Source organism: Passer domesticus, chromosome 2, assembly GCF_036417665.1.
Source record: "Passer domesticus isolate bPasDom1 chromosome 2, bPasDom1.hap1, whole genome shotgun sequence".
In the NCBI taxonomy this organism is placed as follows: domain Eukaryota; kingdom Metazoa; phylum Chordata; class Aves; order Passeriformes; family Passeridae; genus Passer; species Passer domesticus.
The window spans coordinates 29998125-30120020 of NC_087475.1; the positions used below are offsets into that span (position 1 = coordinate 29998125).

The following is a 121896-nucleotide window of genomic DNA, read 5'->3' on the forward strand; positions in this document are numbered from 1 at the left end:
ATCCTGAGATGGAGGGACCCACAATGATCATCGAGTTTAACTCCTGACCCTGCACAGAGCAAGCCTAGGGATCACACCATGTGCTGAGAGCATTGTCCAAATGCTTCTTGAACTCTGTAGGCTTGGTGCTGCGACCACTTCCCTGGTGAGCCTGTTCCAGTGCCCAACCACCCTGTGGATGAAGAACTTTTCCTTATGCTAAACCTGAGTCTCCCCTGACACAGTTTCTTGGTGTTCCCTTGGGTCCTTTCACTGGCCACCACAGAGAAGAGATCAGTGCTGCCCCTGCACTGACCCTCATGAGGAGCCTATAGACTGCAATGAAGCCTCCTCCAGGCTGAAAAGACCAAGTGACCTCAGCTGCTCCTGATATGGCTTCTCCTCTAATCTGTGTCTAAGAATGATCTTGTTTGCAACATCTTCCATGGGCAGATTTCTCGGGAAAATCAACAAACTTGGTACCCTATATCCATAGGATTTAAGAAAAATAAGATCCTTTGCCTAGCCAGAGCAAGAGTATTTGTAAATAGAAACAGGGAATCATGTTGTACTTTCATGGCTGCTTACTAAATTAATCTGCAGCTATCTCTGATATACATTGTAATTTTAAGGCTGGGGAATATGGTGAATGCCATAAAAAGAATGCCCTGAACACAGATCCAACGTATTCACGTGTGTTTGAACCTCAATGGTATGTGTCTGTTCTTTATGTTTGAAACCACTTTTCTAAAAGAGAAAAAAAAAAAAAAAAAAGGTAAATTTTGAAAGACAAAAAAATTCCATTTTATCTTGCCCAATATGCAACATTTTTTAATACCCACGTGGTAGTGAAAAATAGGGAGATAATATGTGGATTACTTAAAATTGTTGCGTATTTTCTTGCTTAGAACATAAGTAATTACATTAGTACAGCTGACTACAAAAACAAGAAATAAATTCACATTAGTTGAATCTGTGTTAGTAGACATTCTTGGTGTGTAATTCAGATTAATATTTATAGCACTGCATGAATTTCTCATACTTGGCTCTGTAAATTTAGCTTGGAGGACACCAACAACTGTGCTTAGTTTGTGATGCAATGAAAAATGTCCATGCTGATTGAAGTCCAAAATTATTTCCAACTATAAATGTATATTTGTACTTCTGTCTTTCCAAAGTGGCTGAAATTAAAAAAACATTTCAAGTTGTTGTTTGGTTGTTTTTTTTTTAAAAAGCCTCTCACCCTCAAGATACAATGTTCCTACATTATAATGTGAAAGATGAACTTCCACATGTATGTATGTAATTTTTTCAAAGCAAAAAAAGTGTCTTTGAACTTTCATCTTAAAATCTAAGTCATGGTTGAATCTCTTAGAAAGATTCCTCATCTGTTCATTAGAATTCTGCCTCTGCATTCATAGTTTTCCACATCTTTTTAAATGCAGTTCTAAATATTTTTCTTTCTTTCAAGATTAATATTTTGAATTAGGAAGAAAAGTCTACTTTTTCTACTTTTTCCACACTATTCTGTATTCAGAAGTTCTAAGATCCTTCCAAATAAATCAAATTGACAGTGTATTGGGGGCTGTTTGCTGAAGCAGTACTGGTCACAAAGACAACTACTTTAGTGCACATAGGAAAATTGCATCCAAAAAAAATTATCATATATGAGGGAAGATGAGCTCTTGAGGCAACTAGCAAATTAGCCTAGCAGGTAGCTGGAACTGATGAAGAAAAACATGTCTTTTTAAATAAGAAATAGCTAATAGGGTCTAAGGAAATGTATTAAAGTAATAAATGCTCAGATTGGTGCATGAATGGCAATGCTCATATGTTACCAGACATAAACATAAAAGATATTGCCCAGATTAAACAAAGTCAGGGTTTGTGCCTAATTTAAGTAGACCCCCAAAAATATTTGAAATATTATTCCACTGTCAATAGATAACATATTTTATATCCAGTGTCTGTATTCCCAGCTGAATCCATGGAAAGATGTTCGTCTGTCCAGGAAATGACAATGAAAAAATCCCAGTACATCAAAATTTTACTTAGTTGATCAGAGAGGGTTTCTTGCTTTGCTTTTATTTTTTGTTTGTTTGGGGTTTTTTTGGGGTTTTTTTTGCTAGCTTTTGTGAGTAGTAATAACTAGAGTAGAGGCAAATCATAGATTTTAGCAGTGTTTTAACAATAGTTCCTGACTTTATTTTCCTAAACTGCACATCGATGGTTTCTGGCTTTACTGCCATTGTGTGCTGGTTTTCTGACATTAATTTGAGATGACGTAGATAAGAGAAGCAATTCCATTCATCAAATCAAATTCTGCTTGTAAGTATGCCTTTCAAGAAAAAGGAAGATCTGTATTTCTTCTAAGTGTTTGCAGGTCGTGCATCTGTGATAACTCAAATAATGAAAGCCAGGACTGATGATTGGCTGATTCAGTGAAGCTCTTGCCAACAATTTTCAGAGATTAGGAGGTTGTTGGAAAGATATCAATGAAGGTTTAGGGATCACTGTCTGAAGTATTCTAAATTAACAGCTAATGGATGTTTTTAATAGCTCTTTTATAGATGAGTGCAGATGAATGAAAACCGACAAGAAAGCTCAGCTTTGCTTGGTATGAGCTTTAACTTTTTTTCACACATGATGACCTGCCTCTGCACTAGCTTTCTCACTTTGTTTCTGCACAGGGTAAAAATTCATTTATTTTATAGTTAATAAATATATCCACACACACTTTAATCTTTTTGGGTTTTTGTTTCGGTTTTTTTTTGTTTGTTTGTTTGGTTGGGTTTTTTTTTGGGGGGGGGGATTGTTTTTTGTTTTGTTTTTTTTCAAGTAGTAGAGAATATTTTTTTCCTAAAATGCTGCATATACCCAGTGCTGGACTACTCTTTTCCAAAGATTTGTTCATCCATCCTGCTGTTTCTGGCAAAGTTCAGTTCTTGCAGAAATGGTGAGCAGACATGAAAAAAATGAATACTCTTTGATTATAGCTGGTGTAATCAAGTTGTCTGACCTTCCTGGTGCACAAAGAGACATGACTTGGGTATTCAATATTCAATTTCAGTGGCCCAAAGAGATGAATAAATATAAGGGAGACAGAGTTCATATGAAAGTATACCATTGGGACAGAAAATAAATGTCTTGAGGTTGTTTTTTGCACTAGAGCTCATGTGATTCTGATCATCTCCGTTGACGCCAAAGGGCTGTCAAAAGACAGAATTTTTGTCATAGAATGGGGAGAGATGTGACATCATTGCTTCTGCCTAGTTCACGGGTGCTTAAAATTATCTAAATGTTTTAACTCTCAAAATTCTGCCAAGAGGGATTCAGCTCTTTCAATAAAGAACTCTATTTCTGCTTATACGTGTTCTCTTTTCCCTTCTGCACTATGAGAATATCAGATGAATAAAAAATATAGTTTAAAATTTTGCATTTACCTTAAGGCAGACAAAATATTCAGCAAAGAAACATCTTTTCCTCATACTAAGGCTTTTCTGCTAATATAGAAACAGATTTTTAAAAATATCCAAATGAAAAACAACACATATTCTTAAAATTACTCTGACATCAAAGAGATGCCAGTTAAACATCATTTTAGAACTATTTGTCAAATTTCTATTTTTACTCATAGACAGGCTGTGTGAGGAAAACATAATGTTACTGGATGTTTTTATGTGTGGATAGCAAAGTCAAACTACATATTTTCAGTGACTGTAATTGTAGCTTAGACGTCTAGACCAATGTGAAAAATACATTTAGACGATATGTTTTGGTGTCTGAAACTGGAGTTGAAACCCACTATAAAAATCTTTAGATTATGTATCAATAAAATAACAGTTATTTCACTGTTTTTTTTATCTTGTACTATTCTAGTACATTCTGTAATGATGAATTCTGAGAAGTAGCTCCTGATACCACCTACAAGGACACAAATTCACTTCTTGCATTGTTAATAAGTGCTATGAGAAACATGAAATTTCAACCTTTTTACAAGCCTTCTAGATTAAAAATCTTTATGTGAATCTGAGTAACATCTTGAACAGGGGTATAGGTAAAGTATATAAGGATGCTTTACAAAATATTTCAGTCTTTATTATCGCAACTAATTGCCTTATTAGGATCCTTTATTTGTAAGAAACCATTAACTTCTTAATGCATTGTGAGCAGCAAGATTCTCATCAACATATTCTCTAGTATATTTAAACCTTTCTTTGACTCAATCAATTAAAAAAAAAAGGAAACACAGGATTGGCTGGTTTTGAAAACAAAGACTGCATTGTGGGTTTTTCCCTGATACTATCACAACAAAAATAATTGAAAAATACAATCTTATTGAAGGAATAATTTAATTTTTTAAAATTTTTAAAAATACCTCATCAGTTTCATACAATATCAATAAGGATATGTCAGTAGCATGTGCAAGTAATTCCTACCCCAAGAAACCATCACACAGACAAAGAGAAAGAAACAGCATTAGTACAGTTTGCATCTTCAGATCTCACTCTTCATTTTTCTTTTATTTTGCTTTTTTGCTTTTAATATTTATATCCATTATGGTCAAGTTTTTATATCATGATGGTGCTTTCCAAGGCAGAAAGGCTGAATTCAGTGATAGAGATTTATCACCAAAGTGCCAGTCTGTCTTTAAAAAAATGTATATACAGTATGATTGAAAAGAAAGTACTAGCTAAGTGCAGATACAGCTTCCTGCCAGCTAGATAAAGATAACTCCTCAAACTGTATTCTTAAGCTAGCACCAAATATTTTAAAGGAAAAAATCTCAGGGAGAAAAGCAGCATCAACATTTTTAACAGATTCAAGTCCCCATCAAAACAAGCATTCAGGAAATTTGTTCTTTCAGATTGGAGAAGAGTGCAGCAAAGCATGATTTTAACACATATCTAGGGAAGATATGCGTGAATTCCCATCTTAAGCTCTGTGACTGAGTGGCATCTTTGGAAGAATGTATGTAATGTCTTAGCAGCTAGACTTACTACCTCTGAAACCAGGCTTACCAATCTCCCCAGTGTTTGCACCTTTTCTCATATTATTTTCCTATCACTTTTTACTAGTTCAATTGCTCTTCAATAATGGCTCAAAAGAATCTTATATTGGTAATGCAGATTTTGCTGGTACTTTACTTGAGTGAACTGTTCAAACAAGCTATGAAGTAAACACCTTTGGATAATTGATGAGTGACCTGAAGCTTCTAGGAGCTAGTGGTAGTTGACAAGAGACTTTCAAAAATTTAAACAAAGGGCAAAATAACAGGGCCTTGCTTTTTATGCATAAGGCAATGGCAAAAACACAGCTGGTGCTGGCACCAAAGGAGATGGGGAGAACTCACAGTCCTTTAGGCAAGCTAGATAACCAACACTGTGCAAAGGACCACTGTCCACTTGGTGACAACTTTTCAGGCCTTTAACTGAAGCATCTGAAGCCCCAAACTTCTCATCTAACCTTCCCTGAACCTGGGCTGCTGCAGACAATATTGCCTAAGTTTGGAACAGATTTCTGGGATGCCACCAGGCTGTGCCAACCTGGGTCACTCACATAAGGATCTATGAAGTTAGGAGTGAATCTCCTGCAGACAAATCCTGTGCAGGACAGGTATTGGAAAGCTTTAGGGGGCTGTGTGACAGTGCATCCCCCTCAGGGAGAAACACATCTTGAAGGAGTCCAGAGACCATGAAATGCCTGCAAAAGTGGCTCCAGATGAAGCACGCTGGCAGGAGCAGTTAACAAAAACAATCTCACAGAGCAATGTGGGCATTGTCATCACTATAACTGGGAGTTGTAAGAATGGTTGGAGGACATTTGTATTACTCAATTTGTACCATCATATTAAAATAGTGCTGTGCATAGTACTAGAAAATGGTATCTGGGAGTCATTAATAAATACCTGGGTCAGACTAAGGCAAGGTTATCACCTTTTTGTCAAAGTAATAGAGATACTTCTCCTAATGAATGACCCCAATCACCGTTGGACAATAAATATAAAAGCATACAGATGAAAAGGTTTCTCAGACTACAGAATAACAGCTAGATATTACAAGCTGGTTTCACAGGTCCAGACAAAGTTAATTATTAATAAAGATTCTTTTTGTCATAAGAATTGCAATAATATTGAATAGAAAAGCATATATCTACAAGAGCATTTTAATTTCTTAAACTCTCCTTCCAGATATGGGAGAAATATATGGAAGTGAGTCTGTATTTCCTGACCTTGGCAGATCAAAACGCAAAAGGTTTTGCACTCAAATGTCACCAGTGGTTTAGAGTGAAGAACTTTTATTAACATTTTCAGAGTTTCTGGGTATATTCCCTTTAAGAATTTCCTTTCTAAAATCTGCATGCTAAATTATTCTGCAGCCCTGTCAGATCACCTATGTTCCATTGAAGCAGGACACATTTTTGCTTAAGTTATGCAGAGGAACAAATCCTCAGTTTTTAGCCTTCAGCTGGACTCTAAAAAGTTAGGGGAAGAAAGAAATTTTCTGTAATGTTCAACTTAAAAAAAAAAAAAGCAAACAAAACCCATTTCATATTAAATGTAATAATCTAGGCAAAAAAATAATATATCAAAATAAGTACTACACAACTGCAAACAAAGCATCTGTATTTTAAAATTTACTGGAATATTATGGTGAATTGAAGAAAGTTTAAAAATTCTTGAACTATATTTTAAAGAAACAGATGCAATTCTAATTTAAATATTATCAAGTAACTAGTCTTCTTGGTCTGAGAAATATTGAGTTCTCATCTATTTAAAAAATTAGACTTTCAAAATTCTTAAAAAGAGCCATGATATCTATTAAGGCAGAGCATGATCATACAATTAGTGGGGTTTATGCTTTATCTTGCTATTGTGTTTTGACTAAGAAAGCACAGAAATGTTCCTTAAAATGATTATGTAGTAGCCTGACTAATTTTTTTAATCTTAAAGTAAAAATCTGAAATGGATTAAATGCATTTTATGCAAATACCTCTCTCTTATTGCAATGTGAACCGGACAACCGGATACCATTTTGGCAGATGGTTAAACTTCATCAGTGTCAGAGAAAGGTAGAAATACCTTGGATATGAGAGTGAAAGAGTTTAACATCATTTAAAAATGCCAGCCAAACTTGTATGTTTGCCCGTATCTCATCACCTTCTAGATTTTTTTAGCAGAAATTGTTTATTTCAGGTATCAAATAATTGGTTTGATTCACTTTTCTTGCTAGACTAGATCAACCTAAGTAAATACCTATGAGTATTTAGTGATCGTATATATATATATATATATATATAAAATATGGAAATAGTCAATTAAAGAAAAAAAAAAGCTACATGCAACTGCTAGATAACAAGTAAAACAGCTAAAATGCAAAATTAAATATATTACAGGTGTTAAATGCAGTCCTGTTTTAAACAGTCTGTTTGTAGATGATGCTTTCCATGCTGATAGCTTCCAGTGGCTTTTTAAGCTTGCAGGTGCACACATTTTTATTTAGGTATCTGTTTAAAAATAGTTTGTCTTTAGGAAATGTCATTTGTATAAGAACTAATGTAATTTTTATTCATGTTAAGTGATTGCTATTGTATGCATAAAACGTAGATAAACAGTCATACACCTGGCTGTTGGTCTGTACTTACCTCTGATTTTTGCCTGGTGAATGAAAACACAAAATCTTAAACAATATAGAAATATTTGGATTTTTTTACCTTCATATATGTAACACAGAATTTAGGAGTATTTATATCTATTTTTTATATACTCGTTAGGAAATCTATATGTAATGACTGAATTTGCTAGTATCATGATGTCATGCATATCTTTCATAATTTAACATAATTTTTTGGGAAGGAAAGTAGAATTTTCTGTAGGGTCACTTCTTGAATCCCAGTAATAAAAATTTCCACAGCAAATGCAAACCTGATTACAGTATCAGTGTCAAAAAAAGAAAAAAAGAAAATTGGATGGTTTGCATTGGTGGTCCCTTGTCTTTATTTCCTTTGCCTTGCCTTGCATCCACTTCATTCCCTTTTCCTCCCCTCCCCTTCCTTTTGCTTCTTAAGAATTTTAAGAATAAACTATTGACTTACCTGCAAAACCCATTAAGCCTTCAACTCAAAGATGTTATGACAGAGTTTGTAGGCAATTTATCCCTTGGGAAAAGCAGAGATCAAAATTCCTCTAAGGAAATTATAGGTTTACTGGTTAAGAAAATCTCAAAAGGTTTCATCTCATCCACTGTTAAATTTGAGGGATTCACTTTCAGTTCAGCTTTTGTCTCCAATGCATTCCATTCCTACATCCAGAAAAGAACCCCAGGTGTTTGGATGGGGCTCTTGAGTAGTCAAATAAAGACTGAAGTTATCTGTGGTTTCATACAACTGACCAAACTAAATGGAAGGAAACCAAAGCCAGCAATGCAGCCTTCTGAAACATATAGGACACTTAAAATCTGTCCACTAAGAATGCTGATCTTAATGCAATTTTCAGTCTATGCAAAGCCAAAATATAAGAAAAGCAGTCCAGCAGCAAGAAGTTGCTGCTCAAGATATTAATTTTAAGATGCTTTTGAGAAAGATAGGAACTCTAAAGGTGTATAGGAGTGAGCTGGAGTTCATTTTCACCACAGCAACCCTCACAGTGCTGTGCTCTGCACTGGTAGCTGGAAGGGCGTTGGTAACACATCAGTGTTTTGGCTTCTTCTGGGCAGAACTGTCTCAGGACCAGCACTGTCTCTCTAATATCCCCCCCATCAAGGGACTGGGAGTGGGCAAGATACTGGATACACAACTCGGCCAGCAGACCCAAATTAACCAAAGGGATATTCCATACTGTATGATGTCAGCTCAGATAGAAAAGCTAAGTTAAGGAGAAGGAAGAAGAGGGCATTGTTATTGACAATGTTTGCTCTCCAGAGCAACTGCTATGCCTGCTCAAAATCTTCTTCCCAGGAAGTGGCTGCCATTGCTTGCCAATGGGAAGTAAACAATAAGCCTTTTTTTTTCTCTCTTTGCTTGTGTGCATGCAAGCATTCATTTTTCCTTTAGTAAACTGGTTTATCTCAACCTATGAGTCGGTTCCATCTTATTTTCCCTTCCCTGTTCAGGTGGGCGGGGGAGTGATGGAGCAGCTTGGTGGCACCTGGTAGATGGTGGGAACCTGGCATCCAGCCAAGGTCAACCCACCACAGATGGGAACATGGTTAATTAACCAAATAAGTCCAAACTCAGGAGATACAGCAATAAAGACAACTTTTCCTATTATAGAATAAGTTTTTCTCTGATGTACCATTTGAGAGATATCATCACAGAGACAACGTTCAGCTGTGCTCAGAGGGTGACTATCTGACAGCAACCCTTTTTCTTATAAACTGAATAAGAATGTGTATTTGAAAGTACATAGACAGCATTTTTAACAAATAAATAAAATAATAAAAGAAGTGCAATCTAAGCAAACACACAAATAAAAAACCCAAATGCTTAACTGATAGTTTTTGTGGCATGTGAAGGAAAATGTTATGCTTTGCTGTTTGTTAAGCTGGAGCCATTTACCACCTGCTTGTAGACCAGCTCCCAGCTGGCTTCCAGCTCTAGACATTGCCTACATTGGGTGCCCACAGCCTCAAACAAAACAAACCAAACTATCAACCAAGGAGACATTCTCGACTTTTCCTATATGACAGTTCCATGCACATGTTGATCTGATAGTTTCCTTGCTTTATTCATATTTTTCAAAAACACCACAAACATCTCTACTAGAAAAATTTCTCAAGAGTGTAATGTTGGTGGACACATTTGTGTATACATGCAGACTTAGGGCATGTCCAGCACATGGTCACCTCTAGTTTTGCTCACACTTTCTTCTTTCTTTTTTTCCCTTCTGTAGCCAAAAATAAAATGTTCTTTAAGTTTACCAAGTCTTCCTCTCCTTTAAGTCCTCTCAAGCACTGTTTTGCTGGCCTTGTGATGTGCCTACTCACCACAGGATCAAGACCACAGACCAAACATTTGAAAAAAATCAACCCATAGCAGTGAGATTTTCTATGTGAAGATCAAGGGATCCCAGGAAACAGAGTTCCCTAACATGAGAATTGACATTACAAGACTGTCAACATATATTACATATGACCTTATGACTGAAATAAATTATTAGTATGAATTAATTTATAAATATATTTTTAAAGCTACTGTCTTTAAAGGTACTGTAACAAGGTGATTTTTAATCAGAAGCTTGATTTGGTAGAAGCCATTTGTCATGAACATCCTGGTTCAGTCACTCAAAACACTTACTTACCTACCCACTTCTGCACCAGTATCCACAATTCTGAGAGACATCCCACGACAGCTACATTGTGCTAGATGGAAAAACCTCAAAGTACCTAAATTCAGCCTGGATCTGGCCCCAAATATAGTGGCAGGCTTAAAAATTAATGCTTTTATTAAAATTATGCTAAATTACAATGGCCTTCCTATAGAATCTTACATTATATATGCCTGAATACCAAAAGAATTCATCATGATTAAAATTATTGCAAGAAATACCAAAGGAAGTAAGAATGATTTGCCACTTATTATAAAGTGTTGCCCATTTTGCAATAAGGGGCCAATCATTATTAATTCATTTGATATTTTTTATAACATTAATCATGACTAATTCATTTGGTATTATTAATGTAGATATAACATGAAATTCCATTGCAATTAGGTATTTATTTAAATGTATCATTAATTTAAAGAGTTATCAATCCAAAACGTCAGCAGTTTTACTCAAAGGCTGCATGTAACATACCTTCCTTTATTTTTACTGAGGAATTATCTCCTTTTTTTTTTTTTATGGTACTAAATATACAGCACATTTTAGATTTATTTCTACTACCTGAAAAAGGCCGAAGCAGTGTTAACTAGAGTCTAGAATTCCAGTCTTTCACCACAGTTACATATGAAACATCCTGCTTTAAATGACCTGCTAATATACTTAAGCTGAGCACATGTTTAAGGTATTTTTTCAGATAAAAGGTTTATTTCATCCCCATCTGGGAAATCTGTAGTCTGCCAAAGTAGCTTTCAAGTTTGGAAAAATTGTAGGGAAGAGACCATTTTGACAGCCTGAAGAGTTTATAAGTTCTATGGAACTTCTTACAGGTTTGGAAAATTTAGACAGTACAAATTCCAAAGTCCAATGCCTAAAAAGAATCCCTTAAAAATTATACTTTGTCTGCTGGAAGAATTCACTATCATGTTTCCATTCCATAAAAACATTTGCCTCTTCATTTGTCAAGCAGCACTGCTTTGTTCTGTCAAGTAGTGAGACACCTTCTGTGCTTTTATACTGAAGGACTTATTTTCTTTTCGATGTATGTATAAATGGATGAAACCAAGAGCTAACATAAAATCAAGAAATGTTTATAGGACAACTCCTATTGGCTTTACAAACTTCACTGAGGTATAAGAGCTGAGGTTCAAGCTTTTCACCAAGCAGCAGAAACCCTCAGTACTGCAGAGCACTGAGCTGAGGAGCAGGTTATTCACCACAGCATATCAATGGCCTCCAGTGAAGACCAAAAAGAGATCCACAGACAAAAATTCTCATGAGAGGAACAAGAAGAGAAAAACACAGATAAGCAGAAAAGAAACAAAAAGGCCACCTAACAATGTTAAAAAAAAAAAAAACAAAACAAAACAAAAAAAAAATTTAAAAAGTGAAAATTAATCTGCAGCTTCTCAGATTACTGTAGGGAAAATAGTGAAGACTTTTGTATTTTACGCAGCATTAGTCTACTAGACATGTATAGTGGGGGTTTTTTTATGAGATTTTTTTATATTGCTGTTGTCCTTGTAAGAAAACTACAGTACTCACATGCCTGGAAAAGCCTTATATAAATTCAAACAATCTTCTCTGGCTCTCTAAACACTCAATGCCAACACCAAAAGTGAGATATTCATGGATATCTGGGACTATAAATGTTACTGGGTGAAGTACAAATAATTAGCTAAACCTCATACCAGTATTAAAATTCCTCATTTACTGCAATTTTTAGTTGCTATTCTTTTTTTCAGCCACTGAAACCATTAGTCAGAGCTTGGAGCTGCAACCATGTAACTCAACAGTGATGTACTTCTTGCTCTCACAACGTGCTTCCATAGGTTTTGCTTTAAATATTTGATGACCATAAAGGGAAACTGTTGTCTCCAAATCATCAGCAGGAATTTTGTCCAGGATCATGAATCCCTGTAGAGAGGAAAGGTAGTATAGGTAGACTACAATCTCTCTTCTCTAAATCCTCTCCAGTGACTCTTCTGGTAACCCGTGCCAGCAAACAGCACCAAAAGATGTAGTTTTACATCAGCCTTGAGGCTTTCCTTAGGGAAGCTGTGTCCCACTTCAATAGTGTAAGCAGGGGTTACTTCTGTAACTATAAGAGTTTTTACACTGCCATCTTAATTTCAAAATCTATAGCTGGTGTTATTTAATAAATCTGGAGAAGACTGAAAAAAATTTGGGCAATTTTCAAGTTGTGGTTCAGTGCACTTCTGCGAGGGAGAGATACTTCTGTGGGTGCCTGCTTATCACAATGTGATGTGAAAAAAATATATATATAAAACTGACATCTACTTCAACTTTGCTATAGAATATTCAACACCTTCCACTTTCATTTGTATATTCAACGATAACATTTAAAATTACTGTGGTCACCCTAAAGGATGTTAATTACAATGCGACTCAGCAGCCTTTATACAACATAATTGCAGGTTACTAATGTTCATAGTATCCATTGAGGTTGTAATGGGGAGCAGAATTTAGCTCATGGATTTTGTGATGAAGGTCTTACAGCCATTTCTTGTTATTAATCCTCTTTAACACTCCCTATGCATCATCTTTTGTTTGTTCCCTTAATTCAGAGTGAGTTTTATTTTTTTATACATAAAGGATATCTTTCTTATAGGCCTGTCAGGTTCAGATTTACATATTGTAGATTTAATTGCTTCACATTTCACTTTTTGATAAGGTTCTCAGATGTTAGGCTATATTAAAAGGGGATGGAGACTAATACAGGAATTATTATAATGTCATTCTATAAATGGAGGTTTCATACTCATGTTGAATACTCTACTGGGTTTCAGTCACATTTCAGAACGATACAGTAGAAGAAGAAAGGTCTGAAAAAGGGCAGGAAATACATATTAGTTGGATAGGGAGTATTCACATGAAAAGAAATTGAAAAGATTATTTAGTGTGAAGCAAAAAGAATAGGAGATGACATATATAATAATGAATGGTACAGAGAAAAGCAGTGAGTAGTCCTCACTACTCTGTTCTACAGTAAGACACAGAGGGCATTAAGTGAAAGGAAAAGGCAACAAATGCAGAAGTGATAAAATGAAATACTTTTTATGGCATTGCATCTTATAATTAGCCTGTTGAACCGACCACTGTATGTTATTATTGAATAATAATTGAGGGCTGCTTGGAAAGTTTCAGGAAAGATAAAGCAATTATGTTAATAAAAATAGCATCTGCAGCAGAACTAGGTAGAACAAGTTGATAAGGGATACGAGCTCTTTCAAACCAGGGGAGAGTGTAATCAGGGCCAGAGGCTGTTCATGCTACTTACTATCATTTTACTAAGAACTGTACAACTGCAGAAGGCCTTCCCTTCATGTTTTCCACCTAAATCCCTGATTTGAAAGAAAAACAATCCTAAAATGCACTGGATCCATCTGGGTCCCACAACACTCTATAGATAATTACCTTGTTGGATTTATTGTTGGAAACAACACAAATGGGTGGACACCTTGCCTGAGGTGGCCACAACCACAAGCATATGGTGTGTAATGCTACTTGTGTTACAGGTAATAACATCAAAGGGATACAAATAGAATTTAATTTAATGGTGGAAAAGGCTGTGTGGAGCCATTAAATATAGGTTGCAAATGCAATCTCTCAGACAGGAGATGCCCATAACACAAGCTGCTGTATGTATGAAGATTTAGGAGCAGAAATATCATCTGCTGAATTTTCCTGTTCGACCTGCTATTGGCCACCAGCCAAGGCGAGACTACACAGAATTTTCATGTAACCAACAACCCTGAATCTCTTCTTTTGTGTGGTTTTTGCATCGGTGTATGCTGATTGTCTTCAGCAGGAGTAAAAAAACTACAATTCTTTTATGTTCCTGAAGTCCATATCATTACATGCCAATGTCAGGACTATCGCTGGCAACCAAGAGCCACATCTGTTTTGTACTACAGACGGCCTTGCTATCTTTCAGTTTGACAGAGGATAAAATCTGTGAAGTTTGTGGGTGATTTTTGGTTTCAGGAAGATCACCTGAACAGGCACCCCAGATGAAGCTAAACAGAATATCCTCTTGATAGGTTATGGAAGATTTGAGGTTTTCATTCAATAAAAGATGGACTGACTATAATTACGTTTGTTTCTCTTGCAAACATTATCAGTCATATAACAGCTTTGGGTTAATTTGACAGGGTGTTCAGAATTTATCAATATTGATAAAAAACTTTGCAATTTATGTAATGCCTTCATTGTCCAGTAATTTGTCTTAAAATTTTTCCATTTCATATTCAATATAATATTAAATACAGTTCTTGATCTAAACTAGTTTTTTTTCTTCAATACAATCACATTATTCTGAAGACATAATGCAGTATTAATACTGAGTTCTGAATTTTTATTTGTTAGAAATATGTCTTTCATTCTTCTTTGCTGTGAATGCATGAGTGGTATAAAGCTGTGTTATTGTGTTAATTTCATTTCAGTTGTTGTCTTTAAAATATTTCCCTTATTGTTAGTGACATATGAGAAGTTCGAAAACAAAATGTTTTTTTTTCTTTAAATAACAAAAAGCAACCTGCAGTTCCAACAACAGGCAATTTTCCATGGCAAGGCAGCTGATGCTTTGTCATTAAGGACTTGGACTAGTTGAACTCATATGACATACAGACTCATTTAAGTTTCAATGTACATTTCCTGTTGTGTGGGATGATCCCTACTCCTCTATTTCAGAACTAAAAAAAAAGGAAAAAGCATGTAGGAACAAAAGAAAGATACAAGGTTAGGTGCCTTTCAGCATACTTCTATTTTTTCTAATTTTTCTCCTAAGAAAAAAGAGGACTTTTTAAAGTTTACTTTTTGGTTTTATTTTAGTAAGCTAAAAGAAAAAAAAGGAATGAATGAATATGAAAATGTCCTGAGTACTGAGATGAAAGCGCAAAGTTTTATGGCAAAATATTTCTCTCAATCTTCATGATATTCATCCTGTACCTCAAAAAGTTTTTTCTGGTGTGAGCAACACTTCTTGTCTCCCTCATGACTACTCCCAATACACATTTCTACCAGCCCACATCCAACAGTCTTGCCAATCTGTACCACCTGCCCTCCACCCCTTCAACAGGCTCTCTGTACATTCCTAGCTACAGTCTTCATCCACACACCCCTGCTTCAGCTATTCAATCTGTTTTTCAGTAAGGGAAATGCTCTTTCTTGCATTTTAAATTCTGTTTTCATCATAAAAATAAATGTCCTTCAGAAAATGCCCCGGTGTCATTCCCAACAGAATTTTCTTTGAGGAGATGTTGTTTAAGATTCCTCATTTTGCTACAGAGTACTTCAGGTACATATTGTAAAAAGCAAAGCAAAAGGACACATTTCCTGAACATTACAAATGAAAAGAATAAAGCAGGTCACCTTTTATTTTGGATTATGACTGTGCTTTACGCTTTTCAGTTGGAGTGATTTTGAAGGAATCCTTACATTATTTTTCATTTATATTTCATTTATCATATTTGTTGTTTGCTGGCATTAAAAACACATGCATTACTGCTTTGGTCTAAATTACTGATGTAGTCTGGGAGAACATCTATATACTCTTGGAGAACACAGATGGGTGCAGGGCCTGCGTGGAGAACAGGGAAGAGCGTTCAGCATCCTCTAGCACACCCTAGAGAAGCAAGTCAACATGGACCAAGGAAGTACTAAAACATCCTGTTGTGCTTACAGCATTATTGCTTCAAAAGTTTCCTGTGTTCTTCATTACCACCCAAGCTTAATGGGCCCATTTATTACTTGCTTCTTCATGTAATGTCATGAGCTGCTCTTCTTAATACCAAGTGCAGGCCCTGACCCAGTGACAATCTGCAAAAGAGAAGAACTTTGTTTGTCCTCTTTTCATATCCCATACCTTCTCAAGGGGTGCACAGTTATTCCAGCTGTGGGGGATGTTCAGGCAGAAAGCACTTGCCTCTCTCCCCTGCCTAGCACCCATGCTTTCTCTAGGCAAATGATAATAACAATGTGAAGATTACTGCAGGCACTGCACTCACTGCCAGATACTGTGAGTGCTGGAGTTGGGAAGCCAGAGCAGCAGAAGCACAGAGACAACCTTAGCTCTCTTACAGTCTGTTCCTACTCTTACAGGCAAACCCTAATAAATGTAAAGGACTTTAGAACCTAATGGTTTGGTACTTATAGGGGCAAAAGGCTCCTATCTCTAAGTCACCAGTCCTAGACTCAAGGCAATGAATAATCAGAAGAAATAATAAAGTAGGAAATGTATTAGGCAATAAGTATTTTAAAATATGAATGCTTGTATGCTAAAATCCTTAAATTATAGTAATATGAATATTCTAGAAATATTCATTGCAGAGGAGTGGAGGAAAATTGTTCTCTTTTTTAACTGTAGCCTCTTTGCAGGTGAAAGCGAGACTGATTCTGGCTTGAGTAACATCTGCCTCCCTAACATATTTCCTGCAGCCCACTGGAAATATTCAATGAACAGGGTCTCCCTTTTCCAGGGTGAGTCTTAAGGAAAAATGAGATTATTGTTAAAGAGTCTATACAACTTTTAGAGGCCTCTTTACAAAGTCCTGATGATTTTTGATTGATATCACTGTATGTCACAGAGGAAAAGTGTGTGTAGAGCAGCCTGGGTAGAAAGAGTTTACAGTATTCACTTGTGTTATACCATTGCAGAGAAAAAGAAATCACTTGATGCCCTTGAAATGAGGTCATTTTTCTCATTCACTAATCAACAAAAAAAGAATGCCCAAATTGTCTCATTGATCTAGTAGAGTGTGCATCTCCTCCATCTAAGTTATTAACTGAGGAATTAAAATGAGCTTCCCTGCATATTTATTCCTTCTGCTATGTTTTATGGATGCAATATTATGTGGGTTATATTTTTTAAAAAATATATCAGCTTCATTGCAATAATAGTTGTTTTAATTTTTTTTGTTTATTTGGTACCTGCTGTTGGGGAAATTTTGTGGGTTTCCTTAAAGTCTAAATGCATTGCATTAAATAGCTTAGAGGGAAAAGAAAAAAAGAATGAGTTCTAGCCTGCTGAGTAAACATAAATTTCACAGTTAAATACATAAAATAATGATTACATCCAATGGTCATGAGGGACATGTTTTTAGGAGTATACTAATTAAACTACATCCTTCAGACAACATGTTTCTACACTTACTAGCAATGAACCATATCTGATTTGTCATTAAGTAATTATGAATGCTAATGCAAATAAAGCACCTTTCAAACAAGGCTTCAGAATAGAAATTAATCATATATTATTCTTTCTTATCCTACCACACATGGGTCATTTGAACAAAAAAAAAGCCAAGGATATGAAACACACACAACAGAAGTTGCTAGTTTTGCTCAGGCTTCAGTTCATACCTTTGTGAAGTTGTTTATGTATGCATGCATATACTTCTAAACTGAGAAAGAGTGAAAAAACCTTTAAAGTATACTCAGTAATTCAAGCCTTGATCCAAAAACTGCTAAAGCTTATTGCAATCTTCCATCAGTAACAATAATAATTAGCAGTTCTTGCTCCTTTTGCAGATCTCAAAGAACTCTAGTAAAGCTCAGGATGAAAAAGCCCACAAACACAAGGGAGTAAGTGGAATGAAATTAATAAGCACACTGAATGTTAGCTCCAGAGCACATCAATGTACACTACAATTTCTCATGCTTCTTTCAGCTGGGAGATCTCAGAAATGTTCTGATGGCAAAACCAACACGATTTTTGACCAGACAGGGATGATTTCCAGAATGCAGGCTGTAACTTCACATCTCATTTGCCACCCTCGATATGCCCATAGAAATCTGGTATTGTTTCCTCTCTCCCATTAAGAAATTAGGATCCAAAACTGTGGTATGCACAACTCCAGGTACATTAACAGATGGTCTGCACAGTTTTTCAAGCTCCAAACTGAGTTTCTAGTGGTGGAGACTTCTGCAGCTCTAGGAAAAATTCTCATGAGGTTCATTCTCTACAGTATTTTTTTTCCAACTTCTAACACTTGCCCAAAGATAGAGGTATGCAAAATCTGGGCTTTTCAACCTCATCGAAAAGACCACATAAAGTTCTGTATCATACTTTAAAAACGACCACTAGAAGCACTTCATCACAGCTAGAAAGGAACATTAGTGGTATTTTCCATCAGCCTATTTGCAGCAAATGTGAGTTGATTTACCTTCTCATTGTGTTGTAAATGTTTTCCTTCCTCTTGACTTGTCTTTGTCTTCCCCTTTGTACAGCTAGTGAAGTCAGAAGTCCTTTGAAACGACTACCTGCTCATTATAATGCTTCATTGCATAAGCAAGTAAGAGGTTGAGCTATGAACAAAGTTCTTATTGCACAGGCTTCTATAATCCTTAATTCTGGGAAAGAAAATGGCCAATAACCTGTGAATAGATGTGTTTATGGCAGAATAACATGTTTTTAAATTGAGACTGTCTGTTTAGGATCCTTTTTAAGGCATGGGGCTATTAATAACCGATCATCTATGTGAGGCCAATTACTAAGGTACACTGAAAAATCATGCAGCACATCATATTCATATAAACTATGTTAAGAGGTGCTATTCAAACCCACATATGTCAGCTTGTAAATGAGAAACTTCTCTGTTGTATGGAAGAGAGACAATGCAAATGAGACAACGACAAAATAAAATATAAAAATAGTATAAATGAGAAAAGTATAAAAACAGAGTTGTGAAGAAATGCAATGACCACTAGATCTTTCTGACTTGACACAATTAGGTTAAGCTAACTTTTGTGACCACTACTTACATGTGTTACACAGGTTAATGATAACCTTGATCAGTTTATTTTAATGAAAATGGCCAGGTTTATACACAGTAGGATAAAAAAAAAAAACTTTTTTCAGCACATGGTACTTAATTTTAAATGAGAAAATAGCTCCAAGGTGCAACATCATTTTCTATGGGAATTCCTTTGTCTTCCTAAGGTTTTTGAGAGGTCACAGCACTTCTGCAGTGGGACTCATCCTCTCTAACTCTGGCCACTGATTTGTGGCCAGCTGCAGGCACCAGCTGAAGTGACTATCCAAGCCCCTTTTACTGTCAATGACATGAAGGCAATTTATCCCATATCGGGGTGGTTTTCTAGGATAACAAATCAAGTACTAAAAGTCTCTTTGTAGATGAAGGAGGATAGAGTTGCTACACGTTGAGTCTGTGTACACTCTAGATGGCTACAGATGGGCATATGAATCCTACCTGAAATGCTTAAGATGTATTTGTCTAAAGCAGGGAGATTTAATCCACTCTGGCTGAATACAGGCATTGTTACATAGTTACCAGGTGTAACTAGAGTAACTGGGCACTCATTAAGCAGAAATTGATGCTTAAGACACTGAAATCACTAGTCAGCCAGCAGTTTTCAGGAGCGTTGCCAACACTGCTAGTTATTTCCTAGCCTGTGGGTGTAAGAAAGGCAATAAAAGACACAGATCTGGTAACTTCAAATTTTCTAGTACTGATTGCTCCCAAGGCAGCAGATTCCTTATACCTCATATGTGCTCCTTCTTCTTTTAGCTGCCTGTTGGGAGTTCCCTGCCATGTACAAGGTTCTTCTCCAGGTATATGTTATACTGAGGATGTTTGACCACAAATTATTAGACTTTTGAAGTGCAAGTGCATAGAAAATGCAGAGTGATGAAGGGAAAAAATGTAGAGGTTATTATCTGTATTGTAGGTTGATTTGGTGAGGAAAGCCCCCATGGACATGGCAGTTCTCCATGGCTATGTACACCAAATGTTCTCACCTGTTAAACAGGTGAGAACTGGTGGGTGTGGTGAGTCTGACCTGTTGTAGATATCTGCCTTGGGATTAGACAAATTGCATATCTTGGATTCTTAGTTCTTTGTAATGTGCTTAAAGAGAGCCCATGTTGAATTTCTATAGTGCTCAGTTAAATAAATTCCCCCATAAAAAAAAGCATGCCTGGGTTGATGGATGACCAAAGTAATCATCTAGGAAAAGCTACCTATAAGGATAATACTTCAAATTTTTTTTAAATTAAGTTTTTTTTTTCATTGTTTGCTTTTAAACCTTTTCTAATAATTAGCAGCCCAGTGTTGTAACACAGTTTTTTTAGTCTTCCATACTTTGAGTATGCTGTGATAAATGGCCTGCATATTTGCCAGAAATTTTTTTTCTCGTACCCTGGCAGTAATCATGAAATTTGTTCCTGTGCAAAGCCATAAGACTGAATATGACACTTATAATGGAATCCAGTGTGAAACATTTAGTATGGAGGTATTATTGAGCTGCTACATTTCCGGATCATTTTCTAACTTCCTTTGACTTGAAAGCACTATATCACTTTCAGAATTAATATGCTGCAGCAAACAGCAAGACAGTTACCCAAGAGAGCACACAAACCAGGGATAAGAACTGGGCTTCTGCAGCTTCTGAATCATGGCTCTCTATCCCCAGCAGCATTTGTATTTTGGAGAGGGAGGTTTAAAATCAAACCATCCATTTCTGGTCACCTCAAGTGAAACCTAGATTATTTAATTATGAACACAATTGTACAGAATACCTTGCAGAAGTTAGTAACACACCTAAGGTACTGAAGATGATCAAATTGCTTTTCATAGAATTATAGCAGCAGTTAAAAGAAAACAATCTAAACTGTGTTGAGGAATGTGGGGATAAAAATTGAGGTGAAAAATAAGGGGAGATGGTGAGTTGTGAAGAAACTGTCTGTACATGTTGCAGCCCTTGAGACAACACAGATTTCTTACCAGAGGACTCAGAGATGTTTTTCTGTTGCCTGCAGTGTTTGCAATGTCCAACCATGCTTCAATCTTCCAAAAACTCCAGGTTCCACATGCAGATTTGCAGTGCTGAGCTTTAGGGCTGGACTTCATTGTAGACTCCATTAACAGGAGGTGCATTTGTTTATATCAGCTTTTACTCACTTGCATTTTTCAAAGGTGAGAACTGCACATCAGACAATACATTGCATTTTGTAAATAGACTAAAATACAATTTCTTTGTTGATTGGAGCACCTAGTGGAAAACAAAACAAGGAAATTGCTTAGACAAATTGTGAGTGGAAGATGACACATTTGAAACATGTAGTTTATTTGTTCCTCTATCCCTCCTGGTGAAGTGAAAAGCATGTCATACATTACATTTTTGGATGTGGCATGCCTTTCACTTCACTGACAGGTATGTTATTTGTAACAAAACCCAACAACCCTTCCTCTTTTCTATTACTCATCCAAGTCATGACAGTAATCATGGTTTGATAGGGGGTCCAGCATAGGAGAAGTTGTATATATTTGAGCTGTAACTGTAATTTCTGACAGTTTCACTATATGAAGCTAGGATGATCCAACATGAAACATGTCAGATTAGCCAGAGGGATTCTTACCTTTCTATAGAAACACACTTTTATTTCAGTTTATGTTGTTTCTGGCTACTGAGAAGAACAAGATGGGTCCAGCAGCAAAGGAGAAAACAATTTAAGATTGTTGTGTAGAGTGAAACAACTTAAACTAAACAAGATACATAACATACAAAAGAGATACTCTTGGGAAATGCACAAGCCAAAGGGATTGTTAATATCTGGGAAAAAGTTCTGAGATAAGGGTCAGCTTGAAAGCACACTATTAAGAGTAAAATATTGTTACTAGGTGACACGGTGGGCTGTTTATACAGAACATGCATGATGGTTTCACTCCAGTTAACATCTGCATAATGGGTCAGATGTTCACATTAAATAGGGCTTTTAATGTTGACATTAACTGTGTTGGTGGTGTCAGCAAAGATACCAAAATTTATCTAAGTTAGACTGCCTTCAAATATTTTCAAAGACCCTTATGCTCATTTTCTGTCTGTGTATAGGCAACTAGAGGACCTGTCCACAAGGTCTAAAGTGGAAATATTAACTAACCTCTGGCGAATGCAACTCCCATACATTGCTAGGTTTACAGTTCAGCTCAATGCTCTTATAGGCCTTTTCTACCCTGAGTGATTCTATGACTCCAAAGGCCACGCAGCTGGGTGGATGTTCCTCCTTTCTCCTCTCCAGGCTGAAAGCTGTGTGGCAAAAGCCATAAGGTAAAAATCAGAGAGGCTCTTTGCCCAGGAGGATTTGGCTTAACCACTATGATTTGGCTAAGGATGTGTGATAGTGCATTCTATACATATCTACAGGTTCTGGAGTACATCAGTAAAAATCCTTAGGGTCGGGAATCACTCAGTCAGCCTGGAAAGAGTCTTAATTTGTTCAGGGGTCAGGTCTAAACAACAACAGTTATTTCAGGTTGCCTGTCCTAAAAAGCCTGTCATCTTGGACTAGCAATCTGATTTTCTCTGTTCTCGGATGGTGAATACTGACAACACTCAGTGCTGCCTTTCTCTTGCAAAAGCAACTCCCCCCTAGCCTGCTTCCAGCCTCAGACAGTTAGAGCACTTTTTTCTTTGCCATCTTGCATGAGATTGTAAAATGTAAGTGCAAACAGAGACTAAATGTTTTTTTTAGTTTCCCCTCTGACAGATTCTATTGTATTTTAGATCCAAAACTTGTTCCTGCCTATTTGCGAGATGGTCTATAACAGTAGCCTGTTTCTTCACAGGCCTTTCAGTCAGACTCCTGACTAGCTGCTCATACAAAGATGCTCTCAAAGGCCAGAGAAAGATCTTGGGTCATACTATCCTGATATAAACAAGACTTTTTTGTTCACTTTCTTTTTTTATGTACCAGTTGGAACGTTAATGTTTGTAATTTCCTGCTTTTTCAAATCAAGAGAATCTGTCTTCATAAATTCTAAATTTTATGGAAGTACTGATCATTTTAGTTTTGCCTTATATGCTTATTTTTTAGGTTTAGTTTTTTCTTTCTTTATCCCCCAAATATCTTTTTACAGCATCTTTAACGTAGTAAATCATTGGTTTCATGGACCTATGCAAATCTTCAGTTACTAGATAACTGGCTAAAGTTATTCTTAATCTGGCAGGCAATTTTAGTATTTTCAATGTTTTTCAGTTTGAGGTACTAAATTTCTTTGGTTTAGTCTGCAGTTTGTTGATATAAGTGCTAAAAGAAAATAAGACTAAAAAATAAATACAACAAGGAAAAGTGTTGAGGATTGATCAAGCTTTGGATCAAGCTTAAGCACAATTTCTTAGTTAAAATAAACGAAATAAGAAAAACCATGAAATGCATTGCAATACTTCAGCAGTTTTTCTGAAGTGCTGTGACATGACACATGATGTTCTAAAGTGGTTTTTAACTCTTTCAGTGTAACTTTGCCTCAGGATAAAACATCCTTTTAACAGCCTGTGTAAGGAAACCGTGAATGGCCTGTAGACGTGCCTGTAGGCTATGTGCTCTCTGTCACCTGCTGTATTACCCTGACTTTGAGAAACCTTTACTTCCTCTCACTTAAGGAATAGAACATTTCTCTTTCACTTTGTCCACTAAGGAAAGCTGACTTGCCTTATTCTGATGTCCTGGGTTTTAAAAAGGCTTTTTTTTTTGGTTGAGTTTCTTTGTTCTCAGATTATTGTAAGCAGATAAGAAATAAAAGACAGTATCAAAAAAAAAAAAAAACCAAGAAAAACCCCCACTATGTTTTGCTTTGGTTGGATTAAATTGTGCTACACAATTCAACACTGCCTTAGGTTTGAATTCAAGACCAACAAAACTACCCTCACAGGCCTGTTCAGATGGTGTTATGATGCATCCCTGCTCATCTCTCTATGTGTCAACTAAAATAAATGTAAAATTAGTGAAGCTTATCATTTCCAGAAAAAAGGATTTTTCAGATTTTAATCTCTCCTAAAAGTTGTTATACTTATAGCCTCTAACTGACCCAATTAATCAAAATTATCATGTCTTATTTATTAGTAGGTTTCTAAAGACAGCACAGTTTTGTCATAATATTCTTTCATTTATTCACTACTTAAGAAGCTGTTCCCAAAACACTTATCACTGGTTTAATTGTGATCACAGAGAAGTAAGGAAAACCTTGCCAATTGTTTTCAAGAAAACCCCACTGTATTATTAAAGCCTGAATATGTTTCCCATTTTATATTGGCAATAAGCTAGTAAATATAGTCTGCCCAAGTATGTCTGTTTATACACAAATAAATGCATGTATATGTGTATGTGTGTATATAGAGAAGGTCATTTTATATACAAAACAGAGAGGGAGGAAGGAATTACTGTATGTCCTTTAAAACTATCACAGATTATGTGAGTTAATTTACAACAAATCAAATACTAAAAAGAGAAATAGAGGAATAAGCCCTACTCTCTCTCAAGGATTCCATATGAAAATCACCTTTCCCAGAGAAGCAGATTAGCAAACTCCACTAATTAATTGCATGTTTTTATAGCATCTGAGGTAACAAAATATACATTCCTACATAACCTTTTTAGTGCTGCTTTAGTGCATGCACTATAATGTCTCTGTATACTAAGCTGCCGACTTTCTACTTTTATACCCTTTTTAGTTGAAATCTTATTCACTTGTCCTCATGTATCTGTACAAAAACCTCCAGCTAAATTATAAATTCTTTGAAATGTGAGATGCTTGCCTTTTACTGTCATCTCATGCTTGAGAAAGAATTGCTTCCAAAAAATTCTGTGAAATTTCTGGGTTTAGGCACAAAAACATAGCTAATTTCAGCTGGATAAATTTCACTCAAACACAACAGAAATCACAGAAAGAAAAGTTTGTTTTCAAAACACACTTCTTCACAGAAATGCTGTGCTCTCTCTTTGCTAGAGTTAATTTTTCTGTCACAACCAGTAGATTGAAAATCTACTTTCAAGACTCCTGTTTTTTTCTTGAAGAGAAAATCTCTTAAATCCTTATCCCTAGTGATTAATGCCACACGAACATTTTTACTGAAATACCCCCCTCTTATAAATCTTATAAAATCTTATAAAGTCTCCTATTGATACATTCACTCCTCTGCAGAGTGGTGGCCCCTGAGGTGGTGTCATTTGCTGGACATTTCCTTCAGACTATTAACACACCAGTGTGCAAATGGCCAGAGAGGAAAAGGAAGGGTGAAACTGCAGAGCAGAAAAAGAGGAAGAAATCTGAAGAGGGCTGAGCAATACTTTTATTTCACATCTTCATTACTCAGGAATGACCTCAGTCAGAAAAATACAGAGGAGTAATCTCCTGCAATGTCAGTTTGGTAACCATCTGCACAATTCATTATTATTTAACATCTCTTAAGCTGTAGTTCTTTGTTTAATGTAACACAGATATTTTATCTAGAACTGCTAAGGCACCACCAGATCTATGAGCTACATGCAACTGAGATTTACAAGCCAAAGGTTTGCCTGGTGAATTTACTTCTACAAAATAACTGATGGAAAAATCTTTGAGGACAGGTAGAAAGAATAAAGAAATCGAGCACAAGTTAACTCAGCTTGTAAAATATGTCTATAAATCAACTCATTCAGAAAAACTAGCTGTTCAACAGCACATTAAAGTTCAAAGATACATCACATCTGAAACCCACAAAACAGCCCACTAATTTAGTAGTTAAATTTTGATTTTTGGTGTTCTCCACCACTGTCAGCCCTAAATACATCAGCTATAAGTATGGGTCATAATGTTACTAAAATTAGCAGGAATCAAACATGCCCACAAATACTGTAGTTTCACATTAATTCTAGATCTCAGCTTCCAAACATGTAAAAGTATTCCTTTCTAGGTTCTGCCATTACCTTATTGGAGACATAGGAACAAGGCATGACATTTTTCTATGGAAATTATAATGTTCAGTATGAGGAGATATCTGTGTTTTAATATAAGTTGAAGTTTAGATTCTCCTGCATCCTTGCCAACAGTGATAATGCTGCCTCTTCAGGAGTTCCTCACTCCAGGTACTATTGTTGTACTCACAAAAATTATTCATACTTGCCTAAGTATTTCAAATATTGAAATCATTTTACAAACACGTACTGGGTTAGAATCATAGACTGAGCCTTGTAAGGCTTATCATCTTCATTTTAAAGTAGTAGGGGTGAAATGACTTGCTCAAGGCCATGACATAATTTGGCGGGCAGAACTGGGATTAGAGTGCAGGCTTTCATGCCTCACACCTCATTACTGCACATCCTTCTGTCTCTCAGGTTGTGAAACCAGGAAGGTTTTGGTAATAGATTTCCCATGTACTTCATGTTGGCATGTTTAGATGAGGTGTCAGAATGAAAGCTGGCCCACACTGTGAGCATTATCAATGCCTGTTCACTCTTCAGCAGGGTTTGAACTCAGCTCCAAATTTACCCCTCCTTTGGCTATCTTCCCTGTCTCAGCAATAGCCATACTTGTACTGATGCCACTGCCTTAGGGGTTGATTAAGATCTTCAGGACTCTTACCCACAAGAGATGCTACGTAAATCTAAAAATAACACCACTTTTAGTGTTGAACCCTTTTCATTGTGGACTCTTTGATATTACTATGATTGTAATGATTATTGTTATTATTGGTGTTTCCATGAACATTTTCCTTTGTTACCAGTTACACTCTCTGTCAAATAGATTGGTTACTAAATGGACCTATCTCTATAGGCACTCTATAAAAGGCAAAACAGAAGTAAATCCATCCTGCTGCTGTTATTAATATGCTATTAAAAACCTATTTGAATCAATGTTACTTGTTCGCTGCAAATCTCTACACAGAAACAAAAAAAAAATGTTTGCAGAATCTTAAGGCATGTGGGAGATGCACCTGTGTTGCTAATTCCCAAACAGTCAAATTGCTCAGTAATAAAGTGTTTCTGTAATGTAGCTTTTTTTTTTAGTGGTGATTTTGAACAAATGCATTTTCATTATGTCTGAATTTCATTTAATGTGTTTTTTACAATACATGTTTGTGGTGTATCATTCCAGAAAGAAAGTAAGCTCCATCTAAAATCGCATTTGATTATAAGAGTGTACCCTCATACATATCTAATAAACAAATAAACAAATCAGTTTGATCTGTTATGCAGATAACACTGATATGTAAAATATGTTCAGGAACTAAAAATGCATTTTCTGTGCAGAAGTTTTCCTTGTAGAATGCACAGTGAATTTATGTGAACTGTATACAGCACTGAGACTCTTTTATGTAGCCTGTTTCCCTGGCTGATAGCTAAAAGAGGTTAGGCTGAATCTCAGTGGATCAATTAACAGAGGGACCTGTCCTTCAACAGAAGAAGATCTATTTCAGGATTTGCATATCACTGAAAAAAATTACAAAGCTGAGATAAATACAAGCCCGATAATAACTCACTGCAGGCTTGGCTTCATTCCTAGATTTCCTTGGCTGTTTGTCCTAATAAAGTGTCTCCATGGCACTTAGGGCAGGAAGGTTATTAGTAGCTGTCAATCAAAAGAAGGAGTATGCATCGACAGGAGGAGAAAGAGAAGAGAGGTGACATTCATCCTCTTTTCTCACTTATATTGGGTATAAAAGTCATTCAGAGCAAGTGGTTAAAAAGGGACAGGTCCCTCTTCATCCCCCATGGAAAAGAAGAAGAAGGTGGCAAAAAAACCCTAACCAACATACCTGCCTTGGTTACCAACAATTTAATAATAGTGTGGAATACATCAGTCACTTCTCTTTAGCTTATTAATGCTGGGGGTGTTTATTAATGCCAAGGGATATGAAGGACATAGACACAAAGAGCAGGATAAAGACTCCTGACAAAACACTTCTGGTTGATATTTTAGTATGAAAAAATGATAACTTTAAACAGCTCCAGTTTATGAGAAAAACTTAAGTGCTGTATCAGGAAGCAGTGTATTTATTTCACCTTTAGAATAACAGGGTTGTGGCAATGAACACTTTTAAAAAGCTACTAACAACACAGAAAGCACATTTATTTCCTATCTCATTTCAATCAAATACCATGATCTAACTTTACCAAGTTGAAACTCGGAACTGATCTATACACCAATTAATTAATACTTTAAAGGTCTTTAATTTACTGTACCACTTTCTTAATTAAAGTATATCTGCTGCTAGAGCACATCATGTCTATATATGCATATTTTCATAAGTAACAGAGTCCATAGAGTGCTAATTGATATCCTGGTCTCCAGACAATACTTTACTAAATGAAATGACAATTATAACCAATTAAAATTCACTTTACATACCACTTCACCTATTTTGTATGTATTATGCATGAAGACAGAGAGTACATTGCCTCGCTGCTCAGGATTTGTGTGTGTCTGTGCAACTGATGGACAGCTCTAAGGTATTCCTTTTAGCAAGCTCTTTACCAAGGGTCATTTTTCAGGCTCATCTAAAACCTATACTTTGCTGTTACATAGATACATCAGTTAATAAAAGCTATTAATTGCTTTGTGAGGATTTTATTATTATTGTTATTATTATTTCCTTTGACAAATGTGTGTCAAATTTGCACTTACACCTTCAACTTGCTTTAAAAGAAGGTTTTTAAAATAGCACCGTGCCTAATTAGAAAAGCTAAACTTCTCTCAGACACATTGTATGCGACATATAAATGGCACAGCACTGCACACCTACTGAGGGGAGTGTGGGAGTAACGCAGAGGAATGAAGTCAGTGGGAGATGAGAGTGTTTGGAACAAGCACCTCAAGCTTGAGAGCACACGGCTAAAAAGAGACATTACACATTTCATGCAAGAAGGAGCTGCTCCCAGTTTTCCACTGAAGACTAAAACTCTTGGTTTTGCAGCCCGCCGTAGCGGAGCAAGGGCTGTCTCAGCTGGGGCTGTCACTCTCTGACCTAATTTCACGCCTGTGTTGGGGAGTAGATATTTCTCCGCTAGCTGAGGTGGGACCTGCCCTTTGATGTGCACCTTCTGCAAGAGGGGCAGGTCCCAGTAGCACTTAGATGTAACCTGCTGCACAGGGAGGTCTTGCAGACCTGTCCTCCAGGCAGTGCTGGTACCTCCAGTGCAGCCCCACTTCTCCAAGCCAGTCCTGGAGCAGCACATGGAACTCACTGCATTCACTCCCAGGTAACTCCAGTACTTTTTGTAAGCAAGGAGTAAATTACATTTTGGGAGTTTCTCGAGTAAAACACACAAATCATATAAAAAGTGGTGAATAACATTAAAGCTCATAAACTCCACAAGTCTCTACCTCTCTATTCCCTTTATTTCCTTTATTCCACTTCTTCCTTTGCCCATATACACTCAGGAGAACCCAGGCTCATGACAAGAGGAAAAGTAAAATAAATTGAGACATGGGCCCTAAAAAAAATTTAAAATTCTAGATAGGATATAGACATTTTTCTTGAGGTAGTTTCCAAAAAAAAACCCAAAACCCCTAATTTGTCTTCCATCCCTCCAGTTCAGACATGTGAGCCCATAGGTACTTTCCAGGCTGACTGGTATTATCTCCCCCAGTCCAACCAGCTGAGTAAACTTCTAGATTTTCATGCAGTGAATAGCACCAAGTAAAGAAACCTTTATCCTACCTTTTAAATCTTCCATGTTCACTCAATGAATCATTCTGAATGCTGGATGAGGTGAAAACCACAGAGCCAGATCACCTCCTCCTGTTATCACAAGCAGAGAAGGCTTAAGGAATGGTGTGGGTCGTTCCCACACCTTTTTTTGAAAATGTATACAATTGCTACCCTGTCACAAGGATGGGGTTTGTTTTCTGAGAAGGAGGTCATGAGGCTTTTTAAACATGTTGTTTATTTGTGTAAAAAGTGGCATCCAACATGTAACTATCAGCTTCAACAACAGACTCCCCGGAAGTGTCAATCTAGAAGCTGTACATGTGTGCTATGTTTTCTAAGTCCCTCAGGACCAAGAAGAGGAATATTACTTGTCCTGCTCTTTTTTTCTCTGTTCTCTTTACCCAATCCACCTCAGTCCCTTCAAATTGCTATAACTCTGCATCAATTTTCTCCCATGACAAATTACTCATGGGAAACACCTTTAGGCTCAGGACCAGAGCAGCAGTGGTGCTGCAGGACAATATTTAGTGAAACATTGCCTCTGATAGCCAGGGCAAATTCTTTTGTAGAGAAGATCCTTCTGGATTCAACTTCAAGCTCTTTGAAGAAACAAAATATGAGAGGAAAATACTTGTAGCAAAGGGCTTGGGGTGTCGGGACTTTTTTTTTTGAGGGATGGAAGATTGTGGGGTTTTGTTTGTTTATGGGTTTGTTTATTGCAGGTCTGTTTTGTGTTTATCTATGTAATTGCAATGACTAAAATTAGGGTATTGACATTATCTTGGACTATCTACATTTTTGTTACAGGGCAGGCTAAAGTCAACAGAAGTGCAAAATATGACTGCAAGTGTTTTCCACAAGAACAGTTTTGTGGCAGAAGGACAAATCTAAGCATAGCTACAATAGGTGACATTTAAGGCTTGAGGCACATTTATTCATACTGAATGTTCAATGATTTCCCTGCCAGTATTTGTTTTCATTCTTGTAGTAGATTAAAATAAAGTTACAAGCAATAAGTAACAGTTTCTCATTTTAATATGCGACCCCCATTTATAAAATCTCAAATTACAGTTATTCACGAAGTAGGGGAGATGTGATGCGCATGTACCACTTGTTTTTTGGTTTTTTAAAATATAATATGTTATAAAATGTCCTTAGTTTTTTAGATGGAGAAAGGCTTATTGGTATTTCTGGAAATTAAAACAAAATACACAGTTCACTGCTGTCTGAGCGTCTTAGACTGGAGTCTCTCTATTGAAACTCTGGTGTTCTTATGCCAACTGGGGAAGCAGCTTATTGACTGCAGGAGCAGTGCATCAAAACTGAGTTTATTTTATCCTCTACGAGGCCCAACTTTGTTCTGGTATTTGTAAATAAAATCTTTCCTTGTCTTTAGAATTAAATTCAAAATTCATTTTTAAGAAGATTCAGATTGTGGAACTGGGTAGTTCAAATATGTTATTCAATATGGAGTACTGAAATATATGAAAGCCGCATTCAATTCACTGCATTGTGAATGTATGATTTTATGAAAGCTGAAAGTGTCTTTGACTTTCTACTCTAAACGGAAGAAAGATATTCATGTAAAAATATATGAACTGTTAAGGGATAGTCAATCTGCAAATATTCATGGCAGAATTTTTTTCTCATCTATTTAGGAATAGTTTAGGGGAAGAACAATTTTTTAAAGTCTCTTTAATGTGATTCACTTGGAAACAGGAATCTTTCATTTAAAGAAAGGAGGAGGGGAAGACAGAAATGACAGCCAAGGGCTCAGGTTCTCATTTTAACATTGGCAAAAATGTGAATAATGTTACTGCTTCAGAATTACTTCAGACACTGTCTTTACACTGATACATTTTCTTTAAAAGCATCCCCTTTATATTTCTCTATCAAATATTACAAATGCTATAATTTTTTTGTTAATATTAAATTAATGCTGATCTGGATTGAAAATTAAATAGGATGAGATTTGTGTTGCCTCATAGAAATAATTTTAAATCTTATTTCTGATTTTCCAGAGTGTCTAGTTTTTAAATTTGTTTCATATGAAATATGGTGGACATTTCTCAGATGCAAAAATAATTCCTGTATAACTTTATTTTGCAATTACCAAGATTGATTTTTCATTAAGTGCTTTTTTGTTGTTGGGTTTTTTTTATTTTTTCATTTACAAAAGTTGTTTTGTGCAGTAAATGAAGTGCCAACGCAGACAAATGTAACCAACATTAAGCTAGCCAATAGAGTTCAACAAACTGCTCAGGTCATTAATATAATTTGTTTTGGCACTGTTACATTTCCTAGTGGTACTCTGTGTAGTTTGCTGGGCACATCAATTTGTTTTCAGCTATTGTGAAATTGGATATCCTGGCTTTCATCCAAAGCACCCTCTCAATTTGCATATCTTTGTTATCATTTCAGGTTCTCAGAACATACTGTGGACTATCACACCATCTGCACCAAGATCCTCACATCCAAACACAAATTAAAAATGAAACTGTAAAATTTGCAAGGAAACAATACAGACCTTTTATCTCATTCTCCCTCTGTTCATTTTCAAAAGAGAAACTTGCTTGTAGCCAAGCATAGCAAAAAAGGCTTTTATTAATTGGACTGGCATCAAGCATGCATACATAAAATTGTTTATTTTTTCCCTATAAAGGGGTTGCCTGACATAAAAGGGTCTTTGAAGATGACATTCAGATTTTGACATTTGCATGATATTGTATAAATATCAGAGGTAGGAGACTTTTCTGACAAACCAGATGGGTCAAAAAAAGCACTTCCAGAGATAGATATTAGTCTTTTACTTAAAGGATATTAGCTTCTCCTCAAAGCTGTGAATTATTAGGCAGCAAAAACAAACATATTTTTCTCAAACCATGGTTTATTTAATTCTTTTCAATCCAAGTAAACTGGGCTTGGGGAAAATATAAAATAATGTCATTACTTTTGAGGGGGGTTTTGTAATTCAATTAAGATCACAGAATATAATTGAATCTTGTCTTTTGAGTGTCACAGAGATTAAATCTTATTGCTGAATTTACTGCTTCTTGACGGAGCTAATCTCAATTTTAAGCATAGACTCTGAGTGTTTTTTGAAATACAAAAAGGCACTTTAGGCCTTAATTCATCAATATTGGAATTATGCAGAGAAAGATTCTTTCTTTCAGCCTCATTCCTTCATGAGCTTTGATAGAAACCCACAGTTTCTGTTTTTATCAAGGGTGCCAGAGGTGAGTGAGGAAAGAAAAAATCTGCAAACCTACAATAATTGTAGAGGCACTTAGTAGGGAGGTTTGCTGACTGTGTACTTCAGCAAAGATTTCAAATGAGGGAAGACGGAACCTCCTCCTTTTGATCATGGGAAGGAATAGCACAAATCTGATTATATATGTTGACCCTTCTTTATCAACAAAGAATCAGCTACTGTCAGCAAGCAGTGCACAGGAACTATCTGGTTTCATGGTGCAGGTTGGGAGAATGACCTGAGCACTGTCTCTGAGCTTGCTGCTTTTGATGATATGTTGCCAGGCTCTTCAAAAACTCCACAGTGTGAACCTACAGTGAGAGGAAGAGAATGGAAACAAGGAAGGCAAGAAAGGAAGAGGTGGGAAGGGGGAGAAAATGAAGAATGGAGATGAAGAAAAAGGGGAGGAAAGAAAGCAGAAAGCAACCACTTAAATCCCAGCTTCCACTTGACATCTTCAGAGGGTCATCTTGCCCTTATATTCTTAAAATTCTCATATACATCTCATGACTGACAGCTGAAAAAAGGAGCAGATTTTCAGAAAATTAATCCAATCCTCAGAAATTCCTTTTCTTTCAGAATTTCTCCTTTTTCATTGATATAAAATCCTCCTCTGTAATGAATGCATTGTCTTCATCCAGACATTTAACTTGTGGCAAGAGAGGTCCACTTTTAGATATTTTGTCATGAAATATAACAGTGTGCTGGTCTAAATAACAAACTATAGCTGACCTGTCTTTTTGCCTTTTTCTTTTCATTCCATCAATCTTACATAACCCTAAACATATGGCTAGGGACTTCTTTCTTCTCTGATGGTTCCCCATGTCTCCTTTATTTTTACAAAGCAGTAGTGGATTTTCTTTTCCTTACAATTCTAAATTTGTCACTTGTTCTTTCCATTTCCCAGTCTTCTGCATCCATCCTTCAGAAAGCCACCTTAATCACAGTGCAGTATCTGGTTTTGCACACTTCTTTGGCCTCCAGACCCTACAAATTCCTGTCATGCCCCATACAATTCTTCCATTTCCACATTTCATTAGATACACTGTTCCAAATTCATGATAGATACCTGACTGTAGTCAGTGACTATGGTGAAGCTGTGTCTCAATTCCTCCTCTGATCCATATCCAACATTTCCTTTTGTGTCTGTCTTTCCATTTGTTCAGATTTTTGCAGAGAAATTCATCCTGTAGGTGGTTGCTTTCAGAAAACTTAAATAACATAGCAATAATTAGTTCTCAGCTAGATTAATCTGATCAGCAATGAGGACTAGGGAGAAGTCTTACATGGAAATTTTATCAGTAATGGTTTGCAATAATGGTAATACAGGTGATAGTGCATGCAATAGTGGTAATACACTGTTTATTCAAGGAAATAATAAGGTCTTTCATTTCAGATTATAAAGAAACTTATTTGTATGTTGAGCTCCTGGGGGCAGAGGAGTGAGGATGGAGTATTTGTGCATTGCTTGGCATTGCCTTTTTCAGTCATTCAGAAAGTTCATGAAAGTAAAAGCATCGCTGAGCTTTGAATTAAGTCCATTAAAAGCCAGAGGAAGTTAGGGTTCACCTGAGGCTGTTGAAACATTGGGATTTAAAGTAGTAGTTGTAAAAACACTTGAGGCATTGAGGTTTTTTCTCCCCAGACTGGGTGCTTTAGAAGAGGTCAACTTCAGTCCAGCTCTAAGTTGCAAATATCACTTCTAATACTTAAGGCATTCCAACTTATCTAGCCAGTGACATACAGAGAAAAGAGGTAGCAACACTTAATCCCAGGCTCAGTAAACTGCTACTCATTTCTACATCACCGGCCTGGTGGGCATTCTGCACAAACCTAAAGCAAAGCTTAAGCCTGGGTGCCTGAGCCCATGGGAAGAATAAACTCTGCACCACTACGCCCTGACAGTTCACTGTCACTCAATACATCTGAAGCACTCTATAATAATGGCTTATCCTAATGAAAATATGGGACTGGTGTCAACTTATATTATTTGTCTTGTAAGTACCAGTTACATGAGGTAAAACAGCCTGGGCTTAATTGAAGCACTGCAGAACACTGTTTCAGTGCACTTTTAGGTGTTTTATTCCTGATTAGAATTCTTTACTGTTGCTCCCTGGTTTCACTTCTTCACCTCCTTCTCTGAAAATACGTTTGGTCTTTGATTGTGGCCTGCTACTTTAAATAAACAAATCTTCATTAGAGGGAGGTCAATCCACATATATTGGAAAAATGCCAATTCAGGAAATTACATTCTTCTTACCTAAAAAACTCTTACAGTTTCATCTGTGAGGGAAAAAACAGACCAAATGTGTTCTTCACTTTTGGTCAAGAGATATAACATAGAAGCAGTATATCTTGTCACAGCTAAGCAAACTGGCTCAGAATTTGAATCCCATTTATCTATATTCAAATATGTGGTTTCTGAATTTTTTTTCAGAAGAAGAACTGTGGTGAATATTTTAGAATAGTGAATATACAATACACAAACATAAAAATCCAAAGTTTTTCCATTTTTTAATATAATTTGTTCTCTGAGGATTGAGCCCTATACTTTTTAAGGCCCTCAGTCTAGAAAATTCTTAAAGAGAAGATTTATTCAGTCCACTTGATATGAAGAATTTCATAGAACAACATCAAATACAGACTTGAAGTCTGAGATTAAAAGGCACCAAGTATGATAGGATATGATAAAAGCACACATATTCAGACTGAAAAATACTTTCCATTACATGCATTTTTCTGTCTGTTTCTGAAGATATTTCTAGACTATCCATAATACATTGAAGGGAGAGTTTCCTATGTTTGTCTACGTTTAATGGAGCAACCTATTGCTCTACAAGAAGCAATCTGCTCAGATTTGAACCAATTTGCAAGTTGCTAAAAATTATTGTTCCTGAATAAGTTTTGGCTACTGAAGTTTATTCCTGATAAAGGCCTTGAATTTGTTGGCATGGTGTCCTGCTATTAACAAGGACTGTTTGGATATGATAAAAGCTGAATTGGGATATAGGTCACACTCTGATCATTATTAAAATATTCTCTATTTTCCTCATAATATTCCTTCATCTAAGGGCTGTGAACGAGGGTATCATTAATTTTAGAGTTACTCCTACTAAAGGACTAGTGCTAAAGATTAAATAATTTTGAACATAAAGATTAATAATCTCTCTTGTAAACTTTGTTTTGTATTGCACTGGGAAATTATCCACTATGAATAAAACTAGGCCTTTATTACAATAACCCAAAATCTGAGACAATTGGGACTATATTTTAAAAAGGAATTACAGATATAAGCATTTAGATATTTTGTCCACAAAATGGAGCCATTCATTATTTCAGGATCTTCTCCATTCTTCATAATGGATAAGACACACAACATAAGAATCTAACATCATATTCATGAGTTGAGAGGCTTGTACACGGTGTGAATTCCTTGAAAACAAATTCATACACAACAGGTTTTTTTTGTTAAAAACAATTTTGAAAAAGCACAAAACCCAAAATGGCAACATATCTCCTTATATCCACCAGTTTTTTACCACTTGTTCTTATTAAAAAATCTGATGGCAGAATCTGGTGCACAGCTGTAAACTTTTCCAGGCAAAGTCTTCCCTCCAAATATCGCATGCGGCAAAGTTTCTCCTGCTAGTATTAAAGACAAACTTTAGTTGCTTATAATAGTGAGGGACTGGTCTATAAGTCTGCACAGTGGCATGCACACCTATGGTGCTATATAAGTACATAAATAATAATTGTAATTAATGTGTCTCAGCTTCCTGATCTGGAAAGGATTAATTAGTTGAGGAGGATTAATTAGATATTGTTAGCACAGTACTTTGAAGATGTAAAGTGCTATATATAAGTGCTAAGTACTACTGCATCGTGATTTTCATGTTCTTTGTGCTATACTTAGTAGATTACAAGTTCCAAGATTTCATTTGCTGGAATATTTGTGAAACTGGATGTGTCTGTCTTACAGACTGAGTCCACATAGTTATGTTTGCATATAGTTTAACACTAAAGCCTTGTGTAAACAGACCTGCTTCAGTTTATAATTGTTGAAACCATTAGGGTCACATTGGCAACAAAATACTTTATAAGCTTTGTGGTCACAAACATCTGGTATACAGTTTTATACAAATAAATACTACTTTGATGAAACTTGAACTTCTATAGACTAAACAAAATGGTGCTAAAGAGTACTTCCAAGGGGAGGAAAAAGTGTTTTTGAGTTGCAAGAGGCTTCAGAGACTCTCAGGTGTTGTTCCAACACATACTAGATCACATTTCCTGTCTGCCCTGATAAAATGTCTATTTTCTTTTACTTGCATAGCATTTGCTCATCAAAATATATGATGCCAAGACAGTTAATGGACAAGTGAAGAGAGATCTGAAATTCTAGAAGTAAAAATAGGAAGTTCACCTGAAAGTTCTGTAAAATATGGATTAGTGTTTGTGCATGCTATGAAGCAAGAAGACATTTTAGTCCTGTTTGACAGATTAAGGATAAGGATAGAAGGTCATTATGTTACTTCCTATTTCCCCAAGTTAAATTAAATTTGGTCAGATATACAACTATAAAATCATTCAATGCTTCCATCTACAGCTGCACACTGGCCCACCAAGCAACACAGTCAACCCTCTTCTAAAGAATATTTAGAGCAAGAGAGAACGGAAATAATTTACAGCAAGTTCTATATGTACAACCTAAAACTGGAAACTTGCTACATTTCTCTTAACCTGCTACTTAGGTTGATGAGGAACGACAAGCAGCAAAAGAATTGCTGAATGGTTTACTAAGTCAGTGGGAATCAGCGATGCCCAAGTGTTTCCTTGGTAGCGTCAAAACAACAGAGAACATAGTAGAACTCTATTCATGGTGTAGAGATCACATCAGTGAATGTTAAAGGCAAGACCACTGAAAAATAATATTGTACTTCCATTTTGCAACCTGGAAATGTCATGCATATCTCAAATCAATGCTATTAGCATCCTTTATTAAAGCCTGTATGCAGCGTCGAAAAGGTATAATGAGGTGTCTAGTCCCAAACACCTATCAAGAAGCTTTTTGTGACCAATAGGATAATTTTTAAAACTTTCCATCCCTTGGCCATACAGGTTGCTGAAATTTCCTGTAGATCAACTCTGCTGTAACTACTGGTTACCCTAGTTGGCGAAAGAATCATTCAGATTCTTCAGTAAGCACAACATAATTTTCTCAGTCTTCCTATGCCACAGCCTTGGGCTGAGCTATATCAGTTCATGGATGAATTAACTGCTTCCATTACAAAAGCATAAGGAAGCATGGCTACATTCAAAACATTTCAGCCAGGTCCTGGGGTCATCTGTTTAAAATGTTGCAATAAACCATTATATTAGCAATGTGCAGTCTGTCTAATTGTGCAAAATGCTGGTCTAGTTGTCACTCATCACTGCTAGCTGGTGCACTCCCTCTAACTGATTTTTTAATTTATTGTTGTAAATATGCACATTAGGGACTGAAAAGTACTCACAGAAAGAATGAAAAAGCAACTAATTGAAATGTCCAGCTCAAAAGCTGGAATCAAATCAGAGTTAACAAAACAGTTATTCCTTCTTCTTGCTCCATTGGTCATTGAGAGTACTCTTGATTACACAGAATCACACAGAATTACAGAACAGGTAAGTTAGGATGGGACTTCTAGCCCAATCTCTCTGCTACAGCAGGGTCTCCTAGAGCATGTTGCATAGGCTTGTGTCCAGACAGCTTTTGAATATCTCTAGGGAAGAAGACTCTCCAAAACCCCTCTGGTAAACTTGTCCCATCTCTTTCTTGAAGGCTAAAAAATGTCTTTAGACTTCTCACTACTACTCCCAGGTATCCATGGAGAAAAACACCAACAAAATTTTTATTTTTTCTAGTAGGAATTGGGTTACTTTTTTTTCCATTAAGGATCTGGGAACAGGGAATTTAATTCTTTGGTGTTTGATAGGGTATACCAAATATATTTTTCTGTGGATGAAATAGTCATTGTCTGCATACTTTTTCTGTGTTCATTGAGAACTGAACTCAAACTCTAAGTAATCTGATGATGTGTAAGGCAACACCTTTTACACACCTTCTAGCAGGTCATTTTATGTCACTAACTTCTGGCATACAATAAAAAGTTTGAGAAGACATTTAACATATTATCATTATTATTATCTTAGAAAAATACTAAGGAAGTTAAAATGAGACCTTCTCTCAGAAGCATAAATTAGCAGGTCTTTTCTCTTTGACAGTGTTCACCACTAATTTAACAGAGTGTGGGTATTTTTCCTTCTTTCTTTTTCTCTCACATGAGAAAGAGTCTTCTCAGAGGACCTGAATGCTGCATTTGCTGGCCTTGTGGCTGGGCTTTGGTTGATCTTAGTTGGTGAAGCAATGAAGGACACCAATGGCAGCTCTCTTGAAAGATTCAGCTTGCAAGCAAATTGCATTAAATAATAAATAATAAACTATGGCTGTTTAAACTTCCTATATTGAGGAACATCCATTTAAATAACTACCTTCTTACAAACATGATTTTATCACATCTTAGTTATTTCACTATTTGATGGTTTGATTTTATTATGCTTTAGATAATTTCTAGGCCTCCTTCTGTCAATAGAGCAAAAGGCACCTCCCCAGTTAAGTCTAGTAGTTTTTCCTTGGCCTCTTTCTGGAGCTTTCCAGTTTCCACCTCAGTTTATTTAGTTTTAATATTTATAGTTCTTTCAACTACTCATGCGAGCTCATACCTTGTACAGCTGTGTTGACGTGCCCTTTGCTTTGAAACATCAGTAAGTTAATTAGGGTGATGAAAATACTGTTCATTTTGGTTTCAGTATGACACACTTAGGTTTCAAAGAGTCATGTGAAAATTATCTTAGCTTTCACTATATGATTATTGTGATTTATTTTGAGTTTTCCTTGTTGGCTGATGTGTTTGTGGGCGGTGATACAGCCCAGACTAACTTCTTGGGAAGATTTGTAGGTGCACAAAAAAATATTCATGTCCTGGAATTAAATTAAGAAGAACAGGACTCTAAGTAGCATGAAAAATTCTGTTTCTACATGGGTATGCTCCTGCATCCTTCATGTAGTCCAGCTGACACTGAAGCCTTCATTTATTGCTAGTCCATAAGTATAATAACAATAATTATCTAATTGGTAAGAATATCATTTTCTCTTTAAAGGTGTGCATAGCTTTTAAGTTCTTGTGTAGGCTGTATTTAAAAATCAGCCATGAAATATGCAAATTCTCAGTTCCTTTTCTTAGGTATGTCTTGAAGTAAATTTGCAAAGTTGCAAAACTCCATTCTCAAACAAATGCATGAAACAATAAAAGCCAGCATTTATTGAAATAGTGTTTGACATTTTCTTTGTCAGCATATCCTACAGTTGTGGACCAACTGCCTGCCTGCCTGAGGACAGGGTCAAAGTGAATACCTGTCTAGCATGGGAGAGCATGGTCACTTCATCAGTGTCAGCTTGTAACAAAATTTGGCTTGTGCAGTGAAGGGGGAAAATAGCTCTCATCATCTCAGATCAGAAATTTATTCAGGCCCTTCCTGCAAACAATATCCACCATGCTCAAGTAATACTTTCAACTTGATTTCCAATCAATTTTGAACCCATGACAGATATAAACCAAATTTGAAAGATGGATAGGATCAAATGTCAAGAAATGTCATGAATATAGGCAGCTGAACAGAAGGAGACCTTGTAAATACTACTACTATAAAACAGACTTCAGCATGAATTCAACCTTTATGAAAATAAAATATTCTTTATAGGAGAGAAATACGGTTGGCATCCTAACTCTCAAACATTTTGTTTGGAGAAGTATAAAGCAAAAATATTCGAAAAAATTCATTTTCTTTGTACTCTGGCATGTGAAACAGCTTTTTAGTCCTACCTTTTCAGCAACTGGTCACAACAAAGGTAACTAATTATGCTGTTTTGAGGAAGGCAAAACTCCTCTAAGAGAAACAGGTATGGAAGAAGACAGAGGATGCTCTTTTGTAGGGATCCTAAAAAAGGGATCCTGAAAACTAGATTATGACTAACATGATCTCCAGGAATTGGTCAAGTTCCTTTTATTGCCTTAAAAAAGGAAGATTGCTGTAAATTATCTGCCCTCTTCATTCCCCACTCAGCATTACATCTGCAGAAGACGCTTTTTTTGTGCTGAGAAATTGAAAAACTTGGACACTATTTAGTGATATCCAAATAAACACACAAAACCACTCATCTCACTTTTGCACCTGAAGTCCTACAAATATTTCCAAAATCTACCATCATGCCAGTAAGATATATGAACTTATTAATTATGTTATAGTGCTTGAAAAGTGCTCTGGCATCATTGCAAACCAAAATTTACTTACCACTATACAGCCCTTACACTGAGATCCATCCTGTCCAACCACAGACACCAGTGGCCTATAGTCTGGAGTAATTTTCTCTGCTGCCTGTGTCATCAATGCAAAGACACAGACACTTTGAAAGGTGATTCAATCTCATCACCTCAGGAAGAGATGAGTTTTACTATCTCAGAAGTTACCATTTCTATTCACCAAGTGGAAGGTTGGCTTAGATGGACATCTAACTCTTTGGTTCATTATTAAATGTGCACTGCTTTTAGTTAATTCAGCAGTGGTTTTGCTATTTGTCTAAGTAGTTCTATCAGAAGAAGCAATTTTGCCCTAACTGCCCCAGTCCCCAAAAAGCAGAATGAGTAAGGGATTTTTCTCTGGAGGAATTTTTCACCTCTACTTGTGACCCAGTAGAAGAATAGTCTGAATTTCCCCGTCTGATCTTCCCAAAGGGGTAGGAAGGAGGTGAAGAAATAGAGTTACACTGTCTTTATTGTGCAGAAAGTAGAATCCAATGCCTTCCCCTTGCCCAGTATGGAAGCCATTCACATTTTTTGTCAGTTCTAATAACATAAGGTTTTCCCAAACACAAACATTTTCTTCAAAAATAATAAGGTCTCAAGAGATAACAAAAGAATATGCTGCTCCTTTTTTACCTTGCCATATAGGTTCCAGAGTGAGAGAGTGAATTTCAGGTTTTTTCCCATACAATAAAATACTTTGTGTGCCCATATCCCCTTAAGATTTAGGACCCTATTTCAAATTGTTAAATTGCCAGGGAAGGTGATACCACGTACAGCAACTTTAATTCTTTCTATAATGAAGAAAGGGAACTAGTGTATTTAATTTTGGAATCATATTTTAGTGAGAGCAACAAGGTTTCTATTGAACTAGTATATTCTTGTCACATCTAATTTACTGATCCAGAGTTTTGTAAAAGCAAACATATATAAATGTATAAGTTTCATCTATAATTGGGAAGCATAGATAAAAATAATTTGACATTGAAATTTACACTTAAGAAGTAGTGCACTTCATTGCAATCAATTTTTCATTATGTTGTTGAGATCAATAGCTACAAATAAGATATAAAAACTGTATTATTGATGTGGCACATGTCAGTATAAAATGCGCAATTTTCTGTAGCATTTCAGTGGAGGAAAATTGTATTATACCATTTCCAACATTATACATATTGGTCTGTAGAGAATGCTTATTAAAATCAATGTACAGTAAACTACACTCAGGGATATTTTACAAAATAGAGAAAGTTCAGAGAAATTATGAATGTTTCAAAACAGAGAAAATCACCTAGCTGTGTAAGTATTGTTCTAAAGACCTCTATGGCAAGGGGACTATGCAGCTTGTAGGATTAGGAAAGGAGCTCATGGTTTCTGATTTCTTGGCCAGAGTATCAGCCTAGACTAAGCTGCTGGGGATTCAGGCTCTACTTGAGGGTACTGCTTTTGCCTGAAAACATTAACTCTGATCAGACAGAGCATGATAAACTCCACCTCTGAATTCCAAGATGTATTGTTGAAACACTGCAGCAGTATCCTCACCCACCTCAGACTGCAGCCCTGCTATCACCCTTGGGCTAAAATAAGGGTCTGGAAAATGGTCTAGAGATACAATGGTAAAGTGCATGTGGCAGGGGAGTGCTGACTCAGCTCAGGACAGGTCATAGTCATGGAACAACCCACATGGAATCACAATCAAGGACAGAATATCTACTGCTCATGCCTTCCTTTAATCCAAACCTTAATCCATTTGTTTTGGAGAACAAAAAGAACTTCGTAAAAGATTGGTGGATTTTTTTCAAGTAAGATGATTATAGAAGAGGGGTTGGGAAATTTGGAATGATTATTGATGGATGAATCATAGGGGTTTTGAAAGGTAAGGTATAGAATGAATAATAAAATACATAGAAGAACATTTTACCTCAGATAAAATTATGAGAAATCATTTCTTTGTAGGCAAATCATGTAAAAAACACAACTTTCACCTGTACCTGGTTTCCAGTGAAAATACTATTTAGGATTAAAATGTTTTAAAGAAGCAGTTATATTCAGCTTTGTTATTTCTTTCCTGTCTTTCCCTTCTCTCAGACATATTCCAGAGTACACAATAAATATTATGCTGAACAATTAATGAACAGCTTCAGCATTCACTGAATCAACAAATTTAGTAGTAAATAAGTAGACTACTTTTCTCTGGCAGTTCACCATGTTATAACCATAATTGTGTTGACTTAACTGATATAATACTTGATGACATTGTAAATACAGTTTTGTTTCTTTTCCTAATGGACTGTTTTCTACAGACATTGGAATAAAGGATAATACAAAACAGAGCAACTGGGGGGAAAAAAGAAATTCTGTTTAAAATAGATCATTCTCTTAGACCTCAGACCTCACTAATTTTCCCAATATATTCCTCAAGAACAGATAAATTAGGCACAAAATATGTGGGTTAAAACAACAGAACTTTGTGGAGATGAAGATGCTATGATTTATGAAGGTGCTGTCCATATGTTTATTTCCTTCCACTTATAGTGCCCTATGGCTGATATCAAAAATCTCTCTTACTTTCAATTTGGTGCAAATAAAGTGAAAGGACAAATTGTTTGGTTGATCAGTATAAACTCTTCTGTGCTGCTGTCAAAATTGAGTATTACGTGTCCTGCGAAGCTTGCAGTTTATCATTCCTATAGAATCAGCTGTGTCCTCTTGTGAAATTCTGATATAACATTAAACAGTTCAATGACAACACATACATGTAACCTTAAAAAAATGTATCTCAGGTCAACTTGAGCAATAGCTGGGCCCCAGTTTAGGCTTAAAGAAAAATTTGAAGGGGATGGCATACAATACAGGGCCCTATTAATAAAATTGCTGCAAACATTTTTAGAAATGTCACTGTGATGACCAATTTAGATAAACTGGATAAATATTTGTTAGGCATTACAGAGACTTCATTATCATAACAGTGGTAAACAGCATTATTTTAACGTACTTGAAAATGTTGCCTTGTACATTGATTGAGGAACTAACAAGAACATTAGAAACAAAGCACAGATCGACATCACAGCGATTTTCATTAAAAGTGTGATGATTTGTTTAGATGTGCCACTGTGAATGTTAAAAACCTGCTCAGAACAGTTGAACATAAACTTTACTAACATTGTGCAATAACTTTACCTGCTAAAGTGGTAGAATTTTTAAATGCTCAGCCTACACACAGCATGAGAACTGAATGCTCAAATACCTCCTATCCATCCATCCATCCCTGCCTGCTTTCAAGGGCTGTTTAGAACTCCTTTTCTTCTTCCAGGGTTCAATCTTCTCTTTACTGTTTCTGTGACACCTCTCCTTTTAAACTTCATAATTCTTCTCTCATTAACCTTATTGCCAAAGATATTGGCTCCTGTGTTCTCTCTCAAATCCTTTGCTTCCAATCATTTTCCATGCTTTTTTCTCCCCTACTATTTGTCGTTGTCATTTCTTTGGTTTGCAGTAGTTTGCAGTGTTTACTCTCAACATAAGAACATCAGGTCTAGAAAAACAAGGAACTTTACATGCGTGATTAGGGGTGGGGCAGCTATTACCATAATTCTCAAGGTTAAAATGAATGAAAATTGTGGGATCACTAGAGCTAATGGGAACTTTGCCTTAGTTAGGACAAAGTTCCCATTAGCTCTAATAAGACTGTGATTTCACTTGGTATGAAAACCATTTTGACTTCAGTCAAGATCCATGAAGTCTAGATCACAAATGTATCATTTGCTGTCATACCATATGCTAAACATCTGAATATCTCCACATTATCAAACTTATGAAGTAGGAGTTTAACCTAAGGTTGCACCACTTACACCTTTCAGGATGCTTTCTTACTGATCTCTGACAAAATGCATACAGGGAAAATGTTTCCAAGTAACAGTTAATCAGATAAGTGTACCATTGTTTTACTTAAGTAAGACAAAGAGGTGACTTTCTGTACTTAGCCAGGTACTCATTAGACATTGTTTCATCTTTTAAGATAATTGGATCTGAATTTTTCTGCATTTCTTGGAAGTGTCTTGAGAAGTTTTCTTTACCTTCATAAATTTAGGTTTCTTATAAAGAGATTACCTTACTGTCAAAATTCAAATGCATAAAGCATCAAGCCTCAGAGAAAAGCCTTTAAATAAATAATATTTTTTCCTTTTCAGTTCTAGAAGGCTCTTTATACTCAAATGTTTCCAAAAATTATACAAAAGATTAATATTGAAATTAGCTGCACACCCCAAATTATCATTTTCTTTAAAGCCACTTTTACAGCTCATTTTCTTTTGTTACCACAAGGTATTTGGAAAAGTTCATTTGATGCAGCCAAAACTAAATGTTTTACAATTCTTATTTTCAAGGGAATTCCAACAAATATTTCTCTTTCAAGATAAGACTAAAGAGGAGATGTGCTGGATAGGAGTCATTAGTTATAAGTAGAGCTACATAAAAACTGTTCAGTGCTTGCTGAATATTTTTCTTTCCTCAGAGTCAACGAATTTTGTCATGAATGTGACAAACTTATGAACCATTGCAGATGACTTTAGAATGTCATTATTCAGTGCCTGCATGTACCTAAAAGCTTCTACCAGATCTGCCTAGTAATAAAAGGACATAATTGTGATTATGCTTAATATATGTCACACCACCTGGATGATACAATAGCAAATTCTAATATCCATAGGATATCATATATTTTTCACTAAGTCTTTATTCACAAAGTGTAACAAGAATTTCCTTTTTGGAATAGGTGTACCTCCTTTGTGGAACTTTTAAACTTACTTTTTCAGAAAGACCCTTTCCTGTTAGAGTAAAATAAAGAAAAAGTAAAAACGTTCTTTTTCTTTGAAAATATGGGTCTAATAATATGAAGTGACATGCAGGTGCAAGAGATGAAATTGAAGGTGTTTACAGTAAAGCCAAGTTCCAGGAAAATATATATTTCTTTGCAATAGAAGCAAACTAGCAAACAGAGTGGAATTTTTTATTAATACGTAGATCACACAGTGTTTAAAAAAGTTATGTGTTAAAACCACATTTTTAAAATGTCAATGACTTATTTTTCTTTGCCAGCTTGGAATGATTAGCTATAATGCATTTGCAGATTGCCACTGAATGGCAGAAATCTGCTGACCCTTGGGGTAAACAGAACAGCCATTATTCTAAGATGTAATGATCCAAACCATAACTAGTTTATTCCACAATTTCTACTAGAGCATATTCTGTGTATTTTGTTCCTTCTCAACACACTAAAACCACACCTGTTTAATTATGCTATTGAATTGGATGACATTTCACTGTTTAACACTCTATTCTACTTAGTACAGAGTCTGCATGGGACGTTCAGGGCCCTTTCAAGCCAGGCTGACAATTGTTATTCTGGATTTGATCAAAAGGTGGTCATGCAGAGGAGCTGCAGCAATTCACTAAGATAACTTTTAACTAACATAAGTCTAATGTTGTCACTTTTATGAATGGACAAAACAGATACAGATGTATCTTACTCCTCCCTTGCTTTCCTTCTGTCTTATATGGGTATGCTTCAGACTGGTGGAAAACATCTATGCAGATGCAGAGAGATCTGTTCACTGGTCTTGTCCCATTTCATGATTTCCAAAGTCTTCCTGTTCATTCCTCTCCAAAACTAGTAGAAATTGTCTCCTCCTTGCATTTCATTCTGATTTTTACTTCCCTGGAGTAAAGAATGAGTAATGCTAATAAAGCAAATGGAATTTGATTAAATGCTCACTTTATTCAAATCTTTGGGACTTTATCAAGCTGTGCCTGCCCCTTCATGTCAGGAGTTGAGAGAAAACATTTTATTCTACCATAACTCCTTCCTGATCATCAGAAACTGTTTCAAGTCTCAGGCTTGAGAGGAGAGTTAATTTAATTGCATGGTTATTAATGCACTGCAGTACTGGTACTTCTCTTGGTCATACACCACATAGTCAATAGATTTTAGTGTTTCTCTGGTAAACATGGGAGAGTCAGCTTATTTCATGACTTCAAGAGAATCCAGGCTGCAGAATCTGTGCCATGGTGTGAGCACAGGGAGATTCATGCCAATGCATAACGAGTATAAATCCATTCCATTGAGAGGAAACATTCTGCTCAGCAGGAAAGGGCTTGTGGGCAAAAGCTTTATTTCTCAGGACTTCTGCTCTGTATTCATCAAGCATAGCCTAAGACTGGTCCCAAAGTTCAACTTTAAATATTAGGCACCAAACACTGTTTTTATTTACACCAGAGTAAATGTGAGCACTTTGGTGGTCTCAGCTGCGTCACGTAAGGATCAGGGCCGCAGTAAAGTGGAACAGCACTTACCAGAATGGAACAACTTCCCCCAGCATTTCAGCAGCAACTGCTTTAAAATGACACATAGAGTTGTACCACTCTGAAGCCACAGAAGGAAAAGCATAATCATCCCCTTATTGCTCATAATAATTTTCAAATGCATTCCTAAACTTTGTGTAGGGTCTCTCAATGCCAGTATAGCTTGTCAACAACATTTTGGGACATATGTGACAACAAATGTTTAAACAGGTCTTTCCATTCAACAGAGGCATTAAGAAACAGTATGTCCTTTCAAAAATTCTCTCCTGTACTTTAAATCCAAGAATCTTAATTCTCCTTTCAAAGCAGGGTAAATCAGAACAACACAGCTGATATCAAAGAAGTTACATTGGGGGGTAAATCTCACATATCTATCAAACAAATCAAATTCAGTGCATCTATCTATGTACACTTTCCCATGTATTCTGCGTTGATATGTCTGTTAAAAAGAAAATTAAATCCTTATAAACCCCAAGACAGAGTATATTCTCAGCTTCAAATGCAGTTTCAAAAAGATATTTAACTTTTTTTTTTTTTGGAAAGCAATTAAAATATCTGGAGGAATATTTATGACTCAATTAAACATTTAAAATATTGAAAAAGCTTTGCAATTATATCTTTGGTTTAAACACTAAATATGGCTATGTCAGAAAATACCTGCAGTCTCTATAGATTCCTGACAGGATTTGTTTTTCACTTTTGCTGAAAAAGCTATTCTTTGTAAAATATTCCCACACATGCCTAAGTTTATTTCTCAAAGCAATACCACAAAGGATATGACCTCTTTACTCCTAGTAACCTTTCATGGTGCTGAATTGACTTGGACATTGGTGCCAGTCAACACAGCTTGATTTGCTATGGTAAGAATAAGATTATATCTAACAGACTATGTCATTTCCAGGTTCAATAGGCACAGATTTAAAACTAGTCCTCTCTTTGACCCTCTGGATTCTCTTGAACTATTGCACCTTCTTTGACAATGTTTGTGAATGAATGAATTCATGACGACTCAAGGTTATTTTAATGATAATGGCAACGCGCTCACAAAGGAAAAAGGAAAAGGCTAGTAGTACTGGCACTAGTGCTTCTTCACCACAGCCGACTTCCTTTTTGACAGACTGACTGTGGAGTGAATTCCTGTTTATGGTCAAAGGCTGAAAGCTGTTGTGTGTCTGCAGCAGCGCCGCTGCTACTGATCTGTGAACATGACATGCCTGATAATATTGCATTGCCATGGCAACAACAAACACGGGGCAAAATTCTATTAGCTGGAGTGACTCACTGAGTCAAACAGATAATGTGATGGGCCTGGCCAACTGCCCAACAAAGGCTTATGTGAAAGTTGTGATGAATTAACTTTGCCTTGTTATGTCTGTTTTTTGTATAAATTCCCCTCTCATTACTTATTAAGTCCTCATATTTCTGGTGGTTGCTCAAAATATACATATCATAGGGAAAGACTTCAGCAGCAATTAGCCAGCCTGATGCCTAATATAGGGCTTATGCTGCTTTGTTTAAGAGGTGTTTTTCTATTTTCTTCCTTTTTCTTAATTTCTATGCAGGTGATTTATGTGAAAAGACAAATGCCTTGTTTCTCAAAAAAACCCAAAAAACAACAATCCCCTCCAAACTATTTGACAGTGTCTGAGAGGTGGGTGTGGCTTGGCACAGCGCAGCATTTGCTCATATATTCATGTAAGCTTCTCTTTTAAATAGATGTTCTACAGTGCTGCTCTCTAATCTGCACAAGAAAGCAAAAAACCTATACCAGGCATCATCTGGACTTCATCTACAGTATTTTAGATCACTACTAACTGAAATGAGGGGCGCCACGTAATGTTCTCTTTCATGACTGTAGAAGTCAAAAGCAGTACCTCTGACTCACAACCATTTCAGTGGAACAATTCATAACCAGCAATAATCCAGGTATCTACCTATGGACACTCACCATCACTTCCAGTGTTCATATATCCAAGCCAATAGAGTCAAGATATAGCTGCAAGCCACCAAAAAAGAAGCTTTAACCAGAAAAAGGGTGACTGGCCTTGCCTTCTAATCACATTCCTGTCACAACCCTTTCTGCAGAGAAGTTCCCATATGAAAGGGCAAAAGGTCAAAGCAGACCCTAAGGTCACAAAGAAAATCAATGTATGAGACCAGAATACAGCAGGGGGCACTAAGTACTTGCAGCCTATCAGTCCTGGAAGTGAAATCCCAAAAGAAAGACTCAAAAATATAGAACTTTAGTTCTTCAGCACCAGGTCTGAGCATGAGAACTTGCAATCATGGTATATACGGAGTGGAGTACTAACCCAAAACAAAGAAATGCTCATTAAAACTAATAATACATTAGTTTTCATGTTCAAGGGCCATGTTTTTCTCTCCTGAGGGGCAAAAAATTCCTGCAGAAAAGAAAATTAGAAGAAAAGCAATCATCTATAAATCATCCTACTAGGTTTGGTGTGATTAGGGTTTGGTGCAATCTCCCATCACTTCTGTGACACACATAATCACAAATACACCATGAAGCAAGAATATAAAAGTCCCAAAATCTGGAGGACACGAACATGGAAGATAATATTTTTGTCCAAATTCTCATTCTCTCTCTTTTTGTTCTGCATCCCATGAACTAGGTTTCACTGAGAGAGTCAAGACTGCCACAATGCTTCTCTTGCAGAAGGACTCACAAGATCATATGGAGAGCTGTGAGAAAATAATGCAGATATGGACACAGTTACACCTAATGACCTTTCTGGAATCTATCTTGCTCTGCTGGCTTATCCACTTTGTGCTGCTCCCTGCTTCCTGACAAGAGGAGAGTGTTTTGCAAGGCTAAAAACAGCATCGCTTTACTGACAAAATGGTGAGATCTACATAGTCAAGGTTACATTCAATATGCAGATAGGATGATATTTTCTGGTTTTAGAGTACAAAAGGACTGAATTGGACTTGTGGGACACTTAGCTGTAGTTTTCAGCTTTAGTTGTCATTGTCTCCTGATCTATTTGGGAATTTTAAGGAAAAAAACAAAGAGACTATATAATTTTTCACCATTCTTACCAGAGACTCCTGGCATCAAGGGCATAATTGTTTGACCTACAACCTGTCCTCAAGAAAAAAATATTCAATGTTGATTTAAAAGCCTTGCTTGACAGAAAATGCATGACTACTCTAAGCAAGCTGTTTAATTATTCTTGTCTCAAAATAAGCACTTCTCAGTACTCTAAAATTCCTTCTATAAAAGTGCCACTCCCCAAGCAGTGCAATTTAAAATGGCCACTTTATCTGACCTGTTGAATAATTTGCTTGAAAGTGTCCTTTCTGCCTTATGGCTCAGAGTTTGAGAAATATATCACAGCTATTTCACAAACATAGATTACATTAAATTATAACTATTTTTTCTTATTAAAAACAACTCTATAGCTTCAACTTCACTCCAAGCTGTTAGATAATGATCTTATCTCGGCCACAAACGTGCTGGAATAAAGTAGTCAGAGAAGAGTTTGTTTGAACTGCTCCTTCTTCCTCTAGGCTGAGAGATATATGCATAAAATGGAAAGTTCTAGCAATTCTAATAGGGAGTCTCTCGCTTCCATCCCCACCTGCAGGCTCACCAGGGAATTTACAAGTCATCCTAAATATATGTCTTCCTGGGTTAAAAGCATCCCAGCAGAGGGAAGTTAATAACTGAGACCTTGATCATTCTATTGAGAGACCTACAATGGCATCAGGAGGGGTTCTGAACTGTGCTAGGGTTTTCTTAAATATAATTAATAGACTTTTCACAAATTTTAAATATTGGTTTAGTTAGTCCCTTATTTTGCTTAGTCCTTCATTCACAGAAGCTACAGCTCTACTACGACAAGAGGCTAAGTGCTCAGTGCTTTTGGCAGATCCCATTAATTAACTGTGGAGCTTTTTTTTAATCCAGAATTCTCTGCCTGCCTCTGCTGCCATCCTGGTCCTGCTCTTGTGAAAGCATTGCCGACATTTAATTAAGTTGATACAGCAAAGACAGCTTCCATTGCTCTCCTAGGAAGCTCCAGCTCTCAACAAAAGTTTGGTTACTTGGATGGAAAACCTAATTGGTTACCTAAGTTAGATAAGCTCTTGAGTATATTTAAAGGTACCTTTTTTATCTAAAAAATATCATTCTAATTTTAAAATAAAAAAACAAGCAAATAAACAGAATTTTTAGAAAGTTTGAGCTATTTCCATTTGAAAAAAAATCTAACGAAAACAAACCCACAGCCATAGTATCAGACTATTTTCTAATCAGTAAATGATTGTCAGATTTCAGGGTATAAGATGAAAGTTGATGCAGGTTGCATGCATTAACCAGATGTAACCAGAGACGCTGCTGTCACAGATTCACCATCACACCTCCTTTCTTGAAATGAGCAAATACCAATTCCCTACATTTACACATTTAATTTAGGGTTTTGCCTTTCCAAAACCAGACTAGGAACAACCTGGGTTGGTCTTTTTTTATTATGACTGTTTTGTTGTTGCTGTTTTTCATGTAGCTAATAGTTATTCAAACCTGCTGAGTGTGAATCAGCTTCAGCCCTGAGCTCTTTTTGTTCTCTATTGTCATTTGGATGTACTTAGAGAAGGCAGCTGGGATTGACTTTGGGAAAGATAATAAAATGTGTCATGACACTCCTCCACAGAAAATTTGTATTTTGCAGGAGCAAGGTCTCAGTGCATCATGCCTGGAAGGACTGGGCAGGAATCTGTTAGTTTTTAGACAGATATTTTGTTTTGTGACAGATATTTTGTTTTGTGAGATATTCATGGTAAGGAGAGAGATAAATTTGCAAATGTATCCTTTTTTTTCCCACATAATTGGGGATATTTCTGTGTTGAAGTGCACATATGTATAGGCAGGATGGACTGCAAAGTTACTGTCAAACAAAAGCTACAAGATACACAATCAGAATGAAACCATGGAATTATAGATTTATAAAATCATTTAGTCTGGAAAAGTCTTCTCAGCCCTCAAGTCCAACAGTTTACCCACCACTAAGCCATGTCCTTAAGCACCTCAGCTACTGATCTTATAATAACTCCAGGCATGGTGACTCCGCCACTTCCCCAGGAAGCTTGTTCCAGTTTCACAACTCTTTAAATGAAGAAATTCTTTCTAATATCCAATCTAAACCTCTCCTGATACAACTTGAGGAAGAAGGGGGAGAGCACGCCTTCCTTACAGATCCTTTTCCAAATATTTCACTAAACCTGTGGTGACAGGAAAAGGAGCAGCAGCTGCCACTCTTGTTCATGGTGTTGTCACTGCATTGTCCAGTGTCACCTAGGGATGCTGCAGGAAATTAATGGTTCCAAAACAAAGCTGCAGTGACCTAGTACTGGCTCAGGTCTCAGTGCTGTTGTAGAACAGCATTATCACTCTCTCCATTTATTCACCACAGGCGAGTCACTCTGCCTGGCTTCTTCTTTCAGCCATGGCTAGGAAGCGCAAAGCAGAACGGCTGCCACCTCCACGCATGGCTGCATTTCACCATGGCTGCCGCACACCCAGGGGTGCAGGAAGCCAGAAGGTCAGCTCTGAATAATAGCCTGAAAGAGCTCAGATCAACTATGTCACCTCAACTCTTTAGTGAGTACTTACCTCAATTTCCATTGAAACATCCTCATTTTTACATCTCAAATGGCTTTTGTCTGTTTTGGTCATTTTTCATCCTTGGTCTTGCAATCTAACTCAGATGGAAGAAGACTCGTGAAAAGAGGGGGAAAAGCTGAAATTAAGTTATCAAACCACACAAAATCAAAAAAGTTACAGGAAATGAAGTTTTATTATACAAAGTTTGCAGTCTTGGCCAAGTAGAAATGTTAGGGCAGTTTTGGAATAAGTTTCTGTATGCCTGAGACTTATCTGAACACAATGTGAATGCTAAACTACATGCAGTTTTCCCATCAGTAGGTGAGAAGGATCTAAAAGAAAATAATACAAAGCATAATTAAGAAAAATAAGTTTTTCTTAATCAGTTTGTCTTCCCCTCACCCCAGGTTACATTTTCCCTAGCCATTAACTAAGCTCTGCTGAAGTTACTAATTTTGATGAACTTTTGGTAGTATGGAATCATAAGGTTACTGCTTATGGTTTTTTATGTATACTCTGACTACATTCAGACAAGCTCATTCCTTCTGATCCTTTTCTGCTTCTTATTTGGATGCACACACATCACTGGAAATTAATTATGTTAGAAGACAGAAAAGTATTGGGCTGAAGTACATTGGTTTGGTATCTTATATAGGATGTCAACAAATCAGATTTATACACAGTAAAACTTGCCTGGAGCAATGTTTTAATGTACTTCTTTTTTCTAAATTTCACAAATTGTATGTTTTCCATTTTTTAATTAATAAATTATCAGGGATGCTCATGAAAGTCAGAGAGTAATAGCATTGCCTAAAACTAGACACAGAGTTGATTAGACAGAGCTCCCATTTCTCATGCAAGTCTGTCAGATGAGGCACCTGTTCTGAAGGAGCCTGCCCCCATTAACACACTTAGAAGTTGTGCTGGGGCACACACACACCAGAGCTGAACTGCAACAGATGATGCAACCCTGCAGTGTATTTTAAACAGCTGGTGTGGGGCAGCAACTGAGGTGTTTTTGTTGGTTCAGTCCCACTTCCTTAGGATACCAATTTGTGCCTGAGACTTCTGTGTGACACCAGAGAAAGATCAACAAAACAGCTGCCTAAAAAGCAATCAAAGTTGTATAATTTAAGCTGTGTTCTGACCCAATTCTCAGAGATAAGGTGTTATCACATTAAACCCTGGTGCCAGCCCAATTTCAGAAAATTCACATCTTCTCTATTTTTAGCTTACATTTTTTAGAAAGATGAAGTTATTTTAAATTAAATATATTTAAAATGTATAAATGGAGCAAAGAAGGTGCTGCACCAGAATAGCTTTACCATACTTTCAAAGTTACATTTTCATTTTAATGAAAAAATAACATTAAATAGATAGCAGCATTTGCCTATTGGGAGATGAGAACAATATAACCACAACACTGCATTATTTAGTGGTAGTAAAAGGAGATTTCATCCTTGACTGTCTAGTGTGATGTTTATTCTGACATCTTCAACAAATAAGAGAGGCCACTGTAGAAGATTGTGAGATGTTTACAGATGCAGTAACCTGGAAAGTTAAGTCACTGTCACCTGTCCAGTACTAGATTTTTTTTTTAATGTGAAAGTTCATGAGGAGGACTCAGTATTATACCTAGATAAGAAATAAGGCAGTGCTGTAATTTTTTCATGTTCTCATGAAATCATGCTACAAAGATTAAAGAAATTCATCCATTGTGGCACTCAGCCCTTGAATCCCATCTAGTAAAATTATCTCTAAGACACAAAGTGATCAAAATTTGTACCAATTATACACCCAAATTCTTTTATGACTTTAAGGCAACCTGATTTCAATGAAAGATTGAACAATTAATTTTAGAATAACTTAAACTAAATAAGTAGTTTGTCTTAGAATGAGTTGATGGAATAGGTTTGAAGGCCAGTGGGGGTGATTTGGTTTCTAGCTGTTTTAGCAGAAAACTCAGCAGTGGTATTCTCAGGTGACAGGAGGATCATTGTATGGAAAATAAACATCAAAGTCAGAAGCATATTCCATTAATTAGGAACATGGAAACTATGTAAGCATTTTCAATAAAAGGGATCCAAAAATCTGGACCGCACGACATTTTTGTCTAACAAACACAATTTAATTTTTGTACTAGTATAGTATTAGTTATGCATCCAACCACACTGAGAAAAATATAATTTTTATATATTTTATAAATGTTGATTTATCTTAAAAATAAAAGAAATGGAAATTTTGATCAAGATGTTGAATACATGAATTCAAGATGTCTCTTGTAATTGCTGATAATATTTTATGTACATACTCATAAAAATGTTATAGATACCTAAAAAATAAATATATTAAATACAAATAGAATTTATTATGGAAGGTAATTTTAAATATTTGATTATATAGTTAAGGCTTGTTAATGTTCTTTATTTTCAGATTAAAAATTCATAGGGATTTCCATCCTTTTCATCTTTATTAGACATTGACTAAGTCATAATTATTTGTTTCATATATTATGAACATTTCATGAATAAAACTATTTAAAATAATAATAAAACCATTTTCCTTTTAATTTTCATGACTGGAGTGTATGATATTATATTGTACGCAGTTACAATGCATATTCAGCTATTATTTCTCCTGCATTTTCTTTACTTGAGAAAGACAGGCAGAGGCTTTCCATTTTTTAAAAGCTAAAATTCACCAAAATGCTAAATATGATTGAATTTTCTAAAAATGAAAAAGGAAAGGAGTTCATATCGAGTTCTTGGAGTTCATATCTGGAAAAAATTCTGGTTTTCCCTGGGATAATTTTACTTCTTTAGTATCAAGGTACTATGGGAAAGTGCTCCAAGAGCATTTCAAAAGCTTTCCTTGAGGAAATAATCTTCTACTTAAGGAACATTGTGATTGAGAGGGCCCTTGCTGCCCAGATGAGCCTTTGCTGTTCAAGGCTTGAAGAGTTTTATACACGGTATCAATGCCACTTGCATCCTAAAATCTGTAGGGAGATGACTTGGAGCAATTTGTTTAGGCTGAAGAAAAAGCATATCAGAAATAAGGCAGTGTTCTGCCATGTCCAGACCGTCCCTTTCTGGACTTTCTGCCAGTGACATAAACTAATGTAAACCAGAGGCTGGGGGCAGGAGATGACCTACCTGTGTCCTCCCTTCCCATTGAACTGCAGCTGAGAAATTTAAAATGCACTGTGAGGTACCTTGTATCCCTAATTTTACTCATTCTTTGTAAAACCATAAATTTTATACCGTATTTATTGATATTATATAAAATTTATTTGTTCTATTATGATTAAAAGCTACAACACATATATTCCCTAAGTTGAACACTGCTACTTTCTTCAGGTAAGAGCTGAGATGCAAAAAACCTGCTTTCATCAAAAACTTTTAAAAGTTTTTCCTCCCTTCCCCAAATGGTGCATCAGCCTCTCCTGTTTCTCATTTGGCATCTATCTTAATCTTAATATTTTTTTATACTAAAGATTCCTTGGGAGCTCTGAAGGGAGTCCTGCCTTGCTTAGTCTGGTAGCTCTGGTAAATGTTTAGGCAAAAACAATGGAAAAGCTTTGCATCATCATGAACATTAACTGTGTAGGTATAAGCTTTCACAGCTTTCACAGAAAAGGGAGCATTTTCCTCCTTAGGTGACCTTAGGAGAAACTGGACTTGGAGGACAATCACACTGCCACAAACAGGAGAAGGCTGAATGAACCTTTCTTTCAGTCCCATGTTAGTGTATAGAAAAGGGAGGCAAAAGGGCTGTGGGCTTCCTTCCAGAGACGTTGTAACAAGTCTCTGATGAATGGAAAGTTTGGAAGCAATTTTCAAGACAAGATCTAGTCGGGGTAAATATCTCCGAGGAAGGCAAAGCATGAATAAGAGTCAAAGAAAGAGGAAAAAACAAAACAATGAAAAAGGAATATATGAACTTGAATTACAAAGCTACTTTTAAAAAGATTTTTCTTGCTTTTATGGCTTTTTTTTTCCTTTGGGGACTTTTAATTATTTTTTATTCATATTTTCACTTTTGGACTGGGAAAGAAAGGTAAGGACAGGAAATTGGAAAAGACAAAAGTACATAAGAAATAAGAAAAGACAGAGCGGGAATAGAACATAGTTTTGTTGTTCAGAAAAGCAGAAAATTCCAAAATAATATTTAACTCTTTCAACTAAAATTATAATAATCTTTTTGAAATTCTCTTCTTTTCAAAAGAATTTCACTAATTGTAATTTTTTTTTCCATTATTAAGAACAGAGCCTTTCTAGATTTTTCTTGTCTTCATAGGATAACTAGTCTCATCTTAAAATCAGTGTATGAAAGATGCTTGTTGAATTATTTCCTACAATTTTAAAGAGAGCCTAGGATGATTTTCCAAAGCTTAAGTGGCTATATTTTATTCATCTAAAGTTTGGCAAGATGACTCCTATCCATAATTTTTCTCAGTTTCCCTCTCTGTACAAAAAAAAAGATCGTATTTCCCTGCTTCCCTGGGATGGTGGATACCTAACTTTATTAAAGTTTGCAAAGCAGGTTGCATTTGCTGGACAAAGGTGTTATATAAATGCAGAGTATGACAGACAGACTGATTGAATAAAATAAGAGTGAAACTCTTTGGGATGCTAAAGTAGTATGGATGCCAGATAATATGATCTGAAAAATTCCAAATACAGAAGTCAAAGAGATCCAGGCTGAGTTGAGATACATAAAGAGTTCCCTTCAAAGGGCAGTAGGTTTAGTTATAGCATCATCACAACTTAAAAGAATTCCAAAAATTTGCTCATTTTTGTTTTAATACTTAATTTTCTGGAGTTGCAGAGGAAAATGATACAAAAATATGTGAGTTTTACGGCTTATGCGTTCCTGAACTCATAATTATCCAAAGTTTTAGAAAATGCACAGAATTTCTTTGGGTGGACAAAGTATATAGTTGTTCTGATATTTTATCAGATTGGTTGTATAAAGGGAATTGCAATTTCAGCTGTGAAATGTAAATTTCACTTATGGTGTTGATGGTGCCTATAGGAAGTTAAATATGCATTGTACAATGCCATATGTAATTCAAAATTGTGTCTATAAAATGATTGATGTAGTAAAAGGTCAGAAAACACAGACACATCTATGCTATAAAAATACTAGTAAAGTGATATAAAAAGAGAGTCAGTAGGGAAAAAAAAATAAGAAATACCCAGGAAAACTAGTCAAACACAAGGCCTAAATTTTTTGTAGCATGAATATGTATTTCTGGAGACACTGCTCAAATAGAGCAAATTTCCACATGGCAAAGTGACGCAGTGCAAGGAGACAAGAATTTATGATGTTCCTTGTTACTGTTTTCTGGCAAAAATGAAATTGTATCTGCATGTGCCATGACAAGACTTCTAAGTCCCTTTTCTCTCCAGTGACCTGAACCACAAATTGTAGTTGGATCTACATATTGGACAAAGTCATCTGACTTGCAATACATCTGGAGGCCAATATACAGAGATAGGGTGATTCTTCATGCATACACTGGACACAAAGAAGAAAATAATAAAAAATACACCTCAACTGAGGAGGCATGCAAAAATGTTTAGTTAAAGGTATAAATTCATTTTCCAGCACTTTTAGTATTTGCCTTGATTTTTTTTTTGGTGGTTAATTTTAAATTCCCTTGATATATTTGTACATGCATGTGAGGCCAATACTTACACTAATTACTTCCTAGCTGCATCCACAAATATACTTCTGTACAAGTATTTTTCAGTGTAAAGCTAATGCAAAAAAACTCTCTGTAGATACAATCACAGAGGGAATTGCATCCTCCACTAACATCTAGGAGGGATTTTCAAGTCATCCTCTTCATTAAATTGTGTTTGGGAACACATTAGGCTTCCAAATATTTTTTCAGTCTCTGACCGAGGGAAATACCTTTTGGAAACAGAGAAAGGAGAATGATAAGAATTAAGCAGCTTGTGCAAAACAATGAATGACACACTTATAGTCCATCTGCTTATGAGCATGGTGGAGGAATCTTGAGATCTGTAAAGTTTTTCTTGAATTAACTTTCTGTTGCCTGGATACTAATGTGAAATGTCTAGGAAGAAACAGTAGATAAAGCAGAATCATTTCATGCATTTGCAAGTGTATATGTAAGTTGTTTTTAATTATTATTGCCTGCTCTGCTCTGTTGCAGATCCCTTGTTATTTCCTGTGTACTAAACAATGAAAACACTACACTATTGTTAGGTTAAAGAGATGAAAGAAGATTTTTTCATTAGGGCTGAAAAGTGAAAGGTTAGATCAGTCTCCAACAGTGAAAACCTAAATGCATTGTAATGAAGGATAAAATGTTGTTTCGCATCCATATGATGATGTGATCCACGCTGACTGCACAAGGAGAGTCATGGAGGAACACATTTAGAATAAGCAGAGGGACCATTACAATAAAAAGTTCATTTTCCTCCAAAGATATTATGAAAAGTTCTTAGCCAGTCCATTCCAATCTAAGAAATAAGCATAGAATCACAGAACTATAGTATAGTTCGGGTTGGAAGGGACCTTAAAGATATCTCCTTCCAAAGATCATCACAGGATATCTTTCACTGAACCTGGCTGCTCCAAGCCCCATCGAGCTTTCTTGAGCACTTTCACTGATGGAATAACCACAACTTCTCTGGGCAGCCTGTTCCAGTGTTTCATCATCCTTATGGTAAAAAATTCTTCCTTATAACTAATTTATACTCTTTCAGTTTAAAACCATTACCCCATGTCCTATCATTATATGTTCTTTTGAAAAGCTCTACTCCAGCTTTCCATTAGGCCCTCTTTAGGCATTGAAATGCTGCTGTATGATCCCTCCAGAGCCTTCTGCCCTCCAGAATGAACACCCCTAGGTTTCTCCACCTGTCTTCATGGTAATGATGCTCCAGTCCTCTGATCATCTTGGCAATTCCCTTCTGGACCTGCTGGAGCAGATCCACATTCTTATGTTGGAAGCTCCCAGAGCTGGACACAGTGCTCCAGGTGGGGTATCATGAAAGCAGAGTACAAGGATGATATCACCTCCCATGCCCTGCTGGCCACACTGTTTTGGATGCAGCCCAGGACACAGCTGGCTTTCTGGACTGCACACTGCTGGGCCTTGTCAAGCTTCTTATGAAGCATCCCTCCCAAATTTGTCCTCAGGGCTGCTCTCAACCCATTCTTCACCCGGCCTGTATTTTGTTTGGGATTGCCCCAACCCAGGTGCAGGACTTTGTACTTGGCCTGTTGAACTTCACAAGGTTTATAGAGGCCCACCCCACATCTGTATGGCATCCCTTCCCTCCAGCATGACAATCAGCACCACACAGCATGGTATTGTTGGCCAGTTTGCTGAAGGTGCACTCAGTCCCTATGTCCATGTTGCTGACAAAGGTGCTGGTCCCAGTACTGACCCCTGAGGAATGTGATTCATCACTGGTGTCCACTTGGACATCGAGCTTTGACTGCAACTCTGAGTGTAACCACCCAATCAATTCTTTACTGGGGGGCTGTGCATATTCCAAATGACTTCAGACATGTCAACAGTAAACAAAACTGCTCCCTACAATTTCAACTGTTCAGTGTTACTACCAGTCAATGATAACAATAACCTGGCAGAAAAAGATGTGTGCAGCTTCCACTTCATTCTGTGAAAAAGAACTTCCACTTTCTCACAAAATCTTAAAAAGTACATTAAAAAAAAAAGTGCTGGGAGGCAAGCACTTGATCAACTACAGAAGCAATGTCCATAGGTCCATACCACATTTATGCAAACTTACAGAATGCTCTGCAACAAGACAATATTTCTTTATATTTTGTAAAATAACACCAGCTCTTTACAAACCTGTATGGCTCACCACCACAGTGAAATATGTATATTTAATAGGAGCTGCACTGCATTAGTTTGGTCAGGAGATTTTACTAAGCTCCTGAGATCAAACTGAAGGACCTTAGCAGAGGATTATTGCTACTGACTGCAGCTACCATGATTTATGTCAGTTGAGTTTCTGTCCATGTTGCTCTCTAGGCTCAAATGTTTCTTACCCTGTATTAGCTTCAGAAGTTTCTTTCATTCCTTCATTTTCAGGACACATTATTTTGCCAATTTTCCACCCAATTGCAGATTACATTTGGCTGAAAAGATCACTACAATCTAGCACAGATTTTATATGTGAGTTTTCAAATAAGAGTCTTCTTAGGAAAAGCATTCGATAAAAAAAGGAAATACTTTGGCTTTTTTTGAAAATTATGAATTACACATATTACTTTTAGCATAAAAGAAATACTATCTGCTCTACAGAATTTTCCAAGACCTTCAAAAAAGGACTTTATTTTCATTTTGATACCACCTAGCACAGTGGCATTTGATTTTAATTGGAGCTTCTGGTATTAATCACAGTTATAAAGTGATGATAAGAAGATCTATAGTACATAAAAGGTCTAAAATATTTTACAGTACAATATATTGTGAATAGCAGACATCTGAGTATAAAATAGTTTGCAACTACCCATACTCCATGGCCCTGTGACATTGTGGACTGCTGTCACTTCTAGGTGGAAGTTTGTCATTCATACGGTGAGCATTGTCAGTAAGCAGATTTTTCCACCCACCCATCTCCCTTGTTTTCTTTGTAGTGTTAGCCCCCATAAGCTGTTGGTGGTGAACGAGACATGTTCATGCAGAGTTCCCTGCAGCAACCATTGCCAAAGAGCAGCTGAGAGACTTATAATGATTCACTGGTGCACGATAGCTCTAATTTCCTCTTTCTGTTTTCAGTCTCTCAACATTTTCATTTTCTGATATTCCAGTGCCAGGACTGCTTTGTTCCTTTTTTTGTAAGGAAACAGTCTTTGTTGTTTAATTGAGATAGGAGAACAGGGAAAAATTTATTCAGTATGTTTCTTTAGACCATTGCATGTGTATTTATATGTATAGAAGAAATGTGTGTACATGTGTGTGTATTTGTATACACGCATATAAATATATATATGTGTGTATCTAACTCTCTCTTTCACTCCATATAGAGTAGCAAATCCCAGCTTCTGCCACCCGCGCTATCCTCCAAGGGAGACAAGCTTTAAAAACAACTCAGCTATCCAAATTTGCCTGAGGAGATTTTCTTACCTTTCTCCCATTCTCTCCTTCCCCCAAATAACCCAAATATATGCCTTCCTGCACTATCTTCAAGTGCAGTAGATCAGTGACAAAGTAAAACCTTTCTTTCCAAAGATTTCACTTAAAGATTTTAGAAGTATTTAACTCCATTAGGTACAATATGCTTGAAAAAAGTACAGATTTACCTTAGAAGTCTCTCATTCTCTGGTGCTGCCTTTTCTGATTATGTTTCCCCAAAGCACAGTTTAAGGTGTAGTTTAAGATTATTTGAAGTATAATGTATACTTTATACAGTACATAAAATTTTACTTACTTTTTCTTAAACTATACTTTCAGAGGGGTGCCAAGAGGGCAGAACTAAATCCCAAGACATTGTACAAGTGATTATCAACTGAGAGAGCTTCAAAAAGGTATTACTTCTACTTATAATAAAAAATGTTGGATCTTTTTTCCCTGGGTATAACAGTAAGTCCCTGCTTGCATCAAAAGAAGCTTGTGTTACTCTCTGCAAAATATCTTAACTCTAATACAATGACAAGCTCTCTTGTTAATAATCAAACAAGCCTGCGGGTCAGACTTTTTACCCTTTAAGACAAGCAACACATGGTCACACGACCTTATTTCAGAAATTGATCTGATCTCCCAGCTCCCCTTTTAAAATGAAATTCACATCTCTGAAAAAGGCAGGCTTGTTTAAGCCCAGTTCGTGCAGGAAGTCTGTAACAAGCTGATCCCAGTTTAGTATACACTCAGGCAGACCATCCCAGCTATACAAAATACCACTCCTGCTTTTTCACAGAGTCTGAAGGATGAGAGGCTGTCGTTTCCATCCAAAATGCATGAAAATATCTGCAAGAAAGCGAAAGAAGGAGAAACTAGTGAAATTTATCTCAAACACATTACAAGTAACTCACATAGGCATAGCCTCTATAAAATAAAAAAATTAAATCCATATCATGCCACACTATATTTCATCCAATAATTTTGTGTTCTAATTATCAAACAAATCACAGATTTTGTGCTGGTCACACCTAATTTATGAACTGTATTGTACAACAGTTAATGGACTCAGTAGTTAATTCCCCCTTGTATCTTCTCCAGTGATATTCAAGTATTTCAGCTGAGATTTTAATTGATTTTCACAGTAGCCACTCGTTAATAGGATAATTTGTCAATACAATAATAAAACAATTGTTCCTCCAGTTTATCAGATAAGAAAGTTAAGGCTTGTTTCATTAATTGCAGGCAGCTGTAGGGTTTTCAGGATGAAAGATATAAATCTCAATGGCACTGTGGAAAACTAGGTCAGAGGGCAGGGGAAAATTAGTTAAGCATGATGGACCAACAGTGACCTGTACAGGTGTTTGAGCTCACTTTCTAGTCATCACTTCCTCTGTTCTTATTTGGTTTTGGCAAAGCCCATAGGTCAACACATGTGCTCTTATGCCTGGTTTGAATTAAAAGCCAGTCTAGAGCTGCTCGCTCCCCAGCTCCAGATAATGTTACCTATTAGAAGTAAAACATTTCAGTGTCTTTACATTGTCATGTATTTCCCAAGGAGCTTTGTTTACATCTGTAAGTGCCTCTTGATTCTTAAAATAGGAAACTTAAAATAAAATTCAAATTATCAACAAAAGTGGAAAAAGAGTATTACAAAGGAGTAAGTATTATTCATGAAGTCTAGAAGACTGCAGTGAAATAAAATATCTATTGAAAATCAGTCCAACTGATATAAATGTGTTCATCAATCACATGCACCATCTTCCCTTCCCCTTCAACACCAACAATATAAGCATTTTTCCCTCTATCAAACTTTGAAAGTAGTATTTCCCATCTCCCCTGTTTTCAGCCTTGGATATTGTTTTCTTTTTTTAAGAAAAACCTTTTGTCTTCATGTTATTTTTTTTATTAAATGAAAACTTGAAAGAGCACAAAGAGCTAGCTAGAAACTATTACTTTTTATTGTAACTAATTAGCTTCAAGTTTCCTGAAGAGAGAAAAGACTCCGGTTTGACACCAAACATTCTGTATTATGTGAGCTGACTGTATTAATATGTCAGACTGAAAATGCCAAAAACTGTTGTTTGATCTTGATTGAAATCTTTCAGCTATATGAGACACAGCTCCAACAAGTAAATCAGCCTCTTACGTAAGTAAAATAAAATAGTCACACTGCAGCAAGCAGGACAAGGGCAGTCTCAATAAAATGGGTGTTTCTGAAACATAAGTAGTGGAGGGTTTACTTAGAGAAATGGTGCAGAAAGGGCAAGAAAGAAGATGACTCATCTTCAGTGCTTCTTATATAGAGCATTAAGAGATCAGTCATCACAGTTATGTTCTGAGGTGTACTTTGGTGTCCTTTGATGCACCTCAGCTCACTGAACAATTTTGGAAACCATACAAGCTGTAGTGTTTACAAGTGTAAGCAAGAGTGTGTATTCACCTGCGCAGGTCTCCTGTTCTGCAGGTACGGTGAGCCTGACCATGGCTTTGCCTGCTAAATGTAAATTAGTGACTGATGGATGTCTTTGTGGCTGCATTTGCAGAGGCTTGTGAGCAGCCATTTTTAGAGTATTATTTTTCTGGCTTATCATGGTATCCTTCCCAGTCTCTTCCCTCCCACAGCTGACTTTTAGGCTTTACAGTCCGATTTTTATATATTTCATTTTGGAGCTTTCAGGTAGTGTGTGACACTGTTTGTTGGCTGTATTTCTAATTTTCTCCTTATCAAGTTGGGAATTTCAGAGTCAAATCTCCCATCTCATTTTCTAAACATAGACATACTCAAAGACTGTGAAAACCTGAAATAATTTTATCACAAATTTGACAAAATTTCTTTGCTTCAAATTCTCACAATAAGGGCACCAGGACTGCAGAGGACAAACAAATAATTTAAAAAACCAAAACAAAACAAAAATTATGTGATGCTTAATGGTTCACATTTTAAGCAAGCAGGCTCATCTTAGAGAAAGCCTTCTTTGTTCAAGAAATACAAAGTACTTTAAAACCAAAATTCTGCTTCACATTTTTAAGAGGGGTTTGGTTACCTTGCTGCTTCATGGCAATGAAGTCAAGTGCTCAATTGTTTGCTGATGGGAGTTTCATTTTAACTTCCTTGGTTACAACATTGTTCATTCTTAACCTACCATAGAGAGTAGATCATTCCAAACACCACCAAACCATATTCCTTTAAAGTTAATTTCTCAATTCAATCTCATTACTCTTCTTACTTAAAAGACATTGGGAAAATATAGTAATGTTCTTTGTTTGCTTGTTTATACATCTAAGTGTGTAGATATTAATTAACTCCTCTTTGCAATTATCTATCTTTTTCAACTGGGCACTGGTGACACATTTTTCTCACCATGGAAATTAACATGCTATTTTGCCATCAAACAGTAACACGACTACCACTAAATTAAATCTTACCTCAGTCTTCTATAAAGGAGGATAGAGTAAGAAAATAAAAAGAAAGGATATCCCTTTCATAATATGTTATAATTTAATGAAGATGTGCTCATGTCACACAATGTGCAAAGAAAATCTTATTTGCCAAATTTCAAAATCAAATTTTAGTCACTTCTGCACAGTAAGTACAATAATAATTCAATGTAATAATAATTTTAAATGTGTGTATATATAGAAAAAAATGTGTCAAATATTAAGTCAGAACCCCAAACTGCCTTAAACCAACACAGGCATTGTTTCACTAGAACTAGATCAATTTATGTCAAATGAAGAGTTGAACATTGAGAACAGATATATTGATAATAGGAAATATCTTTTAGGTTCTGTTTCCCTATTAATAGAACATTTCTGACAGCAAAATTAAATGAGTTCTTTCATGTGTATTTAAATCTATCTGTCTACAAATGTGGAAAATATTTATGCTGGTTGAAATAAATATTTTCTGAAGACTTAGAAATCAGGTAATTTCTATTGCTTAATTTCACAGTAAATCACATGTATTAAGGGTAAAATACAAATGCTGCTTATATTTTCTATAATTAAAATTATAATCAATTCTGGCATTTCTACAAATGTGGTTTTGTTAAATTGTGTCAACACTGTATTAGAAAACCTCCTAAAAAGCTTTTTCCTGTCACCCAGGAAAAAAATGAAAGAAAAATTCCAAACATTTCTTGTAGAATCGCATGGTCTAAAAGTTTGTGCCTAGACTGTATGAAGGAGAAAAAAAAAGTATATATTCAGAGAGACGGTACACAGAAGTGAAAGCAGCTGAACTTCTTGCAAACCACCCTCAGTTGTGAAAAGAGAGAGAACAGCGGCTACCATGTGGCACAAAACCTAAATATATATTATTTTGTTCCTTTTCGTTAAGACTGCATAGGGCATAAGTTGTTTTCAAGCATGCCTCGGACTCCTACAGCTCCAGCTGTCATGTGTAATTAAACATTTGGCCTCCACAATTACTCTACAGTGTACATATGCCAGTATTTCAAGCCTGGAATATGCATTTCAAAGAAGAATAATTCCCTGGAAATCCTAAATTGACAGGAGCAAAGACAGCCTGAAGGAAAGTAGTCAGAGAAAACTGTAAGGTCGGGATCTAATGATTAAAAAAGAAACTTCAAGAAGAACTTCAACCCTTAACTAAACCAATGGGAAAAAGAACGACAGTTGGCAAGCAGATTTCTGCATAGGGATCCTGATTAGGGAGCCTCTTGGGTTAATTTAATATTATCAGTGTTGTTCACCTTGCTGTAGTATGCCTTACCATTAATACCATTTAAACAGATTTCTTTTTTCTTAAAGCATATTTGGCATCATTTATTTTCAATGAATACTGATCATGGCAATATTAAATTTGATGATTCATATTGAATCTGAGGTTGATTTATAGCAAAGGGAGTTGGTTTTTCAGTTGGTTTGCTTTTTTCTTTTTTTTTTCCTTCCCCTGGTTCACATGCTTGCATTTACTGCTGGTGCTGTTGTCCTAAATAATGCTGAGTTTGCATTTCAGTTAGAAACCTGGGTTTTTTAGAATTTTTTATGAAGACCATTTGTGAAGAAATAGCTACATACCCTATTTCTAATGTATTTCTAATGTAAAGAACAATGGATTTAGAGAAACCAAGGAAAAAAATAATTTGGGATTAAATAAAAATTGAGTGAATAGATTTCTTGTGTACAAAATCATTTTTCTATAGAGTGTGTCTGGGTCTAAGGACCTGTTTTCTATCCTAGATCATCTGCTTAGTAACATTTAAATATAAAGGACTATGAATCCAAGAGCTCGATGCATAGTGAAAAAAAAATTGTGAAAAAATGAGCATTCTTCTATTAAGACACGTGAAAATGCACTCATCTACTCAGCTTTCCAAAACATAGACATTTAAGCATGAAATGGTTCAACATAGGTTCGTTCCCTTTTATACTGAACAGAGAAAAAAAGCATTTCCAGTGTGTAATGCACTCAATTCATTCTACACTAAAATTATTATGCATCTTTGTAATTGTAATGCATTATTCTTCAATAGTTATTCAGAAAGACATTACAAAAGACAGATGCATATGACTAGAGCAGACCTAGATATCTAAATTTGAAACATCTTCATTAATCTGGGTTGAATTCCTGCTTTATAATGGACATTTATTTTTCTTCATTCTTAATATCCTTAATAACACTTAGCTTTAGATAAAGTAACAGGAGGGCAAGAGCACCAGTGAAACTGTATCAGTGACACTGGAGAATTACCCCAAAAGGATGTTACCAGCCCTGCTAAACTGTTAGTACTGCAGACATGCCAGCTTTTATTTCATTTCTGACTAAACTAAGGCATTTATCTTTAACTGACTGTAACTTACTATCTTAATAAAAAATTAAAGTTCACATCATTGTAAGGTGCCATGGCATGACAGCAAGTTACAATGCCTGTCACTGTGAATGATGGAATGACAATAAATTCATGTGAACCCTCATGCACAAACACACATACAAGGAAACAATTTTTAAATGCAGCTTGGTATTAGGCTCTAGCCTGTCAGTGTTCTATACTGAAAAAGCATCTTTAGGAAAGAAGTAAGAGGACCACAATATGACTGAATCATCAACTTATTTTCAGCCCTATTCAGGTTAAAGTACAAGTAAAGTCACACTAAACTATGTGTCACTTTTCTCATGATTTTTGGTTTCACTTCAAAATCCAGCTCTGCCAAGTCTGAAGCTGTTGATAAGGAGTTGACTACAGCTTTTCCTCGTTAGAGCTGATCACTGAGGCACCAACTTGGTAAGTAGGAGCTATCAACTTCATTGACTTTAACTGCTAATTTCCATATTTCTTTTAATAGCTGCTAGTGTTGCAGACTATTCAGGAGAGGAGGCAGCCTACCTGCTAATTCTGGCAGTGGAAGTAGCTTTAGAGCACTGGCATGAGACTGGTCCTTCTGGTTAAAAACACAGAGGAGTAACTCAGAGATAACTGATCTGTGTTGTGCTTCCCACTGCTCTTCCCAATTCTGCACCAGTCAAGCCTGGAAAGGTCCTTGCTCCTGTACTTCAGCTCTGTCCTCTGCATTTAAAATAAGAAAGCTAAATCCACAACATGAGAGAAATTTGTAGTATTCAACTATTGGAAAAATGAGTCACAATATAATTTTTAAATGTCAGTACAAAATTACTCCTTCTAAGAAGTCCCTGCCTGACTTTTCATTCCTTCATCCTAGGACAGAAGAATTCTGCTGTTTCAAAGGAATCTTTTGTTAAGTTGATCTAGATATCTCAGAGGATAGAGGCTTCAGAATCAAAGCCCAAACATCCACTTATTGACTACATGCTGCACATTAAGGGTGTGGTGTTAATGCAGGAAAATAATGACCTCAGCTCCCCACCCCCTCTCCAACCCCCTTTCCTTTCCCTGGTTATTCTTTTGTTTTCAAAAGCTATCTGACCTTTTCTTTTCATTCTGAGAAGATGACTGTTGGAAGGAGGAAGGATGCTGAGAGGTAGAAGATCGAGAGAGAAAGAACGGGAAGAGAGAGGGTTTCACAGAGTTTAGGAAACTGTCAGCATAACAGAAAGGCAGTGACCATTATAATTCTAGTAAAGTTCCTGTAATTGAAATAAACTTTGTGCTGCCTCAAGGCTGTGGATCAGGAAGTAAAATCTTATCTCTCCTCAAGTGAATTGAAAAAATGTCATTGACTTTAGTGCTCTCATCATATTTAATGAACATTAAGAGGGTTATTTAATAGTTAAACATGCTGAATTCTGAAAAATAAGGGCACGTCTGGAAATTTCACTCCATATTCAGACCTCAGTGATTTTCTTTAATGAAAGTGGATGGTCTAGAATATTGTCTTTCCCTTTACTACCTCCTATTGTTGTTCTTTTTTCCTACTTTATATTATGCTCATTGCCCCTATTATCAGCAATGACAATAATAATATTATGCTTATCCTCCAGTTGCCTGTCCAGATGAGCTCTGGAATAGCATGGTGCTATTTTGATCCATATCCAAAAAAATGAGAAACAGGATGAAGAAGTGGAAGACACCATTTTTATCTCTCAATGGATGTTCCATAGCAATTCTTTAAACTTGTCCCTAAGTTGGTCAAATGATCCATTCTGTCCCACCTTTTCTTTCTAGAACTAATTATAAGTCCAAAAGTAACTTAGCATGCTGAAAAATTTTACATGACGAAAAAAATAGGTTATAGTAAGTGGAATTTGTCTTTTGATCTTTGGTCCCTTCTTCTTCTTAATGAAAAGTGATAAACTTTTTTTCTAAATGAAAACTTGCAAATTTTGAGCCCTGTGGGAATGTTTGCCCACTCATTTCTGAAATCAGTTGAAGTCTGGAGATTTGGAAGCACTTTTTTCTTTTTAATCTAAAACTTTCTGTACACTCATAAATGGAGGAATGACTGCCCATGCAGAAGTAGGACAGAAATGTGGGGGTCATAGTGAGTTGAAAAATAAATGTAAATTGATAGCACAATTTTCTTACCCCCTCATATTTTTATTTTGTGGGGGATTAGCAGGGTTGTCACACATAAACTACAGAACACAATTCTGTCCAGCCTACCCTGGTGAGGATGGAGTTCTATGTCTGCTTTTGAACATCACACTTTAAGAAAGATAAATGGGAGAAATCCAGAGGAAAGCATGAAAAATGAGATAAGGTTTAGAAGACATGACCTGTGAGAAAAGGTTGAGAGAATTAATTTAGTCTAGAAAAAGAAAAGAGACTGAGGCAGAACATGACAGACATACTCTACCACATAAAAGATGGTTATAAAGATACTTTCTCCCTTATTGTGGGAAAAAAGTAGAGAAAAAAGTCTTAATTAAAAAAAAAATCAGTCTAGATATTAGGAAAAAGTTTGTTATTTATTGTTATTAAATATATTGTTATATATTCTCTAGGACAAAGTCCTAGAGAAAGCTGCCTATGAAGTTTCATTAATCCCTCCCTTTAGAGGTTTTTAAGTCAAACTAGAAAAACACAAATTAAGAACATCCAAGGAAAACTTCACCCACTTTAAGGTGAGCATAATAACTCCTTGAACTTCTTTCCATCTCTAAATTTCACTGATTCAACACCTTCTTCAGACTTACCTAGACAATCATAAAATGGGAGCACAGTGCTAGTTGTTGACAAGGCTCAGTCACAGCTAGACCTTGGAAGCCCTTGTGTATGATGCACTGGCTGGGTCACACGACTGTCAAACATGTTGTCATTTCAAAAGAAACAGCACAGCCTCTCTGCTTTTGGTGGAGGGGGTTTGGAACTAGATGGTCTTTAAGATCCCTTCCAGCCCAGACCTTTCTATGATTTTGAAGACAAATTCCTCTGTTGAATCAAATGTTATTGATGAAATGTTATCTTCCTGGTCTGGAGAATACTCAATCAGCTGTTCTGAAAGATGTGAATATCCTTACCTCTCATGACTCCACTGCTGCTCATGATGGAGTAGGGTGTGATTTATCTCTCCTGGCTGAAATCACTTAATGTCAAGGGTGGGATTCAGTTAAGTGTAATGCTGGACAAGTCCTCTGTACTGCAAATGAGCAATTTCAAATGCCTAAATTTAGCAAATTGAAGTCAGATTATAGTTATCTTCAGGCAAGTTAATTCATCCTGGAGAGTTTCTGGAGTGATTTGGCTGTCCAAGTGTACATGCCTACTTGAAGGTGAGCTGGCCAGCTCCCCACAGTGTTCTGAATTGACTGACTTAGGTTTCAATGGACCTTAAAAGTATCCTGGGCAATTAATTCATGCACAGGCATTTGTGTGGGATACCTGATGAACAGTGTACCTGTCTTATTTTGGATTTTTTACCATAGGATGAATTGAATTGGGCTAATTCAAATGTCTAGGCATAGTTTTTCATGCTCTATGTTGTGTCTACAGAAGGATGCTGGTCTCAGTATTTCTATCAGTCTGTCAGTAGGCACCTATGTTCAGGCAACTGAACTGCAATTTCCTAAAAGTTCCCAATTCCATCCATTGATTATAATTGGAATTTTCTGAGTAGAAAATTCCAATGGTCTAGACCAGGAAGATAACATTGCATCAATAATATTTGATTCAAAAAAAGGAATTTGCCTTCAAAATCATAGAAAAAGTAGAAAAAAGTAGAAATCTTACTCTTATAAATTTATTTACACCAACATATTTGAAGTTAGACAAAATGAACCCTCTCTACTATGCTTACACTGACAATATAAGCAAGGCTTTCATGATTAGGTAAGTGATTAGGAAGTAGTAGAAAATGAACATTTTTTGAGAAATGACAAAGAAATGAAAGGGAGGCATATAAGCCCAAAAAAAAAGTAGAGAAGTTGGAAAATGAAAAATGAGGGAAGAAAATAAAAAGGCCAGAAATATGGTTGTCATCCAGAGGAACTATTCTCCTTGTTGCTTTTTACCATGATTAATAACACTGTACTAAACAAATATATGTTGAAAATAACTTAATTGTAGCCACAAATTAAATATTTTATCCTAACTTCAGCATCAATGCAAATAGCATGTAAACCATATCTGTTTCAAAGCCCAGGTGCCTAATGAAAAATAGAATTAACCTCCTTCTCTCTCAAATGAGTTTAACATCCAAGGTTGAATTGGGAATAGTGTGGGTTTGCAGGTAGAGTTCTCAATAGGAATGGTGCAGAGCATTAGTCAACAGAGAAACACATCTTGCCTAGTATCACTCACAGGTGCATCCAATCTTCTTGAGCATTATGAGGTAGTGTGTGCTGTGTTTCCAATTTGCTTCAAAGCTGAAGAGTTTGAGATTTTCTTTCTTTGACTTCTGGGACTACTTTAACTCTTCACCCTTTGCCATCATCAGCTTCCTTCTTACCAGAATGAGTCTGTAATTGAATCACACATATGTAATAAAAGTCCCATTTTAAAACTTAAAAACTTACTGCAGTGATGAAAATACTTTATTTATATCAGAATCTGTAGGACTAAATGTTTTCACTTATATACTGTATGAACATTAACTAATAATTATGTTCAGCAGAAAATTGTCAGTCTTTCACAATAATAGTACAAATAATACAAGAGCTGTGAAAGAATAGCAAGGAAAGCAATGATTTTGAAATTACAGCATAAAGTTATAAGTTAAAATATGTGTCATTACAATCTTTGTATACTAAGGTATCACTGAAAATTAGTCATTTTGCATGTTAAAAAGAAAGACTTGCAGCAGAGATTAGATGGGAATAAAATATTAGAATACTCATTAATTTGCCAGGCATAGAATGTATATCAAAGGATGACTATGAGGACAGTATAAAAACTCAGTAAATAGTCAGTTCAGAGGTGAGTCTACGAAATATGTCAGGTCGCCAGAATTTCCCAGATGCCCATTTCAGCTTTCCTCAGCACTGACTAGGAGGATTAAGCACCTTTTGATTAAAAATAAGTAAATAAAAATAAAGCAAACATACTGAATTTACCTTCCCTCTTCCATCTCTCTGAAGTGACTGCCAAGAAGTAGCATGGTGTCAACAGAGCAACACTACTGGTAGTTCCTGTAAGGTAACATTTTACATTAAGAATCAATTTGGAGCTGCCAAAATTGTTTTACATACCATAACAGCTGTAGTATGGCAGAGTAATAACATGGCTTTCAGCCAATCACCTGTGTTTCAGCTGTTTGTGTGCAGATTAAAGTCCCTAAATTCAGCCACCACTTAAAATGTTCTGTGTGCTAAGGTATACTCATCTGCTTGGCAGCTGTTTCTTAGGAAGCAATTCCCACCCATCATGGGCTCCTAACACGCACACATCTTCTACTCTGTTTGGAGTAGACAGTGTTTACAGATCATACCTCAGTTTTTAGAGTGAACTGTGTTCTCCAGTTCTAGAAGATCTTAATGAAAATCCTATTGGAAGAGATTTTCTTCCACAAAAGGTGTTTTATTGAAATGGCAGAAAGCCAGCTCAGCATACCAGTGAACCTATTCAGTATTTTTTAGTTTGTGATTAGGTGGGTATCTGACTTCAAATGAAGAACTACATTGAATCTTTTGTAAGAAGGATTGACAAGAAGTTCACAAAACATTTTCCTGAAAGAGTTGGCTTTCTGAAGAAAATAAGTAAGGCAGTAAAATTTAAAATTTGTTGTGATATTAGTTGGTTTCATTATTTGGAGAGAGATTGTTATCATCTATGATATCAATCTGATGTCAGACTGCCCTGTTGTTCCAGACCTGCTAAAGATAGTTCGTGTTCATTACACCTTGCAATGACCTAAAAATGAAAAATACATAGAAATGTAGTAGATTCTGAAGAACTTTTGTAAGACCTTTACTTATGTCTTTAATTGCAGAAGAGAGACCCAAAGTCCAATATGCACCTGTACATTTAAAACATTTAAATTTATAAATAATAAGATTTGGCAGGGTCACAGCAAAAGTGACCTAGGTACAGGTATATTTAGGCAGCAGATTTACCAAGTGACCTAGAGAGAATGACTGTCACATCTAGCTTGGGCTGCAATATTTTCTGCATTTGAAAAGAGCAGAATCTGTGTGCCACCTTTACTCCCTTCATTTAAACTGTTTATCACTTGTTTACAACACCTTAAGTTCACAATTCATGTACATTATTCCATATCTCAAAGTGTAGAAGCAAGGTTACTGACAACACAGGATTGATCCACAGAAAACCTTAGAGCCTTGATAAGCTTTTCAAGACACTTTGTTGTGGCAGTTGAATAAACTGAACTGAAAAATCTATTTTTTTAAGTTTTTTCCTTTTTTCCAACTACACAGCAGACAAGATCACAAAAATATGATGTCAAAATAAACACACGTCTACACAGGTGACAGCCTCCAAAAGAGTCTGTGACCGAAGTAGCGTGGAAGTATAATTACACTTTTGTTTTTGTGGAGGGTCTTTTTGCAGGTCAGGGCTGAGGTCCCTGGCTGTGTGAGGGAAGTAAATCATACTTTGGTAGCCACTTTATCTTGACTTGGGAATGTCAGAAAATGTAGTCATCTAGGATAAAAATAATTTACTTTATTTTATTTTTACTTGTTTTTCATCCTTCAAGAGAAATAGAGGAAGATTGGTAGAAGAGGGATGTAAAGTTGCACATTTTCTGAATGTTTATCCCACCTCCACCTGTACGTCCCCATACAGGAATGTCAGATTACACCTTGGAAGCACAGATAACAGAGAGGGCTGTATTCAAGCATTAGCCGTGGCTGTGGCTGGCTGTCAAGTCAATCAAGCCTCTTCCAGAAATAAAGCACAAAGGATCCTGTCACAGAGAACTGCCCACAGTTTCTTCTCTTTGGCCATTCTTCTATCTGGTTGTTTTTCCTTCATCAGCCTCCTTTGGGAGGCTCATATTACAGGTAGCATCAGCTAAAAGCCATGCACACTGTGAAGGGAGAGGATCATGGCTGTGGGTTGGGTAATTTTGCAGGAGCCCAAGGCCCTCCTCACTATCACTGTCCTGACCCTGTCCTTGTAGTGCCATCTACAAGCACTCTAACATGCACCAGGTAATGGTACTTGTCAGCCACTCTGCCCTTGCACCATGTAATGGCAGGAGAGAAACGCAAGCAACTAAAGTTTATTACTCAAACTGAGTCAAAATAGAGTAAAAATCCTGTCTGACAGAAAGGCTCACTGCCGTGAAAGATGCAAGTACAGTCCTACTGTTGTCAGACCTTGTAGGACCCAAAAGGAGCACAGAGCTGTGCTGAGTGGATGCATTGCTTTAGAGGTACAGCATTGTGTCTACAGCATTGAGAAGGTACCGTCTTCATCTCCACTCACTGTCCATCTCAGGATAAATAGAATATATTGCTGTGTTTACCAAAGCTACTTCTGAGCTTTTTGGGGATGTTGGTAAATTGTGATAACACAAGGATTAAGAGGCAGTATGGGGCTGGAGTCAAATAGCCTCTGCCATGAGAAGGAGCATGGAAGAGGAAAAAGAGTGATATGAATGGAAGGGGAAGAGAAGGACTGGTGAGCCATGAAAATTTTTATCTGCAGCTTCTACTGCTTATGCTGGTCAGATCCAGACTTCCCTCCACAGTGATCACAGCCTGATTCTGCTATCTGCAGTGACCATGGGACCATTCCATAGCTATGATAATATCCAGTACCTTGACTGAAATCAAATATATCCAGACTCAGGATCGAGGAAAGAGGAAGAGCAGAATATTTCCCTCTGTTCCTGAAATGAGGTGGAAATATAAGAAAACGAACAACCAAAACCAAACAGAAAACAAGGATTCCTCTTCCTTTTAGCATAATCTGTATTTAGTAAGCAACAATGTTTTCTCCAACCTTTAAAGGAGTATAATCATAAAATATTCTGAGTGGGAAAGGAACCATAAGGATAATTGAGGTCAGCCCTTGGCCCTGCACAGACCCATCCTCAAGAGTCACACCATATGCCTGAGACCATTGCTCAAAAACTTCTTGAAGTCTGCCAGGCTTGGTGCTGTGACCACTTCCCTGGGGAGCCTGTTCCAATGCCTAACCACCCTCTGGTGAAGAATATTTTCTTAATACCCAACCAAAACCCCCCCTGACACAGTTTCCTGCCATTCCCTTGAGTCCTGTCACTGGCAGCAGAGAGAAAGTATCAGCGTCTGGTCCTCCTCTTCCCCTCATGAGGATGTTGTAGACTGCAAGGAAGTCTTCCTTCAGTCTCCTCCAGGCTAAACAGACCAAGTGGCCTCAAACACTCCTCATAAGACTTCCTCTCAAGACTCTTCACCATCTTTGTGTCCCTCTTTTGGACACTCTCTAATAGCTTTATGCCTTTTTTTATGTTGTGGCACCCAAAACTGCCCCCAGCACTGGAGGTGAGGCTGCCCCAGCTCAGAGCAGAGCAGGACAATCCCCTCCCTTGCCCAGCTGGCCATGCTGTGCCTGATGCCCCCAGGACAGGGCTGTCCCTCCTGGCTGCCAGGGCACTGCTGGCTCATGTTCAACTTTCCAGCAAAACTATATACAGATAAACCTGTCACAGGTATTTTGGAAGCTGCAGGTAAAAAATAAACATGTGAAGTGATTAAACTTGCTTATTGCAAAATATACACTTATCAAAATACTGTTTATTTGAGTACACCAGCAAATAATGGTGTACTGAAGACAGCAGAAACCATAATACTCAGAAAGGAAAGCAATGATGAGGTGAAAGAGAGGGATATTTGATACATCAAAATTCTGTACTGGTTTAAAAGTATAAAGCAATTTATTCAACTTATTAAAGTAAGAGTTTATAAAATACCCTTGGACTCTGGTTTGTACACTTATCAAATTCAAAACTTCATGTATAAAATGACTAGAACTTGATTTCTCGTCTCATATAAAAAAGGTGATTTATATTTGAACTAACAATAAGTCTCAAGACCCACAACTATCTCTTACTGAGGTAGTTTTTCCTCCCTGGGGGAAGAGAAAAGCTATTGGAGCACACATAAAATTTAGGTGCTTTAAGAATTTCTCCAGGACTTCTATTAGATTTGCTATCAGAAGAGACAATAAAATGGGAATTTATGTTTTTTCCTTAACAAATCTTATGCTTTCTGATGTGGTATTTTGTCACAGCAATTAGGGCTGTTCCTTGAAGTAGCAAACTGAAAAGTGGTGCCATGGTGTTTATTTTAGGTTTGAACATTTAAAGAATATGAAGAATGTTTGGAAAATAAAGTTCATATATGTTATTCACATATTTTTTTCTGACAGATTGCCTCTTCACAGAGGAAGGGTATGGCTTGATCATGACTTACAGGAAGAGATACTGATTTAAGCTGCTTTCCTCAGTAAAGATTGCAGCCATGTAGAAAATAAATTTATGGTTGCAGTAAGAGAAGGCAGAAGAGGCTGTACCTCTTCTAGGTAAGAACATCTTCCTAATATGTCCCGAAAAGAACTGGCAACAAAGGAGTAGAACAATTGTGATGTGTCATAATTTCTACTGCCAGTGCTGGATCACTTCTACAGTACGACAATGTTCTGTATAGCATCTTTAAATAGCTTGTATAGGGTTTATCTCATCCATGCACTTCTTGCATAAAGCCTGCTGTGATGCTGGGGGTACTTATAGGACTTAGCCGGAGTCACTTACTTAGAGAGCTTTCACATATGATAGCTGGAAAATCAGGACTGGATACAGAAAACATGCTGGGGTACTCATGGCAAATGTGGCAAACCCTGAAGCATAGACTCCTGGCCTCAGCTGGAGCACAAGTGCAGAGGAGCCTCTTTTGGTTGTCCTGAAGCTCAAAGAGAAATGGTTGTGGATACTGGACTGCTTCTACTTTCATCCAATTACTGTCTGTATTAGTATATGGAATATATTAGCACTTCTAAGACAAAGAGCAGAACCTCAAAGAAAAGATCTCTTAGCTGTGGATACTCACTATTAGGCTAGAAAAAAAAAAAACTTCATGCCATTCTCTCATTCTCTGACTCTATGATACTTTACATTTAAGGCTATGTAGGAACACTACATTACCCTTGTGTGTCTTGGTTAGTTGGGCTGTCTCCCAGGGAACAAGAAATAGGTCTGAACAAATAGGTCCTACATCCCAACAAAAGTCTCATGCAGCACTTTTCATCTCTAACATATTTTATAACAGGAATCCAATGTATGATCTGTGATTTTCTAGATGCAGGAAGTCAACAGTCACATAAGAGCTCTGCACATCATTCCAGGTAGACACAAGTCAGGAGTTAAACTCCAGGCAGAAATTCCATCCTGTCTTTTTTTTTTTTTTTCAAGTGAGCATGAAAGAAACAATGCCCACTGACATGTCATTTCTCTTACATGATTACTTGAATTGTAAATAGTAGTTTCTGTCCTCCTGCTCCAGAGACAAGTATCTTAAAGCTCAGGGTTTGGAGATAACATTGCCTCCTTACCCCACTACATTGCTATTTCAGTAGAACCCCATGAAGTCTAAGTCTCACAAAAGCAACCTGAACACTGTATTTGGAAGGTTTTGCAAACAATTTATTCTGAGTGTTTTCTTTTCCCCCTCTTCTACAGCACCATCTAGAAAACATCAGTTATTTAACGTGGAGACAATGAAGCAAGGGAAGAGGCTTGTGATCAATTAACCTTGAATAGAAACCAGGTGCTCATCAAGCCAATCTATCACTCCCCTCCTCAACAGGACAAGGGGAGGAAATGCTACACAAAGCACATAGGTCAAGATAAGGACAGGGAGTTTGCTTGTCAATTACTACCTTCTTCCCAGGCTCACCTCACTCCTCTTAGTGGTGCAGAAGGGTGGAGAAGAAAAATTGTGATCAATTTATAACATATTGTGTCTGCTGCTCTTTCTTCCTCATGCTCTTCTCCTGCTCCAGCATGAGATCTCTCTCATGGGGGATAGTCCTTCACTGAATTCTCCAACATGGGTTATTCCTATGGGCTGCAGTTCCTGAGGAACTGCCACAGTGTGAGACCTTTCCACAGGGTGCAGTCCTTCAGGAACAGACTGCTTCAATGAGGGTTGTTCTTGGGGGTCACAGGTCCTGTCAGAGAAACTGCTGCTGCATGGGCTCCTCTCCACATCTTCCCTCAGGTCACATCCATCTGCTCTGGCATGGGGCCCTCTGTAGCCTGCAGGATATCTGCTCTACAGGCTGCAAGAGAACCTCTTCTCCAGCACATGAAGGAGTCCTCCCTGTCCTTCTTTGTTGACCTTGGTGTCTGAGGTTTTTTTCTCATACTCAGTCCTCTCTCACAGTTGCTGGGCAGCAGTTTTTACCCTGTTGTATATATATTACCACAGAGCTGCTACCAGTGTTGCTGAAAGGCCCAACTTTGGCCAGTGGCAGGATTTTTAAGTGAGCATGGTACAGTAGGATTGTTTCAGGTGAAAAAGAAAACATAATTTGAAGACATGATATTATTAGCAATTGAAGAGACTGACTGGTAACTCTGGGAGTCGTCTAAGCTGCAAATTTTTGGAGTTTGGAAGAAAATTCTTGGTAAAACAAAATATGTGATTTCTCGGATCTTGTATTTCATGCATTACACACATATTTACAGTCATGATATGTGTTAGGTCTGTAAGTCAGAAAGTATGCTCAGAAGGCCATCTACATTATGACCAGCACACAGGTAACACAGTTAAAGAACAGACCAAGCAAGTAAAAAAACTTGGACTCAGCTTTCTACATGCTCATCTCACACAGTGATCAACTTATTACATTGTTACTAGATAATGGTGTGAGGTTTTCACATTATTTTTTTAGAAATGGCTGAGAATGGTGGACCACTTTTGTGATAGCTGTGTCACACCAAAAATCAATCTTTTCAACACTGGTGATGCAGCTTTTGTTTCAGGAAAATGGGGAATGAAATACAGAATTTTCTTACAAAACTCTGGGGAAATTAATTAATTCTTTAACATGTCTACACTGCTTTAAAAAGAAAAAAGATTTATACTTGATATTAGGTAAACTCATGAGCCTAATGAGACATATCTTACATATCACCACTTGAAGCCATTGCTCTATTCCACAGAGCTGATTACAAAACACGCTCCAAAAATGCAGATTAATTTTTAGGAAATCAGTCAACAACTTTTCAGTTCTTATGAACAAACCAAACTCTTCAGATTTCTTTGATTTCTTACAGTCAATTCAGTATGAAAACATGTGCAGTAAAGCTGTAATAAACTATCTCTTAAAGGAAAACAATCACAAATCTGGTTTATGTGCCCTAGTGGTCCAAATGTAAATAAGTACTCAGAAAGAGAAATTAGCATAATAAGCATGAATTAACTGACTGAGATAAACTAAAAAGTATTTCAGCTTCAAAATGGATCAAAATAATTCTGCATAAATAGAAAAATATCTTTAAATTTGCGTATGTCTCTTTAACTTCTTAACTTAATATTAACTGAAAATGCCACAATGCTTCATGAAAGGTTATTTCTCTCATATATATCCCTTTGGCTGTAATCTGGGAAAAACCAATAAGCTAATATAAAGAGTCTGTTCTGAAAGCAGTACTGTACATTAACTAACACATGGCAGTACAGGAAAGCTAAATGAATTATTTCTGTTTTGAGGCCATTAAAGAAGTAGGGATATGATGCCAACAATACAATATGCAATGGATGGGGATCTTTTTCTCCCTTCAGATATACATATGACAAGTTTTGTCTCTGGACTCATTATGTGTTTTGTTTGGTTGTTTTTTATTTTTTAAATTTTGCCTCTCCAAACATTTCTGAACAGATGTAGCATTCAGGATTGTATATAACACTTGAAAACAGTGGTGATTCTAAACAATAGGAACCTATTTCTGGAATTCCCAATATTTGTGTCAAACACTAGGCTTTCAAATCTGATCACTTATAATTTTTCACAAAAATCATACATGACATACAGTTTGAAGTTTTTCAGAATCACATGCATCAAAGATTTTGTCTGCTCTCCATGGACTTGCAAAATTCCAGTTCACATTTTTTACTTCAGAAACAAAACAAAAGTGTATCTAAACAAAGATTTGTTGGAGTATGTAATAATTGTATAAATAATAATTCCAGGTATTGCAATTTAAAATAAATGGTATATGAAGACAACTTTGCATCTTTGCCCTATTAAGAATATGTCTGGAATTTTTTTAATTGCAGCACAGCAGTTTTGATCTTTGCATCTATCTCAGAAGGTTTTGAATAGTTTAACCAAATGTGCTTTCAGCATTGATTTGTCATTTTTTTCCTAAATGAATCTGAAATTTTATGTAAATTAATGACACAGTGATTCTTTGAAAATTTTGTGTCCACAAATCTTTTTTTTGAATCTTTTATTCCAGTTTTCCAGCTGATCAAAGAGATTTCCTTAGACAGGAAAATTTTATAAATAAAACAAGCAAGCATACTGCAAATTTTAAGCAGTTTGGTAGATATGTAGGTAGAATCTAAATTAGCACATTGTCTACACTGACCTATTTAGCTTTAAAGCAGAGCTTTGAGAGAGTAATAATGAACTATAACTGCTTTCTCTACATCACACTTCACACATATCATTTAAAATGTATTTGTTTAGCATTATCAGAGGACACGATGCAAAGTATCTGGCGTGTAAAATCCAGGTATAAGGTTAGAAATAACAATACCATAAAGTCTAAAGCCCCAAAGCAGCTCAGTATTTTCAAAGTTTCAAGATAAGTATTTTGAGTCTCAAGCAATAAAAAAGTGATTTTCTTTGGAGCAGGAATTAGCAATAGGAAATCTGTTTGCATGTACCTCTTGGGCATTACAATTCCCTGGGCATTTTCTTTAAGAAGGAGGGCTTGGCTAATAATTTTGGATCTGAGTCTTACTGTTCTCCCTTTGCTAACCTAAATACCCAGCTTTTCTTCTGTGTTTACTCAGAGCATGTGATCATCTGCCTAACTGGTAAATATCACTCACATGGGGAAAGAGGCCTTAGAGATGGTTTTACCAAACCTGCCTCAGGAGACACAGAATCAATTGTATTTTAGAATCAATTGCATTTTTCTCTAGACAAAAGATTAACATGCTTGGAAAAAACCCTTTTCTCATCTGAAAATCTTCTAGCATAATTAGAAAGTGATAAAGTTGAGATTTAAAGAGAGGTGGGATTTGAGGAAATTTTTTTATGCCTTTGATGGAAAAAAGGAGGGGAAAAGCAACCAAACAAACATTTTGGGAGAAATTTATACATGCCAGACTGTGCAACAGAAACACAGCTTAGGAAGGCAGTAAAGTGGAAAACCAAGAATCACCTGTAAACACAAAAAGAGAATGTCTCATAAAAAGTGCTGCCACCAAAATGCCATAGTAACTAAATCCTGCTTTAGATTATCTTTCTTTGGTCTAAAGGTTATAAACGAGTGAACAGAAATATGTGCATATTTTTTCCTGATAACTTTTGCAATCTTGAAAGCCTTTCTATTTCCTCTTGCTGTATTCATTCTTTTCTCAATTAGGACAAGAGAAATCATTTCCCAAACTGTATCTTCACATTCTTCTACTGCTGGTAGCTGTCATTCAAAGTCCAGCCATTTTGATGTCTCAGTTTCTTTGTTTCTTTAATAATTCCTTTATTAGTAACAAAGGATGTACAGGAAATAATAAGTAAACTTCTGAATAGGTTAATATTTTTAACATCAGCCATTACGTTGATGTTATCTGAAAACAAGTTAAAATTAAGAGTTCAGGCACATAGTGTACTTGTGTTTTAATGAGGTGATTTGTGTAGACCTGTCATTGAGTGTTAACATTTACAAATGCAATTAATTCAGTCATATAAAACAAATATTAGATAGTTATATTTTAATGAATTTAAACCTATGTATAAATGCCAGCAGAAAGTTCCAATCATATTTAGTCAGGAATATGCATTAATCTTCCTTAGTTTTGCTCTATATGGTGCACTAGACAAGATCTTCTGGCAAAATTAAAAATAAATGCCTACATTTGACCTCTGACTCATGCAGTGTGGAAACATACAATATTTAGGTTTTAATTGTGCTATTTTTCAGCTGCACCAAATCAGACCATCTGTCCAAAGTCTAAACTAGATTTGTTTTTCTACATATATTGAAATGCATTTTTTAAAATTAGGTTTTATTATTATTTCTCTGTAAAAAGTTCAGAAATATTTGCATATTTCCAAACAGGAACAGCCCAACATCCAATTAACAATAATATATGCATTGAATAAGAAAAATAAATATTGATCTGCAAGATACCATGCCAATTTGTTCTCATGGTAAGCATCCTTTCCCTCCAGTCAACTGATTTCCTACGACAAAGGCAATGGAAAGAGGAAAGTGCTTAAATGAAATATAAGCGAATGTTGTTTATAAAGAAGAAATGCATATACTGATGGCAAATACTTCAGGCCAGATTTCCCTACAACTTTCAGTTTTTGTGCTTCACTCAAAACAAAAAATAAAACAGATCTTAAAAATCACATTTGAAAAAACTATCACAGATGGTGATGCTTATTTGTATACTTGCTAGATAATGCTCACAGTATCATATATTTGCATTTTATTTTCACTCAGAAGTTGCCTCGCCATAATTTCCATTCCAATAGAGAGGACTCTTCTACAGCAAGGAGGGACATGGTGGCAAGAGGACTTCAGCAGTGTTAAGATGTGACCAGAGGCACAGAATACTATCACTACAGCAGATCCTCTGGAAAGCGGTTTGCAGAACAGACAGGCTTGCAAGAACCTCAAGGCTGTTATTCTGTGACTTAAGGCTGGTTGTTCAGGAGGCCAGTGAAGAATGGACTCTTTGGACATTGTGCCCATTCACACAAAGGGTGGCCCGTTACCTTGAGGAGCTTGGCCTCGCCAGGAGGAGCAAGGCTCCTGTATTCCTGCTTGCTTACTCTCATCTTGCACTCAAAATGGCAAACCCCAGTCAAGCAGCAGTGCATTTGCACTGCCACATGCAAGTGTAACAGACGGTCTTCCCATCCATAAGAACAAATGTCAGCATTTCAGAAAACACTTGAAATTACTTTAGCCAAATAAATGCCCCCAAAAATTTTGAGCCGTGCCACTGTTCAGATTGTTCTGCTGTTTTTCTCCCTTATGTCAGCACCACTTCACACTCCAGACATGCTAATCCCAAAATATCTACATAGGAGCTTTAGAATTTCTTATATCTCCACAAGACACGGGGATGAAATGTAGATGTTTTCAAATCCGACATCCGTATCTGAGTTAATCACCTTAGCCTTTATAATCAGTGAGTGGGTAGGATAGGAATTTTTTGGGCATGGTTCATCTCCTCCCAAAGTAGAATTTTGTCAAGTGATTGATGATCTAAATGTGCTTATTAGTCTCCAGAAGACCATGGTGTGACTATATGACTAGAAGTTAGGTGAGATGAATCCCACCCACAGTGATGTATTAGGTAAACAAATGGTATCAAAATTTCCGAAAGCATATTAAGTTGATGACTGCTGTAGTTTAATATCAAACATCCCCCCTGAAGTGCCCTTTACTTTATCTGTTATTATCAAAATTAAGTCATGAAGTCCAATAATGAACAGCTGGAAAAGTGCATGTTACATAAAGGAGGAGAACATCTGGAGTGTTCTACAGAGGACATGATGGAGGTTTGATAGAGATGAATGTAATTCAATGAGCTAGAATTGCTAACAGCAAAATAAAAAAGACAGAAAAAAGTAAAGAGGGGAAGCAAAAAAAAGCTGCCAAATTCCAGATTTTTATGTCCGTACTTGAGAAACCCCAAAAACTTAGTTATTTTTGTTAAAGTTCCAATAATATCTGATATTTCTGTGGCAATAGACTTGATTATTAGCAATACTGAAGAGCCAATTCCTGAAATATTGATAAAACTTCTTAATTTGAATCTGCACTTAAAATAACATGCTGAAAAGAATGTATGACCAAAATACTTTTTCAGAACATGAAAGGGTATGTTTTGGAATAACCATTTGCAAGGATAGAACCAATGTCATACAGATTTCCTGTTTTGCTGAAGGATGGCTTTCTGACAGAAGAATGGTAAAAATATTTAGTCTTCATGAGCAACACTGAAGTTATGTGAGTAAGCAATACCTGTTTGCTGTAATTTTGTCTGTGACTTAGGAATGAGTATGGAACTGCAGTTAAAATTCTTAATGTAAAATACTGGGGGTTCAAAGTCACACTTTTTAGAAAATACTTGCTGTAAGATCTGTATTTATTAATAGTGTTCCTATTACTTTAATACTTTAAGATGAGCCAGTGGAGGTATTATGGTACTGTAAAATTTTAATACTAATAAATGTGGCTATAGAAATAAAATACGTGTAAGTTAGTGCTTTTATGAGTTTGAAGTTGATTTATGTTATGCTGTAACCCCTTTCTGAGAAGGATGTCTTGCTGTACCTTAGAAATACATATATTGAAAACTACTGTATATCTTTTCACCATTCTAAACATAATAAACAGTGGAATAGTTATATAGAACTCTTAGGAAAACTTGAACTTAAATAGAATGGCTTACCAAATGACAGATGTATTTACCTTTTAATAGATTAGTTATTAATTTTTAATTTATTAACCACCTCTTATTTAAAGATTTTCAGATTATTGACAGTCTATCAGAATTTTCTACTGCATAATACAGAAAGAAAGAAAAATATGCCTGAAACCATTTCTCTCTATTTTCCTCTCCGAGTCTCTTACTATAGCACACACTCACTATTTGTGACTACTGTGTATCCAGCAAGAGACTTCAGAGACCAGGTACAGATTGCTGAACTAGAAATTTTTTTTTTATTATTTCAAATATTGTTACTTAAGTAGTTTTAAATTATGTGTACACCTTTCATTATTTTATGTTGATGTTGTGCACTCTTCTACAACAAAGCATTGGAAGGCTTGTTTTCCTCTAGACTGTTTTTTCTTGGGGGTTTTTTGTGCATTACTTTTAATGATAACTTATAATTCTTTCAATACCAAAATTTCTGAAGGTTCCTCAGCAGTACTAGAAATAGATTCAGTTGGCTCCAAACTGTGTTTTCCTCTTCAATCTCTTGAATATCATGTACAAACAATACCTATGAGAATGGAAAATCAAACCATGAAGCTTATACACATTTTTCCAGAACACATTTTTCCAGAACAAATTTTTCCCAACTAAGATAAGTATAGGCAGCTACAACCTGAGTATCTGTTGTATGCTGCAACTTTGCCATCCTTGCTGGTCTAAAACAAGAGAACTTAGTCTACCACTTGAATATGTCATTGTGTGTCATTACATTGTATGTGTCATACATGTCATCATACCCCATAAGTATCACTGAACTTATTTATTGAACTTAATATTCTCCAGACAAATGAAACCTACAGCTAAACAGCTATGTAGGCAATTTGCTTTTTTAGAGCAAACTCTTAATACGGTACATGTTTAAACAGCTCTGCCACTGAATTAAGTGTCACAGACCTCACCAGCTTCTCCCATATTCCATATGCCTCTTCCTTAATGGAGCTAGGCAAATAAGTGGTGTCATCACTTCTAGCCAGCTCATTGCCTTGTTTCAGGTCAGGGGGACGAATACAGCCAAGGTGTGCAAGGCAAATACCCAACACCACACTCAGATGTTGATACCTTACAACCAGACAAAATCTTAGCAGTAAATCCCAGCAATATGTAGGCACAGTGAACAAAACAAAACATCACAACAAAAATTAGGCAGTGTAAACTCTTTAATCTCTGGGTCAGAGCATTTGCTTTTCCTATTTTAAGGGTCTTATAGGTTCCTTCTTTGACTTATCTACGACTCTTCTAGAAGTAGGTCAATAAAAGTGCCTTTATAAACATTCAACACCTATTCTCAGCAGTCTTAGTTGTCAGCATCAGTTGTCTACACCATGTACAATAAAACATTTTTGCCTAGGGAACTTCAAAATTGTGTGGTTTTCAGTGCATTTTCCTCCATGGCTTTGTAAATAATTGTAACACAGATACCTCTTCTCTAGGTGTTTTATCTTTTTTTTTTTTTTCCCTAGAAAATCAGTATTTTTAGTCCGGGTCTGTGAAAAATCCCCCCCAGATATCAGGTGTAAGTATTGGTTCAGATTTGAGTCATGTACTTCGCTTTTTAAAGATCAGTTAGATAGATTATCCAACAAGAACTTCAGCTGTAATTCTATAGTCAAAGTACAAATACTTCTCAAAGGGATATATTGGCTATACCTTGAAAGAAAGTCACTACCACCTTCACACATGCTCAACATGTATTCATGTGCTGTTAGGAATGAGATATACAAGCTATTCAAAGAGTAGTGAAGAGACAAAAGTCATTGTGTGCTTTTGAACCAAGTGTTGAATCTTAACTACATAAATAAACAGAAGCATGCACATATGCAGCACTGCTTGTGCTGTATACTTCACTCTACACCAATAACATAGACCTCTCCATCACCATGAAAAATAGAGAAATTTTAAGGGCTATTGAACTTTTGTATGCCATCACATTCACATCCTGCATAGGTGCTTCTCTCATTAGCATACACTGATAACATTCTCAGTATTTAGTGATCACCATCCAAATTTCTAGTCCAGTTGTGATGATGATGATGCAGTATTTATACAATGGCTGGCAAGAGGAAAACAAGCCAGGTCAGAACCTCATTCCTCGTATTCTCTTAGTTACTTTACATTTTCCCTCCCATTCAGCTAGCTACATTGGTTTTGTGTATGCCTCACCTCTGTTCTCTTTCCTATTCTTCATATATCTCTCCTGAGCCAGATGACCTCCATGGGTGTATTTTATCTTCATTAATACATTGTGGTGTGGTGTGGTGTGGTGTGGTGTGGTGTGGTGTGGTGTGGTGTGGTGTGGTGTGGTGTGGTGTGGTGTGGTGTGGCATGGTTAATTTGATCCAAACCTGAAGGGTTTTTATTCAGTCAGACTGAAGAATTTGGAGCAAGCAAGTATTAAAACACACCCACTCACCTTGCTGAGCATCCCAATGAGCATCTGCTCACTGTATGTATCCTGCTGAGTGAAGTCCTGGTACTTCCTGCTTTTAGCTTTCCTGAGAGGTTTGCATGATGAGCCATGGGGGCCTCAGCAGGAGAGGGGAGCAGAGTCTATCTCTTTCTACATTCTAAAAGTTGTTGCTCCCTTAATTTATGATGATCCTCTGGAATTCAGTAAGACACCAGTCAGTTTGAATACAGATATTGGAATCCCATATTGGGCTACTAGTGAGCTTGCTCTCAAGGTGCTATAAAGCAGAACATGGCAAATAATTACACAATTAAATAGAGTAAGTCAGCTTTAACTATTGTTGAATTACTATAACATTTTTTAATATATTGTTTTAAAAACTTTCACTTGTATATCCATTTCTCCTTTCCTTCTTGTCTCAAAAAGGACTTATACAGACTTTCCAAGTTAAAAATTTTATTTGCCTTCTATAAAAGCTCAGATAATCTTCAATGATAACTGTCACAGGTTTATTGCTTCAGTAATCTCTGAAGTAATTTTTTGCTGTCCAAGTGCAAGGGATAGCAAATGAACTGAGGAACACCTACCACCTGATACATGACTCTGACTAGCTTTTACTGTAAATTCTGTGTATAGTCCTCAGATGGCAGAATGCCTGATGAAGTCCCACTTATTTGTGCATCTATATGCCCACAGGCATCGTATACATGTATTTCAGAGACCTTTCAACAAGCCTACTCAATAAAATTTCAGTCCATTCCAAGTTTATAAGGGTTCAATCAGGCAGATGTTAATCAGTGAACTATGCATAAAAAAAGGAGCAGCCGTTTCCACCGTCTCCAAGATACTTGCCATAGAATCTATTATTCCAGTACCACAATTGAAAAAGGGCTTAGGTTTCAATTGAATCTCTCTTGCAGTCTCAAAGAAATTAGGGCTCCTCTAGGCTGATACTTACTCTAATGAGCTTGAATACTGTGAAACTCTCCCTTTCCATCCCCAAAAAGGCTTCTCTGACCATAAACAAGACTGTATCTCTGGAGGATTTCCTATGCTCTATTGATCTAAAGGTATGCTTTATAGTCTCTCAAGAATGGTATTTGTCTTTATATCAAGTTCAGAACCAGTAAAATTGCCCCAGACAATTTTATTAAGCTGATAAAGAACTGCTCATTTTAGGAAGAGAGAAAGAGAGAAGGACTTTTGCTTTGTTGGCCAGTTAATCAGAAGCTTTTTATTTATTTCCTGTGAAAAATTCTTCTTTTTTTTTTTTTTTTAATCAGGAAGTATTTCAGGAATCAGAAAGAATTTCAGACAATCTGAAAGTTACTTTGCTTTCTGGCATGTCTAAAACAAGAGAATTCAAAGAGTCATTTTCATATAGGCTTTTGTATTTTATTAATAAAAATCCATTATGTTTGATACCTAATTTAACTCACATAAATGTCAATGGAAAAGTTGTTATTAACTTTACTGGAACTCAAGAAAGCCACATTTCTGGTGAGGGTTTTGAAAGGACTTTGATTTCTGAACATTTTCATAGTTCAATTCTTTGGAAGCAGACAGGTATATTCTGGAGTCACATGCCACCTGTATGTATATACACAGGAATCCAAGTTGACTGGAGTTTATCTATGCTATCTGTCTTATCTGCTTATCTACCCATAAAATGACAGGAGTGATGCTTCAACAAGCATGCAATCTAAATTAGTCAGGTGAAGGAAAAGAATAGAGAGAGAAGGAGTGGGACATGAAGAGTACACAAGGACAATAGAAGCCAGGGAAACACAATCTCTTGCAAATGTAACTAAAGATCATCTCTCACTTCCTCACTGGAGGTGATAGAGGTACTGACAGGTATTATTATTAAGAATTCAAAACAGCTAGCATGCAACTGTAAGTGAAGACTTAGTTTGCCTAAAATTTGATGTAGATTTCTTACTTGCTGCAATGTTGAAAGTGCACTCAAGATGTTGCTCCACTGAAAAAGGTAATTTATGGAGCAGAACTCCAAACACACCTTGAAAAGATTCATGTCTGTCAGTGTATATAAAATGCATACAAGTGAAATCTACTAAGTTGATAGGTTTGATAGATATTGTCACTATTTGCATAATAGAACAGATATGCTATTAAGGATGAACTGATGTGATTCTGTTAGGACCTAAGTTACTGAAGAATAAAGTATAGAGGTAAACATATTAATATATGAGATAGAAAGAAAGACAAATTCGTTGGGAATAGGGGCAATTGAAAAAAGAAAGCAGTAGAACAGTCTAATTGCACCTGTATTTGCCAGCATATTGTTATGCCCATCATAAAAATTATGGAAAAAAGAAAGTTCATTACAACATAGAAATTGATCTTAGTCTTAATTTCTTCACTGTCCTCTCTTTGTGGCTGACAGGACTTCTTTTAGGGATGAAGAAGAGTAGATGGTGTTAAATTCATGAGTCCTAACTTCATTCAAAACATCATTTTTTTTCTGGCATGTCTAAACAGAGATGCTTCTTTCTTATAGGTTTTTAGAGTTTTTCGTGCTTTTTAAAAAAAAATAAAAACCTTTTCTTCTTAAAATCATATGTTTAATTAAAAAAAAATTGGAAAATGCTTGAATATGATTTTGATTTCTGTGTCAACTTTTATTTTGAATAAAGCTGCTTTTAAATGATGTTCCAAGTATGACTAGTGTTTGCTTTTTTGTATCAAAGTGATTTTCTCCTTTGTTTATTGGTTTACCAAATATTTCAGTTCTCTTAGTTCTCTTCACAATCCCTTTCAGCAGCCAGTCTTTCAAGGAAAAGCTCAGGATCCAACCAGTGGGACACCAGCACCACTGCATCCCAGAGCCAGCAAACATTCAGAGACTCGGTGGAGAAATGGAATTGCTTACTGCAGGTGGTTTGATCATGTGGCATTAAGAGTTTAAATCACTAAAGGGCAAAACTCAATTTATATAACCTTTCTCTGAGTGTCTGTGAAGGCAACAGAACTGCCAAATACAGAGTAAAGTGAGCAGTGCTGTATTTTAATGACCATCTGAGGTCTCCAGTTAATTCCCTGAGTTTTTAGAGAACCATGAGATCTTTGACACTCCACTGAAAAAAAAAATATTGCTTTTGAATTATTTCATAAGACTTTCCTTGATCATGGTCTAGAAAATACAGGTTTTCTTTGTTTTCTAGGTTTCACTTTTTCCTTGTTTTCATTATCTCCACAAGTTGATGAGTTTTGCTGGTGACATTCCTTTTTTCTCCTGTGAGGAAAGGACCTGTAAGTGGTGGGTTTTTGGGGTTTTTTTTGGGGTTTTTTGGGTTTTTTTGTTTGTTTTTTGGGGTTTTTGGGGGGTTTTTTTGTTTGTTTTTTGGGGTTTTTTTTTGGTTTTGGTTTTGTTTTTGTTTTTGTTTTTTTTTTTTCTTTGGTTCAAGAAACACTGTTGTCTTTCTCTTGACATGATATAGCATTGCTATCTATTTGACCCAACTAATAAAAAAAACCCCATTAACCTACAAAGGCAATTTAGCAGGGTTTCAGGACACTTGGCACAGAAGAGGATTGAGCTGCACTTTAAATTTGGAGTTTTACAGATACACTATTCAAATAGTAAAAAAAACATGACGTAAACTCAAGAGGGATAAAATAGTGGTCTCAGCTCTAGGTTTCTGAAGCCAGAGCACCAGGACAGTGGTGGCAATTGCTACAAAAGTTAAACCATTGCATCACTCTCATTGTATCTTACCAGATAGAAACCAGGAAGGCTTTACACCACAAGAGTTTTAGGACTTCTGCTTGAAGAGTACAAACAGAAACACTACAAATTAGGTAGCAAAGCTTGACTAAAGATGACTTCTGGTTGAAGGATGCTGCAGGCCATGGTTGGTTAGCTTTGTTCTTGGGCCACGTTTGATGTTACTTGTCAAGTCTCAGACACAGAGAGCTGGGGAGGGGAAGGAGACAGAGAGAAAGAGAGAGCTGCAATTAAAAATAGGTATTCTCTAAACTGCAGACTTTTATTTTTATAGCAGGTATATTCCTCAATTCAGACCTTTCCCAGGGTGAAAGGAGTTGGTTATTTCTTGTACAATTTAGCCTATGTCAGGAGGGCTATTTTAACTGCAAAGAGAAATATGTGAAACTGTCAGCCACAGACCTTTAATTCCCAGGCTTATTTTTGTAAACAATGATGCCATATTTTTACGGCACACTCCCTTTCACAGAGATATAAAGATCAAACATGAATGTTTCATTTTCCATAACTCTTCCAGACAAACATAGCTCTTCCAGAAAAATAATAATAAAAACCCCAAAGAGGTAAACAACGTTCACAGAGGGAATATAGTTTAAGTAATTCACACAGTATACAAACATGTAATGGTACAAAACCTGCAACATGAGTTTTTTGTTACATTTTAACAGTGTTTCCTCAAATCTTCAAAGCTTGCTTGATGGTTTGCTGAAGTAATTGAACCACTCTTGAGTTGCTTTATATAGGACATCTTATCTTTCTTTCATTACCCAGTCCGTGGCTTCTTTTCTATTCCCATGAAATCCATGTACACACTTTAGAAGCCCTCCTGAACAAGCTTGCTTCTAACTTTCACAGAGCCCTTAGCACAATTTGAATACGAAAGAGATACTGAATAAAAAGCTTTAATCTCTTGTCTGCTATTCTTCTTTCTTGCCTCTTCATCTCCCCCCCCCCACCTCCTCTGCCCCCCTCCCCCTTCTTCCAAGAGCTTTTCTATGTTAGTAAAGTGAACACTTTCTGTTTTAAGAAAGTGTAATGCTGCAGAAGATGCACTGGGAGAGTGAAACCAAAAGCCTGGCCTGTGAAGCCTCTTTGCCACAATTTATCAATAATTGTGCTGCATTTACTTGCTCTTGAGCTTTTTGCAGGTAAAAGATTAGCAAAGAGCTCTCCTTAACAAAATCACTCAATCAGTAGCAAGCATAGGTAGTATCAAATGTGCCCTCTACCTCAAATACTGTGGGGCTCTTTCTTCTGATACCTCTTCCCTCAGTTAACTGGAACTGCTTTGAAAGGGCTTTCTGTTCTCTGCTCTCTTGTCAATTTGAATGCCAGGAAATGAGCCCCCTTTGTGAGATTAATTAATAGCAGGAGCTGATCGGCCCAAGCCCAATTGCCACGCAACAGAGCTGTAATTGCTACTTTGTGGAAAGGAAAGAAAAAGTTTTGGTTGCAGTTTAAGAAGAGGGTTTAAGGAAAGTTCTTTGAACTAGAGGTCTCAGTGCACTGGATTAAGGCAAGAAGCAAGGAGGCCTTTGAAGTTTGTTAAGAGGTTTTGGAGGAGAAAAAAGTTGGGTGGCAAATGGGAGCTGGCAACATCAAAAGCATTTAACACCATTCCTCACCTGCTTGTATTCAGAGCAGGGACCACAGGCTGGAAGCATCATTTGCTTGCAGTTTAAATGGTCACTTTGGTGCTCTATTTGTTTTGATAGGAAACTGTACCATGTATACATCATTATGTGTATAAGGGTTGTTACACCTGGATGTACAAGAGCTGCATGTACCCTGTTACATGAACATACATATGCATTACATGTAGAGGTATCCACAATCACGGAGTTCAAGGTAATAATTGACATCTGTCAATTTTCTTCCTACTACGTCTCTAATTGCTACTTTGTTTATCATTTGTGCATTGACATACTAGCAGTCACAGATTACTGATATTGCTGATCCTTCATTTGATTAAAAGACTTAATAGACACAGGTTTTTCTAAATTATTCCAAGCATTAGAGACATATATACTTGGCAATATTTCAAAAGTTAAGGTCATCTTTGGACAAAATTTGACCAACAGAGAGTGGACAGAAGTACCTTGCAAATGCCAAGGCCAAAAGCAGGCACAGCAGAAATCTTTTCATGAGCTGGAAATACAAACTCTGTGACAAATTAACATCCCTTAATCTTTTTAACATGTAATGGCAAGGGTGAGACTTTACAAGCAGAACACAGCTCTAAGTCCAGCAGGGCAAAGATCCTGGAAAACTGCCCTAATAGAGGCTCGGAGCCAGGGGATCCTCAAGTGCAGCAGAGCCAAGGATCTCTTTCAACTCCACCACACTGCAGACCACATGGCCAGAGCCCAAATATGCTAGTAACACTCTCAGTGGCACAAAATTACCTTGGAGGATGCTACAAGCCAGTGGAGCTTCCAGCAGCCTTGAGGTGTTCTGAATTACACAGATGAGCCACTGTCAGCCCTGAAATGCAGACAGGGCAAAGGTGGGGAAAATCTGCATTTCTTTAGCATTTTCCATTTACATACCCACAGCCCACAAGTCAAATTCACATCTCATGTGATCTGAATATAGCCAGGGCCTTCTGGAGGATGAATTTGGCCTGGTATCTATATTCTCTTAGTAATAGGACAGGGCTGCAATTTAGGCCACACACGTCTTGTCACAAACTTGGTGAAGTTCTTTAAACCATTTCCTTTTAAAGGATGATGGCAGGTTTTGTGGGTTTTTTTTGTTTTGTTTTGTTTTGTTTTGTTTTGTTTTTTGTTTGTTTTTTGTTTTCTGTTTCTACAGAAGCCAGTAGAAAGGATTTCTACCACTGAAACAGTGTTTCTAGTCAAATATTGAATCCTCTCAACAAGTAGGTCTTTATGCTGCTAATTTGGGTGGTGGAATGAAATTTCAGAGTGGCATCAGTTTGAAAATCATTCCGGTCTTATCTACCTTCCATATAGTTTAGGAATAATAAGAAAAAAGGGGTTTATTTAAAAATTTCCAGGGTCTGCAGTTTTGTAAATTTTTCCCTTTTCAATCTTGCATCTAAAAATAAAACTGAAAATTAAATGTTCCTTCAAATAAATGTCAGTAGGTGTTTGAACTCTGTCTACACCTCTCAGTCCAACACTTTGAGATGGTATTTGATCAGAAATTTTTCCTCTCTCACCTTCCAGTTCACTGCAGTACTTAAAAAGGTGCAATTAAAAGACAATGCAAAATGAAGCCTTGCTAAAACAAAAATCCAGATAGAAAAACATTTTAATGATGAGGGCTTTAGTAAGACTACAAATGAAATTTTGAAAAACCAAAAAAATAACAACAAAACCCCAAAAAACTGAAACAACAGCAAAAAAAAAAAAAAAGCCCCAAAACTACAATAAAAAAAAGACATTTTAGACAAGATTCATCTCTCCTAAGTTTTTGCCTTCTCCAGTCTCAACTGGACTCCCACTGCCTCTGAAATACAAATCTGCCCCTCTAAGACAGGAGGGACAATTTTCATAGCTGTCTCTTTCAAGTGTCTATAGAGGCAGCCCATCCACCTGACTTAGGGCAGCATGTCTTGAAGCAGTTAAGGCTGGGCAGTGGAAAGCCTCCACATCATGGCTAAGAGAGAGTTTTCCAAACACTGGCAGATGCACTGGAAAGAGGCATTCTGTGATTTGTGTTCTTTAATGGCCAATATATTTTAGTTTATTTTTGTAATTGTTTAGACAAACACCCTTGAGTCAGACATGGCATAAACAGTATCGCCACACAGAGAACAGTAGACCATGTTCTTCATGTTGTAATCCATTTCCAATGGATCCAGGTGTCAGTCTGTCTGTCTGTCTATCTATCTATCTATCTATCTATCTATCTATCTATCTATCTATCTATCATTTTTTACATCAAAGTACTTCACAAAATAGGGAAGCCCTCTTAAGCAGCAATGATAATTGTCCATTTTAAACACATGGTAATTGTCCCATTTTAAACTCAAAAATATTTATGGTGGGTAGTTGAGTGATTCTACATCATCTCTTCTCCACTTGCTTTTTCGCGTTTTATCATTGCACAGTCTTCTCACTGTCCTGTCATTCTCTCCCCAGAGTGATTAGAATCTTCAGCTTCTCTATAAGCTTATCCACTTATACATCACATCAGAAGAGTTTCTTTCTCATATAACAACCAAGAAGGAAACAAATATAAAAATTAAATGAAAACACTAACTCTGAGGCTGACTGGATGAGCTGTAGTAAGTCTACATAATATTTTGGAGAATATTATGCCATTGACTTGTAAATTCATCTGTTGAACTCATTTTAAGCCATCTTTCATCTCACATTTCAGCATCTCATCTACTAGAGGGTGACTTACTTGGAAGCCAAGCCTTGAAAGCAATTTGCAATTCTGACTATTCTAGGAGATCACAGGGAGGCCAGAAACAAATGCAAGTTTTCAAGAGGCACCAGTTTTCACCTTAGGACATGTAAAATTCTCAAACTTCAATATCCCAAGGTCACATTGCATGTCATAGCAAATTTTACTTACCTTAGGCAAAGCAGTGATGTAGATCTTTATTTAAACACACAAATTAATTCACAAAATGTGAAAGTGAAAAGATGCCCCAACCCTGATTCACAAACTATCTACAAGATACCCAAGCCCATCCATATATCATTGTTTTTCAGTAAGGTTTTCTATAATTACATCTGTTAACAAATGTAGCAAATTCAATTAAAATTTAACTGGCAGTGCATGGAAGCAAAACAGGTTCACTTCTATTATGTCAAACACCTTATTTTATGCCATGCATGTTAAGGTTTACCACTCCTTAAGGCTTGCAACTGCAACATTTTAACTGATATCTGGAGGCTTGTAATTGTATGTGTGCACATCAATTATGGATTGGATTCAGCATTTTCAGATAACTTCACCAATCACAAAGAGAGCTCAGTGGTCTCCTGGCATTTTCGGAGCAGTTTGATTACAGGTGTAATACATACAGCCTTGTTAGCTCTCAGTGATGAGGGATTCCCTTCCCTTCTGGGTTCTAGCTGAGGCACTGACCATTGCTTTTCACTAACAATTTCTTTCTGCTCCCAAGAGATGTTTTAATGAGCCCCTCCGACATGGCCAAAGGCAAGAAATGTTCTCTGGGCCAGTGAGGTGAAGAGCCAAAGCTTAGCCTACTAGGCAAGCAATAATTAATAAGGCATTTTTGATTCATCTCAATTCATTAACAAAGTTACTCTTTTTTATTATTATTATTACTGCTAAGCAACACAACGTTAAGTCTGTCACATTACTCACAAGTATTGAATGAAAAACTCGTGCCAAGGTACACAAAAAAATTTAATTTATGACAAAAATAAATGAATTTGGAATACTAATTGGGAGAAAGCAACTGACAGATAAAGTGAAAGATTGATTTAGGAGAAATGGAAAAATCTGGTTTCTACTTATTTTAAGGACAGGGAAAGAATTCTGATTAGAAATGTATAGCCAGCTAGGTTAGTAGCGGTTTTGATATTTCTCTGAAATTTTCCTAAAATTCATGGCTATCTGCTGATCAGGCAGAGTGACTGTGGGGCTGCGGTCTGTTTGAATTAATGGCAAGAGCTCAATGAGACCCTCAGACTGTGTTGCCCCGAGACAAACGATTTGTCAGGTTGCAAACATTGCTTCTTTCCAGTTAATATCTTTCCTTGCTTCTTTCCAGCTTAATATCAAGGATAACTGATTTACAAAGGACCAAACTTCTGCTGGTATAATCTAAACAAACTGCTAAGAGCTGATTAAGGGATTCTTCAAATTTTTGTTTTCATAAGTCAGGATCTTGAGAGAGACAACCAGCTTTGATAAGTTGTTTGGCATTTTGCTTCCTTCCTCCTTTCCCTGCACTCAGAAAAAGAGAAAAACATTGCCAGAAAGAGGAGTAATAAGAAATATTAGTTAAAAACAGGGTGCATCAAAACTGAAGCTCTTTAGAGATATGGAGGGGGCATCAATCACTTCTGTAGGCACATTAAGCTGTTACATATTATAGCCATCTCAGTTTAAGTGGTGTAAGGCTCATCTCATTTGCATTTGTTGTGTTACAATCTTGCTTCAGGCCTGTCTCCACAGTGAATAAGGTGGCTGTGCAAGGCAGCTTGTGGCTGGCATAAAGGATATGTCAGAGTCAAGCTGCTTCACTAATCAGCTTTGCTGGGGCAGATACATGATAGTCTATGTGAAGAAATTTAGATAATAGTATACAGCATCCACTGGAACTGTATATAGTGTATATAGGGCTTTAGAGTAACTTCTAATCCTTCATGGAAAATTTGTAAATACTGCAGTGATGTTCTAGTGACCTCTAAAGGCAGCTGGTTCTCGCTGTGTAGCACTTTTTGTTAAAACCTCCCGCTTTGTAAGGCACATAATGCTAATGTTCCTAAAGGCTCTACGTGGAGAATTTCCCGCAAAATATGATTTCTCCATTAAACCTTCCACGTTTCATTGCCACCTTCCCACTCCTCTCCACTGTCCGAAGTAGCTGCGGGTGAACCCCGCACCCCAGTTCTCCTGCCTGCCTGCATCCCCTCCTCCCCTCAGCCCCTCGCCCTCCTGCCTTGCTCTCCCCCCGTTTCGGTCACGCTGCCGCCTGAGCAGGGCCGGCCAGGGCTGTGGGGTCGGCCCGGGGCTGTGGGGACCGGCCAGGGCTGCGGGTCCAGCCAGGGCTGGGGGTCCAGCCAGGACTGCGGGGACCGGCCCGGGGCTGCGGGGGCCGGCCCGGGGCTGCGGGGGCCGGCCCGGGGCTGCGGGCCCCAGCCACAGCAGCCACCGCCAGCGTGACCCTCCCCGGGGCTCGCCAGTGTTAGCCGCCATCTACTGCTGAGGTCTCGCCTTCCGCTCCTCCTCTAAACAACTTGGCACCATCAACTTTCCTGCATCCAGCAGGTCAGGCCAGGGGCTTTATTAACATAGAATAGCAGTACCTCGCCACAGGCCAGCCAGCATGGGTGCTGCTCCGAGTCGAGTGTGACTGCACTGTTAAGCTGGCTAAAAAAAATGTAAGTTTTTATAGATGTTACTCTTCTGTTTCATATTTTCTATTCCTTTCTTTTTCCCTTCGGTGATTTAAAAATTACATTTATGAGAGAAAATTAAAAAAAATAAATAAAAGGAATTAGAAGAGAAGGGTAGAGTTGAGATTCAACTGCCGTCCCTCAACTCTTTCCAGCACAGCATTTCCAACTCTCTGTAGCATTGCATTCTTCCCACTGTCATCCCCTTCAAGCTCAGCTAGCAGGTCTAATGTGCCATTTTCTTCAGTGTCAGAGTGCAAAGATGGCCAGATCACACAGATCAACCTCGCCTTGTCTGGGCAGGTCTCTCCTGCCCCTCTCCTGTGTGTTCAACTCCTTCAGTCAGCAGCTCTGATGGTGAGCGTAAGATGCCGTGCTTTGTTTGCTTTAGTCATGATTAAACAATTAAGCTGGATATTTGGGTCCATTTGCACAACGGTGCACACACACACACACAACACGTCTAACAGTAGATGATAAATAAAAAGCTATAAAGTGTTTTAAATGCAGGTGAATTCTACAGAATAATAGATCAGTAATGTCTTTTCTTACTCCCCTTTGAAGATGAGAGTATTTTTTCAAACAACCTCCTCCTCTTCCTCACAACGACCAAGACCCCCCCCATACACACACACACACACACACACACACACACACACACACACACACACATACATGATGAAAGACCTATAAAGTTGAATAGTTGGGAGATAATAACTCTAATGGTAAAGGTCCCAGCGTACGTATACCACCCTGCCTCTGGCAGTAATCCTGGCTTTGGGGATCTGAAATTTCCTAAAGATGTATTAGTGTCTTATACACATGTGCTCTTGTGCACTCATAATCCTTTTCACTAGCTTCTTAGCTGCATGCTTTGTATTTAAATTTTCCTTCTGACCAAGTAAATCCCTTTGGATGAAGTGACAGGAGCTTTTCAGCACCCATAGCTGGGTGACAGCTGGTGTAGAGGCTCTGAAAGACTGCAAAGTGTTCCTTACTAGCTTTCTTCAGGACCAGTGTCAGCCACCAGCTGAGCGATTTGTTAGCTCCCCTTTGGGCATCAGTCAGCTGAAGAGGCTCACATTAAAGGCTAAAGTAATACAATAGATATTAATATAAAAAAAAATTTTAAAAAACCCCACACCAATATCTGGTTTTACTGTGCTTTTAATTAGGTGCTTATTCATTAAATGTGAATACAGCACATTTTCATTAATTCAGGAAACCCTTTATTAATACTGTATGAAGTATGTACGCCTGCCTCAGAAATACACTGTTAAAACTTTGGCTTAAAAGACATAATTGTCAAAAGCTTTTCTAGGAGCAGCACAGCAGTTGAAGCAGTTTACTTACAGATCACAGAACAAGATGTTTGTATTTATTTTCCCTCAAGTAAAGTTTCCCTGAAAATGTCCAATGTGTAATATATTCTGTTATTTAATTCTAGATTTGAAGGTTTGCTTCTCAGGGGTTCTGGCAAGTTTTTGCTATTGGAATTAGTAATGAGGAGCTCTGGAACTGTGGAAGTAAATCGTGCAGCGTAATCAGGTTGTTAAAGGAAAAGCAATCCAAAAATGGGACTGTTTCAGAACCAAACTAGGGCTGGATATGGCATTGCAGGATGCTGCCTGCACAGACTTTTCTAAGGGGGTACAGGCACAAAGGCAGGGGAAGGAATTCTCTACCATTTCTCCAACATGTAAAGCAAAGATTAATTTAAAAGAAGTCAATTTTAAAATACAGTGGCTTGTAAGATAAAATTTTTAATTATTTATTGATCTTTAAGGAGATTGAAGTACTGAGCTAGGTAAAACTCCCACAGCATTCAAGTTGTTTTGCTTGAGTAAGGACTGTTGGCTTAGACCAAAGACTTAGGAGAATTGCTTTACAAAAATAGTAATTAATATTCAAAACTTTGTTACTGTGCCACCCACACACATATTTGTGAAAGTATCTCAACTTTAAATAATAATCCAGACCTGTGGTTATCAAACACGTAGAAGTATTTTAATTGTATTGTTTTATATAATTTATGTTTTAATAATAAAATTGTCATTTACAAACTGAGATGCAGGGAATTGTGAAGTTTCTTTCTCTGGGCTGGCATGTTTTAATAAAGTTGGGATGTGTGTAAAGAATGCTTCTCTTTTTTTTTTTCCTTGTTCTAGAAATGATTTGGGATCCTAAAGGAATAAATCAAAATTCCAAAAAGACATTAATTCCATCAAAGCTTTGAAAGATTATTATTCCTAAAACAAATAGCTAAATTAAAACTACAGATATCTGAGACAGTTCCCAATTCAAATTTTGTTCCTGATGACTAAAATTAAACTAACTTTGGGTCTTTGATTCCCACTTAGTAAAAAACTTTGAAAGTAATTTCTGTAAGAATGCTCATTTTCAAAGAAATATAACAGTTTTCAAATATCATGCATTTCACTCAAAGTTTCTTTCAATTTTAATCAAATCTGGAAGTTTATTGTCTGTTTTTTTTCAGTGACAGTTGCTAATTGAATAAGATCTATTTCATAGAAATAATAAAATTCGCAAGGTGCTTCTTATCTGTGAGTGATAGATCACAGAAATGAGGAAGATTATTTAAATGAATTAAAATAAAACGTTGTTTTCTGGCTCTTCTTTTTACTTTGGAAGCTTAACAAAACCAATTTACAAAGAAAAAGTGAGGGTTTTTATTTTAAAACCTTTTTGATTTCTCTGCAGAGGCAGTTACATACATGCCACAAGAACGTACAATGCAGTTTCAGTAAAGAGATAGCATTACCTTTCACAGACCAAATCACAGATGTATTTACAGTTCTCACTCCTCCTGTACCCTTTGAATGTATTCTTGCTATTCATTCCTACATCTGGATTTTGACCCTTCTTTGCATACATTTTTCGCACTTCCAAAATATACTGCTGTTGAGCCAGAAAATAAACACTCACTAAAATCTCAAATTAAGCTTCCCCCTGAATGAGTTGTTGAGGGACCTGATCCTGCACTCGCTGAAGTCTGTGGAAGTTGTAATCACAAATCATACAAGCAAATGAGACAAGCGGCCTTATAGTCATAATACCTGGTCAACCTTCTGAGCTGAAGAACTGAAAGCTTTCTTGTAAGTGTTGTAATTCTAGAAATCTGCTAATAATAAAAATGGAATTTGGGAAATTTTTAGTTTGAACTCAGGCATTTCACTTAGGTCATGATCCCAAGCACTTCTTCAGCATGTTTTTCCCTTATGAATTATTAATACAAGGCTTGTAATGGGCTCACAAGTCACTCCAGAGTCCTTATTAGTAAATCATGGTCACAATATCAAACTGAAAAATTCACAGGAGGCATAGTAAAGATAATATTTAATGATATTTGACAGAGAAAAAATATACAATACCAAAATATAAGAGAGTGTCTATTTCCTCTAAATATTAATTGTTGTTTTCCCTAATTGATTTAATCAAAGTTCCTTAATATTTCAAGCTCTTTTTTTGTTTGTGGTTTTTGTTTTGTTGTGGGTTTTTTGGGTTTTTTTTGGTTTTCTTTTGTAGTGCTTGGTTTAAGAATTTTTTTTTTCTGATTATTTTATAGCAGCTTGTTTTACAGTTTACTAATTCACTTTCTATATAAAACTCTGTTGGTGCTGGCTTTTTTTAAATTTTAAATATAAAGCAACTTTAAAAAAATATAGGGCATACCTTAATGTTTGGTGTCTGTTTACATTTTCTGTAATGTAGTCATTAAGCATACAACGTAGACTTAAAGGATGTCAAAACTGACAACCACACTATGATTGATGATGCTGTGCTAGACTAATTCTTACCAGGTGTGGTGTGATGTGAATTCAAATGCAGCTCAGGGTTCTTATTTGTATTAGTAAAGTTGTGCTTTGTCAAAGTTCTGTGACTTCTTAACCCACTAAATCCATCTTCTAATCCAAGTTTTTCTTCGCCTTTTTGCTGTATACAATATTTTTCTTCCTCTTTCTCAGCAAAGCAATCCTTACGACTTCGTCTGCAGCCAGGGTTTCTTAAGACATCCAGTTTGTGCAAATTCCAGAAAATACCAAGTCTGATGAGGTTATGTTAATTAAGTGTAAAATCTACATAAAGGCTTCCTAAGTGACTTGAGCTCGGGTAGGCGAAATTATGAAGGATGAAATTCACTCCATCAGCATAAAGCATAAACAGGAAGCTTTATGTGGAGAAGCAATAAAATACAAGATCTTCAACCAGAAAAAGGGCTACAGCACGGACTTCTTTGGTCCCTACATAAATTGTCTTCATTGTCATCCCTCGTCACTTGCAGAACATGATGAAGCCAGCTTCAAGTTATTACATCTTGTTAAATGTCAGTGGTAAATATTAGGTGCTTGCACCTTTGAACAACAAATAAACATTTATGAGGTAGCAGAGAGTGTTGGACCTAAACTTTTAGGCTTTTTTGTCTGTTTGTTTGTTTGTTTGTTTGTTTGTTTTTATCTCTCCATCCTTTTTCCCTGCTTGCCTTCCTACATTTTTGATTCAGACCTTACTGGCACATTCTCATCAGCTGGATCATTCACTGTCAAGCCAAATGTCCAGCACCTTTGGTAACAGAGAACTGTGTTGACCTGGGGTGGGCAATTGAATTGTATCTTTTTATTTTCTGGATGAGTGATCTATCCTGCTTGATTGTGTTTATCTTGATTTTATTTATATTTTATTAACAAAAAGATATTGATCTTGCAAGCAGAGCCTCAAGAAAGTAGAAAACATATAACAAAATTCTTAAAGAGTCCAATTTACCTCAACAAGCAAAATAATCTAAAAACTTATATAATCTGATTGAACAAATCATAACAAACCACATCAAATGCATCAAATGTTATGCTGCACAAAATGAAAGCACCTATTACCCCCCACCACTACCTCCCCCTTTCCTTCACCAAGCCCTATTTCACTCAGGTCTAATTTTAACTGATCGCTTTCTCATGCAAATATCCATTGATTTGAATGAGATTTTGCAAGGGTAAGGGCTGAGCAAAGACTTTGGGATGCAATCTTCAGAGAAAAACCCAACCCCTTCTTTTTATGGATACAGAGAGTCACTGTACAGGAAAGTTATTGTACTATTACTGCACAAAAGTAGTGGAAGGAGGGCCAGCATACAGGAAGGTGACATATGCAATCAGTCTGCAAGGGTCTGACAGGCACTGCTTGCACAAGCACCAGAGTGGGGGGGAAGGCAGAGGCTTTGGGCATCCCCTAGATTACTCAGATGACTCTCTCCAGGATTACTTTGAAATGCAATGAAGACCTCTTTGTTGAAATCCACAGGCAAAGCATGGGGTAAGTGAAGAGGGCCAAATTTTAGGTTTGCTGGTAAATCATGTAGTTGTCCATACACCAAAACATCAGAGAAAGAGTATTACATTAATTTGTCAGTCCTGATAAAAAGCTCTGAGGGATAGTAATTTTAATTAAAAAAAAAAAAGAAAGAAAAACAAAGAAAGCTGTTTTCTTATATTTAGATAATTTTGTGTTGGTTTTTGGCTCTTTCTGATTTCAGCTGTAGTAGAGGACTGAGGAAGTCATAGTGACCCCTGCAGGCCACAGAGTATCCTCAAGAAAGAACTCAGGAAATAAGCATTATAATTACATACATAAAACAATTTTTATATATAATATTACCTTTTGATGTTGTTGGTGTTGTTTTTGTTGTTGTTAAATCGCTTTCTCAGTTTCCTCTGCATTTCCAGTGTTTGGAAACATTCAAGTGAACTTCAGCAAGGAGCAAGGATTTTGGTGTACAGGGGGACAGGATAAAGAAGGATAAAAATTCACGGGCGTTAAGCTTAACATCTTTATTTGCTAATACAGTCTGTTCTTACAAAATAAATCTATTTTTTTGATAGCAGAGCAATAGATGTGAGGAATGATCCCTAAGTTTGGAGCCCTGACAACTAGTCTTTCTTCCCCATGAACAAGAGAAGTCTTGCTTTCCTAAATACTTATTTTAAAGTCAACACAGGTAAATGATTCTTTCTGAATCATTACACTTATGAATTAAAATTCTAATTCTGTGTCCACTTTGAAGTCTCTGTGATAAACACTAAAAAGATTGCTATGCCACCCACTTTATAGCAAAGAAATTAAAGTATGCCAAGTGCTACTTAATTGACATCTATGGCTAGCTTTATTTGCTATTTTTAAAGTACTCCTGTATAGAAATAGTTGTCCAAAGAAGTCCTAATGTCTTTATAAAGACTATTGTCACTTACTTGAGAGGAGTAGGCATCTTGTGCCAAAGAGCATGCGAGCTGGATCACCTGGCACGTGGCAGTCACAGGAAGGAATGGAGATATATTTCTTCTTTGGAGATATACTTCTACATGAGCAGCATCACATCTGGGTGGAGCTCAAGAAATTTTTGGAGGTCTTGCTAGTTTTCACAGATTAGTCAGTGCTGTTTTCTTTGTTTCACTCATACTTCATCTCAGTTTACTTATAGGCATAGAGTTTGTTTCTTCCTGCTGGAGTCCTCTATTTGCATTGCATTCTGGCGAGTTCATTTTTAATCGGCTGGAAAAGACTTTCTCCACATTATCAGGTGGTGTTAGTGGTGGAAATATGATAAAAGCAGATTTTCCAGGAGGCCTTGCTTGGTAGGGTTATGTACTAATATTGATAATTGTTTGCTTCTGTATTTCAGACTTAACAATATTAGGCACCTCTCTGCATTACTACCATTGTTTTGGCAGCTGTATAGAGTGTGTCCTGACAGATTTGTGAAGGGATGAACTACTTAGTTATCGCTTCCCCTAGTTCTGTTGTTATAGCAATTAAAAATGCAACCTTTGCTTTAACAGATCGTCTATCTTACTTACTGCCTTTTTTTTTTTTCTCTGAACCAGTAAGATATCTCAGTGATGGCTTAGCAGAACAGAAAATTAAAGCAGAAGAAAAACATTTGGGAGATGTGGACTAATATAGTCCCACTTGCAAGCCATATGAGGTGCTCTGAAAATGTTCCTCATACCATTCCCATTTATATGTATCAGCCTTGTGGTCAGTTACTGTTTTTTTATCAACCCTCAGATGAGACAGGGTAATATCATCTTTTAAATGTAAGGAGAATGTGAAATTATGAAACTTAAAGTAAGGCTTTTTTACTTGGGGCTGCTCTAACACACACTTTCTCACCTTTGTTGAAGGCTGAGAGAGCTCACAAAGCTGTGGTTGAGCTGCCACAATAACTCTTTTTGCCATGTAGTACCTTTGATCAAATGTCCAAGTCCTTAATTGTACTTTTGTAATATATATTTCTCTTCAATTTGTAGCATGATTTAATCTTTCTTGGTAAATAAGCATTACATATTTTTGTCTATTATCATTTCCATAGGAAGAAAGAAAGGAAGAGGCAGGAAGTTCCAGATCCTTTCATCCCCACAGGAGTTACAGAGGTGGAAGAAAAAGTGCATGCAGCAGAAAAGACATGAGTGGGTTTAAGCAGAGGGCTCTGAAGAGGAATTATCTCTGAACATTATGTGCTGGCCACAAAGTACAACTGATAACTTCCAAGGCCATTGTGGACCTAAAATGCTAGCAGTGGTCAAAGCAAATTAAGACTTTTATTAGGAGACCCTATGTATCATTTTCCTGCTGCAGGATTACACAGGCAGCCCTGCAGAGGGAGATTTAGCTGGGTAATTCTAATTAAGGGGCAAACCTCTCTGACTTCTGCAGGTGCTTTGCCTGATTAAGTGCTGAAGAACCAGGCCCTATGCTTGGCCTAGCTGAGCTCTAACCTGTCTGCCTTTACGCAAGCAAAAGCTTCATATATCAGCTCTAGCTCGTGCTGAGGAGTCTTACTAGGCACTCTAATCCTAAGGGGAAACATTTCATTGCAATGCACAGCAATTTGCGTTCTTTCTGAAAACTCTGCTATTACATTATCCGTTTTTATCTTGATTAAAAGAGATCAAGAAGTGCATGCTCACACACTACACATGCAGTTTTTCCATACAGGAGGTCTGGAACCCACACTGAAATTCTGACTCAAGGAGATCTGGCAACTTCCAATTCTTGATGGATTTATGCTGTTTTAATAATAGCCACAATTTACTGATAATTAGCAAGGAGGGAAGTTACCATGTTTTTTGTTGTTGGGTTTCTAAGAAATTCAAGCGTTTTCAGAAGTATCCAATGCCAAAGACTTCTTAAACACTGCAAGAGCTCTGAGTCTGTGAGGATGATTTTAATTGTACTACAGAAGGTCAACCTATGGTACTAGTTACTGCTGCACACAAACAGGGAACTTAAGATATATGGGCACAATCTAAATACCAGAAGGTAGGCATGAAATTGGCCAAGTGTCCACCCCTCTAGTTTATAGTCTGTATTACATAATTCATCTCCAACAACTTCCCTCTGGGACTGCCCTGGAAAAATAACTACAAAAATCAGGGCAGGGCAGGTATGTAATAGCAAAAGGCTCCTTCTGTTCTATGCAAAACCATGGACAGTCTTTGAGAACCTCCATCCTCATCTTTACCCTTTCATGAACACTAAAAATATTAGGGCACATGGAGCAAGGACCAATCCCTGCTATGCCACTGATATTTGTAGGGAATTGGTGTCTCCCTGTGTTTAGTGTCCCACAAATAAAATGTGAAAAATTACACTTGGACTCAAAGGAAACAGGAAGACAAGTACATTGTAGAATAAAAGATAGAGAGGTACTACAAGAGGACTAAATAAGGTGCCTAGAACAAGGTGATGGCATAGTATAAAATTGATCTGAGTATGCAAATTAGAAAACATTTATTCAAGAAGCTGAATGTCTCAACTAATAGCAAGGTAAACAAATGACTTGGTATTGGCAATATTGCCTGTTTTCTAGAATAGATTACTCATAAAAATTGTTTTTGGCTAAAAGTCACATGTTTCCTCAGAGATAAGTCTGTTTTCCTCTCCAAACATTGCCATTCTAGCTCTGGCCTGGATATTCTGGGTGAAGATTTTAATACATAGGCATATGGAGGAAGACATCCAGGCCAGAAAAAAAAAGGTGGCAGGGTGAAAATATCAAAATAATTTTACATCTCTTGTTCTACATTTTTCAACCAGTGAGAAGAAGTAGAAGTTTTGAGGCACTTACTCTAATGAGGTACTCAAATCAACAATACCTATCCACACAGGAATTAGTAAATGAATATTTCTAGAGAGAATCTGGTTTCACAACAGCAGCTTGACCTGCTCAAATGAGCTACTAAAGAAGGGGCTTTTGCGTTTTTGTGATCTGTATTTTCTGCTTGCTATTGCCACTTCAAAAAAAAACTAACAAACCTTTTTGGTCCAAAACTAGCTGTGGGTTCAAATACACAGATAGTAGTTATAGGAGGTGCAGTATTCTTTTTCATAACATCCAAGTAGGAATAAAATAAATTTTTCTAAGTGGAGGAATGGGAATCTACCCCTTCCTGATTGGATACCTCAGTAAAATGGTTCCAAAGATCATTGCTACAGTCAGTCTTTTAATTTATGACTAGAAAATAAGTAATAGTGCAATTTATATAAGCATAACTAGGAAAAGGTAAAAGGATTTAGACTAAAACAAGAAAAAAAATTTTCAAGAAACTGAGACATCAAAAGGAGCCTCAGGCATTCTAGCTCTTTGCAGCTGAGGAAAATTTGCTATTTGTTGAATCTTGCTTCCCTTATGTCTGTATAAAGAAAAAATGTGCCTCTAGTTCAGCTACTGAAGAATATATTCACTGGACTTACAGCTATCAGCTGCAGAATCCTCACTCTACTCCCTCCTGGAGCACGTGGAATTTTCTTTATAACATTATGCTTTCTAAAATTACAGGAGTAGAAGATTAATAAAATTATAAAGCCCAGGCAATTGCTTCCCATGCCCACCATACTGTAGAGCATTATGTGCTGCACAATTGATGGTCACAATGGAAAATATTGATTCCAGCTGCACTTTGTATTTTAGCTGCAGGTCAACTGCTTGAATCTTGGCAAATTTGCTACCTTAAAATAATTTACAAAGTTTAGTATAAATCACATCAACCCATAGTATAAACAAGAAATGAAATGATGATGATGAGTTTGTGATATTTCAGTGAACAAAAATATTAAGAAATAAATATTTTCTTGGAATGTACATAGAATGCATGATCTATGTTTTCAATCCTAATTTCAGCTTCTGATGAGATGAATCAAATATTCACATCCCAGCTGCTTCTGAATGTTCTAAGTGGAATTTCTTGGAGCAGTGTGAGCAGGTGGTGTTCCCACACAGCTCCAAATAAAGTTTATACATGCTGGGGAGGCTGGATGCTTTGCAAACATGGATTCCGAAAACTCGTTTTCTTCTAATGCACACGCTTGGTCGTTTTGTCATAAGGCTGAGAGATCTTCCCATGGACAAAGGCACAGGTATAGAAATGTTGCCTGGAGCCTTTCCTTCTTCCAAGTCTTAGGTCATAGTTTTCTGTACCTCAGCCATACTTTTCTCCAAGCTGCATGCATGTTATGAAGCGGATTGTTTCAAGCCTTTTCACAATTTTTTGTACTATTTTGTATTTTTTTGTACTATTTTTGTACTTTTTTGTACTCTTGTGCCAAGAATGTGTTACACAAAGTAGGACATGAAGTTATGGAGGATATCTGTGGCTACCAGGCCTGTTGGAGTACTCCAGAAAAGTAAGTCTTGTAGGGCTGGGTGGTGGGGGGTTCGGGGCTGGGTGTGATGCAGTGAGGTAAGCCAGTTTAATTACAGCTCAAATCTGGTTTCTGTATAAAGACAAAATTATGATCTGCTATAGACCATACCCCAGTCCCCAACAGGAAATAATTTTGTCTGCTCTGAATTGGAGCCCAAACTAAAATTAATTGTCATGCAGCAAGCAGGGTAGGGATTTGACACGTAGGAGACACATTGAATGTAAGTGCTCACAAAAACTTCACCTTTAGCAAGTTAACCCAATCTTTGATTTTCCTAAGCTGCTCCTTGAGAACACAATCTCATGTAAAGAGAGATTCATAGCTGCTCAAATACCTGATTTGAGCTGCACCTTAGAGGACTCTTCTGGCTACAGAGGGAATGTAGGAAACTCAGCTTCATAACATTGGAGTCAGCTTTTGTGACTTTTCATTCCTCTGTGGTCCATTTTGACTTGGATTTTTTTTAAACTAGCACAGCAATAGGGCCTGTACTTGCTGTGTTGCAGGCACTTTTGGTTTTCTCTAGTCTGTTATTTCAAGACTGTTTAAGACTCTGCCAGCTGGCTACCATCCTAGGCTCATGGACTCATGCAAGGGAATACAAAAGGGCAGAAGAAAGTTAAGTTTTGTCCTTTTTGTCCTACCAAAATCAAAGTATTCTTCTAAGCAGAGGAAAGAGAGTGAAGCATTAGGACAAAAACTTCACATGGGGATGGATAGGAAGTCTCAGTCTGAAGAAATTTTGCTGTGGTGAGTCGTACCACTGACCATTTCTTCTTTTTTATGAAAGTGATGTGAAAAACTTTGTAAGTGACTCAAATATGTGGCTTTTAATCCCCAGTGTGAAAATTCCATCTAACATAACTTTAACCTTGCAAGTTGCTTCACTGACCATGTGGCTGGAATGCCATTTTCAGTGTCAGCAATTGATGCTTTGATAACAATGGTGTTGAACTTCCAGAGCCCAAAGCAGGAGTTCTTTCTTGAGAAGTCTCACTTTGTCTTTTTGATATAAGTTTTGTTATGCTACTGTTTGGCAGTTGGGTTAGGAGATTCACCACCTAAAGAAATAGAGCCAAATATTTGCTTTGAATGATTACAGCTAAGACGTCCTTCTACAGCTGTGTGCCTAGATTATTGTGTACTCCTTGTTTATGAACACTGAACATATTTCAGTGAAGAGAAAAGATACTGTCCTGGTATTCTAAAAAATAATGTACATTCACAAATTGGATTTTATGCTGAATTTCTCTGATATAAGTAGTAAAACACTCAGTTCTACGTTTGTTTTTTTTACTGCCATAACCCCCTAGAAGCCTTTAAGCTATCTCTCACTGTGCTAAACCTTCTTAGCATCTAAGAGATCTCTTACATTGTAAATAAACAAGTTATTATTATCTTTCTTACCTTTGTACATTTAACTGTATTTTCTTAAACTATGTAATTAGAAGGAGGGTATGAGAACTTTAACATTCAAAGTCTAAACCAGAGAACCACGCCATCAGAAGAGACATCTGGACAACTTAATAGAAAGATGAGAGACCTCTCTACTGATTTACTACATTATAGATCTCTTAACATTTTCCAAGTACTTCCAGAAGAACAGAGAATAAAAAATATTCCACTGTGTTTCAAAAAAAGGTAATTAAAAAGACAGGTATCTAAATATATATATTTTTACACAAAAATTTTCATCTGTATGTGTAGATATCCATCTATTCACATATCTCACCCACAGGATTCTCAGAAACACAAATATATTAAAATATATTACTTCCTTTAAATAATTATTTTCTTAAAAGTGAAAGTTAATGGAACCTGAGCACAAACATGCCATTTTTCTCCAGTGTGAAGAGCAGCTTTCAGTAAAGAATTGAAACAGATATTAGCTTGTCCTGACTTTGAACCATTTGAGGTGAGTTTTAGAGCTCCTCATCCACAAGCTACAGCTACAATTTTAGTTATTTCGTATCACTTGATTATTGCCATTTGGGGATACCACCAACATGACAAAATGAGCTTCATGAACAGAAAATTCTAACCCCTACATTTTAATGTGACATCTGTTCTAACACCTGATGAAATTCAAAAGAATAACTCCTCAGAAGTGAACAACTGCAAGAAAAAAGAGTATCTGTTGCAGGCTTTTTGAATTTTTTTTTATTTCCCAAGACTGGAGGCACTTGAAATTTTTTGTTTTGTTCAGTGGAAACTAATAATAAAATGTCATGTTAAAATACATGTCTTCAACTACTCTGACTGAAGGAATTAAATAGTTATTGGGCTGAATCTCAAGACCAGGTGGAGCAGATACATCACAGCAACTACAGCAATCCACATAAAAAGACACATTAGTATGATTGAGATATAGAACAAAAGACCTATTCAAGACATCCAAGATACACAAAAGTGCTACTGTAATAAAATTCTTATCTGATTAACATAGAAGAAATAGATGTTAATTTTAAAAAAGATTGATTTTTACCAAGGATACAAGAAGACACTAGATTTAGCATCCAACATGTTTTCTGGTAACAGAGCAATTAAACATGACCAAAAAGGTCTACTCTCTTCTCTTTTTTTCTCTTGAAACTAGAAATATTTTCTTTCACTAGTGTCTAGAAGATCCAAAACACCTCTCTGCAGTCAGTATTCAGGAGACACACAACATATGGTTACTGAAAACTGGCAAGAGAACAGTTTCTCATTCTCCAGTCAGGCATTCATTGAAGATGCTCAGAGGACTATCAACACAACAAATACTCCTTCGTGCTGATGCACTTTTTTGCTGTAGTGACCTAGATAATCTTCTGATAAAAAAGGCATTTTAATCACAAAGCTCATTTTTTCAAAGTCAAGTGTTCAATATGCTTTGTTTAAATTACTGCATTTAACAGAAAAATTGAAGAAGAGTCTTGTAGGCATGAACCTTCCTTTTCTGTTTGGGATTTTTTTCAGTCATTTCTGTATATTTTTACACATGGTGCATTTTTGCATCTTTACACTCACTTCTGTCTAGTAGTTGAGGTCTTTCTAGAAGCTTATGGGATATTTTGATCTCCAGAAAAAAAGCCAAATATAGTGTTTCTAATTCCACAAATTGAATATATATATATATAGTTTATAGGAAAAGATTGCAAAACAAAAATCAGAGCATTAGCCACATGTTTGACTCTCTGAATCTACCAGTCCTTGCCTGCCTTTTTCTGAACCCAAATAAATTAAGGCTTTTTACTGCTATCAGAATTCCTTTTGTTATGAGTATTTACATAATTTAAAGTTATGGCCTGTCTTCTTGTACTAGAGTCCATGCAGTAGGTTTTTTGTAACTGAATTCCAACAAAAAGGCACTAGTACAGTCTAAAAACATTTGGCAATATCAGAAATTCTTAAAATGGTCTTATTGCCATTGTTGTAGGCTTAAGGGTGAATAGTGACGTAGACAAAAATATGACCATAGAAAAATTAGGCTACCCTTACACGAAATACAGAGTGAGGAAATTACTGAGATTCTATCATCCTGGAAGTATTTTCAGCTTTTTAAGAAATAAGTTGTAACACACATATTTCCTTGAATGGGACAAAAAAAAAAAAAAAAAAAAAAACTTAGCAGGAAAAATACTCAGTTTCCCTAGACTGTCCTCAGCCTTTTAGCAGGCACACAAAGGAGTGAGCCAGGACACAGGCCATTCCATGTATATCCTCAGGGAAGAGCCATTGGTGACCCCCTAACCGACATTCAGTTGGCAGATCCATGAAGAAGTCACTGGGAAAGTGTCTGCAAACTTACCCAAGGAGCTTGTGGATTCTCCCAGACTGGACATACTCAGAAGCCATCTGGAGAGAGCCTTAAGCAACAGCTCTAGATAGCTCTGATTCAGCAGGAGGTTGGACCAGATGATCTCCAGGAATTCCTGCCAATCTCTGCCATGCTGTTTTTTTGCGATTCAGTAACTGTTAAAGCCCTGAAATATCTTACATCCACAACCAATATAATGTACTATAGGAGGTTTAATAAGCTCCTGTCAATAGCCTGAGTTTTTGCCTAAAAACAGAGGGTGGAGAACTAGAATGAGTAGAGCTAATTATCAGATCTTTATTATGAGATAGTACTTATGGCTGAGATCTTAAGGAACAGCTTTCCACATTTTATAAATGGCAGTAGGAGAGATTTCTGTGTGCTCAAAGGCAACCTGGTGGAGTTCACTTGCTAGTGTACACGCTCAGATGGGAAGGAAATGTTCACATGGGATGATAAAAGAGGTAAGTGGCAAATTCTTCAACCACCTCTTAAACAAAACACAACACCTGACTTCCACAGTGCAGAGAGATTTAACGTTTGTAACAAATCAAACATGAACACTAATCTGATGTGTTAGCAAGCATGGCGTCTACAAGCCTGGGATCATCATTTATTTTACTTAAGGCTGCCTAGTGCTACAGATGTACTTTCTAGCAATCTTGCCCCCTTTAAACCAGAAGAGTATTGTTCCCATTGAATATTTGGCAGATGTTTTTTTCTTTCAGTTCCTAAAATGAGCCACCTTACAACATTTCAGAAATAGAAGACTGAGCTTCTTTGTTGACTCTACAGAAAGATCAGACTTCAGAAAGACTCCTTTATGTAAGACTTTGTGTAATGATTTTCCTTCCCACTTCTCTGCTCTGGAAAATAACAGCTTTTCTGTCAAGGGTTTTGTGTAGTTCTGTGAGTAAACTTATGCCTACACTGTAGAAAGATTGCAATACCTGTGTACAATCACAAGCATTCCCTTGTGAACTCACAGGGCAGGAAAAAATGTCAATGAAAGAAAAATAGAGGAATAAAAAAGATAAGAAGTTAAGTCTACTGTATGTTTCCAGATTTCTCACAGGTATACATTAAATTTCTTTGGAAACCAAGGTAAAAAGTAAATATTTAGTACAAGACAAACTATCAGAAAATAATTCAAGTAACAGGAAATGGGAAATTTTCAGTTCAGGGATTTCAGAGGCTCCAATATTTTTATACATTTCTTCTTATTTCTTGTAAACTGAGCAGAAGATACAAAAATGACATGTTACAGGATAAGTGGATGCTAATGTAAGCGGTCACTTACATTAGCATGCTGAGCAGCAGGTCCATTTGAATGACATAAATGGTAACTTAACAAAGTCTGGCACAAGCCCGGTCTTTCAGAAACAAGGTGCCTACTCCACACGTGGAGTGAGGACCTCCAGATGAACCATCAGTGGGAGCTGAAGATTCTGAGAAGGGTTTGTGCCCAGACCTTTCACCGCCATTAAAAAAAAGGTGGTTGTTAAATTGACAAAGATTGAAAAAAGAAATTATCTGAGGCCTGGAAAACCTACCTTATAGTAAATGGGTAAATCTGTTTCCTTTACATAAAAAGGTTAAGAAATGACATGACAACAGTCTAAAATTACCTACATTATTTCTTGTAATGGAGTCTTTAATCTAGTAGATAAAGGCATAATAAGAAGGAACTGAAGCTACATAAATACCAACTGAAAATAATCTCTGATTTTTAAGAGTAAATGAAAATTACCTATTGAAACAGATGTGGTTGTTTCAAAATATATATTGTGCTTTTTATCTCTAAATCCTGACACATATATAAATTCATAGGGTAAATATATAGTAGAATAATTAAATAATATCTATATGTAAGTTATATTGTACATATATATATATGTAAGATATTGTACATTAGGAACAGTTGTTGATATGGACTACATGAAAAAAAATACTGAGAATTGCCACTCTAATTTGTGTGATACAAAATTCTCTACATTAATATCAGTGTTAGCACTATCTGTTCAAACTGGAGTTCATTCTTATTGCAATTCAGAGTTGAACAAAGAGACTGCCTTCTGTGGTAAAGACAGAGCTCTTTCAATCACTAGGGGCTATGTGTTAATCAAGACACCCTTGTTTTGGCATGATGCAGCTCTATTGATCATTTATTTGCATGGATGTGTGTGGTAGTACTTCATCAGTCCAGATTTTCCTTCTCTCTTAGCAGTTACACTAGATCAATATCCAAGTAGCTGGGAGGAAATTAAAATGCTCCATACATTTTTATCCATATGTGAAGGTGTGGTGTCTGACCCTTGCAGGTGCCTGAGATGCCACAGGACTGTTCAGTCTATGGAGTAGCAATGTTCCCTTGGTGCCCTAAAATGCTCCTTCCTTAGCTTGGACTGGAAGCATATTTGAGGCCACCCAGTCAGAGCCTGACAGCTGAGCCTCCAGACTGCAGTCCTCGCTGATTTAACCTGTCAGTTTGTCTCCTCACAGCCACCTTCAACATAGACATTACTCAGTTTTCAGTAGGCCAAGCTGCAATCTGAGCTCAACCAAACACTCTGGAAATCAAACTGATTTGATCAAACCTGGATGTTTGGCAAGTCTGAAATAAACAGACTGTTATATTGGGAGTAGAGAAGAAGAAAATATAGTTTAAAAAAGATGAGACAGAACAACTCTCAGGAGTTGTAGTACTGGCTTTTAAGCATTTTCTACATATAAAAGAATTTGAAAAGTCAGACAGCCCAAATCCTACTAAAAATACCGCTTCATCTGACCCATTTGGAGTGCTGAAACAGTGAATAGATCTGACTGCTTATTTAGAAGTATTACAGGCGTTGTATTGGAACAACTGATATAAAAACACGCTATCCCACGCTCCCACTTTTCCCGCTATTTGCCAATTCGTAATTACAGTATGTAAATACACAGCAGAATGGGTCTTTGGTTAATCAAATTGATTTAATTGCTGAATCCCCACAGATGAATGTGAACAGAATCTTCTCTTTTCTCATTTTTTGTTGGCAAAACATAGCCATACAAATGATAAAAATTCCACCAGAAATGGGAATGGGATTTGAATAACTCTCTTACTGGAGCACTGCTAGAACACCTGTAGTCAGACTCAAAAGATTTTAACAAGGTAATTCCTCATAATTTAGACCTGTAAATTATTACATACCCCAGAGAATTAATTAAGCCTTTGTAGATTATCAATGTGTATATGTCTACTTTTTATGGAAATCTGGCATTGTTTTTCATTTTATGAATTACATAATTAAAAATGCAGTAACACAAAAAAAATGTTGGAAAGGGTTCACCAGATATTCTCAATTGTCCATAGTGTGGATATAAAGCTCTTGTCATAGTTACGAGTGTTATTGTAAATATCACCACATAGCCACAACATTATCCTATTTGTTTTGGCAGGTAACTGATTCATATAATCTGAAGAAAGAAAGTCTGGAGATGTCCTTGACAAAATAGTGGGTCATTAAAATGTGATGACTTCATGACCCAGTGGAAACACATGTAAATTTCACAGTTTTGCACCTGCATTGGATGTATTCATGCTACAGACCCAGGAATTTTAAATTTACCCTAGACAGGTTAAAACTTTCCCTGGTCCAAGTGCTATAGTAAAGCCAGACATATTCCTTTGTAAGCTTTGGTAAGCTTTCTTTCTTCCTATGTTAAGAAGTCATGAGTGCACACTCCTGTAAGGGTGGTAGCCTGAAGGATTTGGGTACCAAAATCCCAGACCTATTTCCTGCTATAAATCAGAAGTGAAGCCTAAAACCTGGTATTTGTGATGAGATAAACTAATCCCACTTTATATAGAAGCTTTCTCCCAGTCCTTCCATATCCTGGATGAACGCTGTGACCATTCTTGTAGATTATACAGAAGGAAAGAAGAGTAGTAGTAGTAGCAGTAGTAATAGTAGTAGTAGTAGTAGTAGTAGTAGCAGTAGTAGTAGCAGCGCATATTTTTCTTCAACTGTTCTTTGAACAAAGCCAGCTGTCACTGCATACTGGGTCCCATTCCACAGGCATCTGAGTGGGCCTGTGAGAGTTTGCTCATCAGAGAATTCTGAAAGAATATTGTGCCTTGATAAGGTTTGGCACACATAGGGTTTAGACTTTTCTGCCCTGCTAATTTACTAAGCTGTTTCTAAGAAAACATAAATTTTAAAGATCTTCAAGGTCTGTTCAGTTCCACATCCAGAGACCTGCATTTAGATGTCTAGAGGTATCTGTCTTCATGTGAGGTGGAAGACTGGCTCCCCACCATATTAATTCAAAGCCTAGTCAAGATGGTCAGGTGAGTCTAGAGTGCTCTTTGCTTTACCAAATGAGATGTTTCCTTTACACTGAGTTAACTGAGCCTTGCTGACTAACAGCTCAGTTTATTTATCTAGACAGATGCATTTGAGGTGCCCTGATAGCTTTCCTGCCCAGTTGCTATTAGTCCAGTAGACCTCAACTCCTCTGTTATACCTGTCAAGCCTGTGCAGATACTCTAGGATGCTAAACATCATTAGCTGAATATGGCTGAGCTGTACCCCAGGCTTATACTGTTAAAGAGGCTTAGCCATTAGCATATTAGTAGACACTTGCATCTAGGTAAATTAACCGAGATTTCTGAGTATGAAGAGTTACTCTACTGGTAAAACTCAGGGGTTAGTTACTAGCTGACACAATTTTCTAGTTAGGCACTGATAAGTCTTATTCCAAGGCACCTATTGCCATTATTCATCTCTGTCCATAAATTCTTGGAGTAAGCTCAATCAATTCTAGACTATCTGAGCCTTGAAACAGACTCACAAAGGTAACTCATATTTCACAAATAATGCCACTGCTAACTTTTGATCTTAGCAGTTCATGGGTACACTGATTTAAATGCTTACTATACATTTCTTTAAGACTCAGGATAAAACTGCTGCCAGATTTCAATTCTAAACAAAATAAAATTCTTTACATTGCTTTTGTATTTGCTTTGTGTGATAACTACCTTTTCAGCCTATTACTAAACTCAATTAGGAATTCTTACTTGTGCTGCAGTGCTTTGCTGAGGCTAATGAACAAAGTTTCATAAAATCAGCCTGTGACCATGTGATGACTATTAAAACTTATAAAACCTTTAACAATTATCATAAGGAAATCAGCACACTATGGCATTGTTAGAGGGTGCATCGTGAACCAAAGTACTTCTAGCTCATCAGAGCTTTGCCTGTTCATGCTGGAGCACAGACCTGGTTTTAAGCAAACAGATGGAAATACAAACCTCTGCTACACCTATTCCACTTTGTGCAACAAACATGTTTAGAAAGAGGAATTACATTGACCTTGAAAAACTATTGCACTGTACACTGCACTCAAATTCCTTCCCAACTCCCTTTTCTATCATTTTCTCTCAGAGTTATTTATGAAAGCAAGTTGTTCACATTTTAGTTTTTTAAACTAGTAAAATAACTGCCACACACTTTTAAGACAGTTTTATTCCAAATAAATTAGCAGGTTTTAGAAGGCTTTCATAATTTTCTTCCCTTCCACCCTACTAGTAACACTATACTCTTACTTGCTGCCAGCCTGGATACTAATCCTTTCTGTTGGTGTTTTCTGCCCTGGTGTCTCTTCTGGCAACAACCAGAGTTGGCCCCTCATAATTGTCCTTCTCCTTCAGATTCTGGCTAGAAAACTGAGAGTGTTGTAGCCAGGCTGATAATTATTTCACAGTGGGACCTTCCAGTACTGTTCAGAGATGCTGAGAAACATTTGGTTTGGAGGACACCAGACATGCCTGGAGACTTACACATGCTATAGTTCTTCAGCAGTCACAAGCTTTCCTAACACTCAAGTCTTTCTGCAATTTGTTTTTCCTGCTAATATCCAATATTTGGTTTATGTCTTATTCCCTTTGTATCTGCATTCACAACATGCCTGTTTTGTATATTGTAGCAGACAGTGGGACCAGGATAATTCTTCAAGTAGGCTTCTACATGTGAGCTGTTCAGACTAGGCTTTTCTTAGAGAAAACAGATATCCATTTTAGCTTGTGCTTCACAAAGTCCTCAAAGAAGGTCAGATGACTTGCAACTTAAAACTATGAATTAGTCTCCATTGGCCACAAATGTATTTATTTTAACTAACAGAAACATATATATACATACTTCAGATGGCTATATCTATACAGGAATTTGACCATAAAATGAGCATAAACTATCTAGCAAAAATCATATGATCTTTAATAATAAATTTTGCATATAAGTGGATAGCAAAACAAAACATACAAATAAAAGAAGCAAATTTATTGTCCAGTCTTTCATAATGTTTTGCTTTCTCCACCCTGCCACAAAACACCTATAACTTCTCTGTTGTTTACTTTTTTTCTTGTGTTGAGCTTTCCTTGTCCACTGAATACTTCAACACTGAAAGTATTGTGCTTAACCTAGCAGCCGCTCAATGAAGTAATCCAACAGCATATTATAGGTGCCTACAGAAACAGAAACATCCTGGCCATAAAAAATAATGCCCTTGAAAAGCTATTTGGAGAAACATTTTGTTCTCTTTAGTCTTTCAGAATGAAGATGTGTTGTATGAGGTATTTTATACATGCAAATGCTTCATTTTCTTTCTTTAAGTCTTTATAGTACTATTTGTTTTCAAATGAGTTTGTGGTTGTTTCATACAGGGAAAGTAAAACCCAGGGTACATGTCACTATTCTGTGGTTTGCCATATACTTCTCTTTAATAAATCATCATTGAAGATGTGAACAAGTTTAATTTCACAATGTAAATATTTCCCTTTCCAATTTGTGTGTTTGTATGTGTGTGCCAAAACCAGATTTTTCTAAGAAGCAATCATCTAAAAACCCACAAATTCGGCACAGCATGAAGCTATGCCAAATAATACTCCCATGGAAAAACTGCAAATGATACAGACCATTTATATTTATGAATCCTGAGCTCAAAGTAATACCTATGTTTTTATTTAACTTTGTTTGGAAGCCATGTTCAGTGATTTCTGGATTCTTGGGAACATAATGATGTATATGGATCATAAATGACCCTCCTGCTGTTTATCTGCCCAGAACAGACCTCTGGGTAAATAACCAATCTCAAACATAACTAAAGTATTGATATATTCCAAACTTTAGGAAAACTTTGAAAACATGAACACTGGAAAGACTATCAGTTACATGAAGTTATAGAATAAATTAGTTTGGAAAGGACCTTTAAAATAAAAGAGTCCAGTCATTGACCAAACACTCACTCATGACCATGACATAGTGATTGGAAAGTGGAAATGCTAGTGGAGCCCACTGCCATCCAACTTTTGAACACAGCTGTGCCATGTTTGTACCAATTACAGCCATGTTAGCCAGCAATAAAAAAGGAGAAGGTCAGTTGTCAGATATGCTCCACAGGAATAGCTGGAAGAGACAGGCTCTAGCAACATGGATATCTGCTATGCCGTATCTTCAGCTCATGTAAATTAGAGGTGTCTGCATTGTGCTTTTGTGTGAGAGTGGCAGAAAGCCATGTGATTTTTGGAACTGCTTTCACTGCCTATTGGACTTCATGTAGAGCACTAAATGGAAGGACTCTGTTAGTGCCCACTAATCCAGCAGGGAATCACAGACTTCTGATTCAAGAAGATAGAGAATTCATCACTTGGGTGATGAATTTTACTGTGAAGAGGTTATGATTACACATAAAAAAGACTTACCTTATTTTTATTGAGTTTCTTTCTGTTGTGTCTGAACCAGTTTCATCTGATATTAACTGGATTTATGTCTCAGTTACTTGCTAGAGCAAAAAATCCTCTGGCATAAATGGCCTTCCAACACACTAGAAAAAAAAATTAGAAAATACAAATATTCTTTTTTGAAGGTTTAATGTAACAAAAAAAAATATTCTTTAATCCTGCGTGCTTGTTTTATGTGCCTAGACCATGCTAAGTTATACCTCAGTTACAACAGCAACTACACAGACTGACAGAGCTTTTGTGGGATCTGTACAGCTGCAGCTCCCATTCATCTGCTGTCTGAAGTCACCTCCTTTATCACTAACTTGGTGTCTGTGCACCACCCCGACATTGTGTCTCTACTA

General features: G+C 36.7%; 3 long non-coding RNA genes across 6 annotated transcripts; 1 reads left to right on the forward strand and 2 right to left on the reverse strand.

Annotated features, from left to right (window-relative positions):
• Window positions 1-61810: 61810 nt before the first annotated feature.
• Window positions 61811-73558, reverse strand: LOC135293616 (uncharacterized). Its single transcript, XR_010355735.1, has 3 exons — window positions 73442-73558; window positions 72690-72847; window positions 61811-63354 (listed from the first exon to the last, which is right to left on the reverse strand). It is a non-coding gene; the product is annotated as an uncharacterized LOC135293616 (long non-coding RNA).
• LOC135293614 (uncharacterized) lies at window positions 68712-84954 on the forward strand. The gene is made up of 3 exons (XR_010355734.1): window positions 68712-68756; window positions 77706-77858; window positions 84022-84954. It is a non-coding gene; the product is annotated as an uncharacterized LOC135293614 (long non-coding RNA).
• Window positions 84913-105672, reverse strand: LOC135293613 (uncharacterized). Of its 4 annotated transcripts, none has more exons than XR_010355732.1 (5): window positions 105518-105672; window positions 104928-105017; window positions 92179-92376; window positions 88443-88632; window positions 84913-86540 (listed from the first exon to the last, which is right to left on the reverse strand). It is a non-coding gene; the product is annotated as an uncharacterized LOC135293613 (long non-coding RNA). The 4 variants fall into 4 exon arrangements; XR_010355731.1 differs by lacking the exons at window positions 104928-105017; window positions 105518-105672 and adding exons at window positions 93813-93975; window positions 94593-98759; XR_010355730.1 differs by lacking the exons at window positions 104928-105017; window positions 105518-105672 and adding an exon at window positions 99171-99587.
• Window positions 105673-121896: the final 16224 nt, after the last annotated feature.